This window comes from Anoplopoma fimbria, chromosome 21 (assembly GCF_027596085.1).
Source record: "Anoplopoma fimbria isolate UVic2021 breed Golden Eagle Sablefish chromosome 21, Afim_UVic_2022, whole genome shotgun sequence".
In the NCBI taxonomy this organism is placed as follows: Eukaryota; Metazoa; Chordata; class Actinopteri; order Perciformes; family Anoplopomatidae; genus Anoplopoma; species Anoplopoma fimbria.
Genome location: NC_072469.1, coordinates 21,064,610 through 21,185,780, shown reverse-complemented (window position 1 = coordinate 21,185,780; position 121,171 = coordinate 21,064,610). Strand labels below are relative to the sequence as shown.

Here is a 121,171-nt window from a genome sequence, read left to right as displayed (position 1 = left end):
AAAACTCTTAATATTCGATTGTTTAAATATAGTGTATTACTTTTGAATGCGTTTCTAAAATCACATTAGATAACCAAGTTCAGTGGATGCATAGAGTGGGACACATGCACTGACCGGACTGACGTATATGTGATAAATGCACAGGGTCCATAAGAAAAACACACGCACAGATGCAGTTGCAATCTTCTGCAAAATGTTAACAAAGACACCATCCATGGAGCTTCATCTAAATTATTTAACAAGACTGATGGACAGCACTTTTGGAGAGATGAAACAACAAAACGAAGAAAGATAAATCATAACTTAAATAACCTTTAATTGATTTCACTAAACTGTTGGAGTGAATGAAATCTCCTGTTTTCTGTTTAATTTAAAAATATTATTGTCTGCAACAATTCTGAAAACTTTGATTGATTGATTGATTGATTGTCTTTATTTCGAACATGCAAGCAATAAAAAACATGATTATTAATCAATTAATGATTATCAATTGATTATTAATAGATGAAATAAAAAATAAAAGAGACAACAAAAGAACACACAAAAGAAGTAAAATTTAAAAAAAAACTTTCTACAAGGGGGTAGGAGGAAGTAAAAAAACTTATCTAGTCCTACCCCTTAATAGATCAATTTAGCTTGGATAAATTTCTCTGTTGGAGTGAATGAATCCCTGTTTTCTGTTTAATTTAAAATATTATTGTCTGCAGATGTCACCAACATGTCAGTATAATGCAAGCTATAATAATGCATACAAATATGAATACAGAATACAGAATAATTGTGTGTATATATATATATCTACGCATATATATCTACGTATATTTATAAATAGTCAATATAATCACACACAAATATTGTAAACAATTATATATATATTGTATATATATATATATATATATACTATAAACAATTTATATTACATTATAAATACCTATACTCCAAACTCTTAATATTCGATTGTTTAAATATAGTGTATTACTTTTCTAAAATCACACATTAGATAACCAAGTTCCAATTATAGCCAGATAATAAAAACTAATAAAAAGAGATTCTATTCTATGGGAAAAAGAGACTATACTTCTATAGGAAAAGAGACTATTCTATTATTCCTTACTTCTATGGGAAAAAGAGACTATTCTGTTATTCCTTACTTCTATGGGAAAAAGAGACTATTCTGTTATTCCTTACTTCTATGGGAAAAAGAGACTATTCTGTTATTCTATGGGAAAAAGAGACTATTCTATTATTCCTTACTTCTATAGGAAAAAGAGACTATTCTATTATTCCTTACTTCTATGGGAAAAAGAGACTATTCTGTTATTCCTTACTTCTATGGGAAAAGAGACTATTCTATTATTCCTTACTTCTATGGGAAAAAGAGACTATTCTATTATTCCTTACTTCTATGGGAAAAAGAGACTATTCTATTATTCCTTACTTCTGTGGTTTTTCATGTGGTTTTTGAACTCCTGCTCCTGCTGGAAGGTGGCCCCGCACAGGTCGCAGGGCAGCGGCCTGTCCTGTGCGTGGGTCCTCCGCACGTGGCTGTCGTGGGCCGCGTGCGAAGCGAAGGCCTTCCCGCAGTGCTTACACTTGAAGGGCCGCTCCCCGGAGTGCTGGCGGATGTGTGTGCGCAGGATGCTGGAGGCCGTGAAGGCCTGGAGGAGAGGAGAGGTACAAGAAGAACCATTCATTAGATTAAACCTGTGATTCTATTTCAATTTAGGCTGTTTAAGATCATTAAGATGATTTTGGTTTAAAAGTGTCATCTCTGGAAATCGCATTTTACAGTTTAATTCATTTATGTATAATTATTTGTTTAAAAAAATGATTCTGACATTTTTGTTTCTAACGAATCGTAGCACTTATATATATACACTAGCATATATATATATATATATATATATATCTTTATATATATATAATATATACGTAGCATATATATATATATATATATATATATATATATATATATATATATATATATATATATATATATATATATATATATATATATATATATATATATATATATATATATATATATATATATATATATATATATATATATATATATATATATATATATATATATATATATATATATATATATATGCACGTAGCATATATATATATATATATATATATGAAACACGTAACATAAATATATATATATATATATATACATATATATATATATATATATATATATATATATATATATATATATGCTATATATATATGCATATATATATATATATATTCGTTAGAAACAAAAATGTCAATCAATTAAAGGTTATTTAGTCAGTCTTGTTAAATATATATACGTATATATATATATATATATATATATATGCACGTAGCATATATATATATATATATATATATATATATATATATATATATATATATATATATATATACGTGCATATATATATATATATATTATATATATATATATATATAAGTCACCCTGTTGATATATATACATATTGCTTAAATTGCCAGATAAGCAGAAAAGGGGATTCGTTGAAACAAAACCCTCTCTGAGTGCATAAACACAAGGGGAGGATGTCGAGAAGAAAGGACAAAAAGACTTCTGCTCATCCCGTAAGTTAAAGTATAACCTGAGCAGACAAAGGGAGGGTGTACATCTGGATAATCAGCAGGTAAGGAAGAAGAGGAGGAGGAGGAGAACAAGGAGGCCTGGAGGTCGAGTACTTATAGAAACATTACTATAATGGAAGATAAAATACTTGAATTGTTCCATTAGTTGAAGTCTTATTTTTAGAATGTGTCAAACTGAATTTTAAATGATATTATATATATTATGACTTTTCAGTTGAAAATAAACATAACATGCCAACACAGTTCTGATAATTGTCAAAATAAATCTCCTATTAAATGAAAGCATGAAGAAGTCTTACCTTATTGCAGTAAACACACTTGTATGGCCGTTCTCCAGAGTGGACACGCATGTGTTTGTTGAGACTGGACGACTGAGAGAAACTCTTCCCACACACTGAGCACTGCAGGTCACACATACACACAAAGCATTAATCATCATTAATCATCAATATGAATTAAAGTGATTAAGTCATTCAAATGTGTCATATACTTCTATTTGAGAAGAATAAGTTAAATCAGACTCATTTTGTCTGGAAGAGTTAATCTACCTTTATTGTGTTCTTTAAAAAACATGTCTGTGTAGAACAAATGTTTTTTTCTATTGATTTCTAAATACTTTATTTTATTGATATATAGTTTGATGCTTTAGGCTATTAAGGTCACCACTAACTAAAGGTCTTTAAATGATTTGCCTTCCTAATAAAGACCCGATGCATCCGTTCCTGTAGGAGCTGTTCTTTCAGCACCGCGCACCTGTCGACTTTACTGCACGATGCAATGGAACAGATACCCTGAACCAGTGGTTCTCAAATGGGGTACGTGAAGGCACTCCAGGGGGTACGTGAGATTTAAAATATATATTTAAAATTAGCATCCATTCAAAAATCCTTTAAAAAGAGTTATTTAATAAATATTCAAAAAATTGTAAGTGTAAGTTAACTGAATTCAATGCAACGATGCAATCTTCAGTGTTGACAGTTTAATGAATCAGACACTGATGGCACAGCGCTGTGTATTACATCTTTTTTGCTCTGGTTAGGGGGTACTTGGCTGAAAACAGGAGTACATCACTGGACAAAGGTTGAGAACCACTGATCTAAACTAACTTCAACATCCATGCACGAGCACTGTCCCAGTACCTTGTGAGGCCTGTGTTTTTCGTGGACGTGTAAAATGTGGATCCTTAATCTGTCTCTCTTCTCGAAAGACCTGGTGCAGAGGTGACAGGGGAACTTCCTGTCGCCCTGGTCCACGCAGCGCGTGTACTTCAGGTGCTTGTCTCTGTAGTACTTGTAGGCAAACACCTTCCCGCATCTGTCACATTTGAAACCCTCATCGGAATCTGTGTGTGGGGGGGGGAATATAGAAACGATATGATTAGTGGTCAAACTAGAGGAGTGGATTAAACAGAATCCATCCAACAGGAGGTTCGGTTCTGACCTTCAATGGGAGGAATCGTGCCGTTTTCCTCCCCGAGGTCCTTCAGGGTGAGAGGGATGCCGAGGAACTGCATGTAGCAGTCTCCATACCACACCAGCAGCTCCTGACCCGGACGGATCTCTTTGCAGGCCTCATAGAAGATCTGACCCTGGATCTGTACAGCAATTAAGTTCTGCTCCTCTGGGAAACGAGCGCACTTCACTGAAGACATCCAGTTTCCTGAGCCTCCCCTGCCATCCACAAAGTGACTCAACCGGCCATTTTCAAACACCTGAACGAGGAGGGAAAAATGAGCATGAGTTTTGCATGAGATAGGAGTTAAAAAACGATCTGATTCATTTTCATTTAAGTTGAACACATTACCTCCCACATCAGAGTGTTGTCGTCGTATGTCTTTATCTCGCTGGTATTGACCAGCTTTCCTTGGAAAGGTCCGAAGCGCGTCCCTTTAGGGATGCTGCTTTTGTCTGTGAACACTCCACAGTGCGACACGTTTCCCCAAGCTGCTTGGACGACGGTCAGCCCTGCAACACCGAGTCAAAAACAGGGTCAAATATCGGCCGTGTCGTCATCAATTTCAGAAAACACAGAATTCAAGTTGATTTATGAAAAAGAAAGTTGACAGGTCTTACCGTCTGGAAGCTCAAGAGATTCTTTGTCCAGTGGAAGAATGGGAGAGTCAGAAACTGAAATGGAAGAACAAACACACATAAGCAAATGGGGGAGATACAATTAATGGGTTCATTAATCAGTTTCTGGAGAACTTTCAGCAGATTTTGATGACTATAACTGAAGTATTATTATTTGTTAAAAGCGATAAAAGCAATATTATACACTATAGTCAGCAGACAGATGTCCATTTGTTTTAGGCTATTTCTATCAAAACAAGGCCAAAGTATCCAGTTTAAAGGTGAAAAACTTCTCATATAAAAACTAAATGAACATCTGTGTTCGTAGTAATTTGCCTCTGCACTATACTTTTGCTCTGGTTTATGCTTTAAGATGCTTGTTTAAGAAAGGAGATGCACTGATGACTTCTGGTGACTAGTAGTTCTCTTGAATACACACACTCTCTCACACACACACACACACACACACACACACACACACACACACACACACACACACACACACACACACACACACACACACACACAGTACTGTCCTATCTCTGCCTTCAGCTGCACCACACGACACATACATATACGGACATATCCCTGTGTGACGGACTAATACGTGTTCAACAAGTAGCAGTGTGTATATGTCATGATAGAAAATAATAATCAAGAAAAGAGAGGATGAAATTGTTTTGAACTAAAGATAGGCTCATGAGAAAATCATTGTCTTATGTTTCTCAGAACATTACATTACAGTACATTACATTAAAATACATTACATTACAGTACATTACATTACAGTCATGTAGCAGACGCTTTTATCCAAAGCGACTTACAGGAAGTGTATTCAACATAGGTATTCAAGAGAACTACTAGTCACCAGAAGTCATAAGTGCATCTCCTTTCTTAAACAAGCATCTTAAAGCATAAACCAGAGCAAAAGTATAGTGCAGAGGCAAGTTACTACGAAAACAATAATTGCAACAGACTAATGTTAATATAGTAAGTGCTACAAACTAATAGGATAAGTGTAAACAAATACAAATACAATAAGTGTATTCAACATAGGTATTCAAGAGAACTACTAGTCACCAGAAGTCACTTGATGTAATGTAATGTATTTTAATGTTATGTATTGTATTGTAATGCTATGTAATGTAATGTATTGTAATGTAATGTTTTGTATTGTAATATAATGTATTTTAATGTATTGTATTGTAATGTTATGTATTGTAATGTTTTGTATTGTATTGTATTGTATTGTATTTTAATGTATTGTTTTGTAATGTAATGTTTTGTATTGTAATATAATGTAATGTTATGTAATTGTAATGTTTTGTAATGTAATGTTATGTAATGTAATGTAATATATTTTAATGTGATGTTTTGTAATGTTTTGTATTGTAATATAATGTTATGTTTGTAATGTATTGTATTTTAATATATTTTAATGTAATGTTTTGTAATGTAATGTTATGTTATGTTTTGTAATGTTTTGTATTGTATTGTAATGTATTTTAATGTAATGTTTTGTATTGTATTGTAATGTAATATATTGTAATGTGATGTATTTTAATGTTTTGTAATATAATGTATTTTAATGTGATGTTTTGTAATAACTTAGGCAGAACTCTCACCTGGCTTCTCGGGCAGGGTGAGTCCTGACATCGCGTGTCCCACGCTGCGCTCCGGGCCTGAATAACCTGAATAACCTGAATAACCTGAATAACCTGAATAACCTGAATAACCGTAGAGGACCAAGAACAGGTCGTCCTCACTGAAGTTATAACACGCTTTCCCCTGAGACTGAACCCCAAACAGGCTGCGTGCAGGCGGCGAGGCGGCGGCGGCGGAGGCGGCAGAGGATGCGGCAGATGCGGCAGATGCGGCAGACGCGGCAGAACGCGGCAGATCGGCACTGGACGTCCTCTCACTGGACGTCCTCTCACTGGACGTCCTCTCACTGGACGTCCTGCTGCTGAAGTCCGAGGACAGAGGTCCGGCAGCGTGCTCCGTCACCACGGCGGCCATCTCCTCCGGTTTGGAGAACAACACCTGGCTCAGGTAAGGGATGCCCGACGCGCTCAACAGGTGCAACGGAGGCGCGCCGCCGTGCACGCTGAGCGGCAGGTTCACCTGAGCGTCCGAAACCAGACGACCCAGGGACTTGAGAGGGTGGAGGAGGTCGTGAGTCCGGGGGAAGAGGTCCATGTAGTGGGGGTGGTGGTGGAGAGGGTTAGGGTAGAAGGATCCTGCCGGGCTGCCCTTCAGAAGGCCGGCAGGGTAGAAGGTCTTGTTGTCCTTCAGCACTATGGGGATGCTGGACAGGGACACCATGACAGCACCGGGGAGGTGTGGATGGAGATGTGTAGCCTTCAAGAGGAGGAGAGAGAGAGAAGAAGAGGAGGAGAGAGAGAGAAGAAGAGGGAGAGAGAAGAAGAAGAGGAGAGAGAGAGAGAGAAAGAAGAAGAGGAGGAGGAGAGAAGAGAGAGAAAGAAGAGGAGGAGAGAGAGAAGAAGAGGAGGGAGGAGAGAGAAAGAAGAGGAGGAGGAGAGAGAGAAGAAGAGGAGGAGAGAGAGAGAAGAAGAGGAGGAGGAGAGAGAGAGAGAAGAAGAGGAGGAGAGAGAGAGAAGAAGAGGAGGAGAGAAGAGAGAGAGAGAGAGAGGAGAAGAGAGAGAAGAGGAGGAGAGAGAGAGAGAGAGAGAGGAGAAGAAGAAGAAGAGGAGGAGAAAGAGAGAGAAGAAGAGGAAGAGGAGGAGAGAGAGAGAGAGAAGAAGAGGAGGAGAAAGAGAGAGAAGAAGAGGAGGAGAAAGAGAGAAGAAGAGGAGGAAGAGGAGGAGAAGATGAAGAGGAGGAGAGAGAAAGAGAGAAGAAGAGAGAGGAGAGAGAGAGAGAAGAAGAAGAGGAAGAGGAGGAGAGAGAGAAGAAGAGGAGGAGGAGAGAGTTATAAAAGTTTAATGCAAGAATCTAAAAGAGGAAACTTGTCGAGAGAGGTTGACCACCTGAATTGATTTTTTTATTTTATTTGAGCAAGCCTTTCATTTACTTATCCAACAAATGGTAAAATACTATTTTACCACTTTTTTAAATTGTAGTTTAAGTTTCTAAGTTAAAGTTCTAAGTTTAAGTTAAGTTCTTAAGTGTTTAAGTTATAATATAATATATAATAATCGGTTAAATAAAAGTCTGTTCCAGTCATATATTTTGTCATTGTAGTTTTCTTAAAATATCGTCTCGTCTCGATCTCGTGAGCTGAGTGTATCGTCACACCCCTATAAAATAGTGATCTTGATGTAGTTTAATTCCTCAGTTAATATAACTATTATTACTAATATCTATAATATAAAAAAACGCATCTAGAATTTCAGTTTTAAAATGTAAACCAAAGAAAGAAGTGAGGACTGCAGAGGATGTATGGAACACATTCTATTGCACATTCAGTAAAAGCAGAACACGGTGAAATTGAACAGCCGATTTTGCAATATTTCCAGCTGAGAGGACACACACACACACACACACACACACACACACACACACACACACACACACACACACACACGGCGTTAAACGACCGGCTGGAATAAGGTTTTCTTTTTCTTTTTCTTTTTTTTTTTTTTTTTTAAGGAACCGTTTACCAATCAGCCAGTAAATAGAGAGACAAATCAGGGTCATGACACTAATGAAAGAACAGTCATCCAGAGCAGAGGTCAACATTAATGGAGCTTTTAATAGACCAGTGCGAGATAAACAGAATAAATAAATCAGGAGGCGAAATGTTGGAGCAATATTTGCTAAAGATTATTAGAATGAAGAAAAATAAAACAAAAATGTTGAATTAAACAGAATAAAAATGAATTTTTTACTGTGCGTAATATAAATCCTATGAAAAAACACACATGTGATTATCTTAATCCTAAAGTAAACACCTATCACATGAGGTAACTCCACAGACTTCCCTACATAAAGGTGATAAAAGCAATTTAACGTAAATTAGAAAAGAAAAAAAAAAAAACAAGCTTACCTTGTTAAATAAAATGAGTTGTCTCCGTCATGTCCAGGATTTAGTTTTCTACAAATCAAACACAAAAAGTCTCCAGATTGAGCTGCAGGACTCTTCCCTGGTCGCTGGTCATCTGAGGGCAGGTCTGATGGAGGTGGAGATGGAGGTGGAGATGGAGGTGGAGATGGAGGTGGAGATGCTCCCCCTGCAGCTTCCTCCCATTGGTCAGGAATAACGTCATGCATCTCAATGTCCCACGTTTTCTCAGGGACAACCCACCCCGTTAACTTCTCTCCACACACACACACACACACACACACACACACACACACACACACACACACACACACACACACACACACACACACACACACACACACACACACACACACACACACACACACACACACACACACACACACACACACACACACACACACACACACACACACACACACACACACACACACACACACACACACACACACACACACACACACACACACACACACACACACACACACACACACACACATGGGATTGTATCTGAGGCCCCCTGTGGAGTCTGGATGGGTGTTGTTGTGACTTGGATGTGGTGGATTAGGAGGAGAGAGGTCGTTAATCGGCCGCAAAACGATTAAAACTGTGCCGAACCTCCATCAACACTTCTGTTTAAGTTTAGTCCGCAGTCATGGAGTTTAAAGGTGATTCTAATCATCATTCATTGCAATAATAGTTAATATAGTTTTTTTTTTCTGTCTGTAAATATTATATTTCAGTTATTGTGTTTTTCTACTGTTTTTATTGCTTATTTATAATACTTGTTTTTTATTTTTATCTTGTCTTTCTTTACTATGTCTCTTGTGTGCACTTTAACTCTATGCTGCTGTAAGCCTGCAAAGATTATCTTATCTTATCTTATCATTCTGTGCTAAACTTTACTTTTCGTTTCTTGAGCTTTGCATTTGGATCACTAGAACTCAGCGTCATTGGTTTGTATGCTTGTCCCTAATATCTAAGAAATACATTTATGTATTTATATCGATACATTTACAGTAAATGCTAGAATAAACTCAAAACAAAAAAACTGATTAAAAACATCTGTCTGTAATAATATCTCTAATCCTTATTGAAGCTATTTGTAATGAATCACCTTAAAAAACAACATTTTCACAGTTTAATTTTATTTATTTAAATATTTATTGTATTTTACTTTGTTAGCCGTTCAAGGATATAAATCAAAACACTTCTTGGGCAAATTTTTTGATTTGGGAAAATACAATGCATGGAGGCCTTAGACATTTTTTTTTCATTTATTTTTTTTGCTTTTAATCACATGAAATAAGAGACACTCGATAAAATACTGCAATAACAGAATTCTTTATTTACAAGGCAAATAGCATCAGCGAAGCCATATTAGTTCACAACTTGCATAACTGTGGTTTTAACTTCTCTTGTATATCTAATTTTGCATAAAACGCTCACACACACTAGGGGTACAAAGGTGGATGCAGGTATACAGTGTGATTCCTGTGAACAATGCAGAAAAAAAAATATCTGGGGGGGAAAAAACACAACAGTAAGCTTTCCTCAGAAAGTCCATATAGTATATTACATATTGCTTCAATATCCCTATGCATCATCTTTTCCATACAAACAGTGAGGGGAGGGGGGGATGAAACGACAGAGTCTTCAACCCAACACAGAACAGAGAGAGAGCGATGATGAGGGACAGTTCAACGGAGACAGAGTCTCCAGCAACTGCGAAGAGCTGAGCGATGATGCACCCATTCAATATTGTACACAAGTCATTATACAAATTTATACAGACAGCGGTGTAATGTACAAGAACGAGAACAGACGAAATCTAAGGCATTATGCTAGGGTTTTTAGCATTTCAAGGTTGCATTTTAGCTCTAAGAAATTGGCAGACAATACAAAAGGGCATTTAAAGTTCTTCAAAACCATAAGTTAAAAGAGAAAAAATATTATTTTTTCGTTTAGTGGGTCAAAAGCCTGGATATTTGTAAGGGGCAAAAATCATTTATTTGCTCCTGTCCTCATTATAAATGCTTTAAAAAATGCATTGCTACCACATGGCTTTAAATCTTTTTCAAAATCTTGACAATCTTTGGAAATTTGCAGAGGGCTGTGAATCATTCTTTAAAATGGCTCAAAAAGGCTTGTTCTGCACAACTGTATGATACAATCAAAACAGCATTCATCAACAAAAGAAAAGAAGAGTGATCTCCCGTAGGCCCAAAGCAAGACAACCGCAGGACATCTGCAACGATGACAACCAAAACATTAATGCAGACTTCTGTCCCAAAGTTGACTTGCTACAGCTTCAAATTTCATTTACACAAGAAGCAAAAAAGAAGCAACAACAGGCAACTTCCTATCGAAATGCTGAGAAGAGCATGGTACAACTGTACAACACCACATAGTCAACATGTTGAGATAAACACCATCAGTCACATCCTTAGGCCTTCAATGACAATACATTCAGAATGATTCTCTTCCTGTTTTGCGCTTCCACGTCTACATTAGGACCCTGTTAAGTGACATCATCGTTAATTTCTTGTTTTCCGTGGGCCTCAAAGCAGGCAGACCAACAGGTGGTCTCCCTATGAAAATAAAAGCTGATAGAATTAAGAAATCCAATTGAAAAGGTGAGGATTATTTGGCTTGCTCCAAGTCTGTCCTGGGTTAAAATAGTTATAAAAATGTTTGCTTTTTTTTTTTTTTTTTTTTTGTTGAGGAAAATGTACTTTTGAGGTTAAGAGAAGATGACTTGCTTTAAATCTTGCGAAGGTCGAAACCAAACCCCCCCGACTAGGGGCACAAGAACAGCTCGTCATTACTGAACACTTTATAGTTGAACTAAGTGCCTGAGGTCATAAAATATGGCTAAATGTCTGTCAGAGCAGGTCTGGTGAACCGTGCAGTCTTAACTCTGACCTCTGCTATAGAGGAGTGGCTGGAGGCAGAGAGGGCGTGTGTCAACAAGGGGATCACAAACTACTTCCCCTCTCCAGGCCTCAGCCAATGCTGCATAATCTATTAGGAACGCTGCGTGTGGATGTAGACTTTCTTGGTACAAACTGCAATAAAAAACTGTGTTTAATACTGCATCCAAACGTGGAGCAAAAATGTGTCCTTTTTTTTTTTTATTCAGGAAACTGTACAAAAATTACAAAAACAAAAAGACAAAAAAACCCCAAGAGATTCTCAAGTAATCGTTATTGCTTGTTTACATCACACCAGAACAGTTTGCACCTAGCAGCTTGTATGAAGCATTTTTCACTCCAGACAACATAGAAAGCACACTTCTGTTAATCTTTTTTTTTTTTTAAAGTTATTGTATGGCTGTGTTGAATTTGTATGTTTTTTTTTCTTCCTTTTTTTTTGTGGTGTTCTATGCTAAAGGCAGAGAAGCAAGCGATAATCTGTACACTGTATACACAGCACACCCCCTTACAACCCCTCCCTACTACCCATCCTCACCCGTCTGCATCGTACCAGAACATCAGATTGTAAAAGGCTCCCACTCCACTTCCCAAAAAACGAGAAACAAAAAAAACAAAAAACCCTTCTCTGCTTCAAGAGGCAGTTGTGACCAGACGGGGGAACCAAACCCTAAGGAATAAAATAAATAGGAAAGACAATGTTTTACTTATTGGTATGTACAAACTCTGAAATTCATTTTTAAACCATATATATGAGTTTGAGATCTTCTGAAACTAAAGGACCAAAGTATAATCCATTATTCATGTTAATAGAAGAATCTTCTCAGAAAGAATACAACCATTACTGTTAAAATTATAAAAAAGTGCCTCTTTCACACTTTTAGAAATCTTTTTTCTCGTTGCTACTAGGATAAAGAATCATCTACAATAATTAAAATGAATCTATACAGAAAAATAAAACTTAATTTAATACACTATATAAACCTCTTGACTAAATTAGTCTAATCATACAAATCACCATTCCACTCAAACCATTCTTCTGCAGTGTTTTCAGGATCATTTTTTTCAACCATATCTTCATTCTACATCTTAATTCTCACAACAACAACAACAACAAAAAAAAACAACAACAAAAACTAAAATAATAATAAAATAAAGAACAGCAAAAAGGCAAAACCGGCTAAGTGTTGGAGCTCCATCCATGAATTTGAACATAACTTGGAGTCTTTGCTGCCATTTTGGAACTATGTGGAAATGTCACAAATGTGTGAGAAAGATAGGACATAAAAGAAAAAAAAAAAAAAAAATCAGTGTACGTCATTTTTTTTGAGATGAGATTGTAAATGGCCGCTGTCCACTGAGAGGAATACATTCATCAGAACAAGGGATCCCACCCACTGCTGCCCCGTTAGGTCGGTGTCCCCCCACCGGGAGGCCTACAGTAAGTCACACTACGGTGAATGCAGCTGGACAGGCAGACAGACTGGCTCATCACAAGGCTCTCCTCCAGGAGGGTTAGGCGTGTTGGAACAGAGATCCACCATCCTTCCCCCAGCCCTCTTCACTCTCCTGTGTCTGTACGGGGGACAGGCTCCTCCGGATGGGGGGTGTGGGGGGTGGGGGTGGGGGGCAGCCAAAGAGGCCCCAGCTGGGACAGACGACAAACGTGGGCTGGGGAGACGAGGTCAGGGCACCGCCTGGCTGGTTCAAGGGGCAGTCGGTTGGTTACATGTTTGTACAATTTCTTAAAGGGCCGACGCGCTCCTTGCTCCAGCTGATCAGTGAGGTTCAGGCTTAGAACTCCTTGAGGGTCAACAGTATTTCTGCAGAGAAACGACACGTATTGGATCACAACTTGTAGAGCGTTTAACAAATACACAATTCAGCAAAACACTTGAACTTGCAGAACTTGAACTTGTCTGGAGTAAATCCGCCACATGTGCATAAAGACTATAAACAAATAGAAATCCTCTCTTGGAACACACCATCAAGCCTAAAACAGGTCAGTAAATCACAAAAGCCTGCACTAATGGCCAAAGGGTAAATAATTGAAATAATCTAAGTGCCAATATATTTCTATAATCCTGGAAGGAGGATAAATCAGGTGACAGATATACTGGTACGTTACAACAGCCTGAAGTGCAGACAATCAAACATCAGCACCTTGGTTAAATATTCATGGCCCTTTATTGGGCTTAAAAGCATTATGGACAACAACAGTGCATTTCACGTACAAAGCTAACAATACCAGGGAGACAAAGGAAGACGGATTAACTTGGTTGACATTAAATACTCGCAAAAATACTTGTACTTTTACCCAATGTTCATTGAGTGACTGAGGTCGGTTGTCTTTCCTATCAAAGTCTGACTTGTTTATGTGTGTAGAGTGTGTATGTCTGACATATCTGTGCCAGCTAATTTGTCCAAAGTCCAGACAGGCCGGCCTTTGAACATCATACAGTTACTCTGTATTCTATACAGTCTATATAGGCTAAATGGTCTGGCTCTAAAGTGCCCGCTGCTAATTACATCATTGTCCTCTAAGTTCAAGTAAAGTATCAGAACTCCAGCTAGAGGAGCTACGTAAACTACTGAGTAAATTATTCACTAGCACGGCTGTTCAATAAGTGTACCCAAACACTTAGGGTCTTAAGATGAGACAAACACGTTCATAGGAAGTCTGGAGTGTGGAGAAAGAAATACGAACCTTTCACTTTTTCTTGTTCCCCCAATTACCTTGTTAAACTTTGTTGACCTCTAAGGCCTAAACTCTACAAGTGTCTGACTTTTATTCCTATAAGACGCTAATGTAAAGAAACCTCTACTTTGGTCTGGCCATGCTAAAGGATGCCCACCTGTGTAATTTGTAACTGTAATTTTTGCTCCTCCCAGTTCTAAAAAGCGTCTTCATTTTGGCCCGGTGTTTACCTGTTCTTGGCCCATGGAGGGCAGGCCGGGTGAGGGCCCTGAGGCCATGGACGTGACACTCATCTGTCCGGCCATCTGGCCCATGCTGCTTGGGGCCATGTTGCCGGCCATGGTGACATTGTTGAGGCTCATGCCATTTCCGTTGTACATGTTGCTGTTACTCTGCTGGGTGAACTGCGGGGATGCCTGCTGCTGTGAGAACATACTAGGGAGAGCGGAGGGAAGGCAAAGGAGCCGATCAAGATGGGTGAGCTCGAACAATTAACCATGGGAGCAGAGAAGTTCCTTCAGGAGCACCATGGAAAGTACGTGTTTGGATGGACCTCTATCTGAAGCTGAGTACATTACATTACATTACATTACATTACATTACAGTCATTTAGCAGACGCTTTTATCCAAAGCGACTTACAGGAAGTGTATTCAACATAGGTATTCAAGAGAACTACTAGTCACCAGAAGTCATAAGTGCATCTCCTTTCTTAAACAAGCATCTTAAAGCATAAACCAGAGCAAAAGTATAGTGCAGAGGCAAGTTACTACGAAAACAATAATTGCAACAGAGTACTCCTTTAACATTATCCAAAGTTTGAAGTTTCCAAGAAGCATGTATTTAATTCATAGACTACTGAAATAAGCAGAAAATATGTTGTTGTAAGTATAAGGTTGGCATGGAGTAAGTTGTGGCTTCAGCATGAGCCCTGTTATTTGGTTTACATTTTGGCAAATGTGTACAAATGTGTTTATTAGAATGCAAGATCAGCTATAAACAGTTCCTGTTTGCACTTTACTCATCGACAGACAACTACCACAAAATGATTGTGATCTAAAGATAAAAGGAGAAACAGAATGATTCTTAGGCAAGTTGTTAGGGATGTCGTTTTTTTAAAATGGTTTCTAAAGGGATTTAAGGACATATATCGGCTATGGTTATGTGAGATATTGATATGGAACCTAAGGGTCTAATCAGACACTAAGGGTTTATTTATCCGTCTTTACCTGTTGCCTCCTATGTTACCCTGTGGCCAGCCGTTCATGTCAGGGGAGCCCTGGAAAGCAGCGTTTCCTTGGCTCTGCTGCATCATCGGGGACTGTGTGTGGGCCATGCGGGGAGAAAGCAGGGGGCTCTGTGGAGCGCCGGGACCTCCAAAGCCTCCGTCTGCCTGTTGGCTCATACCTGTGGCGGACGCATCGAGAAAGGTCAAGCATAATACACCTACAAACAACAACAACAAACAACAAACAACAACAAACCAACCTACTGAGTAGAGGAGTGGAGTAGATGTAAGCATTCCATATCATTTACACAATCATGGAATGGGCAATTAAGCAAACATGATGATTTGTGTGACTGAAGAGCGTCCATTTCAGTCTGCATTCAGGATTATTGACTAATAAAAAATGAATACATGCACGTAAGCAGTGAACAGGCAAGGAGCGAGGAGGAAAGGGAATAAGGAGATGGCTTGGGAGAAATGGGAAAGAGAGAAGCAATGTCTAGTGGAAGTAATTGCTCTGTACAAACCCACAGGGGCCAGAATCAGATTAAGGTGAGAGGGATAAATCAAACATGTCATTATACAAATCAGTTTAATACTAGATGATCAGTTTATGTCCAGATTACTCGCCACACTGTCAACGGACAGCCTTGATCGTTGCTCTGTCTGCTCACAATCTGAAGAGTCCAGTTTCAGTGTGTATCCTCTGTTAAACTTTGATTATTGTGCTCTTGGTGCCCTCTGGTGGAGCAAGAGTGTAAAGCCAGGACACCATTTTGGACAGTGCAAAGTACAACGAGAGTACATGATCACACTTTGTGGCATCTAATCCTATGTAATTAAAAAACAACTGAGGAGTAAAGAATGTAATATGACTTGGATCATTCAATGGCGGCTGATTGATGCAGAGCATCAGTTTATTATATTACAAATCAGATGATTGGAGCTACTAAAAAGCATGTGATGCTGTGCAATCAGCCACATCAACGCACAGACACAATGGTACACACACACACACACACACACACACACACACACACACACACACACACACACACACACACACACACACACACACACACACACACACACACACACACACACACACACACACACACACACACACACACACACACACACACACAGGTTGTCGGGTGAAGTGTGTGGTAGGCTGGCGTGAGGGGGCAGTACCTGAGTTGGGAAACTGAAAGGCACTGTGCTGCATTTGGGGGCTGAGTACGGCCCCGTACTGACCGCCCATCATGTTTGTGTTTCCCATCATCATCTGTGAGGAGGAGGAGGTGGAGGAAGAGGAGGAGGTGCCATGCATGTGGAGCTGAGGGTTGGGGGGAGAGAGGGCAGGCTAGGGGAGAGAGGGGAGGAGAAGGGGCTGGTAGAGGGAGGTGGCGAGGCCAGGCCTGTACTGGTACCGTAGCTGGGCGGGTAGGGGAACTGCTGGGGGTTGGCCTGGGGGATCCGGGGGTTACTCATGCCGCCGGCGGCCATGTTGGGAGGCATGTTGAGACCCTGGGCCCGCATGGCCATGCTCCTCTGCTGCTGAACCTGCTGGGCCTGTTGCTGCTGCTGCTGCCTCTGTCGCAGGTGATTACTCAGCAGCTCCCGCTGACGCTGTGCCAACATCTGAGCATTGATGGTCCCCTGGAGGTGGGAGGAGGATGATGGTGTGAGAATAGAGGAAACGCAAAAAAAGGAAAAAAAGTGTCATAGACCTACATTAACTAAGTCTACTTCTTCCTCTGCAACACAATAAACACTAAAATGAAAGCCTTGAATTTACTTCAAGCCATCAACAAACTAAACACTACCTACAGTCATAACAACATGTTAGAGCAGACGGATCATGTGATGGCGGCGGTGACCTACCTGGTTTGGAGCACTGGCTCTAAGAGGTAGGTTCACATTTGACACACTACTCATCTGAGTCATCATTGGCTGACGGTTCTGTTGGGACAAGAGACAGAAGAAGAGTTTTAGACAAACACCAGTGAATTGAAATATATTTATAATACTTTTAATTTGTAATACGTACTGCTCACTTTTAGCTAGTCAATGATTAAAGAATACGAACCAAAAAATATAAACACAAGTACCGTGTGGCTTTAAATGATATTCCAGTGAAAGATGAGCACATAGCAGGTAGACCTAAATGTCCCAACTAGCCCTTGTCCGCACAGAAAACCTGCCAAAATGTCAACCTCAAGGATAATGACGCAACTCCCCTCTGCGTGTTCAGTCACACAGCTGCTGACTGAACAGCCTGGTTATAAAAGAAAGCAAAAAAAGCGTACCTGCTGTGACTGTAGCCGGTGCTGGAGCTGTAGTCGTAGTGCGTTGGGCTGGTTGGGTACGACCCCAGCGGGCCTTAGGCCGGGCCGGGCCTGCATCCTCATCATGGGGTAACCTGGGCGTGGACCTATCTGGCCAGACATGGGGTGGAAGCCTGGCTCTTGCATGGGGGCACCGGGGTAGCCCCTCTGGGCCATGTGGGATGGTGGGGGACCAAACTGCTGGGAGTACATGGGGGGCTTTTGGTCTATCATCATGGAGGGGTCCTGGGGGAACTGTTCCGGCTCCATTGATTGATTCTGAAACAGGCAGCCGGAGAAATAAATGAAAAAATGCAGAGCCATAAAAGATAATAATAAAAGAGTCACTAAAAACAATAAAATATGACTGTGATCTCACTTGTTCTACCAGAGCAGGGATCCCCAGAGCACGATCAATCTCCTCCAGGCCATCAAAATCTTTTAGTGCAGTGTACAGCTGGGACATCAGGACCCCCTCGTCTACCGCACTGCCTTCACCAGAACCGTGTCCCGTACTACACAGCAGTTCTTCCTGTTGAGCAGAGTGCACCGGCCTGGGAAGAGAGGAGACGGACAAGGTACTTTATAGTTTCTCAATGACAGGATTTTGTCCAGTATAGACCAAAGAAAACTCTTGGACTAACAATGTAAATGCAACAAAATACTCATACAGGAAAGTTTGACAACAAGATAAATGCTACTATTGAGAAGTGAGGCCATTAAGATTTTTTTTTTGCATTATTAAAAACATGTAATTGTAATTTGCAAGTAAGTTCTTACCTGGTCTGGTTAACAAACGCAGTCTGGTCGATGGGCATCATGCTGTCTGGCCAGGGGGCTGTCTGGTTGGGTGGAGCCTGTTGTTGGGTGAAATGGTGGCTGACCATACCAATATCCATATCAGACTGGGCTAAATAGGGGGAAAAAAAACAGATTAAGGCAGGAAAGTAGACGGTAGACATTCAATTCTGCAACTTTGGTTATCTTGAGGAAAACATCTGGAAGCGAGAGGATGGTAAATATTCTTGTACTAAGAACAAACAGCACACAGTGTCAGGTTAGACATTATGTTCATTTCATGAGTGCTGTACTCTGGTTAGCCACTGGGTGGCAACCTTTAACACTCAACGGCAATAAAATATGGGTGATTTGAGGTCTTTTCCTCTGCGCCTTACCAGTCCCTCTGCACCATAAGCTTTAGCGGCCAATCTATAAAATGTAAGTATTTCATCAGCTTTCTGTATTAAATGCTTTAGCACCTTTTGTATTCTTATAGAGACTGGGCAGATGAAGACATGGGGGCTTTATTGTTATGGGTCAATCTGGAATCTACTAAATAATGTTATCTAGTTTCTGCTTTTAAAACTTTATGTATCATTTTCAGGGCACACTGGGCTCTCACCACCGGCCATCATTGGGGACTGGAGCATTGGTCGGGGCCCCGGCTGGCTGTTGGGCCTCATCGGAGCACCGTTCGGCCCCATCCTGCCCTGCATGGGGCCTTGCTGCCCAGGACCGGACGCTCCCAGAGGAGGCGCAGAGGCTGAACCCACCCAGCCCTCCTGCTGCTGCATGCCTGGCCGTGGACCCCCTTGAGCCATCAGTCCTAGAGGAGCAAACACACATATGGAGACAAGAAACAATTAGAAAATATCTCAGGACAGACCTCAATTGATGTTCCCACGATGCAAAGGTGTTATATAAAAGGGGAAAGACGTTTATTGGGGGATGTTTGAGGACTGCTAATATGTGGGAGTGACAGAAACTCTGTGCCAGTGTGGGTGACTAAATATTTCCTGTCACAGGAAGTGAGTCACTGTGCCATGACATGATATGTCACAGGCTGAGAGCTGCACAGAGGTAGAGGGTGAAAGGGTCTTTCCTCAGAATTCTAAAAGCTGAGGTGTTGACAAAAACATTGTCAACATTGTGCTTCGTTCCCTTGTTAGGTTGCCAGATAGGAATCAAACAAGCAAATGAATTCATTTCTGAGTTGATTTTTAGTTTGAGATGACAGTATGTTTTCAAACCTGTGTTTACACATTCCCATGGACATTTTGTAGTATGACTAGAAAGAAGTCTGTCGCTCTGTGGCCTGGTCATTTTTCATTTGATGTACACAACTAAATCAGGGCTTGCCTCATTGTTTGAACAGGCACCGATTCAAAAGGTTCATTTCTTTATTTAAGCGCTCCACTGTGACCAAAAAAAAGCATGACTGCCACACCCACCTGTGCTGACCATACCGGCCTGGTTAGCCATCATGCCGTGACTTCCCACCATTCCTTGCTGCTGTTGCTGTATAAGAGTGTACGGGCTGGTGGCTCTTATGGGGTACTGTAATGAGGGCTGCTGGGGGGACACATTCATGTCCAGAGACACGCTCCTCACAGGCAGACCCCTGCCCGGCTGGCCTGGTCGGACAGCCGCAAAGTCTGAAGGTAGGAATGAAAAGTCAATAATTGAATAGTTCAGACTGTTTCTTAGCTACATATTTAGAATATCATGATGGTAGTATTTTCTCTTAACGCTGTAAAGAGGGCGAGACTTACTCGTTGGGCCCATGCCAGTCCCGATGCCCCGGTGTTGTTGTTGCTGCTGCTGCTGCTGCTGCTGCGCTGCCACGGCCGGATTGGTCTCGGACATCTGCAGGATGTCATTGATGATGTTCTGTTTGTCCATGGGACTGGGCAGCGAGACGGGCCGCGGCTCACAGAAGAGCTGCGGCTGAGCATTCTGCAGGTCGTTCAGGATGTCATCCAGCTCTGATGACTGGAGGGGACACAGAGAGAGAGAGAACAGGGAAACGTGTGAAAACGAGAAACAGATGAGCCACTTGGAGAGACTCCATTTAGAAAAACCAATTGCTGCTTCACCTGCAGACACAAACAAAAAAACGTGTGTGTGTGTGTGTGTGGAAGGCATACACATTCACCGAGTGCACACTTAGTCTGTACACACTACAACGCTTGCATGAGGAGTCTTTATCTTTGAGATGGGAACAGCAGACTTGGCCTTGTTTGTAATAGAGCAGTAACCCCGGGATAACATGGACCACTTTCCATCAAATCTAGGCCAAACTTCACTTTGACTTATCTTATCAGACACGTACGACTCCTCGCTGAACGGCTGGTGTCCTCAAAACGCACAACTGTGTCAGACCCCCCCTTTTCAAAGTTCACAATTTCTAAGCACATATTTAAGAATGACATATTCAACTGAGCATTATTTTGGTCCACGCGGAGTGAAAAAACACGGCAAAGAAATAAAGGATTGAGGCTACTGAAGCTGCTTTCTAGTGAGTGACATTGGAGAGCAGCATGAGGCGGCAGCATGAGTTTGGTTGGTGCCAAAGTTTGAACTGCTCTCTGCCCCCCCCCACTGTAAACAGCTGGACTGAGCCTGACCAACACGGCCCAAGGCTGCATTTTTACACAGCTGGGCTTTGGACTATCTGGCCCGTTTTTGTTTAGTTTTTCACACAACTATCTTAAACAAAGACAAGGCCATGCTGGGATCTGCTTCACTGAACTGCTTCAACTAAGATGAATCTCTGTCACAGTCTTTTGGTTTTTCTTTTACAACACTGGCCCTCGTCTCCTCTGTATATCTGTTTCTTTCTATGAAACACAGGCGGTGGACATAATAACAGGAACACCTAAATAATGCAGTCGAAAACACAACACCTCAACAACCTACAGGCCTAAAAAGAAAAGAAAAACACCTGGCACAATGTCACCATAAGTTGTACAGTATTAACTTCACAAATGAAAACATTAATTGCAGCATTACTGTATTGAATTTGATTGTACAGACAGACATAATAACACCACACAGAAACAGAAACACCAACGTAGGTGATCATATTGCTTCTTAAGAGAGGCCTGAGGGACTTTAGGTAAATAAGTTGCACTGGCTGTAACCGGCCACGAGAGTGCAGCACGCTGGGATTCACTGACGGCTCCTGATCGTGACATACTGTACAGCAGGAAAACAGCACGCCAGCCACTGTTTCAATGTTGTACTTCACTGTTCTAGACAATGACATGTATCTGTTAGGCATGTACACGCTCATGAAGATAACGCACACGCCTGATAGAATGGGTATCTTAAGGGGCCAAGGACTTAAGACCGCATTCGCTGTATTGTAAGACGTAGGAGAGCGAGAGAGAGTAGCACAGTGAGGGGTGGGGGTGGAGGGGTGGCAGTGGTGGGAGAGAGAAAAGCCCTAATGAGGTCAGGAATGATGTAATGCTCCTGTACGCTCTCCGCTTGCTCTTTTCCTCCTCCTCCTCCTCTTCAATTCTCTCCCCTCCCACTTTCTATTCTCTCGTCTTCTCTGGTTGCTTTTACCCTTAATGGGTCCCATTTCTATCAATCCCTGTTACGCTCTTCTTCCAATGTATGTCACTGCATGCACGGCGATGCATGTCCTTCTTCTCTGCATCTCAGGCTGGTTTATACTGCATTTGGTTGAAATGGCAGGGATTTGTAAGGCCGAGTGACCCGTCTGCAGAACATTAGTTAAGTTCTTGACGTTTAGGAAGGTACTCACAGTGGGAGAGCAGCTAAGGACACATACTGTGAATTACAACATGCTGTTTGCTTAAGGGTACACGTCGTGCATATTTTAAAATCCTTGTTTTGTCACTTCAGAGATCATCTCCTTGTTTATCCTGTAAGTGGGTAAACACCTATAGCACGCAAACAAGCATGGTTAACTACTTGAAAAAATGAGTGAGCAACTAACACTTAACTTCATTCGGTTTCTCTTTGATTTTTGTCAACAATTATCCGCAACACTCTCATGTACCATGCATACTTTCATGTACTTTAACAAGGCCTCTTGGTGAGCGGTTAGTTGCGTCCTTAAAAACAGCAGAGGCTGACTTTCTCACATCAGGGTGGCGATGTGGCTCTGCCAAATGTGTATTCTTACAGTTAGACTCAAATCCATTCACTTAAAAAGATCACGTCTGTAAATCAGCGAGATGTTATCATGTGATACAACTTCCCTGATCCCAACTTCACATACAGTGTTGGCACCTAATGCCAATGTGAACTAAAGGGCAGTAGGGACAGCGTGCCTCTCTGACCCGACCAACACCATTTCGTAGCTGAAAAGGGGGAACTGAAAAAGCTGGGTGGGTAAAGCAGAACTGCCAGTGTCAAGTAAGGCAAAATGAAAAGTAATTTCATTCCAGAATCAAGCTGGCCTTTTGTCAACAGAAACTGCTTCTAGCCAAAATCTATTCATCGTGTGAAATAGCAATCTTTCTGTACTGCAATATTTGAAGGTTAACTGCCACGTTGGGAGTGTTACTACCGAATGCTTGACCCTTGTTTGTTGCTGGTATTAATAATGAGATGAATCGCATTTTATAATTTGCAACTATTTATTTGCGTGTGATATCTAAAAAAAAGTTCCATCAAAAAGAGAAATTAAACAAAACAAATCAACTTATGTTGCAACACAATGCATCATTAGGTTTTACTGTGGGACTGGTAATGAGAATAAAAAAAAAAACTGATCTGTAATGGTCACATATTTGCCAATACATCCAGTATAGCAGATTTTTTTTCTGATGGCAGCACCTGTTTTTAATTTTTTTTATTTGCATGTGAGTGAGAGCTGAGTGCCAATGGAAATGACATGTTTTGGCATGCAGTTTGACATTAGATCATCGCTTATAGTATAACAAGAAGAACTGCAGTGTTCACAGACAGAAGAACCTACTGAAGGACCCATTTAAACTGAAGATCAGACTGTATTGGATGTGATAAACTCACTAATTTATTTTCTTTACCCACTTACTTATATTCAGGGTCAATGAGGAGCTGTAGCTATTGTGACCTACATCTGGAATACTTTTTAAGACAGAAGTACTCAATATTAAGTTGAGCTGCAAAGATTTCACATGCCAAAGCAATGCACGACTCGTGTTACCACAGTGAACAGATTTTATAATATAACTGATGATTGGTTGCTTAATTTGACTCATTTTTAGAGTATTAATACGGCGTAGATTAAAGAGAAAAATAAACTTTATTATTAATATGCATTATAATAAGGATACTTATACGTAGTGTTTGTGTACGTGACACTAACTGCAATAACCACGGGAATGCACACGTGTAAAACAGAGATAATCCTGCGTCCCATAGGGCCACGGGACTAAATGACCATACCTACAGTTCCTTCAGCCATTAGCTGAGCCACTACTCCAGAGCTCTGCTCTGATTTCTCATTTAGCTCTGCTTCAGCCATCAATAATTCAGCCCTCAAACAATCATGAGGAGGAGAGAAGACAGAGGAAGAGGGGGGAGGCAGCGAGAAAGCAGTGGGTGAGGTTAGTGGAGAGAAGGATGAGTGGACGTTTTAACTAGTACAGTCAGCTTTCACACATGGCCGAGCAGCAGCTCACCAGTAAGGAGCAGAAACCCACTCGCACACATGTAGCGGCTCTAATGAAGTCTTGGCTTTATTCATGTTCAACAAATGCACTTGTTCTGGGTTGGAAACCACAGTTTAAATGGACTCAGCCTTCACTGTCACCATTTAAAGCTCCAAGCACTTTAATCACCATCTAACTGTGAAACCCAGATTTCATCAATTTCATCAATTTCATTTGTACCATCAGCACAAAAGAGCCTCAGTATCAAAACTTGCATATAAAACCTCTATTTTGCTCAATTTCTTTTTCCCTCTTTTGTTTCTGGTACATTGCTTGTTCTACAAACACACCACTCCCTCTCCCCTCCATCTCCATGGTAGCAGAGAGGACATGCAGGAGCATATGGCTCATCATTTTCACTCTGCCTGCCGAGGCTGGGCTCTCCTGGGGGTATCTACACCTCTCTCATCTCTCCTTCTTTGTTCAGTTCAGCAGCTCTTATTATCCATCCAACCACCTTTTTTCCTCTTCTTCATATGTACCAAGTGGCTGTGCACATACTGTACATACACAACTATCAGGCATAGCTAGCTGACAGCCTGTACCACTGCGCCTCTATCTGCATTGGGAAAATCCACCGTTTCAATAAGAAATGAGCCACAAAGAAGGTCGGGAACAATAAGAAGGCAACCCCTTTAACACCAACACACTGGTTCTTTGTACACCTCTCCAGACCAGGTTCATTTATGCAAGAAATTTGACTTTTGTTTAATGTTTTTCACATTCAAATGGCATGACTATCACCTAGACTCTGTACTGGTCTAAGAAGAGGAGGGTAATGAGAGACAATAGTGACGGCAAAGCGTGCAAGAGCGTTCATGTTCTTTTGTGTAATTCTATGTAATTTTGTGGTTAAGCAGTGATGTGTGTGATAGAACGACATATTGCTAGACTTGTCTTGAACCTGTGTTTAGCAGAGCGTGTCATACACAGGTTTCCTGTATGAAAGGTTGAGTTTCACCAAACCCTGGTTTTCTTTCCTGCATTAGAGAATCAGCATTCTGCAACACAGAACTTTTGAGTTTCACCAGCAGCACTCTCCCTTCTCACTCCCTTTTACTCTTTCCTCCTCTTCTCTCTTTCAGCGCCAGGCCTGACCTGAGCTCGCTGCCAAACCTGCGGATTCTGGCCAAACGCAACCAGGATCAAATGGCTGGAGAACCACAGGGACTCCCTCCAAATGTCACAGTTGTTTGAAGCTTGGCGGCCAGCTTCCCTCAGCTTCTGCTGCCAACGCATAGGCAGTAAACAGACCAGATGTGTTTATTTATGTGAATAAAAAAAACATGCCTGGTGTCTTAAGTGTATATAACAAGACAGTACATCTGAATTGGACTGTATATATGCCACAAATGCTGTCTTTCTGACCTCTACAATGCCAGCCCATTTGTTTATTTAGCTGTAACATCCTGTGTGGACATGGGACTTGGAGGAGTCAACATCTGCTACCTAACCCAGATTAACGCTCAGACAGAGAGGCGAGGCAAGTGGAGCAGTACAGGGCAGAAAACTTTTAGTTTTCGCAATGGGCTGAAGAGAAGGAGGTTACGATCATTCAGTTTCAACATTTCATAGATGAAAATTAAGCAATAAACAAGCAACTTTTCAAACAAGTAAGACACACGAGGAGGAGCTTTCAGTAAAAACTGACCTGTTCAGCCCGGTCGTATCCCGTGTCTTGCTTCTCCGTCTTCACGAGAGGGTGTTTGCCGCCTTCAACCTTCACCTCCCCAGGCTCTAGCTTAGGTACCTTGTCCTTCTGTCCAGTGTCATCCTTATCCAGTAGGTAGCGTAGCAGAGCGTTGTCCTTCTTCTTAGGGCTCAAGGGCTCCTGCTTAAGAGAGATTTCTGCCCCAGAAGCACTACCAGCCCCCTGGCTTTGGTCTTGGCCCAGCTCTTTGCCTGTGGCCTCTGCAGTGAGTTTAGCCAGGTCTACTGGAGATGTACTGTTCTGGAGCAGTTGGTGGAGGATCTTGTGTTTATCCTTAAGTGATGTGGCATGAGTGTTCCCTCCACCGAGGCCACCCCGGACCCCGGTCCCTGCCTGGTCCTTACCCTCACCTCCAGCGCCGGGGGACAGGGGCGTCTCCAGAGGCTCTGGCTTGGTGGTGAGCAGTTGCAGTAGCTTGGTGTGGCCCTTGTTGTCATGAAGACGATTGTGAGCGTCGTGGCCCTCAGGGGGCCCTTCCCTCTCCTCCTTAGGCTCAGCTAGGTTGCTCTCTGTCTGGCCCTGAGTGTGGCCCTGACCAACCTCTGTGTGAGGTCCAAATGAGTCTCCTGTAACACCACCAGTACCACTGCCTCCTCCAAGTTTTGACATCAGATGACTGTTCACCCCTGACCCTGGTGTGACCCCAGCTGGGGAGCCTATCTTTCGGTCAGGGGACCCTAGTGTGTGTGCATGAGGGGCCCCATGCCCATGTCCTACACCGTGGCACTCACTTAGGGCCTGCAGAGCTGACAGAGAACTACTGGTGTAGCTGTTAGCATGGGGGCTAGCCGTGCTACTACTACCTGCACCTCCAGGCCCTCCACCACACATCCCCACCGGGGAGGGTGAGTGCAGGCCTCCTGCTACACGAGGGCTGCCTGCCCCCCCAGGGCTACCTCGGTGTCTGGGAGACAGCATAGAGTTCTGTTGAGGTGGATGGGGTCCGCCGGCTGGGCTGGGGCTAGCGCGAGAGGGGCTGTTCATCCTCCAGTTGGGGCCCTGCTGTGGCGGCTGCATGCCCCCCGTGTGGTTGTGTGGCGGGGGACAGCCAAAACGGTAGCCCTGCATGTGGCCCCCCATGGCTGCCGGTTCTCTGGGACCAGCAGGGCCTTGAGAGGAAAAAGGCGTGCTGTTGCTGCTGATGGTAGTGTCTTGGCCCTGGGGCCCTGAACCTGGCAAACTGCCTGGGGTTGGAGGAGTCATGGAGGGAGTGGAGGAATTCATCGGTTTGGGAGCCATCCCTGTGGCCTGACTGCCAGGACCCATGTCCTGGGCCATTCCACATACTGTCTGCTCTCTAAAGGTTTAAAACAGACACAAAGATAATGCAGCTGATTAGTTAAACAGTTTCAATGTTCTGTAGATTTGAAAATAGAGAAATCAGCCCCTGAAATGTCTTGGGGTTTATCCTGAGTAAGTTTTTCAAAAAGGGCCATTGCTGCTGAATCTTCTATTATTATTTTTCTGTTACCAATTCGACCCTATTCTTACTTAATATCTACATATGTGTTATTGAATAAACTTACCTTTATGTCTGATTTAATTGTGTTATTTCCTGTGCTATTTCCTGAGACCCACACCCCTGGCAAGCACGAATGTACACATCGCATCCACACAGAATACATGAAACCATCGGGTCGTGCTCGAGGGCATCAACAGGCTAAAACATGTAAAGAAGTTCATGCCGCAGGTTTGCCTCTCTCTTTCCTGACACAGGTGTAGGTAGCGAGGCATACCTCTGAAGAATGTGCAGGGACATGTAGAGCTGGGGTTCATTGGTGGCGGGCGAGCGCACCAGTTTGCTCTTGGTGTGGGCCGACACGATGGTTCCGTCAGAGAGGGAGAAGCGGTAGATGGGGCTGAACGCCTGGCCGTGGCGGAGCACTGAGGACACATATGCAGTTGTATCAGTAGATGCGCGCACAAAACATTTCTTATTCAGATCATTTGTTTACAAATAACAACTTTTTTTTCTGGGTTTCCTGTTCTGTACTGTTTAGGTTTGGTTTTCAGTTTGCTTTTGTAACAGCAATAAAATGTGGATTGAATTAAAGGTCTCAAAGCAGCAGCTTATGATTAACCATGAGGCTTTGGTTAGAAAGGACTCATGGTTTGACCCGTGATCAATTCACCATTAAATACTAATGCAGTGGTCTGACAACAGAATTGTAAAGACCAAAAGAAGTAACTATCAAAAGACATTAATTAAACATGATATTATTTGCAGTTGGTGGCATTACCTTCCTGCTGATGTCTCTTGGCAAAAGACATCTCTCCGTCGTTCTGGAGGTGGAACCTCTGGATGCAGCGCCTCACCAGATCCTCCCAGCCCGGCTTCATGGACGCCCGCAGCAGACTGGTATCCAGGGACGTTATCTTACCTAAACACAGAGGACCGGATTAGAGAGGCCTTAGTCAGACATTGTAATAAGGATTTTAAAAAAAACTTATACAAACAGCAGCTGAGCTGATGGGGATTCAATGTCTCCCTCAAACATAAACATGTCGAGCAGCTTGTTCACCAGAACATTCTCTTCTCGTGGCCACTTTGCAGCTCCGTGGTTTGATATTAATTGAAGAAATACTAAGGATCTACTCCTTTTACATTTTAATTACAACTTATCCGTGCTAGTGAGGCAGTGAAATCAAAAGAAGAGAAAGTCCTGTCTACTAAAGATTAGATATCATTTGTACATATTTCTGCCTGTCAGTACAAACTGTATGCTCGCCGTTTAGACACAACAAGTCAAAAGGAGTCATTCTATTAGTCACAGTTCAGATCAACTATCTGTAAAACTTCAAAAATACATCCATGCTACGTGTATAAACACAATCATAAATACTTAATCAGTTCAACAGTTGTCCCTCATCTGTTAGCTATTTAAATGGAGGTAGTGATGCATTAAAAAAAAAGGGCTGACAAGCAGACTGCTGCTTGAATGACAGCCATAGGAACTGACTAAAGACTTATCACACAGCCTGCTACAGCACAACACCATAACAAATTCTGGGAGTGAAAAAAAAAATCTTGCTCTCAATCTTGTTCAATCTTATTTTTATCCAGAATTGAGCAACCACAACAAACAGGGTAACAAATGTGGGCATGCATACAAGCCTTCAATAGTCTGGGTGGGGAACTACAGTAAATTACTATATGTCAGCAAGTAACTGTGCATGTGTGTGTGTGTGTGTGTGTGTGTGTGTGTGTGTGTGTGTGTGTGTGTGTGTGTGTGTGTGTTGTGTGTTTGCATGCCACACACAAATGGTACAAGCACATCAAACACCAGGTGACAAACAGACAACCGTCTGCATCTATGTACTAGAGTTCAGACAGGTACTTTACCTCCCAGAGTGCAGACAGAGGTGGGTAGCCCTTTTTAACTTAAGCATTCAATCCTAAGGGCCTTTACCAAGGATATAATAATCTTTAAATACCTAAACTGTAGTGTGAGGTGATTTATGAGCTGGTGACATGGGATGAGATTGTGCTGAGGATGTGCCTGTGGGCAAAGCTTTATTCAAACAGCTGAAAATGCTCTACAGAATTGGTTACGGGGGGACTGTGGGATCAAAAATGGTCACTGTGATTGGCATTACCTTTTACTGAACAGTGCATTTCTGAGGGCTGAGAAAATTTAGTTTTGTCTGCTGAAAAAGAAATCTAGTTTGCTGTGAATGTTCCTCGCTATTTTAGTTTGTAGTTCCCAACTGTGTGACCGGTTTGAGTACCTTGCAGGTCTTGCCGTGTGGTGAAGCTCTCATGCGTGGGATGCATAGGTCGTTCCTTCATGGGCACCCTGCGAGCCACACAGATCAGGCATGACTGAAAGTCTAAAAGAGAGAGAGGAAAAGAGAGAAAGAGAGAACAGAGGGAATGTGCGGAGGAAAGATGATGTAGAGGATGAAACAAAGAGGACAGGCCAGAGACAGCGGGGAGGAAAGGGGGATGGGAAAGGGGAGGAGAGGGGAGGATGGGGGCGTAAATGATCGAAACAGAGACAGGGAAAGAAAATGAAATGCATGTTATTCCCAGGCAGCATAATTAATACAGTTATTAATGAGCATGGGGATCAGGGCTCCGCTCCTTTCATGAGGAGGAGCAGCTATCGCTGGCAAGGGAAATGATGAAGTGTGACCTTTGAAGGTGCGTGTGCGTGTGTGTGTTTGTGTGCGAGTGCTTCCATGTGCGTATGCCCGCGTGCATGTGACTCCGGCTGGTCTCACCCACAGTGCCATCTCACCCTGATGACACCTCCCCTGGCCCAACATTAAAGACTGCCATAGCTCAATCACGGCAGTCGCCTCTAACACACACACACACACAGACGCACACACATGACACCGCCAAGTCCGGGACTGGGGTGACCCCAAAAGGTCTGCCATCTAACTTTCCTGTGCCAGTAATACCCCCCCCAACCCACACATGTTTCTGGCAAAGAAATGCATGCCAGGGTTGACACACACATTCCTCATTTTGACTTGTAAACAGGGCCTCTTGGGTGGTCCGGCCCTTAGATCTGTGAATCTCTCTCAATTCTCTCGCTTTCCTCACTCCTTCCTTCCTTCCTCTGTCTATGGCTGGACAAATTCCTGCAACTGCAACCGCTGATCCTGCCGTGCTACTCACACACTCTCACTCACACTCACACACACACACACACACACACACACTCTGGCCTGGGTCCTAGTCAGTCTCTGTGCCAAAGTATGGCTGGCAAGCAGCTGGTGCACAGAGGAAGCCAGAGAGAGAGAGACAGGTTTAGACTTGGAGTGAAACATTTACATTTTCACTTATTGTTTAAATTAACCGCTGAGTGATAGTTTGGCCGTGTGAAGTTATGGTTGCTCATCAAAGCCACTGAGCAGAGAGGATTCTGGTAGTTCAGATGTAGAATACTGGAATTGTTTTTGAGAGCTTTACGTATCAATGCTTTACATGGTGCTGAAAGTTTTTGGATAAAAAGGGCATTCACTTGTGATGGAAATTTACTCAAACTACAGGATCTCAAGTTCCAGTCTGAAGGCATGAAAACCACTGGAAAGCCCAGTGACCTCTCACTGACCGAACACTGTGAGGAGAGCCGAGCCAACATACAATTTACATCATTTCCCAGGAAAGGCGAGCAGATGTTTATGCTAGTGGCCACTGGGAACGCAGCTTCTCTGCTCACATATGCTCCAAAACACGTTTCCAACATGAAGTGATGATACTTTCTGTGGAGAATTATTTCAAGGTTATCAATTAGACCGGTTTACTACTGATGCAATAAAAGCTACACCCTTTCCTTTGGAGTCATTTGCCAATGTTTGTGAGGGATGTGCATGAATTAAAGATAGGCTTTAATGACAGCTGCCCGGCCTTTCGTCTCCCTTGTGTCACTTCACTTTTCATGGATGTAAGTTGAGTGGCACCAGAGCTGCTCCTCAGCGGTTGCGTGTACAGCTTTCCACATACAATGCCAGTTTCGAGACAAAAATATGGCTAATTCTCAATGACCTAAGGATAATGTAAATGGATGCTCATTTTTAAAACCGGTCGGATCAGCAGCAGTCACGTTTAGAGGTTTCTCACAACCAAGACAGCCTCGATTTTGTCCTCATCACGGTTTCTGAGCTACAACATGAGCAATCAATTTGAACTATTTAGGAATTCTGATTCAGAGTCATCTTTCATTCAGCTGTCTTTTGAATATTTCAGCAAATCAGTCGGATGTTATGTAAGGTAGAGAGAAAGAATTTGTTTTCGGGTTTTGTTGTCGGTCTTGCTATGTCAGTTTACTTGTCTTTTTTGTACTGTATAGTCTAATTTTAAAAGATAATTTAAGTCTCAGTTCTCCCAAAAGCCATCTTCCATTCCTCAGTCATAACTGTTTGCCTTTTGTCTCTGCTGACTATTGCTTTATAAAATGACTGCTGAGTGTTTTAAAAACTGTTTCACTGATGACTTAGAGCTTGCAATTTAAATATGTCCTAAAATAAAAAAAATCTGAGATCATAATCCGACTCCAAAATTCCTCACAGTTTTCAATTGACCATCCTATTTTTAAATTGCAAAAGTGTCTAAAAGATACTCTAGATTACATCATAATATTACAAAATGTGACTGGTCATATACATATCAGGGTTGTTTCGTAGGGTCACTGAATTTATGTCTAATGATCCTCTTAACTATCTATCCACCCTCTTTCCCCCACACCATCTCCCACTCTCGTTGCGTACCGTCTCCTTCCTCCTTGATGGACTTGGGCTCCGATACGGCGAAACACTGCATGGTCTCATATTTCTGCTGCTGAGGCTCGTGCTCGTGCAGCTCGTCCTGGTTGTCGCTGTGGGGATTGACCAGCATCCGGCAGTTGAATGTGTGACTGTTCCTCCTCGGACCCTCACTGGACCATGGGACGCCATTCACTGCAGGGGGAGCGAGAAGGGGCAAGGGAAATTTACAATGTGGCCGAATTTTATTCAATACATTTTTTTATTGCAGTCAAAAGTGAACAACAAGAGCAGCGGCGAGCACTGCCAAGAGAGGCTACCACACTGCGAGTGAAAGACTTAATGAGAGCAAGACAGAGAGAATGAAAGCGGAAAAAGTGTATAAAAAAAAAAAAAAAAAAAAGAGAGAGAGAGAGTTGCTGGGTAGAGATCAGTCAGAATGAGCAGTTGGAACCCTGAGCCCTGTGCCATCCATCCACAGCCATGCATCACAGCCAGGCCTCCATATGCATGTCCTCTAAAACATCATTGCCAATCTTTCTTCTCCTTTCCAACACTTACACAGGCAGACACGCATATGTACACACGTGTGCAAGCAGACGTGCACTTACGTACACACGCACGCACAAAAAAAAAAAAAAATAAAGAGACGTGTACGGTCCCGCACACAACTCATTTAACTCTAGCAAACTCCCATCACACTCCATCTGGTTTGTGATCTCATTCAGTGCATTGATAATCTCCCAGTATCTGGGACACAGCCCGCTGATCGTTTCCAGGGTACTCCGGTCTGTGCTGCTCTCCCACCCAGATGGCTGGGCACTCAGACCTCAATCCCAAGCACCAGGAGAGGAAGAGGAGAGGGGGGACTTATAAAGAGCTCCTGATGGGGTGCTCTGACATACATTGCCAATCACGACTTACGTAGAGGGAATGGAGAGGTAGAATGTGGAGAAGGAATGGAGGTAGGGTATGAAAGAAGAGAGGAGACGGGAGGAAAAAGAACAGGGCAAAAAAAACTGGAGAGAAAAGAAAAAGGCGTACGAAAATAAATGGCCTGCTTTCATGAGATGAGCAATGCTAGCATAAAGACAATGCTTTTCAGGGAGGCTAGGAAATAGGAAAGACAGACCATATGAAATGGGAACTTGGGTGAGGGTGAGAATAACACACAAAGCGAGGAGAAGGGGACGGAAGGGCATGAGATGAGATATAGGAAGGGAGGGATGCTGCTGACAGGGGAGAGGAGCGGAAAAAAGAAGTTAATTAGCTGAAAAGGGAGGAGGGAAAAGAGAGGAGCGAGAGCAAATGTCTGGGCTGAGCATCAGCAAAAGAGAAAATGAAGAACCTATAGGTTATATGCACAGTGCCAACCCTGTATACAAAAGCTTACATAACACTTTGTACTATTCGGGTTTACCACATCCTCTCCGTAGCAGTTTAACAGTAAACATTTTAGCGTTTTAATTAAACTGACATCACCATTAAACCGCCACCGGCAACTGTCTGAACAGAGAGAAAAAAAAAAGAGAGGTGTGATGGGAGAAGACGGAGGAAGCACACTATGTAAGAAACAAGAGATGAGGCCAAGGTGTGAACAAGACCCTGCTAGGGTACGAGCACAGGTGGGAGTGACGCAACATAGAGGACATACGGAGTCGGAGAGAGAGAGAGAGAGAGAGAGAGAGAGAGAGAGAGAGAGCGAGAGAGAGAGAGAGAGAGGTGGAACACAGGTGACACAGCGAGAAACAAACAGGTTGAAAAAAAAAATGAAAAAAAAGACAGAGCGCAAAGCAAAGGCTGGCAGAGGAAATAAGCTTGAGGCTAACCGAGAGATTTGGGCAGCAGGTTCTTGATGAACTCGGCGTGATCCCCGACGTGCAGCACGCTGTAGACACTGGTGTTCATGAGCTCCTCCTGGTTGTAGCGCAGGTACTGGGTCACATTTTCAGACACAAACACGATGTTACCCTCCATGTTCACCACAAAGAAGAAGCCGTCCAGGGCCTGGAAGAGTGAAGGAGAGAAAACAGTTTAGAGCTGGCAAGTTGGTTTATTTACATTTTCTACACAAACACAGAACAGATCTCTGACAGTGAGTTTTACAACCTGGATTTCCCATTAGTACTGGCTGATAACTAGCTGCTATATCACAGAACCTGAGTAGGTTATTAAAAGCGTATCCTACGATATGCATTTTTCCACTCATAGAATATTGGTATAATTTTACTGTTCTAGTTTGAAACTCTCACATCCAACACCACAAGCTGAATTTGGATTTACAAAGGATTTCCAGGGCTTCGTACAAAGCCCACATTCCAGATATAAATGCAGAGAAGTTCTGCAGACTTCCATTGTATGAGTACCTTTCAAAAGAAATATGTTCTAAAAATGGAGGGAAAACTATTCAAGGAACATGTTTTGAGTATTAACTGGTAATTCCTATCAAATTGTATAAATATGCAGCACATCTGCCTGCCTTCGCCCATTGACAGCTGAGATAGGCTCCAGCACCCCTGCGACCCTTAACTGGATAAGCAGGTTACGGAAAATGGATGGATCTCCATTGTTTAAAAAAAAAGAAAAAAAAGAGGCGATTGGTGCACTGTGTACTGGGTACATCAATCACTCCTGCAGATGCTCAACATCGGTGAGTCTGTAAGAAGGCAGGATAGAAGCATGTGCCTGCTGAGATTGGAGGATGTGAAAGAGGAGGAGGAGCACTTAATTGAAAGAATACAGCCCCAGGTTGGCCATTACACACACGATGGTGTCAATTAGGCCATCAAATCACCCAGAGCCCTTAAAAGAGAATTCTGGTGGTTGTAAAGCTGTAAAATCTAGTGGCAAGATAAGAGATAAGGGACTACTGCCAAGGTGTCTCCTCGCCTCTGCTTAAATAATCATTACCTACACACCACACAGATTACATTACATGTATATGATGTTTTTTACTGCATAAATAACTGTAAATAAACCAAATATCGTCATATATTTTCATGATACAATGCATATTGCCAGTTGCACATCTGGTTTTCCCCACCCTTCCCCCGATAGAGCACCCTGTGTGGAACTATAGTCAACTGTCCGTCTCTGCAACTACGCTGCAACAAACCAGTTGGCTCAAATTTGGGGTGTAGCAATGTCCTACATCCCATGTTACACATTATCACATTGGAACTTAAGGCTTCCGTTGCCTGCATTAACACAGCACACGCTGAAAATAGACTTAAGGAGATCTCATCTATCACTGCACGAAGCGGAGCAGTTCCAAAACGCAACGTGGTTGTTGTGCAAGTCCAGCCTGTGTGAAGAAAGCCCTACTCGTCCAGTACACGGCCTAACATAAAATGTGAGTAAACACTCAGTGCCAGCTACTGCCTTCTTCCAGAGACTGTTGAATAATGCTGTTAGCCAGTACCTTCATGTATAATGCCCTGATTAAATAAACACTATAGAGGTGACTAAAGCTGATTCAAATAAATACACACACACTGAGGCACCATACTTACCATGCTCCATTTTGCTCCAAGCTTATTGTCCTGATATATAATTCTATACTGCTAAACCTCCCACAGCAATGTACAGTAGGTAGTGAATTGTTATGGTGTAAGGAACAGGGTCTTGTCTACTCCCCTCTGGGTGTTACTGTTATTTATGATATGATACTGGTGCTTTGCAAACGGGATCTCGCTTCACATAAATTCTTGCTAACTAGGCTGTATTTTCCACATGACAAAGCACAACTGTCTCGTTAAAAACAATTCAAAACAGGTCTCTTTTGGAGCTCAGTATTGAACTTAGCACTTTTTTTTTTGTATAAACAGCAAGTGTATGTAGCACTGAATATTAAAAACTGTCAAGTCCCTTAATCTTGAATCAAATTTTTGGTTAGATTATTAGATCATTACTGATATAAATCATATTTTCAACAGTGGGGCATCATTCAATTAGGCTTCTTTAAAGACAAAAAGGGGTTTCTAAAGCAACTTTTATTTTTCTCAAAGTAAGAAATCAAAATGCGTGTTGTTTTTGTATTTGTAATGAAACGTGGGTGTAATATTGGCACTGGTATTTGAACATTTCAATACAAACTCTAAATACAAACTAACCCTAACCCTAGTCTCTTCTGTTCTCCAAAAATGTCGTCACACCACACAACAGCAGCCATAAGGAGCAATCTAGCAGGAATGCAAAGTAAATGCTGCAGCAGTCATGTGACAGAACAAGACTGGCCCCCAGAGGGTTAAAACAACAGCACATTAACGCTTTTTTCACGGCTTTCTCCGTCTTCCGGCGCTCGCATGAGAGCGGGCAGCCGAGAGCCTTGGAAGAGGGTCGTGGGGGCACGTGTGTGCATTTCCTGCCGACAGCCAATCTCCTCAGAGCTTCCTGTAATGAGCCCGGCCTGGCGGACGGGGGACATGGCCGGAGCAGAGCGGGTGTGAATGGCCAATTGCTGTGTTTTGGGGCTGCTGACAGATGGGAAAGCATGCAGGCTGCACTGGGCTATATTTAGCCGCGAGTTAGTATGTCGATTCAGTGACGCTGGACCGGGAGAGCTATAAATATTCCATGACAGGACAGATCTAGAGGCAAATGAAGGGAAGATGGGAGGGCGAGAGAAAAAGAGAACTGAACAAGTAAGAGAGAGAGAGAGAGAGAGAGAGAGAGAGAGAGAGAGAGAGAGAGAGAGAGAGAGAGAGAGAGAGAGAGAAGAGAGAGGAAGTGAGTGAGAGGGGGAGGCTCAATGAACTGATTCATTCGCCAGGCTGTTGCTTTCTTTCCCATTATACGTAAGCACTTCAGTGGCCCTCCACGGGACAACGAGGCCATTGCTCTGCCTGGTGATTTACAGCCAATCCGGGGCAGATACAAGATGCTGGCAGCATTTACTCCACGCAGCTACACTCACACACAACCACCACCGAGAGTGACCCATTTGAGATTGTTCTCTATGGATAGAACTCTTCATCATATACCAATCATGTTTTGAAGAGGAGAGTATACCGTGCGCGAGTGTTTTGGTATCTCGATATGACACTATGAATGAGCAAGTTAACCCACCTCCAGCATCATTGGTCCCAAGGCATCTTTGTCAATCACACTTTGGCCTGTTGATGAGACATCGGCCTTCTGTACCTCCTCCTCATTCGCTGCTGCAGCTTTTTCTGTTGAAAGGAAAAGTCAATGACAAAAGTTTAGAGGCAAACAAGACAAAAGACTGATTCAAGAGAAAATAGATCTTCATTTTAAGAAATCTTACATAAACCTCCTTTTAAGTTATACTAGGTGACAATAATCTGTTGTCATGGGGGACAAAACTACATAACACAAAATGCAGGTCAAACCCACATACTTCAAAGGGGTCACTTGTTGACAAGACTTTAAACAAGTATCTTTGCGGCTAGGAAGCAAACACATTTTGTCCCATTGTAAAAACATGCTGCCATGGCTTAAACCCAAGCAGTGAGCAGCGAGCAGAGTGAAAGGTTGTTGTAAAGGACTGTGTCAGAGCACGCGGCTGCCACGCTGGTGGCAGCCACTGGATGGATTACATTGTTAAAAAAGAAAAAAAAGGCTATTATGAAGACACAGAGTGTAAACAACTCATACTCCCAATAGAGTAGCAAGTTGTTACTATGTTGTCAAGCGGCAAAGGCTAACCCAAAGAGTTGACCATAAACCCTTTTACGATTTGCGGTTAATTATTAATTAAGTAACAGAATAGAAGGATTTATTTTAATTTTTATTAAAGATACCTTGAGAGTAAATTTCTTTGCAAAACACTGGTTTAATCTTTAACCTGGTTCTGGTATTTTGGCGCAGCAATTTGAGCAGAGATCTAAGATAGTGATTTCACAATGTCATAAACATTTAGAACTGGACTGCCTTTCTCAAATAACTTAGCTGGCAGTGTCTCCTTGTGACCGCATACTCCTATTGGATTACCAAGTATGTATACAGAGAGTATGACTTTTGCAAAGAGGTACTTATGGTGTATAATGTTACCAAAACTGGACCTTGACAACTTGCTGCACAATGATGTTTCAACATGATGAACATAGTTGATTGTGCTGTGAATTTAAAAGGTGCAGCAACAAACCTTGTAATGTACTTATTGTGTTTACCGGTACTTAGGAGTGAATATCAAGAGTATCCTGAAAGCTCCTGTACCTGCACTATGGTGCTGTGCATTTGTCCATGTGAGTGATTGGGTTAATAACCATGCAGAGAAGCCTTATGTTCAGAGCGTAGGCTGCCCTACTTTTGGAGATGATGATGAGAGGCGGAATATGAGTGGGCTGTTTGGGGGGGGGACACATTTAACTGTCGCACCATGCCAAGAAGAGGGCTGACCATATGGTGAGAGAATGTTGTGGTGAAAAGCAAACAAAATCATGTCCTCCTTTTTTTTTTTTTTGGGGGGGGGGGGGGGGTGTAGATGTGTGAACACGGACACAAATGCAGGTTTCCCCTCTGTGGGCTCGTGCAGCACCGCACAGACCCACATTCATCTCTTTCAGCATTAATGATGTGTGCATCAGCAGGACCTCTCCAGGCCCAGCGGGGCCCAGTATACCAGCACAGCTGCCCTGGGTACAGACCCATCACTCAATGTCAGTGAAGCCCTCACTGGCTCTCCGTCCCTCTGCAGAACTGTGCCACAGATAGAGGGAGGAACTGATTATTTATAAGGGTCATGTCCGCTACCTAATCTATAACTGCCAAGACATTTGCCATATACTCTGTTCTTTTCTCTCTTATTTTACATAGTAGTGTATTTGGACATTTCTCACACATTTACAGTGAATACAAATATTGTACTTGGCTATCTATAAGTTGTAGCTACAGTATATGTTACCATTCGGTCTACGAAAGCTGTGTTGGCACGAACGAGCAGTTAAAGAGTGAAAAGGAAGTTGTAAAACTCTTGTTGCTGCCCTTATTTTATAAGCTCTATAAAGATATAACTCAACATAATGTCTATCAATAAGCAACAAGATGTAAACGGGGGGGCGAAAGAACAGAACTCCATCCCTGATTTCAATTAGGGGAAATGTGTGCAGACAGCATGAGAGGAACAAACAGGGATGAATTAACAGCTTTCAGTAGGAGGCCACTCTTTCGAAAGGCCATCATCGCTGCATTGCATGTCCTCTGCCGGGATGTGACACCGATCAGTGAGAATTATTAAGTCACATTTGTGTAATTTAATACATTCAGTACCGTCACCATAAACTACGAAAATCTTTCACACAGTAATGATGCTTTCGGGGGGGGGGAACAATAACAAGCCTATAGAAAGAGAGATTATGCACTACAAACAATACTAAACAGATGGCAGATGATGTGCAATGAAAAGAACACATGGTGGTGGTGGTGACATGATGTAATATAGACTGAGCATAAAGACATCTACGTGAGCTTTCAGTGCATTTCTAGCTCAACAACAAGTGGGACAAGAAAAACAGATGACTACTTTAATTGATGCCCCTCTGAAGCATGCACGATGAGGTGAAGCTCTCTGTGTTAGCTATAAAAAGTGTGTCTATTGCTGGAGCAGAAAAGCAGGACTGTTTAGCCCTCCTCCTCAGTGGTTGCTGTACAAACACAACCATGCCTTTAGACACAGGCAGGGGATGTTACTCTAGCCTAGTGCAAAAAGAAAAACGAGAGTGAGGAAAGGAGGGAGGGACGGAGTATGGAATAAGACAGTAGAGTGGGGGAGTGACGGTCAGACGGTAGCCAGAGTTTGTGTGTGATTTTTGCATCACATTACTCACCATTACACAACGCTTGGCTCTGTGAGTCACATAAAACTAGTTGACATCATCAGTCGGTCTGATTCATGTATACCTTGAGTGGGCCACTCTTTGTCTACCCGTCACTCAGCCGCTTTCTTTTCTTTGCATAACACTGCACAAGCTTATTCACAGTTTAATATCAGCTTTAATGTTTTCGTAAGGAAAGCTACAACTTTTATTGCTATGTTTGGACCTATAAGAAGAATTAACAAATGATTAGACCATTGATGTTGGTTTGTTAAATCCAACATGAAAAAAAGTAAAAACACAGACCTCAACTAATTGCAAAATAGTACTAAAAAGGAGAAGCTGGCAAGTGCAACTGAACAGGCTGATCCATTTGCCTGATGTTCTGGCTCAGGAGAGAAGTGGGGAAAGACCAGCAGCCAAAAAAAAAACTGCTTTGGTTCATCCACATGATGAAGTGATGGAGGGAACATTAAATCACATGTGCTGCTCCTTAATAACAACATCAATTATTGTGTGTGGAACAGATCCCAAACTATAATATTTATGGCATCAAATCTGATGCTCCTGCCAACACAGTGCCACCTGTGGCACTTGTGGTTATATTGGAGCCTTGCAAACACAACCACATCCTAAGCATATCCATGATATTGTAGCACCTTCTTCTCAGCATAAGTAGCTTTAATTCAAACCAGTGTTAGATCCATTTGTTGCTATTCACTTAGACTAGGTTTTAAATGTAGGTCGGTCATAGCAACTGAGACGAAAGACTGTAGATGAAAAGATAATGTGAGATAAATGCTTCAGAAAAAGCAACCAGCTAAACGGTAATGGTATTCCTTTCACTGTTGCTCTGCTTGGGACCCATCACCTTGACTTTTTCTGCAACCGACATAGACAATGTGTCGAAAATCATTAGAGGTTGTACCTTGCTCCTTTATCTGTCTGATCTGTTTCACAGTTTCCTTCAGGATTGCACATTTGTCAGGCTTGACATTGAAGTTGTCGATGTCGTTGAAGTTGGCAAAGATCAGCTCGGCGAGCTCTTCGATGTATTTGTTCTCGTGCTCGCGGTTGCGTTTCTCGTTGCTCCGCTTTGGACTACAGAGACAAAAAAAAAAAAAAGACAGGGGTGAGGAAAAAGCAATGAAGAAGATGGTTACAGCAGGAGTGAGTAAAAGCATGAAAAATAGGCTTAAAGTGTGGTTAAAACACATGTATTTAAAAGAGTAATTATATCACAATAACAGAATGAATGGGCTGTAAGGAAGAACCTAAAGCAGGAAAGGAAGATCCATTTATAAAACTACACAACAGATGAGTGTCCGCACACATCTCTTGACATGACTGAAGAGCCCTTCCGTTGTCAAAGCTGCCAAATGACAGCAACGACACAACATTCACTGCAAACCTTGGCATGGAGAGGAGTCAGAAGAAGGATAAGGCTAGGGTCAGTTATTCTCCATATGGCTTGAAAAATATCTCTAGGCCTCTTCATTATGCCAACATGGAGCACAACATCAATAAAGAAAACCCTCATTGTTTAATGCTTGTATACAGATGAATTATGCAGATTTATTGTACAGACTGTAACAGTGCTCCAGGGTGAGCAGCCACAATAGCATACAGCCATTCCTGGTAACTACTAGAATGTGAGTGTAAAATACTTTATAAGTGGCTGGAGCTTGGTTCTAATTCTTACCATCTTAAAAACTCTGACATCACCTTTGTTTAATGGGTAATAAATGGTTTGGCAATTTTACAAAGCAGTGGTTGTTAAAAGGAATTTCGTGACCACACACTTGTGAAAAAAACACTGACGTCTGAACCTGACAATTGCTGTGTGAAAATGAGTGCATTTCCCCTCATACCTTTCTCGTCGCGTTTCTAGTGTACTCAATTAAATCAAGTGGAAATGTCTTCCTGTGGGAGAAATCTAACCATTGGCTTGAGGTGTTGAAGTCTTACCTGGGTCCCAGAAGTTCGGCAGAACATTCTTTGCGTTTTCGTGACTCTGCCCTGGCAGGGTCAGATGGGTTTTCACCGACTCCACTCATCCTCAATGCATATCAGCGCCTAAAAAAAAAAAAAAAAAAAAAAAAAAAAAAAAAAAAGAACACACAGAGAAAACACATACATAAGAAATTCGATGGATTTACTGCAAACTTCAAATCAGAATTATGTGGAAACCACTTATATACTGTAGAATTGTGAGCATGCCAACATCTGCATACAACACACACACACACACACACACACACATATACACACACACACAATCCTGCGCTGGGGGCACAGGTTGATCCACTCCGGGAGAAATGAGTGAAAATGGAGCGGAGAAAGAGATTCAATCATTTCTCTCTGATGGTGCAGCTCTCCCTAGAGACACTGAAATGAGAACACGGCGCTTTGCCCACAGCACCAGACTGCGCGCTCAACCGTGTACCAAGAAAAGCCCATTCGTTACACGATACCAGGCAAAGCCCACAGTAAGAGCAGAGCGGGTTTATGATCGCGAAATGTGTCCGTGTTTACCGAGTACCTCTGAGATTGCTTTACCTGTAGTGATTTCTAAGTCACTCAAAAATGAAATGTAACAATAATATCTTGTCTGCTCTTTCTGAAATCAGGCCACAGCGCATGAGATCTTAAGTAGCAATTCATGTTGTGAGACTTGTGCGATTTAAAGTGACAAGCTGGCTGAGGGCTTCCTCTGCAATTTAATGCTAAAAGGTTATAGTACGAATTCATGTTGCGTTCCTAATCCAAATCAATGTAGAGATATTCACAACAACTCGAGAGCCTTTGGAGACTTGTCCTAGAGTAGATGTTGAGCATCCATACCAACCTATATTTTATTCTGCTCCTCCTCTTACCCCACAAGTCAGCACAGGCTGAACTTAATGCTACTTAATGAAAGACAATTAATTATTGATCAAAGTAATGTGTTATTAATTACTGACATCATCTGCACCAAAATTTGATGGTAGATAATGGACTTGGAGTTCAATATAGGACCACATCTGCTGCATAGAAGATGTGAACACTTGTCTTATTCCAAAACAAACGTTTCAATATATATGCATGAAAAAAAGATATATATTCTTGCAAGATGTATGATCTGCAGCCTTTTGCTATAATAAGGTTACAGAGGGACTGAAAGATTACGACAGACTGACTGAAAACGAAACCTAGAGAGTAAAAAGAAAGTTTGGCCCCCAAGCACAATGCACAAGGTTGGGGCAGGCTGTGCTGTGATACACTCTCGGCCACTCAAACCATGGAAACGGGTGACAAACACCGCTCACTGCTCGGCCATTACATAATGCATAACAGAGTACAGCACAGCACAGTGTAGAGCAGAGAGGAATAGCATAGCTTAGCAGCAGCAGGCTAAACTAAAAGGGGAGCTAGTGACCATGCAAACTTGAGTCTGGCTCCCTCCTGGCCTTGAGTGACCTACTTTAAGCTAATGGTAGGTTCTGTGTTTAAATGGATGAAGTCAAAGCAGTGGTGGCTAGCGAGGCAGAGGAGACTCTGAAGGGTAAAACACATTTCCATCGTTCTGTTGACAAGTGACTTGGGTCCCGGTACAGTGTATGGGAAAGTAATGAACGCAAATGTCACCGTGCACGTGTCCTTGCATTATGCTCCCTTGAATTGCAACAGGGTGGCACTGTGCTCTCCACTGAAATTATAACATTCTCTGTAGCAGAGGTTGTGTGCTTTTATTAATGACAACAGAAACAGGCTATTAAAACTCTCTGAGCTAAGTGGTACTCTCCGTTTCTATTGGTTGTGCCTGGGCTTTCCAGCACAAGTTACCATGGGGATTCCAGACCTGATTGGTTGTGCTTGTCCCGCTGGGCTCGGTATGATTGGTTGCCTTCGTCTCCTTGACATGGCAGTAATGATGGGTCAGTGTACGTTGATACAAAAAAAAAGAAAAAAGAAGAGAGACTGGAAGTACCGGGCACGTCTCAATGACACCAACACAGACAGTCAGACTGCCTGGCAAGAGGGCTTGCAGGCCATTTTTGTTGCTGGGGGTGTCCGGTCTTCACATTGGAAGACTAGCGAGGGATCGCTGCTCTTAAATAATGCCCTGGATCTCTGGGCAGATATAAACAGTTGGGCACTGGTGTTAGCACTTACTCTACAGTGCTGTGTCAACGAGTTAACTATCAACAGTGGCCACAAGGGGTCTAAAGTTTCTCTTTGAAAAAAGCTCAAGCCGTCTCGCTAAGTCTCTAAAACGACACATTGAGTCTGGAACTCATGCCGCAATTCCAATGGCATCAAATGGCATCTGGCAAATCTGTAAATTATGCCGTACAATTGTTGAAGTGCAGACGTTCCTCTACTTGGTGGTCGGTGAAAGGATTAAGCAAGTGTTGTGTTGTAGATTTCACAAAAGTTTTATACGGTGTTGCCATGGAGATCAGCTGAGAATCCTGCCTACATCGCAGTGGAAAACAAAATAGAGAAAAGGACCAGATACCAAAAAGTGAATTGAGTCAAGCTGAACCATGCAGTGGAAATAAAGCATAAGTGAATGGTAGCATGCTGCTTTTATGTTTTGTGTTTAACGAGGTCAAAACTCCAGCAACACTAAAAGTATACTGACCAACTTTAATGTTATTATAATTGTTTATCTTCTACAAGTCGTGCCAGAAACCCCCACTATCCCATCTTCATTTTTTTGTGTTAAGGACAGATAATGTCATCTCTTTCCACATCTTGTTCTGTGGAACATGTTTATTTTTCCTCTTAAAAGAAATAACATCCATTGTTGTTCAAAACAAATCTAATAAGTCTGAGCTTAGCCCATGATCACGCCTGTCTACCAATCTACCTTCAGTAGGACACATGCATATAAATTATTCACTCACACTTCTGCCACCTCACGATTGCAAAAGAAAAGCACAACAACCAATTTAACATCGTTAAACTGAGCAATTTAAAAAGGGAAACCGAGAACAATTTAAAGCCGTGTCTGACACAGCTAAGAGGCTGTAAAGACGACAGGAAAACACAGCTCAATCACAGTTCACAGCTGTGTGCACCACAGCTCTTTAACCCTCCTAAAGAGGAACTTTCTAATGTCAACATTTAAAAACCTTAAAATGTGGTTGAAGGAGTGTTATGAAGGAAAACACTACAACAACGGAAAAGCATTTAAAGAAACTAAAATTACATTTTATTGCTACATCAACTCAAGACTGAGCTAGCATTAGCTTTAACTAGCATGCGGACAGCGACATTGAAAAAGAAAAAGAAAAAACTGTGGTAATGTGGTTGATAAGGCTGAGCAGAAATCCATGCATGCAGAAGAGACATCCATTGGTGCACCTGTGCTGTGTGCAGATATCATTGACTCAGAGCGATAGAGGGTAAGTGGGGGTTGGGTAACTGAATTCATTATATGTTGAACTGATTGTCATATTCTGGAGGGCATATACCGAGTTTGCAGTTCATCAGGCTGTCAGCTCATTTAGGTCATTAGTACTGTAAGTTGAGACATATGGCCCATCAGTCATTGCAAGCTAACCTATGTTAGACGGTGTGTAACCACTGTTCACACAAGTAGCATGAATGAAAGCAAGCAAATTGTAAATAAATATATTAAAAAAAAAAAAAAAAAAAAAAAAAAAAAAATCAACAAAGCTATTAGGATTGATGGTTAAAAAAAAAAAAAGGGTAAAGAGAGAAGGGTAAACAGAAAATCTTCAAAAATGTTGGAAATATACAGCAAAACATCCGTGTGAAAAAAACTTTTTTAAAAGGGGGTTTCATTTTACACTTGGAAGTAACAACTGCTATCTACAGTTTGTTTGGCCAACTGCCTGCTGTTGCTGGCAAAGCACTGGCATGCGGACGGTCATTGGGAAAGTACACACCAACGATCTGACTGGAAATGACGCTGGGAACACAAGGTTTCTTGGAGCAGATAGCCTTCCGTGCAGTTGTTTTGACTCTTTGCAGTTGTGACGAGTTTAAGTTCCCACTTACATAAGTGTAGTAAACACCTCTACCCAGACTCTCCCCCTCTCTTCCAATCTCTCTCACGTAAACACACACTTATAAGACGGCAACCATAATTGTATATTTGTGTGCTGACAGGTCGGCCCTGGCAGTGTGAACTCAACACTTTATTACAAGTTTTCATCCTGACCAAGGTCTATCTGTGTGACTGACTCATGGGGCTAAAGCAAGGGATTAGTCAGAAAACCACTGTTATAAGCACAGTGCTGCATCCGCACAACAACATTGACGATTTTCCAATATCTGAACCTGTTTATTAGGTTGATGCACCAGAAATTTGATATCAGGACTCAATAGTATGCAGACAGAAGGGCTGAGTGATACGGAGAAAATCAAATATCAGGATATTCTTTGACCAAATACATCAATAACAGTATTGCGCAATATTGTAGGTTTGGTTATTGGTGCTTTACGCAGTACAGGTTGTTTTTGATAAATAATAATTAGTAATGTTGATATAATGACTAAGTGGGTAAATGCAAAAAATAGAACAGCTACAACAGTCTGGTAAAATGACATCACTTGACTGTAATAAAGGCCTAAAGACAACACTTATGCTATATTATGATATCCAATATCTATGATATCCATTATCCAACAATATCGAGCCTCGAATCACAATATTGATATAATATCAATATATTGCTCAGCCTTAGCTTAGAGATATACATTTAAACAGAAAAGGACACACTGATAAAGACACAAGTTAAAGTTTGAAAAATCAATTGACTTTGAAAGCACTAGGTGCACTTGAGGGAGGTGATCATAAGTGTGTCATTGCATATGTCTTAGGTGTCACAAGAGCAGACTCTCCAGGATGGAGCTGGAGCCAACCAGTCTGGCGAGGTAGGAATGCAGGAACAACAAGGGGCTGCTGCTGCTGCTCTCGTTGCCTGGAGAGCTGGAGACGACAACGTTTCTTCCTGTCTAACTCAGCTGGTACAACCTGTGCATGACACTCTGTATCCGACTGCAATAAATGCCTCAAAAGCACAACTAATTAAACCTTTACCTGCACTTGCAGCTGTGAGGCCGCCTGAATGACACGACACAATGTTTCACCCATAAGAGGACACACATCGCCAGGCAAGTTTACTTTTCCAGCTGTGGAGTTTGGCTAAACAGTGATGCTCAACGATATGGTGACGTGGTGCTGTTGGCTGAATGGGGACTCAAAACCAGGCATGATGTCAGTATCCAGCTATTGTCCATATTTCAGAATTTCATACAAACATGATGCTAAGAATACACGGTCTGCTTTAGTTATCAAATGTGGAGCTGCTTCGCTGCAATGTGAACTTTTATTTTCTCTATTTGGGATGGGCGTAAATATGTAGATCTTTTCCGAATTTTGATGGCAACAGGGAAATCAATTGCTGATTTTAAAACGTGGTGTAGACTTAAACAAGTTGTAAAATTCCCGATGCTAATAAATAACCAAGTTATTTCAAAAAAATAAAAAAGTAACAAGAACAGAAAAGGGAATATATTGATATTTTAAGCAATCAAGCAATACTTCTTGGGTGTGACTACAAGGGCCTCTTTTAAATAATTCAACTATCACATGTTGACTTTAAGCATATTCATGCAGGCAAGATTATCAGATCATCATTATACATTTTTTGTAGTGTAACCCTGACCCAAACTAACGATGTCAGACAGGTTCATATTTTTTTTTCTTTTAGATATATGATTTTGCATACATTTTTACATACTGTGATATACACTCCTTGTCTACTTTATTATGGAAAACCTATAAACATATACACCTTACAAGGTAATAATGTTTATGTCAAACTTCTAATGTTCATTAAAAACGAACACACTGTCAAGCTGTGACGCCCCCTTCTAACATTCAGGTTTAGCTTCTTTTACTAGACAGTTATTCTTTAATGAAATCCAGCTGACATAACCACACCACAGCCGAGCTACATGCAAATCACTGGGGGGAGGGGGTCTTCAAAAACACTGAATCACCAATTCCAGTCATAGTATAAGGGAGAGAAAAAAACAGATGCGGAGGGGGAAGAAAAAAAAAAAATCTGCGTCTGATTGCCAAGGGGGAGAGGGCCATTCCTGTAATGATGTGGGTTAGCAGGGCTTTGATTATAAAGACACACCCAGAGCTTCTGGAACTAAGAAAGTGCTGGGCATGACTGTGCATTAAATTACATCAAACACTAATAGGGAAGTGTTTGAAGTCTCCTGCACTATAATAACAGGTGGTGGTGGTGGTGGTGGTGGGGGCTCTTTCAGAAAGTGCAAAAAACACTGTGGGGACCTGAACAATGTCTCTATGGTGTGTAATCTGTCCTTGCATGGCTTCTTGGCACAACGGGCCCCTAGAGAGAGACGCTTCTAGTGGGCCACAACATGGGCCATTCATTTTCCCCACACAGAAGAGGAAATCATGACAGAGTAGGAGCCCAGAGGAAATCGCATTCTCTCACTTTACATCTCAATATATGCGAGGGTGAGGAAAAAAAAAAAGTGCTGAGAGAGCCAAAGAACACAGAAACATGTTGGAACCATGTCAGATGGTATTAAAGACAAACATGTTTTTAAAAACAATATCAAATTCAAACGGAACACAACTCAGGTGGGGGTCTGCACTGAACTCTGGCCTCGATGACAGCTGCCATTACCTTGAACCAGATGTTCTGATATTAGGTTTGGGTCAATGGGGAGGCATTGGGAGATGGAGGGAGGAATGTGTTGATGGATTGAAAGAGATTAAGAGCACTGTGAATTTGACACCTTGAATCTTGGTTGATTTTAACAAGACTTGAGTGACTCAGAACCTACAGAGGAATCAGATCAATGACGAGGGAGCAAGCTGGGGAGAGAATGAGAGTGTAGAGACAGTAAAGGAAGAGGGGAAACAAAGGGAAACAAAAAATAGGTCATGGGCCTTTTTCCACAGAGACGTTGTGTTCTGTAGACCTTAGGAGTCACTGTTCAGAGACTGTGTGCTCATAAACGTCACTGCTAAAGCCAATATTACATTATACTGTATGCATGCTTATAGTTAGCGTATAGTAAAGTTCTCTCCTCGAGTTGCTCTCGAGCAGTTGCCCACTTGTGTGCGCTATCCAGTTTTCACCGTCAGCTAAATTACACTTAAACCCCCTAGTTATCTGGTGACTCAGTACTGGAGGCCAATCTGCTTTATTGAAAATCACACAAACAAGCCGCTGTAGACGTAGTAGAAAGAAGAGGTATGCACCTTGCCTGCTACCAAGTCTCACTAATGAGCTCCAGAATCACTGCAAGGTAATGGCTCTAAAGTGCCGGAGTGCAACCAAGAGCCAGGCGCCCCCCCTCCCCTCCTCCCCTCCCATTTACTGAAAGCTGATCACGCTCATGAATGTTTAACACTGGCAGTCACTTCAGGATGTCGCAGGATGGGAAAAGGGAGGGAGAGCACAGAATGCAAGGCTCTGGCTGTCAGAGAGAAACTCTGAGAGGGGAGGAGAGCTTGAATCATGAGGGGGGGGGAGACAAGGAGGCAAAGGATGGCACGAATGACTAACCGGCATTAATAAGCACCTCTCTACGTCAACAATGGATCTGTGGATCAGAGAACCGGATGTGGGCGAATCAGATGTCAGAATTGTGGTATTTTGTTTATTGCATTGTTAGGCTTTGGCGAGTAATGTTGACCCAAATGCTTCGACTGCTACCATGTACACCAAAAATCCCACAAGTCCATGAATTAAGGAAAAGTAATCCCATAATTCATTATCCATCAACCTTAACGAGTAGGAGTTATTCTCAGACAGACATCCGTGTAGAAGGTGTGCGTGTCGTCCCTGGTGCTGAAACGCAACAGAGGAGATTGATACAGTCTAAACTTAGAAAAGGTATAATATTTGAACCTATATGTTGACATAGTCTACAGTATATTTATTTATTAAAGTGTTTATGGGTCAAACTATGAGCAAATTATCTTTATGGGCTATTTCTAGAGTTTAAACGATGTGATTATTACACATTTTGTAACCTTTTTATGTTTCAATAAAAAACATTACATTACATGAGGTAATAACATCAAAGCAAAGGACAATATTAATAAATAATGGCCACAAGTTTGAGAAAAGTTTAACAGCTTGTGTTGTTGTTGTTTTAGTCGTCTCTGGTTTGAATGCACAGGCTTTAGGATTATTCATACTTTCCCTATTTGCAAAGGTCTGCTGTGGTCGGTATGACAGAAATGTCGCCATCAACCATGTCTGCAAGGGTCCGTGTGGACCCTAAGTGGATGCCCTCGAGCAGACCACAATTTGTGACCACAATGACTGCACGCACAACATTCTTCAGTTTTGTTCCACACTCCAGTCCAGTTGGTGGCGTGTGCACCTCTAGCTGGTTTGCCAAAGAAAAGAAGAGGATAACAAAGTGGATGCTGGTTTTGAAGAGGGGTTGTGCAATGCGACCCCCAGTTACCCACACATATATAATTAGTTTTTAAAGGAATACAAAGGCCGCCAAATGGCGTTGAACTCCTGTCAAACAACGTTCGGTGCATTGCCAGTTATGATTGGGAAAGGCGAGAGATGAATACAGCTGGCCAATAGTGAGGCGAGCCGGTCTATTTCTTTAACGTATAGAGTAATATATGTAGAGTCTGCTTACAGAGATTACCGTCACTTCAATCCAGTGGTGTACTTGCGTGCCGGGACAAATCCCAGTGGAGCGGCGCATCAGTGGGCCGTCAAAAAATCTATAAAGTTTTTACCGGCCGTCCGGCCCTGTCTGTCTGTGGACCTCTCTGTGTGCCCGTCACAACTCCTAAGGAATGACTCTTTTCACCAGCAGAAGGACAGATTTAGCTTTAAGAGTAAACTGTCATGCTACTACAGAATAAAAAAAACACATAGTCTATTACTATTTTTGGCTGGTATAAAAATCTGCCTGGCCAGTACATGTTTTCATCAACCAGCCACCTTTGCAAAAAGTTAATTTTGGACCCTGGCTCTGGGTTTTCTAGGTGTCAAACACCTCGTTGTGATCTGTTAAAACATTGGAAATGCTTCTCTGAACAGAAACTATTTCAATGAATGATCTCTACACACTAAGAGCCTATAGATGATTTAAACAAAATTGGAAGGAATTTTTTAAAATAACATTTTTCAGGTTCACTATGCCTCTAAAGTGATGCTGCTGACATTAGAACACATTTAAACGTCTGTATTTTTTTTTATGGCATGAAATTGCACTTGACCACAAAAAAGGTGAACATATTCTGATACAACAACACAAACGCTAAATACATTAATGAACCAAAGTCCATTTTATCTAACTGCAACCAAGCTCGCTAATAAAAACTATTATTTTGAGCCCGCTCAAATATGGTTTTGTAAGAAGCGCTGGCAATGAAGTAACCCTAAAAGACCCATTCTAGCCAACACTATCTGAACTGTAACCTCTAAAGTAAGTAACACAACCTCACAGAAACAATGGTGGTTGAAAGAGTGAAGCTTTTATTTGCACATGATGGATGAATACTGCAGACCAACGGGACTTTTGGATCAGATAGCTCTAACTTTGACAAAAGGGGCTGAATCTGGATATTACTAGGCACAAAGAAGAAGGCAAGAGCTTCGAGGAAATGTGGCAGAGAATTAATCAGACTCTATGCCTGTATTAATAAAATAATTGTTCAAAACTTAATTCTGACCAGTAATCAAAGTTCTCACTTTGTTGCTTATCTGATGGCAGTGGGAAATGCCTGGAGATTTTCACATCAAAGCTCCTACTTGAAAAAAAGACAAATCAGCCACAAACGTCCTAGAATACAAACCATATACACGGAGCAGTTATCCCAGCTGGAGATACAAGCCAATAAAACCACCACTGCAGGAGGGACACATGGGATTGTTTTCGCGGACACACAAGTTGAAGCTTGTTTCTTAATGATCTAAAATAAGTACATGTTTGCATCATTTGTACAATTGGACTTTGTTTGTTTGGGCTGGATTTGATACATTGCATAGTACAGTTGTGTAAACGGAGAGTTGGCTGTGCTTCTCACCTTGGTTTCAGTCCAGAGAGTCCCTCAGGCCATTGCTGCAAGACGGTAATGCCGGGAAACCTCTAAGCATCATCCACGTCTCCCTGCTGAAAGAAACAAAAGTAGAAATTAGCATGTAGAGTTCATGGTGTAAATCAGTACAAGTCTCATTACAAAAGGTAATACTGTGTATATTAAAAGGAATGGCTCTAAGTACTGTGCAATATACTGTGCCATTTTTGCACTCTAATAGTTACATAATTACAAGATAAGATATAAGAATGTATTTCAGGCCTACAAGTAACAATTGTTTTCATAATCGATTCATGTACTGATTATTGTCTGGATTAATGGTTTGGTCCAAAGTGATATTTTTCGTGAATAACAATGCTTCAAAAAAGGTATATATATTTTGAAAACAATAATCCCATAGTAAGTCTCACACTCACACTCACACACACACACACACACACACACACACACCTATGTTTAATCTTTAATTTGCGCAAAACTACTGTGAACTCCTACCCGCAATCTGCATAGAAAAATGATCAAAACAAAGTAATGCTACATTACAGCATAAAAGTCAAATCATAGTGAGAGTTCTCACAGCCAAGCCCCACTGAGTAGGGTTTACTGACTCATGAGTTTCAATACATAAGCATACACAAAATAGCTAATTAGAAAGTTTCAATACATAAACATACACAAAATAGCTAATTAGAAAGTTTCAATACATAAACATACACAAAATAGCTAATTAGAAAGAAAACAGTTACTTCATCACAAAATGCTGTACTTTTGTATTATAAGTAGGAGTGTAATCAGTCAACACAATACAAAGCTAAAGTATGCGAACCAAAACGTCAAACCACTAATTTAAGTTAACTGTTAATGTGCTTCAAACTCTCAAAAAAGTCATCGTATCTGGTGCTAACTATTTGCATTAAGTTAGCGGGAGCTGCAAGTCTTTTCATCTCTTTAGGGACCTCAAAGCCCATTACATCGTGGAACACAGTGTGTCTTTTTAATCATCAAGCACAATTAATTAGACAGGAGAAAAGTTTCAATTTTAATCATATTCCCATTTGGATAATTAGAAAATGCAACTGGTAACTATAAAAAAAAAAAGAAAAAAAAAAAAAAAAAGGACTCTGCTAGGCTATTTGGCTATGATGGAAAAAGCTCCCGTGAAAGGCCTCTGTGGCAGTGCCCGTCTCGTACTACATGAAGCCCGATGAAGGGAGAGCCAGCCAGCCCCTTTTGGCCTGGGTGATTTCTCCCAAATACCTGCCAAAGTGAACCAGCTGAGGAATGCACTCACGTGATGTCATGTGCTGACATAACTGGAGAGTAAACCACTTCCCCTATTGAACCTTTCACAAGGCCACAGCTAGAAGCCATGCAGAAAGGTGATATTCACTATTCTGAACGGCTGCACACATTTCACTCACATAGCAGAAATCTGTGATGAGTCAGGGAAGGTATCCACATGTAGCTTTAACATGAAAAACTCCCTTTTTTAAAAATCTAAATAGGATTAAACATCAAGTATGTAAAAGTATAAAATAGGTGATATGTCTCGTATTTTTAAATGCGTTTTCATAACTAACTGCATTTCTCAACTCCACCTTCCTCTTTTACTTTTCACTTTTCTGCATGACTCTCAGTTCTCATCCTTTTGAGGAATTTCCTCTGAACTTTATTGCCGTCACATGCTCGGTCTCAGCCCAGCCCTTGATCTGTGGACTGAGTGACAGAATAAGGCAGAAGTGTGAAAACACTCCATTGAGCTAGTTTAAAAGTAATCATTTTTAAATTGCCAAACTGGATCAAAACAACTTCCAGCCGACAGTTGATTACCAGGCGATGAGTCTTTTCTTTGTTTAGGCATATAATTGGTTAGGAGACCCACTTAATGATAGTGATTTCCTTTCATAAAATTAATCAGCGATACAACAGAAAGTATTTCATCAAAAGGTAGTTATCATGCAACACAGAAAAAGATTGTTGAGCAAGCGATACTGAGGCATTTGTACATTCAGTCACATCCCTCCCCGTTACTGACTGTTGCTGTGTTAGCCTGTGCTATCGATTAACATACTTTTAAAAGGTGAGTTTAATGTTCCAGGCGAGTCAGTATGAGCAATGTTTACAGTATAAAACCAAACTGCCTCTCACACATTAGACCAGCTGAGCCATGCCACCTCTTCCTGTGATATCAGGGGCAGGAACCCGCTGGTGAACTCAAGTGGTGTGATCAAAGACCAGTGGCAAGTCACATCAGAAGTATGCATGCACATATGCCTGCATGCTAGTGTGGGAATCATTGAGACACACTGGAACACCACAAGGACTCCTCAGAAAAGACTTGAGGAGCTACACTTGGCACAGAAGTGTTGAGTGACACATGGTGTAACCTAAACAAAAACACACCAGCCTGCCAAGACTGTCACTGAGCTTCAGCAGCAACATTAAGTGAGTTTCATGTTACCTTGAATACTGGCGTGACACAATCAATGCAGCTACTTGCAAATTAAAGTGAAGCCCGTTCCGAAAAATAAAAACTCAATACAAAAAGATGAAAAGTCACAAAGATAGATTAAAGACGGTAAACATAAACACCTTCTCCAGAACCTGACACGGAATCATGGGGGCATGTCATTCACAGTCCACCCACCCGTTGGTATTTAAAAGGAGGTCAAAGGTCATCGGGTTAAAGGTTCAAGCTCCTATTAAACAGAGTGCAGCCATTTAAACTGTAACTGGTAATAGGAAGTGTCATTATTCAGCCCAAAACCAAAATCATGAAGTTAATTGGGAAACCGTAAAACAGAACAGAAAAATGATATAAACTGAGTGACTGAATGACTACAACAGATTTCCAAGTTCATGCAGCTTTGACCGTGGTAAACTGTCATTAAGGTAATTGGCATTTCTTTTGAAAGCAGCGGATTGATCATGGGAGGTGAGCAGAAACCCTGCCTGAAGCCAAACCTTGGGTGTAGCTGTAATCCCTTCTTCCTCCCATAGTTGGCAATGGGCTCCATCTGAGTAAAAGGCTTTTGTCAAACATGCTGAACTAACAATGCTAATGATCCGGCTAATGAGGTTGAGATAGCACAAAAGGGTAGATGGTTCATGTGCTAGAAATTGACCATTATGGCCAGGTCACCAAAAGGCTAAATGCCAATGGAGCCGCTACTTGGTGCCTTTTGAGTGGCCCACTGATGGCCTTCAATTCAATAAGAATCAAGGCAGATGTCTCTCCTAATGAAAACACCTGGCTGTTTAGCTCTAGTTACACCAAGGTCTGGTCAAGACCTTCATCCTAACCAATAATCAATAGATTTTGGTCCATATAGGAGCAACTGTGAGGTGTTGTAAATCACATAATCTGATTATTCTGCCACACAAAGATTTCCTCAAAGTATACATGTTTTGCCACAACTGGGACTTGTGACAGCTTAAAAGGATAAGAAGTATTGTTTTATAAGCAGCGGGTTTAAACGCATAGACTGGCCATGGCACTTGCTATACTAATCTAAAACGTTCTGCCTCAGTTATGTGTTGGTAAGCCCAAGAACAAGACTAACTACTCTTTTATGTTTAACCTGAAAGTGACTGGACCTTATATTTGACCTATAAAATCTACCCTTCCCATGAAACTTTCTTTTAATCTGAAAGTGGAAGCATTGTCATTAGGGGTGTTAATAATTAACCATTTATCTGTTATCCGACAATAAGAATTTCGACCATAATTAATGCCATCAGCTTAACATTAAACATATTTAAACAAAATATTTAAACAAACACAACGGCTCGTCACTAAAATGAGAATAGCTGGTTCATCTTAAAAGGTCGGCCCACTTTAAGTGAGCCTGGGCCGCTGTTGGCTAACCCCCTTCTCTTTAAATCAGCAGGTGGCAAGCATGCCAGGGGAACTTGTTTTGGGTCTTTGTTCATAGTTGTAGCCGTTAGGTTCACTGCTATAAACGTTACTGCTAACTTCATACTCATGGCTCATGACACGCGTCTTCTCTCTCTCTGAACCAGAAAGTCACTATTAATGTTGTACCAGGCTTGCAACACACTGACGGAAATCCTGACAGAGAATGCCAGTCAGACAAACACCTGACATCCTCGCAGCTAAACCCATTGATGTTGTGGGGACTTACTGGGAAAGTGGCTGCACGCGTCCATAACAATGTGTGCAACATCGTGGCTGCTAAACTTATACAAAACAATATGTATAGTATCCATCGACACTTCTTTATAACGCAACAGTATTTGAAAATGTATGCAGTTCTACTCCTGACTGCATCAGAGCATGGCCATTTTGACGTGTAAACAAAAACAGTGTCTGCACAAAGGCCCATAACTAGTCTTTCAGCTTTTGAACGCATAATAATACATGAATGAACTTTGACTCATTAAGCCAATACAAAAATATTTTAATTGTATAATGTTTAAAAGTAAACAAAAAGTCAAAAGTCAAACTTTAGTTAAACATAAATCAGAAAAACTAAAAAAGGGAATTTGAATATCTTCTTTCACTATTAACGTAAAGAGGGTTACGAAGATGAGGGCTGCTAAAGATCTGTACTATTTTGACTAAAAATCCTGTAGCCTTGGTGACATCATTAGATATCCTCACATAAAAAAGTATTTATTACCCTTTGGCACTGATTTTTTTAAACAGATTTCAATGGGCTGCAGATGCAACCAGGTGTCAGGTGTCGTCACACCTGTTGCTCAAATAACAGTGATTTTCTTCAGCTGTGACCTCAGGGACCGTAAACACACGTGTACGTACCAAATGAGGCTCATAAATTGTGTAGTAAAAAATGGTGAGTCATAATGACAAGAGAAAGCCAATGTATGTAGCTACTAGCTCACAGAGCCATGGGAATGCAGAGTTAGAGAGTGAGAAGGGGCGTGAGCAGAAAGATCAATGCGTGTACAAACGGCATGCTTTTAAGATTTGAAGCTCGTCTTGTGACTCGTCTGCATGTCAAATGCATATCTATTGTGCCCCTGTATGTGTGTTTGTCCACCATCTTTTATTGCTTGTCACAGTTTGTGTGGAATTAGTTCCCGTGGAGGCCTGAGGCTATACAGTGGGGGCAGACTCGGGATAAGGAGGTGCCATGTTAGCAGGGAGGGGGAGGGGAAGAGCAGATCAGCTGACACAACTATGTCACTTTATCAGCAAGTGGCTGAGACAATGTGACAGGCCAGTGCTCAGACTCAGAGCAAGCGCACATACAGTAACTGAAGAATCTGCAAAAAAATACATCTAAATAAAAGCAGATCGTAGCAGATTTAAATTAGGAAGCCAGTGGAGAGGACAGAGAGAGAAGTTCGTAGTGTTTGTCTGCTTATTGAACCGACGTGTGAGAAGGGTTATAATCTGTAGAGCCCGTTTCAGGGGATGACTTTAAACCCCGGCATTACCTGATTAAGAGCGCTGCTGCTCTGACAGTAGGACATGTAATTGGACCAGACAGAGCAAAGAGCAAAGAGAAGCAGCCTTCCCTCCCTCTCTCTCTCTCTGTCACTCCCTCCATTTACACAGTCCCCCGCTGAAACACAGGCAGACCGTACAACAACGGCTATTTAACCTTTACTTAGAAAAAGCCAGTCACTGACGGGGTCCCTAATAACAGCTATATATGATAATAATAACACCCATAGAGTAAATATGTTGGGATGTCTCCAGAATAAGATATTATACAAATGACAAGGACACTCCCTCTGCTTCCACTTTATCTAGCCACTGACCAGCGATTAAAGCCTGCCAAGTCAAACAGGACTCTGGTCTTCATGTCAGACACAGTGGCATATCTGGCTGGGTGTCCTGCCTGTCTTGCGCATCCCTCGCGTGTCGGTATAGCAGAAATTCCCATAAGCCCCGGCTGCCGGCCGAACAGATTCTAACTGAAGTCCAGCCGGCTACTTTATTATAATCTTTTTGGATTTATATACAAGTTTTAACTAACAAGTTGGGATTTGCAAAGCGTATTTAATGACCACAAGCGGTCGCTTTAAAAGATTGTGAAATGATTAAAAAAAAAAAAAAAAAGATTGCCACATTTGTCCAACATGCTCTTTATGAATGTGTGTCAGATGAGAGGGTGTGTCGGGTTGTAATCAGTTTTGCAAATATTAGTGGTATATTTGGTGGCAGCAACTGCAGAGTAAGCATTAAAAAGTCCACTGAAGATGCTACATCAATGGTGATTGTGAAGATAAGAATGATAAAGATTACTAGAAGTCGAGTTCTAGGAGACTTACCTGACTTGAGTAAAGTCATTCAAATGTTTTGTTATCTTATAGTTGGTTTTTTTGCATAGACTTATTCTATAAATAACTTAATAACAAAACATAGGTTTGGGATTAAAGACATGTTCCACTTAAAATCATATTCTTTATTACCTTTAAATAAGAGTCCATCGATGTTTCTAATTAAACGATACATTAAACATCATCGTGGCATGTCTTGATATATCTCACAGTGAAGGTTTCAAGAAATAATCAATTAGGTCTAAGGAATCAAAAGTTTTGATCAGTCAGGTATAGGCATGGTTTAAATATCCAAAGTTATTTATAGACTGTGTGGGCTAAAAAAAACCACAAGAAGCCTAATTTTCCTTTACAACAATACACTACATATTCCATAAAATGGAACAATGGGGACATGGGAATGTGCTAGAGGCTTGCCTCCACACATACCAAGCTGGATACTTTTTCCCACTGGCTGACTAATCCATATCCTTGGGGAAATCCCTGTGGTTTGGACAAAAACACACAGTACCGGGATACGATTTACAACTTAAGCAGTTTGGTTTAACTACTGTGACACTAATCACAAGTTCACTATTGTGACTAAAATGGGACGGAAAGTGTCCAAATCAGTGTTGCTGCAACCAGCCAACCACTTCTGGTTTATTGTCTAAATATTAATGCTGACCATGTAAGGATAGGATAGATACACCATATGGTGATATGCAAGATGAGCAAATTCCTTCATTACTACTAAGAGTCAAGAACTTTTAGATATTGTCCAACAGCTTCTGTGGAGCATCGGTTTAACGTCATGGTTCTGTCTCTCCTGTGTAATCTCTTATCCAATGAATGCCTTTGTTTTGCACTCCACTGCCAGATCAGATGGGAGGCGGTTTTGTTTTGACGGCCCACATCAGGTGCCAAAACCACAAATCTCTGGAGTAAAAGCACGAATGGAAGCATTTTGACATGCAAACAAACGCATACCACACACGCATTGTGGGACAGATATAGGTAATTTTGTTGTTCTGTTAGAGGAGGGGAATAAATTATTCAGAATTTAAGTTCTTGAATATATAAAAATCAAACATAATGACCTTTTATGTCGGTATTTCACAAATACAAAAAGAATGAAAGGGAAAAGGTTAAACATACTCTTTCTAAAAACTCGACACCAGGAATTACTCACCGTGTTAACAAAGACAAAAATGGACTTTAACTGACTAACAGTCACCATCGTTACCCATGTAATAAAAAGAGCTGGCTTTTTAGTGACATCTCAATTTCTATAACATTTGTAATACCTGTTCACTGCTTGGAGAAGGTGGGAAAAAAAGCTTTCTTTCCCCCTCTATCCCACATAAAAAAAATAATTAAAAAAAAGACAAGACCTGCAGTATTTCATCTATTTATGATCATCCTAAGAAAGCTTAATCCCAACAATATATTTATCATACTAGCAGGTAGTGTCTGTTCAGTCTTCATTCAGTCCATGCTATAAAAGTCCACTGATATCCAGAAACCCATGACAGATTACTGTTACATTTGGATGATATTGTCCTTTCTTATTTCTCGGAGTTGGTCACAAAGCTGAACCTTCCATGTTTGCCCGACTTAAGCGTCTTAAATTCATTATCTATAAAAAATTAAAAACCTGAAACAAATCCGAGCGCCGACAGTCTAATTGTATCTGACACATCCACTCTCCCTCGTCATGCGATAACTAGGACCAAACAATAACACATCTGGTGTCAACCCCTCATCGCCACCTCTCTAATTTACAGAACATCTTTTCATTTTCATTTTTATAGCTACTAATACCTAGTCATTTGTGATGCGTCATAATTATTAATTGAGAAAACTATGGCTAGATCACTTGTTAAAGCTGCATGTCCATCAAGTCACTTAATGTAGAGCTCATTTAAATGCCCACCATGTCCACTTATTCATACTGGTCGTTTCACTCGCCATTTTGTGGTTAATTGCGGGAGTTAACGGGGCATGGTACGAGGCTCATGAACCTGTGCAACATTTTATGCTCTTGTGATTAATAAAAGGGAAAACAAGTACTTCCGCTGATGGGGGGGCTGTGCTTAATTTAGCCATAATGTTAACCTACAGTGTTCCTGAACCGTACAGTATGGGTGGGAAACACAGGTCAGCTAAGGAGATTCCCTATCCTGCTGAAAACAGTAAAGATAAAGCAAGCAAAACCATATTATAGGTCACTAAGGGAACACTGCTGAGTCAGCAGCGAACGAGAGGTAGAGAGAGAGCGAATGAGAGAGGGGGGGGGGGGATCGTGCTGGTCGGAGTATGACCCTCACAATGTGTACAGAGAGGAAAAGCCTAAAAAAAAAACCAAATCCCCGCATTCCTCTGGTTTATTACGAGTGAGTGAGAAATGCTGCTGCTCTCCACATGTCATTCCGTACTACCTTAGCCCGGCCTGCTGTACTGCCGTTACACCTCCATTCCAGGATAAGATGGTGTACCAGAGTTTTCTCAGGGGCAGATTCACGCTGCATGTTTTTTTTTTTTTTTTTTGGACCACCCACCCAACCCCAGCAGGCGGCTTGCTCAATCCAAGTTCTCGCTCCCTCCCCCGGTGCCAAGGATTCCACCCTGGGCAGTGGGAAAGGTGCCAACCACATGCTAGCACCCAGTGTCACAAACGCATTGTGGCAGACAGGGGGGAAGCAACTCACCCACTCATACAAATTAAGAGTTCAAAACAACGCTCCCTTAACTTTATATACAACTCTGTCCTGCCAAGGAATCAATTAAGAGGATAAAATCTTTCACCTTTATGATCTACCTTTATAATTCTTTGAGGGGACACGGGGGTTTTTATGCCTCTCCATAAAGCACTTTATAACCTCTCTGTTTGAATAAGTACTATTGTATTACCACAATCGGATCAGTTATTACTATGAAAGAAGCGTGAATACAAAAAGGAGGAGCCGGTTTCAAAAGTAGTAACAGTTATTAGATCCACAATATTGTACAGCTAAGCGTTACCAGCCTCACAACAAAAAGGGAAAACAGCTGCGGAAGCATTGTCACACAGTCATGTGACCTCTGCTGTCTCCTCTGTTCAAGCCAAACGGGCTGAGGGCACCTTCTTCGCAATGAGCAGTAGACACCACAATATCATTTAGCTCTGGGATCAATATGCACTTTGCTGTAGCTGACCTACATAAGTGGAGGAGCGCGGACCGTGGAAATCATTGGACTGCCCGTGAGCCTCCAGATCCTTGGAGCCCCGGTGGAGTCTCCATGGGAGCGGAGCACGAGGGCAGCCCATGGTGTGATGTTACAAAAACTCTGTTTTCCTTTAAAGACATTACGGTATTAAAATAACTAGCCATATCACTCTAACACAAACCGACTGCCACAGCGAACTCCTCCATCTGGAAAATTATCACAGACAAGCCAAGGACACTTCAACAGTGCATTTGTTTGCCAATATTGAGCTTAAATGTTCCTGAATAGTTCTTTTGAAAAGAGTACTCTTCCATGGCCATTCACTGCAGATTGGACCTCCTGATTGCCACAGAATGGGTGCAAACTAAAAAAGGTGCAAGTTAGAGAAGAGAGGTTGGGCTCAATTTTATAAACAAAAGAACTGACATCACGAGTATCTCTTCAGTTTATCCTGAACAAACCCGGTAAATTAGCTTATATCTGACAACAACCCTTCTCTTCATTGTTATAACTATTTCATGACAAGCACTGTACTTGGATCATTTCAGTTTTACGATTAAACCAATAAAAGATCCTGTGCATGCTGCTGTTATCAAGACAGGACCTACTCTTAGCACAGATAGAGGGGGAAGGCTGGTTTGAGGTCAGCCAAGCAACACAATGACAACACGCCTTGAAGCAGAGAGGGAGTAAATAAGCCGGCTCCTCCTCTTCCATGTCGAAGCCCTCTCAGCTTTCCATCACCCATCTCCGCCTCGCTTCTGACGTCTCTCCTCCCGCTGTTTCCCCCTCCTCTCCTCCCTGTTCTGTAAAAAAAAAAAAAAAAAAAAACCTGGCCATTTCCCCACAGCTCATCCCTCACGCCCACCCAGGACCTGTCACACTGCTGTTTCCATGACTACACCAACGCAGAGACAGCAGGGTGAGATGCCCAGTGAGACAAGGCAAACAGATACCAGGGGGAGCGGTGCATCATGTCAAGAATAAACTTACGGCATGTGATGGACAGATAACACGACGTAGTCTGATCCGTTACAGCTAAACTTGACGAGGAGCCGCTGTTAGCGCTTAACCTGCCTGCCAAAGTCTATCTTCCAGTTTGGCGTCTTTGAAAATTTGAAAAACGTAAAGACAGAAAAATGCTCATAATTCAAAGCAACCCTTTCAGTTTTGTCCTAACATTCGGTCTTTGAGTGGAATATACAGATTTTGAGCAAGGGCAGAAATACTTTGCAACATCTTTATGAAAGCCCAGATTCCTGCCAGCTCTGGATGTTGTCATTTGACACTGCTTTTAAAAAGGATCCCAGGAGTACACACATTAAAAGAGCCTGTATGAGACAGAGGGGTATGGTGTTGTTCAGGAGCTGGATGTACTAAGCGGCAGAGACAGGGATGTCATTTTCCAGCCTGGTTCAAATGAGTCAACTTAATGTTGTCCGCTACGAGAAGTGTGTGGAAACAAGAGGAGACGGAGTAGTTAACTAGTAAAACGTGCTGTTTTAAAAAGGGGATTTGTGCTAAATTGGAACAGAAATGTTCTTTAGATTGGTTATGTGTCACATTTCTAAACTGCATTAACATCAAATATTTTCCAAAACAGTATTTTTTTAGAGTGAGATTGACTTCTTAATAAGTATTTTGATAAGAATATTCAAATAAGGATACAGTAATGTATTAGGGCTCATGATTATACACACTCCTAGCCCCAAAGATATTACACTATACAAGAAGACAAGATATGAAAAAATTGAACCTACAACCAGAAAATCTGGCATTTAAGCTTCAAATTTGACAAAAGCGATGAATTGTAGGACTAATCGATTAACTGACAAATCTTTACAGCATTAAATGAGTTTAAACATCTAGAGGAGAGTTTATCATTCTTCTAAAACAGCTTATGATTCCAGTGGAGCCATGGTTACAAGCTTGAAATAAGTTCACTTGTAAAGAAATCTTTAATGCCTTAACAACAACAACAACAACAACAACAGGCCAGAAAAACAAGCTCTGCTCTAGTTCAATTTTCAACCGTGTCTCATAACACTCATAACGACAGATATGAAAAGTCTGCATAAATGACAAAGCATGTCTGCCATAAATACAAAGACGTAAATGAATTCTTCATTAGTGGGTCGGCAGTACAAACAACTCATTAACAGACTATCATATTAGGCCAACAGTGACATTCAACAACCAAAGAACTGGCAGCGTATGCTGCAGAACAAGGGTCAAATGATTACAGTATCACTCAGGTGACGCAACAAAGCAAGCCTATCACAGGGCAAAAGTCAGTGATTACAAGATGAGAGGCTTGTCTCCAACTGCAATAGAAAACACTTTGGTTTGTTTTATGGAATCACAGACACGGATTGAACATGGGGTGGGCGACCAAAAAGAGCTGAACAACAATATAGAGAAACAGGTTCGTGTGAAGGAAATTACAGGGCTGAGTGAGTGGAGCCCAGACTGATAGATAACAACTGGCAAGGCAAGAGAGCAAGACGTTAATGTGGAGACTGCTTCCAAACCATGTGACAGGCTGGGCATTACTCTGTCACACACCTGTTGCTATAGCTGTATTATACAATGTGTTAAGGCAGAGAATTACTTTTAGGTAACACACACACACACTACACTGACTGGGCCAAAGCAGTTTGAAAAAAAACTGTAGCCCTTTATCCTTGTATAAACATCCACATACTTGTATGAATTCCTGAATTGTCATCATCCAAACACAGTCGAGCTATTGTGCCGTTTAGTCAAAATGACACAAAACACATTTTTCAGTGTACCAGCCAAGGGCAAAAGCCCTGTTATATGTATCTTAACAGAGAAAAAGTATGATTAGACCTTGGATAAAACATACAACGAAAGCCACACCACCTCATACACTGTACACGCATACTGCTGGAATGCATTCTCTCATCTATGCTGGACTGAATTCTTTGCAAATAGGGGAGGGCTGTCACAGGCGCCATATGCATGCACTGTCACCGTGTCCTCATCGAACACTCTCAAAACTTAAATCTGGTCAGTTGTGGAAGAAATTTTGACTTCTTGACTTGTCCCATCAAGACAAGGACAAACTGTTTCAGCCAATATCCGCAAAAAACAAAAATACTTGTATGGAGTGAGTTCTCCTTCACTGCAACATAAGGGGTATGTTTGAAGCGGTTAACAGAACAGACTATGACACACGCACACAGGTGAAAGGAATGAACGCCGTCAGGACAGCAGAGATGCTCCCCATCTTTCGGCGCAGGCTGAAAACGCACCTCTTCAAGAAGTACTACCCTGAGCCTTCCGCTTAGCACTTATTGTATTCGTATTCGTTTGCTTCTGCACTGTAGTTTCGCTCTGGTTTATGCTCTTAGATGCTTGTTTAAGAAAGGAGATGCACTTATGACTTCTGGTGACTAGTAGTTCTCTTGAATACCTATGTTGAATACACTTATTGTAAGTCGCTTTGGATAAAAGCGTCTGCTAAATGACTGTAATGTAATGTAACACATATCTTTAAACTTATTAATATGCCACAGCCTCTAGAGCCTTGAGAAATATGAACCACATGGCTTTTGTTGTTCCTTTTTTTAAATCCCTTGAGTTTCCATTCTACATGGCTGCAGGTAGACCTGACCGGTATCCATCACCATCCTCACAGCAGAACTGCAGCTGGACCACATGTCACGTTAAGAGCTCACACCGGTGATGTGACAGGAGTAGCGCTACTGTGCACCATCAGGTGGGCAGAGTGATGGTGATGCAACAGAAACTGCTCAACTGGTTCCGCGAGATGCGTTCCTCCTGCATGACGGAGAGGAGCGTTGACAATCACTGACATGGCACAAGCTGTCTGCCTGTATAGTCCTGAATCAGTCAAGCACGAGAGCCCATAAAAGGAGAGCCCTGCACTCTGAATGCAGGCACAACAAAGCAACACACAAGTCAAAACTCTCTCTCTCTGCACACACACACACACACACACACACACACACACACACACACACACACACACACACAGTACCTCACACTCTCAGAGAGCACCTTCTGTGTTTAATTAAAGCCCTGCACACATGTACATCTCCACAGTGAAGTGACCCAAGTGAGTGCCAAGCAATTGTGTTGGGGTTTTTTTGCACACACAGTTTTGTTGTGGGAAAAAAAGCAATGCCACAACAAACTGAAAGCACTGATTTTCCTCTCCCAAGCTTAAGAGTGGAGAGAAAGTCTGGAGACAACTTTCTGAATACTTTGGTCAAAAATGTTTAAAGCAAACGTGAATGGTTTTAAGTGTTAATAAAAAATAAAATAAATAAAGTGATCATAATTCAGCTTGGCTGCTACAGAGCAGAGTAGTAGAGACAATCAGCCAAACACAACATTAGTTCAGCAACAACACAAAAAAAAAAAAAAAAAAAAAAAGAGAATTGTCCTGCAGCCTTGAGAAATGGAGGATCTTTCTTTTTTTTTTTTTTTTTTTTTTTTTTTGTAAATCAACTTACCTAACGTATCAAGTGGTATCCAGTCATGGTTAATACCACAACAAAACAAGGTTAGCAGCCAACGCTCAAACATGCTGACAAGACCCGTCCTGACTCACTGCTGTGCTCTGACAACGACGTCCAAGCAGCTCAGAGCTAGCATGAAGCTAACACAGCTAGCATGCTAACGACGCTCCGTACTGGCGAACTTCGTCCGGTGTGTGTGTGTGTGTGTGTGTGTGTGTGTGTGTGTGTGTGTGTGTGTGTGTGTGTGTGTGTGTGTGTGTCAATTGATCACTCAGCACAAAAAAAACACAATGACATATCAAAGTATCTAGTATTAAAAATGTCTAATGTACGTCACCTAAACTAAACAAACAGCTGACAAACATTGAGGTGTTGTTGTGTGTGTGTGTGTGTGTGTGTGTGTGTGTGTGTGTGTGTGTGTGTGTGTGTGTGTGTGTGGGGGGGGGAGAAGATAACTCGCTTGCAAGCTCGCTGTCCGAGCCAGCCTGGGTTAGTCCGGGTTAGTCCGCTGCAGAAAACACTATTGACACAAGCAGCGGGCTTAGCCGAGGAGCTAACGCATGCTAACAAGCTAACGCCGAAGCGAGAGCCCGTTCCAGACCCGAGATTGAAGACCTCTCGCTGGGTCTTTTCTCTTCTTCTTTCCACAACTAAACCCCCACAACCGTCCCGTCGCAGCAATGGCCGCACACACAGCGTGGCTACTCACGATGTGGTGCTTTCCTCGGTGTTAAATCCCGTTTATCAGACGCCGCTCTGACCTTCGCGGTAGTGAAACAACATCTCTGCTGGCTGGCTGTGCCGCCATGTTACTCCTGCTGTGCAAAAAAAAAAAACCAGTGCTGAGTGTTTATCTGTGCTGGTAGCTGCTATCCTCCCCCACACCACACCACATCACGGGGCTCCGGCAGCGTGAACACCGTCAGGTTTACCTGCTTTAAGGAGGACACGATTCTTGAATGTTTTGGTCGCAGCAGCATTCATTTTACTGCTTACATTTAATCTGCAGAAGAAGTTACTGCTGATATTTAATGTGCAGAAGAAGAAGAAAAACACTTGGAGTTACTTAAAGCACCCACAGTGTCACGACTGTCAGCAGCTCATGTTTTAAATGTATGTTATGGTTTTAAGAGGTGGGGAAACTATGACACCCACATCCCAACTCAAGATGTGCCAATATATAGGGGAAAAAAAGGGTTATATGTATGATATATCCTCATGGAAATACTGTTTACCAACATGTTTAAGGGCATAAAGATGAATACCTATAACATGGTGTGTATGCACTGTGACGCAAATAAAAAGGATTGTAAAAAATAAATAAAAGTTTCCCTTTTCATCTGTCAAAGTTCAATTTCAATTGAATCTAGTTGATTTAAAGATAAATCATTTGTATGTAAAATAAGAGAAAAATGTGCGACTTCTTTTTATTTCAACAGATTTTATTTATTATTATACTATTTTACAAAATGAACAAAACCGTATTGAAACACAAACGGCAAGCTGGCATATTAAGCTTTATAAATGATAGAAATAAGCGTGTCCTAGTTTACTACCTTGATTTACTGTGTGGTCAACTATCCAAAGCAAGGAGGCGTTTTCTCTTCATAGAAACGTGTGCAACACCGCCACCTAGTGGTCGGTGGGTAGAACATCAACAGGGTGGGTTTTCTCCATGTGTTTATGAACAAGCCTGGAGAGTACAAGAACTCCATGTAAACACATTTAACCACACAGCAGCATTTGTCGAGGGTTTTCTCGCAGTTGCCGTTTGTGTTTGTTTACTCAAGGGCAAGGTTTGTTCAGAACAGGGCTCTACGCAGAATAACATAAATATTTGTGTGCACATTTTTGTACGAGTGGTCTTTGAAACACAATTCAGACCTACATGTTGGGTTATACAATCTACACAGTGACTGACAAGATAACTGAAATAAATTATGACATTTTAGAGATTTACTTTATCTCCATTAGAGATTTACTTTAACTGACATCCCATGTAATAACTACACCTGCACTGTTATTTTTTTTCATCACTTGGAGTCAGTTTCTGTAGGAAAACACTAAAATGTGAACAGTAAATGCTATTATTATTCTGTGCACACATAATCTATTACATTTATGTTTGTCCTGGAAGAGGGATCCCTCCTCTGTTGATCCTTGTGAAACATTTTTGGGGGAATTTCTTCCTTATCAAAATCGAGGGTCTGAGCGTTTAATGCTGTCTGGATGGAATTCTCTACCACAAAGTAAATTTGTGATATTTAGTTGCATGAATTAAAGAAAAATAACTCTTGACAATTTTTTTTTTCTTCAATAAACATTTTATTCCTTTGTAAAGATAGATAAACGATCAGGACAAGCTGAGAAAAACCAAATACACTTCTGATATACCGCTGGAAACAACCATGACTTACTGTGTACCTAATATTATTTAAAGGGTTTATTATTTAGAATAAACCAGTGTCATTTAGGCGATTGACTCTTACAATACAGTTGACTGCACTCCATAGCTTTTGTTAATTCATTTCATGGCATGTAAGTGAAAGGCATATACCAACAGTCAATCAGGCTCATTTGGCACAACTTTGTAGTGGGTTGGGAGGAAAAAAAGAGTCAACAAAATATGGTTTTCCCACACTCAGTCCGTGCTTCAACAACAAATAATTCTTGTGGACGTTTTAACTTTAAGCAATAATATGCAGGGCGAAACAAATACATAAACCCATTCCAGTTAAATAGCAAATGATTATGGACCCTAAAAGAAAGTGATTCAATGAAACTAAGTAAAGGGATGTTTTTCCTGATTTTCCTTTCCATCTCTTTTAACATTATCTCATATCACTCAAAACTAAAACACAAAGTGTGTTCAATTATTGACAGTGTTATAGGCAGAACGGCAATAGAGTCAGCATTATTTCATGGCAAGGGATATGTTCTTTTGTGACTAAAAGCTGCTCTGAACTCCTATAATTAAATGCTACATCAGGTTACTACATTTTTACTGGCAGTTTTGCACTATAACTGTGAATCTAGTTAATGTAGTACAGGGTGATGTCTCCTGTTTTCCTGTTTTGTTTTTATGCACGCTTCCCTATTCTATCCATGAGTAGATATGGTTAAATCCTCTACTTTGCTTTCCATCTTAAGAAGTCTGTTGGACAGTGACAGGGTGAAAACACTGTAACATGTCCTGCTGTGTGAGCTTGAACAGTCTGTGGCGTGAACCCAGAGATTATAACAGGACTGTATGCAACCTTCACTGATGGAAACATAAGAGATATTATTAGGAAATTCTTACAACAAAATGTTTAAAAATATCCCTCCAAAGAGGGAAAGGAGTCAGAGGCAAAGATGAGGAGCTGCTAGCACTTATAAATACAAGAAAAAAGGGGAAATAAATCACAAGCTGGAATACACACCATTTTGGGAAAAAGCATGACACGACCTGACTTGGGAGAAACATTAAACACTGAAGGCATCATTCCTGAATTTTTACACACCCTGTACAAAACAATCTGTATCAATAGGCACTTCTTAAATAAGGTCTTTTTTCATAGTTTGTTTGGGAATTTGTTTTAGGTTTTTCTTTTTTTTTTTTTTTTTTATTCGAAGTGGCACAGCAGAGCAATGATTCCTAAATCAAGGCGTGCTGGACGACTGCCAACAAGCAAAGCTAAATGCATTCTGGTTCTTGAAGTCCAGCCGGGAGGTCAGTCGTGTGTGGGAGCTGAAAATGCATATTGTGGGGGAGGCGCTGGAGGGACTGTCAGTTGGAAACAGCCACGGAAGCACGGGGTAAGATGGTTCTTTGGGAAGGACGTGATGGACGTGATAGAGGGGAATGTGTTTATGATGACTTCTCTTTTCTTGCTCTTGGTGAATCGGCTGCGTGGGAGTTCACTCCATTTACTCCATTGGCTAAAAACAAAAAAAGGACACATCCAAATTAGGTCCATTTGATGAAGCACTTATATTAAGTGCATGTAGGCATAAACATAACATAATATACATATAATGTCCAGTGCCCCATACTTTGTGCTCGTTGCTCACCTTTGTCTTTCTTTGATTTGCTCTTGGTAGGAACTTGTTTCTTTTTCAAAGTCTGGGCTTGGGCATGCTCTCTCCACCGGCGCAGCTGGAAGTTGATGAATTTCCACATCATGAAGGCCTGAGTGAGGCAGATGGCAGCCAGGACATTCATCCTAAAAGAGTGGGTAAAGACGCAGCGTTAGTCGAACATTGATACTGCTAAAAATTAAGATACAAATTTTGACCTCTCTCTCAAGTTCTAGTTGAAAATATTAGTCCATCCTAAGATACTCAGTTATATCCAAAGCAGTCCATTATGTAGGGATAATGTTTAGTCATTTCCTACAATCCCAATTACTCGATTTCATTCTAATTTATTGAGGCTTGTATTGTTGAACAACTCTCTTCCTCTTCTACAATGGAGCCCTTCCTGTATGATTGTTGAACCTCAGTACTACACGGTGTGTGTAAAAATAAGCTCTTGTTCCTTTACTATAAGTGGCAAACCTGATGTTAACGGATTTACCCATGGGAATTTAAACATATCAAGAAAATGGACAAAAATGTAGCATCGCAACCAGCAACTTTAGTAATGCTAAATATATATTTAAGTGTGGATTTTTTTTTTTTTTTTTTTGTTGTTTGATAACTGTTGTGTTCAAAAAGACAGTTGCTTGTAGATTTTCAGATCAGAATAAATGCAGTTAGAAAAATTGGATTTGGGTAGAAAAAGTCACATTCCTCCTCTCAGACAAACTTACCGAACAAAGATAATATTAAAGTTCCCTGCAGCTAAATCAAAGCCTTGATTCTCAGATGTGGCGAGGCCAAAGCCCACGGTGAGGACGGACAAGGACAGGGTGAGCAGCCGGCCAAGGACAAACAAGACGGCCCATATGGTGAAACTGGAAGACAAGAGGATGACTTCTCACCACCGGTAATCTTTAGCAGTAAACCTTTCACAGACTATCACACATTGATCAGTACACACGCCATTCTGAACATGAAAACTCACCCAGTTTGTCTGTTCTCGTTGCTGAAGTAGATCAGTCGGGACACGTGGAACAGGAGCTCAACAAAGTAGTGCAACACTAGCAGAACCAGACCCAGACGGTTCAGACTGAAAGACAGAGGAGTCCCCTTTATTACAACAGGAACAACACACGCGACACCACTGACTTTCTCCTGAAGGGCAGTATACAAACACAGGAGAAAGGCCTCATGTTCTACACAATCACATAGTGGCAGTGCTTACTTCAGAATGTAGGCGCCTGCAATGTGGACCAGGTACAGGAAGATGTACACAAGTTGGCGTGGAATATCCTCCTAAACAGTAAACACACAAGGATGGGAGGCCGTGAATGGTAAATATTTACTTCACACGTGGAATTAAGTGGGCGAGTATGTTTCTTTGAAACAATGCACCATAACCAAGGAAGTCAAACAGGAAGTAAGTTGCAGTCGCGTCATACAAAAACGATCACAAAATGATGGGTCCACCACACCTACCTTCTTTGTCTTTTGGAAATAGAGTTCTGGCAGAGCGTGTAACCAGTAGCCCAGCTGACAAATGAAGTAGAATTTCATCTGGAATCTGAGGGAAAAACAGGAGTTAGAAAATTAAAAGTTTTGATAATTCAGAGCCATAGTAGAAGGTCTTATAAAATAACAATAAAGTAACAAATGACAGCATGTCTAGTGTATTTAAACCACAAAGAAAAAAACAAACAGTATCTGTAAAGTGCACAGGGGCCTTCCCACATCAACATTACAAACTTACGGCATCAGTGTATGGGGATACCCCTCCCACAGGGTGACTGGATTGGACAGCAGGTTTTCCTACAAACAAAGAGGCATTTACATTACAGTCAAGGACTTTTTGGGGGGGTTAAACATATGTAACCAAGAACAATGTCGGCTTAGTTACAGTACGTACAGAAAGCAGGATGCTTGCGCCCCAGCCAAAGGAGAACAAGTAGAAGGCGCTGAGCTGGCCTGACTCATTGAATTTGCTGTGCTTGGTTTTGGAGAAGTGCTTCTTCCGGTTGATTTTCTGCAAAGATGAACAACAATAAAAATGCGGAACTAGAGATTAAAGTATGTGTAATCAGGTTGAAGCCTCACTTACATCCAGCACATACTCCTGGATAATGGCATGCATGATGATGGCCACCAGCATGTAGAAGAAGGTAGTGGCCAAGTCCTTGATGCCATGGTGGAAGTGGTTCAACGGCGTCTCCTCTGGGCCTTCAGGAGAAAGCATAGAGGTCAGATAGAGTTCAATAATTCAGCAAGCGATATACGAACGCATATCCTCACATTTTGGTTTTTATCCATGATTTGCTCTTATTTTGTTAGTACACATTGATTACTTAATCACAGATGGTTTTTTTTTATTCTTGCTCTCCTCTTAAGCATTTTAGTAGTCGAGAAAACTCATAACAAGATAATAAAAAAGATCTTGTTTTTACAATCCAAAAATGGTTTGTCCAATGCAAAGAAACGCAAGAGGAAAATAAAAAGGCATTAATATCATATACTCACATTTATATCTTTTGTTGTTATATGAGTAACTAAGATTGGAGCATCAAATCCGGGCGCCTAATACATACTATCAGGCAATTGATCTCAAATTAAAAGTATAAAAACAATTGGTTGATATTGTATGCGCTCAGCCTCTGAATGGAGTATTTATACTGCTCTTTGATTTTCCTACAACTCCATTATTGACACTTAAAATCTAACCGCACCTTGGTAAAAGCATATTTGATTGGTTAAGAACGTTTGTTGCATCTGGAGTTGGCTTCTCTTTTTTTTTTTTGCTTAAAAGACAATTAAGACAAAATGAAAGAGAAATTTCAGAGAGTGTTTCTGCATGAGGCCCAATGTGTTTTACTAATATCCAAAATGTCAGATGAACCCTGTTCATCCTTAACAGGGTAAACATGAACTGCTGAGCCAATTTAATTAAATTCTATCAAGTGATTCACATGTTTAACAACATTAATTCCTGAGGTGAGGTGTTTAGTTTAGCGAGTCACGACCGTGCAGTACACCACTTTGACATTGACTGTCTCAGCACAGTTACTGACACACACACAGAGCTTTTTCTCTCTTTCTAAAGGTACATATTATCTATACAGCCTGCAATCTGTGAAACACTGTGAATAATGTGTGATGTGTTGTAGCACAGAGACAGACAACACAGTAACAGAGTTCCCTGCAAATAGATTGAGAATGACAAGGCGGTGGTTTATGCAACCACATAACGAAATCAGTCCAATCATTTGTTAAAGTCAGCACAGACAAAGAAAAAAACATAGTGGCTTGAGTGAATTTATTTCACTACAGAGAGATTTAGGCCCTGCAAGTTATTTGTCTAATAAGATAGAGGCTGTAAATAAGTTACAGAGCTAGGTACGTTCTCAGATAAGCACTGAATCACCAGCTGGCAGCCTGCAAACCTCCGGTCGCTACCACAGAGTATGACTAAGATCGGTGGTTTCACATTCCTTCAACAGTATCTGAAGGTATAGAGGAAATTGTTAACCTTGAAATGAGCAGGACTTGAATTGAGAGGCCTATATTTCACCCGGCACCACCTTGCCACAAGAGAACTTTATAAATCAGGCAGACTAAATTTAGCTCCAAAGGGGAAAAAAGGAGCTCTCAAATGGGTTTGTGCAAAGCCGCTCAAGAACCGCTCTAGAATCTAAATGAGAGGCTTCCAGCCGGACAACTCTGAGAAAATACTGCATTGTATGTGGAAGACCAAACCTTCAGGTTTTTAAACACATATGAAAACATCTGTTGTCCCCATTTATCTTATACTCTCAATTCACTCTTAACTTACCGTTTGTTGATATGGTGACATTGTACTGGACGGTAATGAATAACACTGCAAACTTTGAGGTGACCTGTAGATGGAAAAATATGTATTAGTAATGCAGGCCTGTACACATGCACAAATACATTTGTGCTGTAAAACGAAACGGGATTCCTTGTGCATTGCATTCATATATCAAGGATTCCCTGCAAGACCAATAATGGAGTGATTACTGTGTTACTGTGACTCATATATGAATATTGAAGTTTAAAGTGATGCATTGGTTTTAATGTCACAGAATGATTAATTTCTGCAATCTATTATAGCAGTTTTAGGGTAATGATACACAAGGATCAGCAATACATTTGAGACCATATGGGAATTGTGCAATACTACTGTGACAACAGATAAAAAGGGTGATTCACCTCTACAAACTACTTCTGCAGAGGTGTTGGGCATAGAATAAAAAGAGAAATTAAATGTGTTGTATATAGGAACACGTCACTCTATTAATCACTTTAATTATATAGGTGTAATGTGACACATGTGTGATGGGCAATAAAAAAAAAAAAGATACAACAAAGTTATTAAGCGAATACATCAAATAAGCCAAAAAAATAATAAGGTTACAAGAGGAAGTTGCATAGTATTCCTTCACAACAAGAGAATAACTGTGCACCAATTTCAAATTAAACACAAGGAAGAAGTAGTCAACGTTGTATTAAATTGTCAATAACATCCACAATGAGAATATTCATGCTGCCATTAAGAAACAACAGACACGTCTCAACAGCTGTCACTACAAAGGGAGGAGGGGATTTTATTTTGTAGAACAAGAACCGGAAGTAGCTGAGACTACCGCAAACTTGACACTAATGGCGCTGCTTTTTCCTCTGAAACGTGTTGGAAATGGAGCATAAATGAGTGAAAGTCGCCCAGTTTGCAGCCCTGAGGAGGGTCACTGGGTGTGCACAGGTCCCAGGACTCATTGCATTACCCTCCAAACGCTGTTTAGCACCAAACTTTCAGTTTTAGGTGCGTTTGTGTGATGACAGCCCTCTCAGTCGTTGTGTGATTGCCACGTAACACATAAACTACCCAAGTGGACGATTACTGTCGCCACACATACAATGCTGCAAAGTCAAGATGAGACGTGTTCGTACAAAGGGAAATGGAAGATTACATTACATATAATGCACATGAACTTTGTGTTTTAATGATCACACACGGGCCTTTTGAAATATCATTTTCAACACATGAAGCAGCCAGATGTGGAGTTTAACACCAAAAAAACACACTATGTTGTTGTTTTTTAATGGAAACCTACACGAATACATCACTAATATTACAGATTAAAAGCAGAGACTTTCGATCACAGGAGGAAGTACAGATCAAGACAAGTCATGTCACTTTCCCAGGAGGACAGATGGAAACAATCCAGCATCCCAGCACATCCAAACCCATTCAACATGTGGACCGGGACTTACCTCGAACATCAGCCCGAGAAGGAACACCATAGCAACACAGGAAACAATATCTGCATGGTTCTGGATGACAAACTCATGGCTCAGCACCGGAGGGTTCTTGGTCGTCTTCTTTCGGATCCCCATGATGGACAACTTCTGCTTTTACGCAGATGGTTTGTTTTTGTTTTCTTCTTCTATCGGATATTGTTGTTATCCTTGTGTTCGAGGACGCTCAGGGTTCCCTCCTGCTTCCTACAAGAGAAGGGCCAGGCAGCAATTGAATGGCGTGTCACTCTTTTGCTAGTGGGAGGGTCGGGCCGATGAGGATGACCAACGAGACTCTTTTACGCACAGGAGAGAAACAGCTGGGGCTCTCTATCGCCCCCTAGAGGCTAGGAGGGGAAGAGAGTACACTATTATAAACCCATTGCCCTTATATATATATATATATATATATATATATATATATATATATATATATATTATATATATATATATATATATATATATATATATATATATATATATATATATATATATATATATATATATATATATATATATATATATGTATATATATATATATATATATATATATATATATATACATATATATATATATATATATATATATATATATATAAATATATATATATATATTATATATATATATATATATATATATAATATATATATATATATATATATATATATATATATATATATATATAATATATATATATATATATATATATATATACGGTGGTGTAGTGGTTATACTGTATCACAGCAAGAGGGGCCAGGGTGGACAACCAATTATATATATATATATATATATATGTATATATCTAAATCTATATATATATTATATTATATATGCCCGTATATATCTAAATATATGTATATATTCTATATGTCATATATATATGTATATATCTAAATATATATATATATATTTTTTATATGGCGAACAATATATATATATATATATATATTATATTTAGATATACCATATATAAATATATCATATATATATATCTAAATATATATATATATATATATATGCTGTCCCGGGCTGGACAACCTTCTGTGTGGAGTTTGCATGTTCTCCCTGTGTCAGCGTGGGTTCTCTCCGGGTTCTCCGGCTTCCTCCCACAGTCTAAAGACATGCAGCTTAGGTGCATTGAAGACTCTAAATTGCCCGTGGATGTGTTTTCCAGTGTGAATGGTTGTTTGTCTCTATATGTCAGCCCTGCGACAGACTGGTGTCCAGGTGAACCCTGCCTTCGCCCATTGACAGCTGGGATCGGCTCCAGCACCCCTGCGACCCTTAACTGGATAAGCAGGTTACGGAAAATGGATGGATATATATATATATATATATATTTGGTTTTTTCTGTCACTTATTTCTGACATGAGATTTTTTATTTTTTTTAGGTATTGTCGAAGCCGCATTGGATTTATTAAGTTCCCTTTTTTGTGGAATACACTTATTTGCTTTCTTGCTAAGAGTTGGATTAGAAAATTGATACCACTGTCATATTATTATATTCCTTTATTGATCCCCATGGGGGAAATTCAAGTGTTGCAGCAGCTCAACTACACAGACAATAAATACACATATTATACAACTACACAGACAATAAATACACATACTATACAACTACACAGACAATAAATACACATACTATACAACTACACAGACAATAAATACACATACTATACAACTACACAGACAATAAATACACATACTATACAACTACACAGACAATAAATACACATACTATACAACTACACAGACAATAAATACACATACTATACAACTACACAGACAATAAATACACATACTATACAACTACACAGACAATAAATACACATACTATACAACTACACAGACAATAAATACACATACTATACAACTACAAGACACAGACAATAAATACACATACTATACAGCTACAGACACAGACAGAATAAAAATGTACATGTATATCCACATGGGGGGGGGCTGGTCAGCATGTTGACAGACTGTGGTCTCCGCTGTTGTTATACAGTCTGAATATTCGGAGTGGTATCAATCTTCTCATCTGACTTTCAGCATGAAAGCAAATAAGCCTACTTCCCAAAAATGATTGACTATTCCTTTAATATAATTAATCCTACAAACTAACTGAAGATACTACACGTGAGGGGCAGGTAGGGTTTCAGCTTTGCTGATGGGGTACTGTAATACTACAGGACACACACATCATTCAGATACATTTCAAGAGGGAACCTATGAAAATGGGTTTAAAGTGTTATTTACCTAGACCTCCAACATTGTTTATTCTTAACAAAACATAAAAGGGGAAAACGGAAATTTGAGCTGAGTGTGTGAGGGTCCCCTTGCTTCATTTGAATGCAAAAGAGGAAGATCATTGTATTGAAATATAGACATAAAGAAAGACTATTTTGGGATATTGGTAAATGATTAGTGTGGCGTAACAGTAAAACCAGTAGAAATTAGTCATAAAGTTATTATACTGGCTGAGTAATGTCAGTTATATGGTGCTTAAGTTTGGTAATATTAGATAACATTAGCCACCATGAGCTGCTGGTCATGCCGGATGAAATGAGGCTGTAGCAGTTTGAGTATTTCAAGTTTACATTGTTTGTGCATTCTCAGATAAAGAAACTCACGCAATTACTGTAAGTGCTTAGGTTACAGGAAAACCACTGTGCGAGGTGTTACGTCACCCTTATTGTTCACAGCAATCCAAAGACACACCTTTCTTTGAGAATTAATAAATAAGTCTGGAGATACCTTTGTGTTTCGTCACTGACTGGCTGCAATTCAAGCCATCCAAAAATGCTTTGTCATCTTAAGGATGAAAGATTGTGTGAGGGGAGTAAAGGCGTGAACTGTCACACGCCCGGTCACACAGACCTACATGCACACAGGCACAAGATCTATGATGTAATAAAAATTTTCCGGGTTGACTACGTCAGTTCAGAGGGTTGTCACTGAGGTGGAGCTTGACTCAGCTCACATGTTTCAAGGGAAGAGAAAGAATGACTGCATCAGAAGTCTTTGCCTCTGTGTCTGTTCACAGCTGTCTGCCATGGAAAACATATACTGGTAAGTTGAATTGATTGAAATATTCACTAATAATTCTGTATAAATTAAGGCAGAATTTGATCAGTTTGGGATTTGTATATGAGTTTAGAATCATTTTTAAAGAATCTTTATGAAAATAATAGAAATTAACTCAACTTTGGCTTGATTTTATTGAGGTGAAGCTAATAGGAAAGTCATTTTGTTATTGTGCTATCTTAAATTATTATTATTTTTCCTTTTTGTTGCTTTACTTTATCACCAATGGCATCTCATTAAACAGTTTAATGTTATATTGAGGCTAGAGGATGTAAAGTTATTGAGAAAATAGGTTTTAAAATGACATTCCTGGGTTATGATAAATGGCATACTTATGAACATTATAGGAAAATAATCAATGATGTTATCAGCAGGAATGATAAAATGATTAATGATGTTTATTCCAAAGTCTTTTATAAGAGTTAATGAAAAATACATTTATCATAACCCAGGAATACAGTGTTTATGGTAGAGAGCAAAGGGCAGGAGACTGTGACACAGCAGCAGACTGCCGTCACGTTGCATTTCACTGCTGTCATAAGATTTGTGGTAAATCTGCACAAGATTTCAACAAAGTGTTTGCGCGTGATAAGGACTCCGTCTTTCCCATGATACTCATTGTTTTATCACATTGTAATGTTTTTACAGATTGACCAAAATGGCACCTGAACCTCTGTGGTCCAACAAGAAACTGTCCACAGCAGCTTTTCTTCAGAACCTTCAAAGCCAAACTGAGCAAACCACATTTCTACCTTCATACCAGAGCAAAGCGTTTGCTTGAATTCCTCAAATGACAACAAAATGCCTCCATCAGACGACATTCAATACACTAAACTGCGATGGTTGTTAACCATTGCCGGACTGTTCTTGTATGTGGTGGACATTTGGACAGACGTGGGACTGGCAGTCAAATATTTCAGAGAGAATAATTATGTGTGGACCGGACTGACTCTGGTGTTCGTTCTGGTTGGACTGCTGGTGACGCAGATATTCAGCTATACCTGGTACAGGGACGACATGAAGGAGATTCCGGTGAACACTTGGGGAAAACCAACCACATCAGGCTTGTCCAAAGCTGGACTTGCTGTCCTGCACCTATTCGGCATGGGCATCTTCACCAGGTATGGTTTTAATAAGAGTGCAGCATATATTATTATGTATTATAACATAAGCTGCTCATGTGGAATCGATCATGTTATGACTAATATGTGTGGAATGCTAATCCTGCACAATGGCAATGTGCAAACTGGAATAACCACATATAAGCTGCAACGAATTTTAGGATGTGAATCATCGTCTCTGCAGCAGCAAAGGAGGAAATACCGACACATGTATTTCATGGTTGAGACAACGTGTTTGACTTTGTTGTCATTGTGTTTGGCTACCTGTTGCTAGGTATTATCAGCTGCTGAAAAAGGGCTTCAAAGGTGTTTGGACAACGCCACATTCCTATACAGTGGATGAGAGGAGAGATGAGCACCAACATTTGTTTTGCATGGCTACAGATCTGAGCATGCTCAAACTGTTTGAGAGTTTCCTGGAGAGCGTCCCCCAACTCCTTCTGCAGCTCTACATAGTGCTGAGCCGCGAGGAGGGCTCAGTCTTGCAGTGTAAGTAAAGTCAGAAAGGAACATATTTGTATTTATTTACCGCATCATGATTTATAGCATCTGTCAATTTCTTTCAGATGTCTCTATGGCGTTCTCCTTCCTTAACATTGCCTGGACCCTGGTTGACTATCGCCGCTGCCTGCGCAGATCCCTCCCCCAAATCAGAGAGATGCCCTCTGGCCTCCCAACAGCCATCTACCTCCTCTACAAACTCTGCACCATCACCAGCCACATCCTAAGCTACACCCTCCTCCTCATACTGAGCCCCTACAGCACAGTAGCCTTCACCGTCCTCTGGCTGCTGGCGACAACCTGGACACATGTGCTTCAGACCAATTTCTGCTCCTCCGGAAAGCTTGAGCTTCTGTACCGAGCGGTCATCGGAGTCATCCTCATTTTCACCTTTTTCAACGTCAAAGGACAGGACACCAAGGTTGCCATGATCATCTACTACTTGCTTTATGCTGTTGTAAACACTACGGCTCCTTTATTGCTGGTTTTGTTGAAGCCGGAGTTGCAGACGGCCACGTTTTTGTTGACAGTCAGCGGTTTAATCTTTGGAGGTTCGGTGCTGGGGCTGGTGTGCCTCGTGCTGTACTACCTCCTCCTGCATCCAAGAGAGAAGTGGCGAGAGGCAGACGAGGTGGACGGCCAGGGGATGGAAACACAGGCCACAAAGAGAAGACAAAACTTTTTACAGCCTGGATAATCTACTTCTGCTTATGGGTGCATCTGAAACTACTGAACAATTTGATGAAGAAAAGCAGAGCGATGTCATCTTGATGTTGTGCTTGCTATTTATTAATGCTAACAGTCACCTTAACATATTCTGAGGAAAGCTTTATCATTACTAATACAAATAGTAAGCAAAGCAATTACGTGCAATAAAGTTGAGTGTATAATTTAAAATGTATTTATTATAGTTTTAAGGAACTTGTCAATGAATTACATATTTATTTTTATCAGAAATAATGTATTTGTAATAACCCATATGGTCTGTTAGCATTGTCTCCTTGGATATTATATATCACCTCAAACAAGACTGTCCCATTCATAATGCATTTTAATAAAATCTAGAAATTATATTAGGGTCAAAATCATTTGTTTTCTATAATTTCTGTATAAGTTATACATATTTACGTTCAGTACAAATACAAAATAATAAGCCTAATTGTCATATTTTATACTTGCAAGCTGTTTTCTATGTTTTTTTACCTAAACTTTCTTGTTGTCAGAACTGTAACATACAGTTGAGTTTACTTATCGTTCAGTAATATCACTTCACCTGAAGGGCCTCAGCAGGATACTATTTTCTGGGTGTGGAGAGATATTTTCTTTTAGCCTGTAACATACATGTTTAACACAAGGTGGCACTATAGTCTAGGTTGACTTTTCTAGGTTAGGTCCTAAACTGCTGGACCCATATCAACAAAACTTCATACTTTTGGTCAGGAAACATGCAAGAATGTTTCACTTTTCTAATCACATTAATTGATTCTCCCTTTATATGTCAAGTACCCAGTTGGCTGTAATCACACAATACTTGAGTGCTTTTATTGTTCAGCCTTACAATCAAAACCGTAATTGTATGATTTATACCATTCCTTGATTATTCAGTCCTTTGTTTATAAGTTGCATGTTAATTACTTTTGACCTATAGCGCCTTAGATTTAGTTCTTAATCAAAATCATCCTACAAAAATATAACAAAATACTTAATGGATCCGCACGGATAAAGTATAGTACGAGATCGAGTACAATTTAACAAGACCTGTTCAGGATTATAATTCCTGTTCAATGAAAATCTATCAGAACAGATGCTTGAATACAGTTTCTACAGCTCATGGACCACTAACCTCATCTCATTGACCTCAAATGAAACTACCAGCTGCTACTCTGATCTTTCTCATCTTAATCCTTAGAGAACTCAAAGGTGGCAATTTAAGAAAAAATTCCCTCTCATCAGAAATGATGACCACAGGAGTCATGGATGAGCAAACTAGAAATAATAACAAACCACTGCTAATTTTTTGTTTTGACTACCAGCAAAATATTGCTTGAGTCCCGCCGAAGAGCTGAGGACACCGTTTCTTCCTGGCCGGGGCAGCGGGCTGGTGACGCTCGACCGGCCCAGTGTGACCTCACCTGGGAGGAACGCCGGCAAACCGCAGGGTCCAGAAGGCACCATGCTTGTTGGCTTTCAAATAAACGCTGCTACCCCCCCTCTCCCCCCTCTCTCTTCCTTTAATTCAGCCAAACTCAGAGCTTTTTTGACTTGTTTACTCCAAGGGGCCACTTTAACTTTCATCTGTCAGTTGCGCTCTGTCAGACACACTCCATAAAATGACAAATTTAAGTGAGGAACTTGTGTTGGAAGAGGAAATGAATCACTGCCAGGTAGTTACCACACAGAGCTCAGTTTTACTGTGGAGCTGCAGACTCTTATTCAGTAAATGTTTTTTTCTCAATGCCTATTTAGAGTAAGCAAAGCTACTTGTCCTCCATAAATAGCTTTAAAGTAAATGCAATTCTAATGTAAAGTAATTAGATGGATAGAACCTCGATAGCCTACCTTTGGAACCAAAAGGAGGACATTGCACCACTGCACCTGTAGACAGGACACATAATAATGGAGAAAATAAAATGACTTCACCCTTTTGCATTTCAGATGATGGATGATGCCCTCTCTCCCTTCCACTGTATATTTCCTTGGGTTTAGTGGACTAATGCAATGTAAACCTGCCAAAGGGACTTTTATTGGGAGAAGATGCATGTGTCCTGGGCCTGAGTCCTAAGCAGTCTGTCCCTTTCTGTCTTTCCTTTGCTTTCGTTTGAGCCGCACATACTTTTGGCTGTGACTCACCACTGATAGCACTGCCAGGGAGCAGTCACAAGGCATTGGGATGAAACGGCGTGAGTAAAGCATTACCTCGCTCTCTCTAAAGGAGAAAACAAGCAGAGAGAACTCTGGCGTTGACAACCTCTCTGTAATTTCTACTTCTGGCACTGAGAGCTTAATACCCAGTAATCTCCCACTCTGATCTCACTGTAATGCACCTCCAGAAGGGCTGGAGAGCATGGTGAGAAGCTGAGAAACCAACGGCAAATCAAAGATGATGATATGTGACAGTACGAGCTGAATCTCCAAAAGCTCTACAGGCCTTAATTTTGCTCAGCTAAATACAGAAAGCATTGACCACTGAGTGCACACACAAGGACACAAAACACAAAGACGTGTAAACTCACACTGCAGTCACTGTCGGCAGCTCACTTTTGCCTGATTGAACGCTGCTCAGAGTCTACGTAAACAACCTTGACCACTGACCTCTCCATAACGGTCGCTAGCTTTACGCCAAATCTTATCTTTTTGTTTTCCATCACCACATCCTGTAACAGCCGGTCAGGACGGGGGCATTCCTGGCGTACGCCATCCCCACAATTTGTACAGACACAATAAACCCAGAGAGGCAGGCTGTTTTTCATTACAGCTTCAAAGTCCATATAAACCAAGATTAATGAAGTCCTGAGATGTTGTATGTCTTTAATTATTATGACTCGACTGCTGCAAATGCATTAGCAATGTTGGCGATCTATACACGTCTGCCTGGCTCACTCTGACATGGCAGCTTCGCCTCGATCTTGGAGAATTCCCCGAATGTGGAGGAGGAGGACGGGAGGGGAGTGATAGAAGCCCCCCTTTTTTTTTTGTTGCATGGCACAGAAGTTTCTTTAATCATTGTACATGCACTCTTACAAATGAGTTTGGGCAGTGACAGATTGGAGAGCAGGCTGAGCATAATTACATGCAGTGGCCTGGTGTGTGATCAGAGCATGGCATTGCGTTACCCAAGGGGGCTCTGTAAATAAAGTCCTCATGCAATGAATGAGGATATTGTAAAAGTGCATTATGCTGGGTACAATAGCCCCGCCATTGTTACTATATGGATTTCTGCTGCGGAGTGGCTGCTGGTGTTGCATGACAACAACTGCCACAGGGAAGACAATCTAGGCTTAAGCAGAAAATATTGTGGATGAGGTCAGTTGTTACCGTAAATCTGATATAAGGCACCCATTACCCACAGTATGGTCATAGAGAGAATGAGAATGAGCTTTAATTGGGATGCATCTTTATGCTCTGGGATTTTCAAGAGACCATATCATGGAAATGTATTTTGCAATTATATAGAAATGCATAATGTCAGAAATGAACAATTAATGCATTTTTAAAAAAAATCTGAATTAAGACCCACAAAGTTATGCTATCCGGTATTAGAGTTTAAGACAATTCAATAGATACATCTTTAGAAACATCACAAAGATTGAGTTGGGTTATATCTTGGGTTATAATATGTACAAAATAGACCGTCACCATCAAATTTAAGTAATTTGTTACAATAAATAGACAATAACAAGACGTCTACAGTCATACTAGAGGCTTTGTGAGGCCTTACTTTGACACGGTGACACTTGGACATAAATGCTAACATTAGCATGCTAACATGACAGTGCTAACATACCTGATGTTTACCAGGTATACTACTTACAAAGTTCTCCAGCTTAAGTGTAGCATTAACACTTGCTAATTAGGACTAAACACAAAGTACAGCTGAGACTAAATGTCATTACTTTTGCAAGAAAGAAAAAAAAGTATTTCAACCTCCCGGAATCACAAATGTTTGAACAAAATTTCATTAAAACCAATCCAGGCATTTCAGTATGGACCAAAGTGGTGGACTGACTTACAGACTGACATTAATGGAGCCCACACATCCATGCTACGTTCACACCATTAGCATGGCTAAAAAGTGATGCCCACATACTGTTCAAACTGAGCTGTTCGCCTCTGGTGACCGTTCTTTTACTCCATTTTCATTAACAATGATAAGAAGTAACTGGACCAGCCAGTGCAGCAAAGATGTACCCAATATGCACATGATTTGTGAAGTGAAACGTTTCTTCATTTTTTTACTATCCTCAAACGTAAACTGAGAACAGTCACACTTTTCTGAAACAAAGTCTCATACTGCTGTCCCCAGAGCAGCTCCTTTAGGGGCACCTGGTGTTTAGTGCTATTTGGGAATTAAACGATACTTGTTGAAGAAGGAAAGTGCAGCAGTTAATCCTCTCCTGCTTCCAGGAGGCCGTCATTGCTAATTCATACAAAAGTGTTAATTGGTAAAAAAAAAAAAAAAATCCCCATGAGCCAATCTCAAACTTACATTAGAGTCATCTCAAAAGGACTTCAAAGAATTGTGTAAGTAATTAAGCAAAGGGGACTGTCTGCTCAGAGTCTTGTCCAGGCAGTGGGACAGAGAAACAAAGAGAGAGAGGAAGCTCATTAGTATAATCCTCATTTAGAGCAGCCGGTTTATGTTTCACAGTCATGGACTGAGCACTAACATCATAGCGCTACCCATCCCAGCCCTCACACACAGTGTCTCTGACACAGACACACACACACACACACACACACACACACACACACACACACACACACACACACACACACACACACACACACACACACACACACACACACACACACACACACAGATAGAAAACAGAAGCCATGTTTGTGTTGGGCACGCTCCCACAGCACACAGGATGATGGATTATAGAGTGTTCCTGTTTATTTATGCTGTGCTGGGTAGAGGAATATAGGCAAAGACCTCATGCATACAGCCTATGTATAGCACATACAATCAGCCGTAAAAAATAAGATTGCATATTGTGAATGAGAAATGGGTTCACACATACATACATATACCGGGCTGCAGTCACACACACACACACACACACACACACACACACACACACACACACACACACACACACACACACATACACACAAACACACACTGGTCTTTTTACAGGGGAAGCTTGTCTTGATTAACCTGGCCGGGGGAACCCGACATGTTTTTCCTTTTACGTCATGGCCCGTTCCCCGAGCGGCTCAGTGGAAGCCATCAATTCTAGTTTGTCTGCAGTTTGTCTGTTTGAATTTTATGTTAATCTGTATCGTTCATTGATGGCCTGTTGGCCATAATCAGGAAGTGCTGAGTGAAGACTGTCGTAGCATTCGTTACTCAGACATCATACATCATGCTTTCTTTTTTCTTTTACCCAAAAATATCTCAGTTGGACCACCGTCCTCTGCCTTCTGACTTTAAGAATGAATGTTTCTGGTATTTAGAAGCTTTATAAGTGTTTATTTTGCCATAGATGGATAGAGAAACAAGAGTTTGAGAAGGTGAGGATTATCAGCACGATCCGTGAAAACAGTGGGGAGGTGCACAAAGCGCCTGTGACTGTGTGACCGTGGGGGACAAATGCTTTTCTCTCACACAGCTACTCTCTGAGCTGCGTACACTACAGCTTATCACCCCCTTGACAATTTTTCTGTTTCTCCCTCTATCAGAAGGCCCATAGATCTTGAGTGGAGGAAAAGATGCTATGCCTGATTATAACAAGAGGTCAGGTCTTTGATGCTGGTACGGTGAAATTTGTTATATGTTAAGCCAGTGCTAATGTGATTATGGACATTGATCCATTAAATCTACTGTAAAAATGCAGCCTGCACCAGTTTTGAACTCGATACCGAGGGGAAATATGAGAGGTACTGTGAAACATTAAAGACGCTTTGATGTAATATTTAACCCATCTGCAGCAAACGGGGGGGAAATGTCCATAAAAAAGCATTTTGGGCCGGAGTAAGAGGGACAGGCTGGTGTGAGAAATGGGATGTGTGATTTTTTTTGCTCTCCGGCCTCTTGTGGTGCCGTCGCAGTGTGGGCATGAAAAAGGGGCAACCGCCTGTCACGATTACCCAGGAGGACGTTTTAGCAGGGCAATAAAATCAGGCTCTGTGTGGCTGGAATACTCAGTGGAACTCCCCCGCCCACCAGGATCAGCCCGTCTCAGACTATCGCCTCGCTCCTCTGCTGCCATGGGAAATAAGTGTAAAGTTTACCCCAAGTTTGCCTTTAATGCAGCAAGAAGTGAAGCAGTGGAGCTTAGGAGAGGCTTTTGGGCTGATTAGCATGCTGCGTAACAGAAAGGTATGAAACGGTTATAGCATTCATTTAAAAAAATCACTGCCATATAACCTACAAAATACCTAAAAAATGCAACCAACAGAATGTGTTATCTCTGTTCCTTTTTCTTTGTTTAAGAAAATGATCTTTGTTTTGATTATTTACAGCTCATACAGGAATTTAATGTCGGCCTATCTCTTGTATTTACCAGATGTCTATCTGTCCATATATTGTTAATACTTATATTCAAATAAATATATCAGGAGACAATGTACATAAATACATTCCAATGTGTTAAAAGTAGCTTAACTACTTCAAATAAATAATATGTCATGTGATTGCAGCTACTGTACAGCTAGTTAGCTTTAGCAGAAATTTGCTATACCTGATAAGATTAAGTCATTTTGTCATATGCAATGACTAACGATAAGATATTGGTATGTTTTTTTTTCATTTACATAATGGGAATATTTCCGTCACAGATAACAATTAGACACCATATTGAAATTTGATCCCACCAGCCCCGAAGCCAATTTGGGCCAGAGGCGTATAGTGTTGGGGTGCAATGGCCCCTTCCCCACTTACTACCCGTTACTTACTGCACCCTTGCTCGGATCACACCCACCTTTGAACTTGGCATTCATTTTTTATCTTAAATACACACCTGTAAAGTTCTGTGAATGCATCTTGCACAGTTGTGACACAATAACTGTGACAAAAAACTGCCCACGGACATATAAACAACTGGTAAAGTACTGAAAACCTCCTCTATGGTAGTTTCTGCTACAGAAGGTGTCTCCATGACACATTTTGACATGATGCCTCACACACAGACTCACAAGGTGAGAACAATAGCAGCGTCGCTGCCACAGCTGGAAACAGACAACAAAACAACAGGCCATGTAAATCCAGTGTTTGTTGGCCATGGCTTTTTCACCAGCTTAAACCTGATGAGGCTTTCTTACATTAGCTGTCTAGTTGGCTGTGTTTCTGTGGCAGAGAGTGCAGATATTACCAAACCAGCGTGTAGATCCTGGAGACATGCCATGGGCAGCAATACGAAGCCATGATATGCAGTAGCTAACTACATAACCAGAGTGCTCTGCGGTTTTATTTGGGGGGGGGTCCATTTTGTTGTAACTGCAAATTTAAAAAGCTGTCTTCACAGAAATCATACATCTTTATGACATATTTCTTAAATAGTAAAACACATATTTTGACCAAATATGTCCTGCATTTTGCCAACGCTTGTTGTGATCACTTCATACCTCTGAAATATTGAGGAGGCAGAGTGTAACTGAGGACTTCAACCATCTCTTTCCCAGACCATGAGGAAATGACTTAATTCAATTGTGGGTGCCCAATAATTCCTAAGAGGGTTTACCACTTTTTACAAAGTGTGTCTTTCTCATCTTTGTAATTGTAATTTGTTCAGGACATTGGATCTGATCACATGTACTGTAAGAGGCCACCACAAAAGTACCGTATGAGGTAGTCTTTAGTTTTATCTGATTTCATGATCCTGCCATGAACTGTTAATGTTGTGTAACTCATATACGTTTGCACTAATAAAGCCATGTTGTCTGTGATCAAACATTTGATGCTTGATTGAGAATGAAGCAAGACTCAGATAAAGGCAAGTTTTCCATAAGGAAAGTCTTGGCTACGAGGGTCAAAGAGCCAACGTGTTTTTAACGTCCTCACAGGGATAAGAATTAATAATCTTCCTCCGTCCGAGAAGACGCAATACAGAACGAGGCTGAGATGAAGCCTGATGTCTGTCCATGTTGATTTGGGTGTCAGAAAGCTGTCAGAGTGGCGTCTCGTTGGGATGTCCACAGTGCACGGCCTTTCACTCCGACCCATAATGCAACAAAGGTGTGATGACTGAGTAATCTCCTTAAACGGGCTCCCTGGCAAAGCCCCGGGTTCGCTCCTGGGCCCCAGAGTCTGCACCAGAGGAAACTACACCCCCCCTCAGATCCCAACTCAGATAAAGCACACTGATGACATCACCGTCTCCCCCCCCCCCGTTTTTTCTTTTTTAAACACCCCAGTGGTCCTCCCTTATTAGCATGTGCAGTGTAGCGGGCAGCGGGAATAATAATGTGCTCTCCCTCTCACACCGACTGAGCTATTCGGGTTTGAAACCACAAACCCCCAGGCAGCAGCCAAGCTAAACAACAGTCAAGGGGGAGGATGGTCAAAGCATCACAATTACAGGCAGTTTATTTTGTGTGCTGCCTATGCCAGAGGGATCGCACACTATAATTTTGCGCCAAGGATGTTTGAGACTGGAAAGTTTATGAGGGATTCAGAGAGGAGCGCGGTCAGAGGTGATGCTGGGTGAAAGTTGACCAGTAAAGTGGAAATGATACAAGTGCTGTTTTACAGGGAACATGGACGAAATTCAAGTATGAAGTGCCTCGTTCTTAAATGGCCAACGGGGAACTCAAACAAACACTCCCCCGCGTCCCAATATTAACAAATGACTCCGCGATAGGAGCTCTAACTTTGACTTATGATTATTATTGATCATTTTATGAACCGTGTGAAGCAAAGGTATACTTTATGCCACCCTAGGGTCCTGTCCAGGCTGGGCTCCACCATATATACCCAGAGAGGGCTCTGGGTTCAGGCCGGCACTTGTGGGATATCCCAACTCAACCGCACACAAACACACTGAGTTTCAGCATTATTATAAAGCTCTCTTTGGGAGTTCTGGCTTGTGTGGCCTACAGTATGTTGCTTGTAAGGCCCTTGGCTGCTCTGAATGGACTTTTCAGATTTATTATGTCAATGTGAGAGATTATCTATGCCTATACACAATACCTGCAGTGTTTCTTTAACTGTTACTTCGGAAACAAAATGCTAAATCAAGATTAATCACACTCTTCACCCCTGTTGTACACAACGCTTAAAGACTAGGAGAGTTATGGAAACTCGAGCGTTTTTATTCCATTATATCCCCTTGTGCAATAATAAATGCATTCGGTAGGTCAATATAACATACTTTTTTAATACAGCATCTTAACTATTATAATGATCAAATTTCCAAATAAAGTAGTGTATGTGAGGGGCGGCTGTGGCGTAGTGGAGAGCAAGGTAGTTCTCCAATCAGAGGGTCGGTGGTTCGATACCCGGCTTCGGCAGTCGATGTGTCCTTGGGCAAGACACTTAACCCCAAGTTGCTCCTGAAGGCCATCGGTGTGGACTGGATGATGAATGTTAGTTAGAGTCTGATGGTGGCACCTTGATGGTAGCCTGTCATCAGTGTGTGAATGGGTGAATGATATGTAACATACTACTGACTGTAAGTCGCTTTGGAGAAAAGCGTCTGCTAAATGACTGTAATGTAATGTTATTTTTATACAGCCAGAGACTGCTGTTTACTGTATGTTAACTGCACGCCACTGACTGATTTCTGGTCAGTAGATGGCGGTATTTGTACATGGAAGTGTTTTCCATCACTCAGGTTTGTAAGGCTCCGGCCTTCCAGGGCTTCCAGTCACCGGCTGCCCGTGTCTGAGCTTGAGGCCAGCGGTCAGAGGGACACCTGATCCGGCCTGATCCGGCCTCATTACCGTCATCACCACTCCGCACTAATTAGCCGAGCCTAAAGCATACTGTCCTTTTACCTAATTAAGATTTTAATGAATGCTTTTCAGTGTATGAACTGTTTAAAGACAATAAACCTGTAACTAATGTTTCTCTGACGGAAAAATATTTGACATGTAGTGTTCTAAAAATCTTATTTCTTTATTTTTTTTGCAGCTATATCCAGAAATAGAGAGATAATAATTGAGATGATAATTCATCTTTGAGATATTTCAGCAGAAAACGGACCAAAAATCTAAGGGATAATTAGGAAAATATTGGCAGTGAAAATCTAAATAAACATTGAAAAGAATATGTTTGAATTAACATTTTTCTTGCAGTAACGTCACAATGATGATCGCTATTTAAAAGCTTCTAAATGTAATACATTTGTTTCGGCATGATTAGTGCTTATAGTTATTACAGAATATCTATAAATTGTGTTTTTTTTTTTTATTATATGGTAAAATGTCAAAAAGTAAAAAATGAAGGCAAAATAATAATATAATAATGTTAATATAAAAAGTTCCACAGTAAATCTGAAATAGTACAAATTGCACGAACTTCTTTTTTATTTGTACTTATGTCATTTATCAATATATGTATTTAATTTCTTATTTCGACTCACCTTTTTATTAGAGCTATTCAGTTAATGTTCGTATTATTATAATTCAACATCGAAAAATACGTAATATAATATGCTGCATATTCAGGATGTGTAGTCACTTTGTTTTCTAAAAAAAAAACTATTATTAATATCATTATTATTAAAACATGACGTTGTCGACATGTCAAAGAGACTGAATAATTTACCACAATATTATCTATCGATTGACTTTACAGAAAAGTGGGCAACAGTAAATGTCTCACTCACAACAGGAGGGATCAATAATCCAGGCGGTTTGGGACAGTGGGCCCGGTCACATGATGGCAGATTCCATGAGAGAGGCAGCAGGACAGGGCCAACCTTGACACTAAAAGGACTATTGAGTTTCAAGACAGCGAGAAGTTCAGGTTTCATACCTAAAATGAAGTGCCCACAATTAATGAAACCGGAAAATTACAGTTGGCTCTTGGATGTCTACACACCAAAGCTGTGTAAGACGTTTAGATTTAGAGATTTGTCATTTATTTTAGCAAGCGCAGTAGAAAATATGCAAATTAAAAAAGAATAAAAATGTGTCTGATTTAGAATTTGTATTTTCTTATGGTAAAAAAAAGTCTGTCTAAAAGTTATAATTAAATGAAATATTATAAGATTGAAATTCCAGATCTTCACGAAATCATAGAAATGAAAAGCTCAAAACAATTTAAAACAAAGACATCAAATGTCTTTTCACTTTTGTTTCAGGTCGCACTGATACTCTCCTGCCTTCGGTAATGTTCCCACCTGTCCTGGAAAGTGATAAAGCTCTTCATCTCACTTGCATGCTTTGCCAGGAAGTGACGGCCTAGTGCTCCTACTTAATGATTTCCACAGGATAGGCTGTGCATGACGAACGCCAGAGAATCGGCCCTCATCACCACACACACACACACACACACACACACACACACCAATACTATCTATCAGAGGGATACTACACTTGGTCCAGCGCGTCTCAGTACCGCCTGTGTTTGTATAAGCTTGATTTTCACAACTGGAAAGTAATAGCCATCTGCCCAAGCAGGCTGGAGGGGTATCATGTGTGAGCAGGTAGCCGACGGCTATTAAAAATCACACACTTGGTCCCGAGCTCCTCTCACTCGCTTCCCCTCTCTCAGACACACACACACCACACACACACACACACACACACACACACACACACACACACACACACACACACACACACACACACACACATTGCAAGTGACTAAATGAGACGGGGTTGAGAGGAAGAAAGACAGAGATTAAATATAGTGCCGGCGCCGGTCTGTCAGAAACTCTAACGCCAGCAGGACACGCCAGGCAGAGGAACATGGCGTTGATGATGGTGATGATTTATCGGTGTAATGTTTGATAAACCCACAGTACAAGAGGTTTTGTTTCTGCTATAATGGGGCGGACACGATGGTGAAAGTGTAGATGATATAGAAAGTTTTTTTTGTTGTTTTTTTTGATTTGTAGTGAGGCAGGCAGACAGATGCTCATGCAGAAAGGACAGAGCCAGCCAACATAAATACGACACTTATGACCAGACTGACAGGTGAGAGGAGACAGTCAGGTCCAGGTTAGCTGCATTCCCAGGCCTCGTCTCCTCTTCAGGTAGTGTGACCCCCCCCTCCTTCCCCCCGTCAGCCCCTGCTCAAAGGGCATGTGCGACCCCGTGATGACATATGACCTCTTCAATGGCCCTCCCGAGCCGCATCTGTCATTTCCCTGAATCCCGCTCCCATTTCCATCTCAGGGGTAAGCTGGAAATTACAGGAAAGAACAGTGAAAAGCTTCCTGTCGCTAAACTAGAGCACAATCTGAGTCCAGTCGATTTCAACACAGTGGATTTAGGATAACAAATGGTAAACAAGATTGTGGTTATATGTTTTTTGCATCATTTAAAGCTGACAAAGAAGTTCATTTACATTTCATTTTTTGTAGGTTTTACAGTTTTTGCTTTTAAAGTTTTAAGAATTATTGCAAACAAAGACTTGTTCTTTTATTAGTTTCTTTACTCAGCACGTAAAGTTGTGTATTTCTTGCAGTATTTACAAGAAAAGGGAAAAGTCCCAAATGCATTACTATTTAAAAAAAAAAACCTGCACATTTTAACATCTCATTTATTCAGAAGACATAGCGAGTGTTCATTTATTCCCCCGGCTATCTGTAATGGTCTAATTACCCTCTAAAAGCTTCTCCATTGGCGTCTGTGTAATGAGGCCCCTGTAGACTACAGGTTGACATAAGACTGCCTTCAGCTCTCCCCCGCTGCATCTTAACCCCCCCACCCCACTGCTCTCGCCCCATCCAGCCTCAGGGCCCTAAAGTGGAGAGACCAGCAGCGGCCCATCTGCACGGGACGGGGCGAGCGCAGACGGAAGCCATTGAGGTGGAACATCCAGGAGAGGTCCTGACAAGATAAAGATATCAGGAGCAGACAAGGGCAAAGGAACATATTGATGGAGAGGGCCTCTCTCAGGGCACACTGACACCAGATACCTGCTATTTAAAACAGTGGTTTCGCTTGCTCATGGATTTGTCCATGCTGCAGTGCCATAACCTAACTGGGAGGGCCATGAACTCTCTCTTTCTCTATCTCTCTATCTCTCTCCGCCTCATCCCTCTTCATCCCCCACTTCTTAACCCCTCTTTTACACAGTGTCAAGCAGACAAACACAGTCACCCCTATAACCGCTAATGCCGCCGACATAAGGCTCCATCTTTGGCCTCTAATGAAATCGGGATACGTGTTATAGAGTTCCAAACTGGATCATATTAAAAAAACGGTCCTCGCCTCTGTCCCACAGACTCTTCCTCGGACTTAACCATTAGTGTTGCTCTAGTCTTTCAGTGCGACAGGGGGCCCCAGCTCAAGCTTGTCTGGCCGAGGGCCAATGCCCCTCTGAGGACGGATGCTGGGATCCAGTCTGCCCATTGGCCATGCATTGTGTGGAGCTAAGTGACAGTGAGTCTCGGGCAACAGCTGAAAGACGCTGGCAGTATGAGCCTATATGGGGGGAGGGTTCAATCTGGCTTTGAGTGCTGCTTAAATCTCAGAAAAGTGGAAACAGTGTAACACAAAAATGTAGTTGTTGTCTCTAGCTGAAGTTAAGTTTTTGGTTTCCAATAGTGGCTTGGATTTTAGTTCTAAGTCGGTAAAATCGTCAAACAAATCATATATTTTTTCTTTTCACAAGCGAACAGCAATGTATAAACTATAGCAAATTTATATATTTTGTTTTACACCAATGTGGTATTAAATAGATTTCAGTATTACCAAGACATGTTGCAAATGGCTCTTTCTGATAGAAATGAATGATCTATAATTCATTATTCACTTGAAGCTGCAAAGTTCCATTTCTAGCAGACATTACTTTAGTCCCCTGATTATAAACTCTTTTAGCTCATTCTTTGATTAATCATGTCTCAATGACCAGATATGGTCAGTTCAAATACCCATGTTGTATAGGAGTATCAATATATCTCAAGAATATTTCTGGATGATTACAAACGTTTGTTTTTTTGTTTTTACCTTATGAATATTTAACTTTTGTTGCCTAACTTTGCTAGAACAAAATCTAAGTAGATTTAAACATTTGGATTAGATAAGTGTATTTGATTTAGGAAGGAGCATCGTGTAAATACTTCTTTAAGAACTTCTTGTTTTACACACACACGCAAACACACACACACACACACACACACACACACACACACACACACACACACACACACACACACACACACACACACACACACACACACACACACACACACACACACACACACACACACACACACACCTATTGCATTGTTTCATCCATCAACCAGACATCCCTCCCTCTCTTCAAAGCCTTGCTCCGTCCTGCTACAGTACACTGGCCTTTCCTTTCCTTGCCCCCCCCCCCCCCCAGTGACTGGCCCCTCCCATGTTCCAAAGCCCATTATAGCCCCTCAGTCCCTTTCCCCCGTCACCAGCTCCACCCCCCTCTCCTGTCACATACCCCTGCCCCTGCCTTGTCACACCCCTGCACTGATGGATGGTTGGGGTCAGTGGTTCAGCTGTGGAGTTCAAGCCTGCGGGCTCCGTGGACTCCCCCCCCCCCCCCCCATCCTTCTGCTGCCCTCCCCCCACCTTTTTACTACTCCTGCTCGGATGAAAACAATGTCAGAAACCCAAAGCTGGGCACTCAGCTGAGAAAACTCATAACTCTCCCCTCAGCGCCCACCTTCCCCAACACTCACTGTTAACACTTTCATTCCTCGCTGGGCCCTCAAATAGTCCCGGCTTACTGGGGCCGCATAAATCACCGGGGGGGTCAGGCTGGGCCTGGAGTCAGGCCTCACCTCATGTTGAATGGGAGGAGGCAGGTCACTCACTGTCACTGCACTGTAACTTATCTCTTTATAATGACGCCTCTTGGCTGTCTGTGAATGTGTGTGAATATATATGTCTTCAATTCTTTTTAAAAAAAGAACTTCTCAACTTTAATTTCATGACATTGAGTCAAATTAGAACGATTGTTTTTGCTACTTTTGGCTGAGAGTTGCATTAGCTCACCGCGCTCTTCGTGGTGCTGTTTACTGTCTGATTGCTCGGCCTCACATCTGTGGAGCTCTGGCCACGCAGCTCCTGATCACCCCTGTCCTTACGACTCCATGGCGGGGGCATCTGGAGAGTCTCACATCCTAGACCTGAATCTATGCTGACACACACTCTGCTCTTATGCTAATCACGATGTTTAGGAACATTGAACCGACATGGGGGTCGGGACTGGGCTGGACAGGGTTTTGGGTGGGAGGCCCCAACGAATTCCAGTAGTTTTGAAACGTGGCAATTATCAGCATTAGCCTGCACCCTCGACCCAAACCACCAAAGTGAGCGGAAATGGCAGCAATCAGGCCCGATTTCCCTCGGAGATGCTGGATGGGCCGGACACACACGTCCCAGAGACACGGGCCCTCGGTCGGGGAGGGAGAGCAGCACCAGATCCCTGCAAGCCCCCCTGACAGATGGGAGCCGAGCGGGGCAGGTCCCGGGGCTGACAGCAATGTTGCCAAAATTGCTCTTGGATTGACTAACAATTAAGATATCAGAAGAGATCACGGCAGCTCACTGACAGCTGCTTCAATTGTTTGCACCTGCTCCTCTGGTGTTCTGCACATGTCTGGCATGGATTAGGCCGACTCGTGCTGGCCACATTTCACCTTTCCACAAGTGATTTACTCCAGAGTCATCCTCACTGGCTTGTTGAACACACCCTGTGGCTGCTCTCCCGTTAGGAAGAGGCGGTGTAATGGCATCATTATCGTCATTAGCAGCATTGCCATGTATCTCTCAACTCCTCTTATGCTTCTGTTTAATTGCTACAGTACAGTTTTCAGTCCGTACTACGGGATACAAACAAGAAATAACTTCTGTTTTGGGCACATACAGTCTAACTCACATGTAATATATGTGTGGGTTCGTGAAAACCTAGGGTTCCCTGTTCCACTGCCACTGGGTTAGGGATGGACTGATGGACAGACTGATTGGTAGATGGTAAGTCAAACAATGTTGAACTGGTCCAGCTCACCAAACCTGTTTGTATAAAATAAGATTAGTCCCACAGTGGGGAAATTTGCAGGATTACAGCAGCAGAGAGGATAGTGCAAACAAGAGACATAAGTAAAAAACAAGATCAAAACAAGTATTATAAATAAGTAAATAAGTAATAACACAGTAAAGAATATCAAATAAGTAAAAAAACTTTAAAAATCCACAATAACTGAAATATTATATATACAGACAGAATCATTTTGGTATTGCACAGATTGTTTTTGCAGGAGAAGAGAGCTTGACCTACCACCTACTCTATTTCAGTAGCTGTTGTAAATGGTCAAGGAGAAATATAATGCTATACTATTTCTTTCCTTAGTGAGCATCAATTATCTGTTTTCAGAGAGAAGCATCGGAGGGATGAAGAGTGAAGGAGCACCTGGGAGAGGAATGCCCACATATATGGCTGCATGAGCACACAGTTGTGTATTTGTATAAAACATGCAGTTCAAACAAGGCAACCCTCTCCTATTATCTTTCTATCAGCTTTGGCTCCATTAAAACCGCCCTCCCCTCAGTGCACAATAACACCAGTATTCTCTGTGTGCTGTCATTGCCCATAAGGCATGGTTAAAGCTTCCTCTTTGTCTGTGCATGTGTGTGTGTGTGTGTGTGTGTGTGTGTGTGTGTGTGTGTGTGTGTGTGTGTGTGTGTGTGTGTGTGTGTGTGTGTGTGTGTGTGTGTGTGTGTGTGTGTGTGTGTGCCAGTGTGTACCAACAGTATTGCTTATGGACCTGTAGACAAGCCAATTACCAAAGTATGTCTCCCAAAAAAACAAGAACAGGAAGGAAGGATATAGAGGTGGCAGCCGGTATACCCCTCCCACTACCACCTTACACAACTGCACACAAACACACACATACACAGACACACATACACACCACTCTTGCCCTTGTCTGGCAGGGGGAGACGAGGCCAGTTGTACCCAGTGCCAAGCCCTCTGGAGCCAAGCCAGTCCCGCTGGACCCTCTGGATCGTATTCTGGTGTGGGCCGTTGTGGCTGGTTGGTCCCACTGTGTAACTCTAGCTCCGTCTCTGACACAGTACAGGTATGTCCCCTGTGGCCCAGATTACCAGGGGACTGTGTAAACAGCCCTGCTAATCTGAGGAAGTATCCTGTTGGCATATTTGCGAAGCCTGCCTCAGCGACAGGTTTTGGTATTTAATTTAAAAAGACATTGTGGGCATCATAAGACTGAAGATTTAGGGAGAAATTCAGCAAATGTAATTTATTTAATCCAGGTAAGCATCACTTTGGAAATGGAAAAACGTTTCTGTTCTTGTTCTCTTACAAAACATCACAGGTGAAACAACGTTTTGAACAAATGTGTGAATTCTCCATTTTCATCTCATATATAATTAAGCCTTTATTAGTCCCACAATGGGGAAATTATTTCTCTGCATTTAACCCGTCCCGGAGGAGCAGTGGGCTGCAATGAAGCGCCCGGGGAGCAACTTGGGGTTAGGTGTCTCGCTCAAGGACACCTCGGCATGTTGCCGGTAGAGGGGTTTGAACCACCAACCTTCTGGTTACGGGACAAGCGCTCTACCTCATGTGCCACAGCCGCCCCGCTATATGGATTATCTCTTTGATTATAAACTTATTTTTTTATGAATAAAATTGAATATATAATGGCAGGGAAAATGGCAGGAAAAGACTATGTCAAATCTGCCATGTCATGTTAGACAATCTCAAGTATGAAACCAAAAATGTACTATAAATGTGCTTTGAATGCAGCTTTTTCACGTCACTCTTTTGTTTGGAGATGCATTTTAACAACATACGTGAAGTATGGATATCATAGATCAAAGTTAATATAGATCATCTTAGTAATATGTTTGTTGTCAGAGACTTTAGACTACTCTAACATAATGAGGAAAAACCCTTCAAATGACCTTACCAAAATCTCTGTATCTCCTCCCTTACCTTCTGTCATGGAGAATTTGGGCCCCTGTATCTTGAAGGCACTTTAATCTGCTAACAGCTTGGACTTGGGCCACTCGGTCATTTCTTTGGCCCTCTTTCCATTGTCCTGTATGTCATCTCCAGGCAGACACTGTTAAGATATTAATGGCTGCATGATGAGATGGTCTCCTTACAAGGCTGCCCTTACTGGATAATTGATCATGTAGTGAATGACATGTCGAGGTTCAGGTTTAGGTCTAGCTGCTCCACCACGGAATCATGGTCATCTTTTTTATTTATGACACACCTTTTCTTAGTGTCAGGTGGACACATTAACATCTATAAGACATTAATGGAATTTATAAGATTTGATAAAAAATTCAGGGGGAAATCTCATCCAATCCCAGTCTGTGGAGGAGAAGAGAACAGTCTAGCCATAAATTAAAAAAAAGAAAAAATGTTAGTGGAAAATCCTCACACATTAAATAATAATTCTAACTAGTACAAACAAGTTTAAAAACGTCCGAGTGGTTTCTTATTCTGTTGCACTGACTAATCCCAGAGTCAAATGAGAGAAGTAATGAGCATTCTTTTCTGACATGAGTGTGTTTATAGGAGCGCAACTCTAGCATGTAAAGAGAGACGCATGGAAGCACTTCTCTTCCTTGGAATAAAGTAATTAAGGATCTCTCGCCCATTTTTTTTTCTCCTGCTCTATAGAACACAGCTTTCTGAGTGTCAGTCGATCATCGCTGCAACTTGACATCCTGACCCGGACATTTCATTTATTGATCTTCATTTTATTCGGATGTAAGAACTCTTTGCTCTTTTAAATTAATCCAGGTTAATTTGGCCGGGCCCCCTATCCCACCCAGCATGAATGGGCCCTCTGTTGGGCAGAGCTGGCCCTGGCCACCCAGTTTTATGGGAATCTGCAGTGAATTAGAAAATCTGTCAATGCGAGAGGAGCTGCTCCGCGCGGATATGCCGTGTCACTCCACCTGTAAAAGAACAGCTCTTTGTCCATTATCTCCCAGGCTTACCTGAGGAGAGTTAACCTTGAGGTCAATAACATCTCCATGGTGTTTCATGACTGGCTGGGCCTGGGTACGGGGGTCTGAGGAGAGCCATTGTTAACGCGGGGGCTGCAGACCCACATTTCCTCCCTCCTTGGCTCTCTCCATCGAATACCTCTGGGAAACAGATCTGTAAAGAGCAGTGACGGGAGCTATAAAGATGTGATCACTTTCACAGGAAAGAGCAGACACTGTACCAGTTTGTCTTCATTGTGGTTAATATCAACCGTTCATTTCTTAAAATGAAGTTTCAGCCTTATGGTATATTTCCCCAGGATGTCATTCCTTGGCACACTGCAGAACTTTTACCTTGAAACATTTTAAATTTAGTCTCATAATTACACATAATATATAACTCTAGACTAATACTCCATCAGCGGACCGCTCTGTACCCCTGAAACCAGGCATGTGGAACTCTTGGATGCATGCTCTCTTCCTCTTATTTCCCCCTCTTATATGATTCATGCTCTTCTCTAGCATGGTCTTTGTAGTTAAGCATGCTGGTATTCAAATCTAAGCATCCCAGATTGGACTATAATTTGCCTGTGCATATCTATTGCTCTCCCCGTAATCATCCACATGGTAGAAATAATAGTAAGATTGTAGGAAAGTTTTGTGTGCCAGGCTTATAACAAGTATTTTGTCACAGCAGGGTAGCATTATTTATTTCAACCCAACCCCTGCTGTGAGTAACAGGAAAGATATTTATGTTTATGGTTGCCAGAAATGGATTTAAAATGACGAAGAGGATTAAACTGACTTGTAGACTAATTAAAAAACGTATATAAAGCTCTATTGTGACAGTATAAACAATCAGGCAGTATTGTCTGCAGCATTAATTTGATTATTTCTGCGCCTGGGGAGACCTTATACAAACTGATGCACAATCACAAGTCAGTTGATAGTGTCTGTTTTGAAATGCTCCTCTGTTTAGAGGGAGACATTTGAATAGGATTTGACCAGCATGTAAATGGTGGGTAGGGAGAAGTTTACACTGAGAACAGGCAGGCAGGTGCAGAGCACAGGAAAGTCCAGGTGTGCTGCCGCCGGCAATGGCACAGATGCACCCTATGTTTGTTGTCTTGCAGCTACAAACCAGATGAATATGTAATTTACCCTTCTAAAAGATGGTTTGGTTAAATCAAATATCATTTACCTTGCTTACTGCAGTGATATTTTCAACTTTTAAGCCACTGCAGCTCAGTCAGTGCACATGAGGAACAAAGGATTTGCTTAATTTGACTGGATATTTTTAAGTCACTCAAGCATTTGTCAACAAAGGCCAACAAAGCGAGACGGACAGCTCAGCGCTACGCGAGCTGACAGCAAATTAAACAGTGCTGGACGGATTACCGCTCGCTGTCCAACATGGATTTATTTTCCCAAACAAAAGCAGAGACAAATGTCTTGTATCATGGGAAACATGTCTTCTTCAGTTTTTTTCCCCCCATGTTAAACATAACCATGCCTGCTGCGTTTCTGCAGCACTAAGGCCACGCTAATCAGGTATTGATTGTAGAATAGAGGGCCATCTTTGCGTCCGCTCTTTTACTTGGAAAAACTATGTTGTCATTGCATTCACTAACAGCCCCAAGGGGGTGGTGTGGAGGCGAGGGAACGTGTCGGGCCAAGCACATCACCTGTTCCTCAAACCAAAATAGGACACAACTTGAGATTCAATTTTAGCAGCCAGCACGGCTTACCAAGAGCAGCGACAGGGGCGTAACGACTGACGATGAGTGACGATCGCAGGCCCTCACTCACAATCAGCGGTCCCCGGTGGCCTCATTTTACTATACCTGCCACTTACTGTGGGTTGTCATCAAGCAGGGACACTATTAATATCTGGATATTTGGATTTGGTTTTCTATTCAGGCCTTATTTGAAATTATCCACAGTGGAGTATATCATTTGTAGTTTCTGTTTTATACCCCTTGAGTCTGAAAGGTTCTAAAGAAGTTTGTACTGTCTGTGCTTTTATATCTGAGATCATCTCACTGGTAACAATGGAAATTAGATCATGGCTGAGAGGAAAAGACAAGCTTAGTCAAGCAAATCCTTTGAGATAGTTAAAAGAAGCTCATATTTCCTAAAAGAAACTGCACCATAACATAAGATTAAAACTCAAATAATCAAAACTGGGCCAGAATCAAAATCCCAAATCTTGCACAAAGGAAGAGACAGATCCTTTTCGTTGATTTCAGCAGCTGCATCTTTCTTTTTTTTCTTCATTCAATTTGGGTCTTGTCTTGTTGCCATATTAAAATACAATAAACCACAAAACAAATATTTGTTTTTCCTTTCTCAATGGTAGAAGTGGGCTTTGAAATCCAAACCAGCCGTCTCGTAGATCAAATTGGTGCCGCAAAATCTAAAGTGACAAAGCATTTTTCTCTCCCCTCCAAGCCCTTGACCAGACTTTTTTTTTAACCTGCTAAGAACAGCAGATGTTTCACTTTTTCATAATTTGGAAAATGTATACCTGCTTTCTTTCTGCTATTGTATGTTTAATACTTTGTGAAGGCTCGTGGTTATTTGCGCTTGTAATTAGGCTGTTCCATTAAGGAATATTACTGCTAAATAGATCCATTACTCAAGACCCTACTTTGTCCTAGGAAAATGACCGACCACCATAGTGATTGGAAGGAGGCCCAGTCTGGATCTCCAAACAGAAAAGACTCACACCTGAGAGAGACAGAAGCAAGACTGGAGTTCCATATTGTAATCTGAATCCATTTTTCGTGTCCAGGTCAAGGTGGCTACAACAAGCTACTACAAGCTGTGACGTCATTCTTCCTATAGCAATGTCCTCCAAGTAGGTTATCCTTAAGGGGAAGCTCTTGATTTACCAACTGCTGTACGTCCCATCCACACCTGCGGTCCTGAACTCTCAAAAATGTCCAAAAGAATGAGATCACAGGTACAGCAATCTATAAGAATGCTAAATTGTGAAGATTGGGTTCTGCTGGAGAATCTACATGACTCCATAACTTTCATAACATGTTAATTCGTTTTCAATAGAACCAAGAGAGATGGACAAGAACAATTCTATTGTCCCATCCATATTTTTCAAGGAACACCCACCCGGAAAGAACACATCCATCACCAAGTGAAAGAGAGCAACATTTAGCTTGTACAATAAGTGAGGCCTTATATAAGACACATTGTCTACTTAAGGTCTGTGCTGAAAACTTTGACTCTTCTCCTCCTTGACAGGATCACACCAGCATTGACAGAGCTTATGGCCCGCAGCGTTTTTTTGTCACTGATCCGGCTGCACTGTCCCCTAAATGGGTGACACTGACACTAGGATGTCACCTGGACTTTGTTTCTTAGCGTGTCTCAAACTCCCCACCCTCACCCCCTGGGGTGATTCCCAGCCTCAGCTCCTCTCACTCCTCCCTTTTGTATTGAGAGACTAAACAAAGCATTCCGAAGCCTCAAGGCTGTTTTTACACCTCCAAGCTTTGTTGTACTCCTTCCTCACTCTTTTTGTGAAATATACAAAATGACAGGGCCGATCAATTGCAAAAAATATTTTAGGGAACTTTGGAAAAAGTGTATGTGGCCCACAGAGCTGTTCCACAAAAGACTAAAGGCCTTATTGTTGTTGTGTTGCATTATGGTGGCAGCCCATAGCGTGACAGCACTGTGGCAACCGTTTCTTTCAGATATAATGCATAGTGACATCTTGCTGATAATCACGAACAGATTAAGATGGTCCATATTGCTTGTATTAAGAGAGTTCTACAGTTTGGGGAAAAAACCCCACTGTTATTATGAATATCATCCATACAGTGTTTTATTTAGCCAATGGGAGGCACCCTCACAAAAATGTAGTTTTATGGCCATTTTAATCGGAATGAGCTTGTTTTTATAACGACGGTTTTGGAAGGTCTTTTACAGTATGTTGAGTTCAAATCAGTTTCCCCAAAAAAACATACAACTGTTTCACTGTAAACCAAAACTCCTCTGGCTGATGGACTATGTTTGACTTCAAACCTCAAGTCATTAGAAAATAATGCACTTCCTTAAATTCTCCAGAGAATATAATAAATGCTACAGCAAAAGAAGCCAGTCCACAGTTTACTGGTTATGTATCAGTGCATAATCTTGGCACTCATTCTCTGTAACATTCTGCCCTGTCAGTGAAGCGTGCCTGTGGATCTTTTACTTCATTGTTATTAAGTGCCTTGTATCCTTCCCTGGTCTTAACCGTGATGACAATGCTCTCCAAATCCCAATCATTTAGAATTCTGTAAACAGACCACCGCTTTCATGTGAGCACAAACTACACAGTGAATACCCTCTAATAGCGCATATCAATTGCTATTAGGACGAGGGGAAAAAGAGGAGAAAAAAGGAAAATAAAATAACAGGGGGGTCCGATTATCCCTGAGTCTCTAACAGGCCAAATAAATAGTACCATGTGAGTGATTTGGCCCACATGGACATCCGAGTCCAGGGGAGTTAGAGTTGTCCAAAAAACCACCAGAGGTTTGGAGGGAAGTCAGGGTACCTGCCTTACCTCAGCATCCCCTCATCATTAAGGGCTTAGTGTCCCAAATGGATTTTACAGTCACTGCTCTTGGACATGCGCCGGCATGGAGGCTAGGAGCCGCTCTGGGATGCACAGTCCAATGAAAACCACTTGTGGAATCAGGGGTGCTTTTGAATGAAGGACAACAGTGATCGCAGAGTACATCAATACTATTCAACAAAGGTTGGCTATACAAGTTTAAATCCATCCAACAGTTTGGAGGACATTTAAATTAAAACCAAAAGTGTCGACCTCATGGTGGGCTTGAGGAAAGGTCATGGGGTTTCTAACTCATTAGGATTCGTCAGCTGGTAAACATGAATACCTGCATACCCTAACCCTAACCCTGTCATGGTAACCCAGCCAAAAGCTGTCGAGATATTACACACTGGACCGTGGACAGACAGGCCAACAAGCCCACATTGCCATCGAACCATACCGATACCATGGATAAAAGATTAAGCAGAACAATAGCTTTCAGAGTCTGGCTTCATAACTACTTTGGAAGAAAAAGTCTGTGTGAATCTTCTGACAGTGAGCTCTGTGGATTATCCAGAGTTATAGGGATGCTTTTTCTGGGAGAAGGTTTCTATCTGTCTGAGCAGTTTCTGGAAAAAGATCATTTTTCCAACGCAAATTTTCACCACAAGCAAAATTCCATTCACCTCTGTTGCACTGGGGTTGAAGACAGCAATGGCATCAGCAGGTCATACAAGAAATTGAAAAAAAACCAACAAACACAAATAGCTGCATGGCTACTTACCCCTAGAGGTTGTGAGAGGAGAGGTATTTTAAAATTTGCGTAAACACTTTTTAAGTTCAGAGTAGATGTCATCCAACAGAATGATAGTCCTGTCAAATGCAGATCCTGGCAATCTTCCCATCAGGGCAACGTCTGCCTCATTTGTGTGTGTGTAAATAAGCCTCAGCCCAACCACGCAAGGCAATGGAAATGAGTCACTGTGTGTAAACATCCAAAAAGCAGTTTGGATTAACTTGCTCATCCTGCTTGATTTAAAATTTGCTGTGCCATGGTGACTGGATGACATGACGGTCTTGTCATACCCCTCTATCTCTCAGAATGATTGATGAATGATGATTTATTTTAGTGTGCCTTTACCGTGCTTAAGACATCTCTCTGAGAGAGACAGTAAAAAGAGACAACATCTGTCTACCTGTCAGCCGCTGTGACCTGCTGACAGGAGTTTTTGTAACTTAATATCACAGAGAAAACGTAATGACCTTGTGCCGCCACCAGCCTTCTGTCACAGTGTTGTGGTGAGGCCAAGTGAGTCCAGAGAAACTGGGTCCTGCTTCCTAGTCATGGGCCTGTATGTCTAAATGCAGCAGCACATGGAAATGTTTGCAGTGGAGCTGACCCCGAGCTGCCCAGTAAGTCCTGTTTGTGAGAGACGGAGCCTGTCTTTTATCAGTCCCCATTAGAGGGGACAGGGCTCGGGTGTGAGTGTGCGACTGTGTTTGCATCTGTGTGTGTGCGTGTGTCTTGCTTGAGCAGCCACATTAATCTCCATGAGTGAGCGCTAGCAGGTGTTAACCTATGTCAGTCCTAATCGCCATGGCAACAGAGCGGTGGCACCTGGAGGTGTCTGTGAGGCTGTGTCATGTTTTGGTCATCGACACCCATCATAACAACATAAAGATCGGTGACCACATAATTGCTGATTAAAAGGATAATCTGACATTTTGGGATATGAGCTTATTTGCTTTTTTGCTGAGAGTTTGATGAGAAGATCGACAGTAATTTTGTGCTTTTTCCAACGAGAGGCTGAAGCCAGCAGCCAGTTAGCCTAACATAAACACTGGAAACAACTAGCCAGGTTCGGTTTCAATAGTATTAATTAAGTAAAAGGATAAAAATTGTAAAGACGTAAAACATCTCTCTGAATGATTCAGTCGTCTCCTCAAATAATAAGCGACTAAATGATGCCAGAACAGCATCATTTGCTCCATGGGCAGCATCACTTCATCCCCTGTAGGCTCTTGAGCTAAAGATGAGAGTATCTTTTGGGATCAACTTCAAAATATCTTCCTTACAGTGTAATCATTTCAGCTGAGGTCAAGTACTGATGGTTTCTGGGAGAGCTCTCTTAATGCGCCCTTAAGTCCTCTGGCTCTTTGGCTACGTTCATCTGGCAGACAGAAGTAAGCGATGGCTTGTCGAGGAAATGCTCGGGGAGGACTTTGGGCTGGAATGCGGCGCGGTGCACTCCCAGAAGGCCGTGCTGCGGAGGCCCCAGTGTGGCTGCCACACGCCGTGATTGCCAGGGGTCACCGCCGGAGCCCCGGACCCTTCAGCTTCAGACTTTCTACGCATGATTTGGAGTTCACATGTCAGAATGTTTTCCCGCTCGTCGTTCCTCCACCCATCATCCTCAGGGGATTGTAAGAAGTAAGAAGATGTGTGAGAACGACAGCCCGAGTGTCAGATAAGCACAATCCAGATCGGAGATAGAAAAAGAAAAATTAGGAATGAGATAGGGTGTGACATGGAGAACAGTGAGCTGTGTTGCAGCAGCGTTGTTTACCTTCTGAAGGAGGTGATGGTGAAGCCGAGCGCGGCTAGCTAATGCTGGGTGGCAGCTCTCTGAGGCCGGGCTCCCCTGGGCTTTCTGTCGGCTGGCCCAGCTGTCATCTTTCTAATGATTTCTTTATTTTGCAGGAAGAGCTTGTCGCCAGGGGAAACGCGCCACTTCCGGCATTGGGAAACCCGACGCTGGGCCAGGCTGACGCTGGGACCCGCTACGTCTGCAGCCACATCACAAGGGATCAACACACGCTTTCATCCTGCCCGCGTTTCTTTGCTTTCTTTCTCCCTCTATCCACACAGTCATCAGTATCGCCCTTTCTTTTAGAGCTCCCATTTGTCCTCGGGGGGTGTAGCTTTACTTCTCAGTAGTAATAGTTTTCTTTTGGCCTTAAATGATTATTTAGCATTCCATTTTGTAGCACATAGCAGTGTCGCTGATACTTCCATAAGAGCAAATTAGTCTACCAACATTTTACAAAGTGCATTATGCAGCCATCTCCTTAAAGTCCTTGCCTGTAAAAAGCAGGAACACACACAAAACTGTTTTTATTTTGCAAAAGTGTAAAGTCAAACTCATTATTAACCATGACAGATTTTTTCCACTCTTTTCAAAATGGATGTTGTAAATTTATGGCAGATGAACATTCAAACTTTTTCATAATCGGCCACATTAAGATGTTTTTGACCACGGTTGAACCTTGCGATTGATTTTGTAACGTATCTGAAATCCATTAGCGATTCCGGCCGCAGCCAGTCGGATCAGGGGTGAGCGGGGTTACAGGCCCTGATCTCACCCTGCTGTAGCGTCTCTCTGAGGAGCAAGCTCACACTGATCCCCAGAGTCCTCGCTTTCTTCCAGCCCTCCGTCAGAAACCTTGAGAGGGCCTTGAAGGAAAGAAAACGAACCCACCTCCCCTCCCCTCCCTCGCCTAGTCGAGCATAATCAGGCCCAGCCTCCCAATCATGAAACCCAAGTTGAGCGCGACTTACAGCAGTTCCCCGCGCTTCTCTCCAGGCCCCCGGCTGCTGATTGTTCCAGAAACAACAGATGGAAATTGTGAGCGTAAACATGTAAATATTGCAGGAGTCATGGCTGAGAGCGGCGTGCAGCAGAGGTCCTCTCCGCCATCACAGGGAAGCTATTACAACATGAAACGGAGCAAAGCCTTCAGAAAAACAACCGCTTTGTGTCACAAGTGATAGCTGTCAGGATCCAACACACAGAAGCATAAACACGCACACACGCGTAAACACGCGCAGTCCAACCAAACCGACATAAAGGAAAGACTGAAATCAAGCGTATGTGAATGGTTAAGGCTGAGTCACTTTTTGGTCGATCTAATCTAATGAACAATCCTGCAAACAAAGAGTATGATGACTCGGTTTTGAGATGTTAAATTATCAGATGGGATACTTCAAACAAACAGAAAGCAGTCATTATCATAGAAACTCAATCTTGTAACAACTGAAATGTTCTTCTTGTGTATCTAACCCCCCCAAAAAACACAATAACCCAGCTAACGAACATGGTATACTGAATATATATGGTATGTATGTAAAATTGCTCTCATTTTAATAGATCTTAATTGTGGTCGAGCAATCTATACAGGGGCACCTGAGAGTCATAGCATGCAGCACAGTTGAAATGTAAACATTTTCGGAGACTGATTGGTATCCCAACCGCAGGACCGTTACCTGTCAAGTCCACGCAGCGCTTACTAACATGATGAGATGTGTGTAGTGTATGTGTGTGTGTGTGTGTATTTAAATATATGTGTACGTACATGATTATATATGATTGAAATCCAGGCCTGCTCGAGACACTAAAAAAAGCTCTGGTTAAAATCAGAGAGTGCTGCTCCGCTCCAGACTGACAACGACATCATATAATCTAAATTCTCAGAGATTTGATTTCTGACAATGCAGCAAGAAAAGTTAATTTGCAGAGAAAGTGAGGCTTGATGAGCCAATTGTTTTTCAAGATTATATGGTGGTCAGGACATGGCAGTTGATATTTGAAACCATAAATATAATTCAAAAGAAATTCTGATACAAAAATATCTATAATCTATAAAAATACAGATCTATAATCTGTATAATCTGTAATAATATATTTCTTACCTCAGGAAACACTGACATTGAAGACATAACTATGCTGTATATGGTAGACATTCATCTTTATATTTGACATTTTGTTAATTTTGTTGACAAATTGAGTCAAATTAGAATTAATAGATTCATTAGTAATGAAAAATCTAAATCAAAAATTAAAAAAATCTAAAATCCACCCCGTTCTTTCTTGTTATGTTTTAGATATATTTCTGTGAAAACAATGAATCATACACAACGGTTTGGAAATCTGTCATTAAACAGAGTACCAACATTGGAGTTTTTTTTTTTCTATTCCACGAATTCGACACACTGAGATTGCCAACTTTATCAAACCAATCCCTTTTTTTACAAACCATGACTATATGGTTCTCACTACATAGCATTACCATTGTGTTGTCTGGGAGTCGTGGTGAGCTCCACCATTAAAGCCCAGTGATTGACATCTGGGCCCGGCCTGGATACTCAGTTGGGGGCTCAACACTACGGGGAGGCTGCCATTGATATCCGTTGTGTAATTTTCTATTGGCAGGTGGGTGATGGCTGTGATTAAATCTGGGCTTTAGGCCCTGCCATCAGCATTATTGTGTCGGGATTCCCCGAGTCCCTGCTCTCCGGATCCTCTGTCACATTCTGTCATGCCAGCTTTGGGCCCTGCCAGCTGGCCCCGTGGCATGGCATAACACAGACTATGTTAGCCCCGCAAGGGCCCTCCGCCTATGCTTTCTCTCACACCCACATACACACACTCTCAATCATGCCCTCTCACTCTTTTTCCTCTCCTCCCCCTCAGTCGCCCACCATTTAAAGCCCCACGCTGTCATCCGGCAGCACTGTTTTATTTATTTTAGTCTTCTGCTGCTCTCTCAAGCGGTGCATCTGTCTATCACGCTCTGCAGATCAGCTGGGTACAGCCAACCGTTGGTGGAGAAGGGTCACACCGGGTTTACAATGTGATTTTCGTGGAGCGAGCTACGTGGGTGTTAGTGATTACTGCTAAATGTCTGGGACGTGCAGGTCTGGTTTTGGTGGGCACAGACTGGGACAGCGGCTAAAGGTCAGCCGTGCTAAAACAGAGACGCTTCCTATTGATGTCTGACTGGTGTGTTTGTCTAAGAGCAAGGAGGCGAGAAGAGCCAAAGCCACTCTCATTGGCTTTCGGCTGAGGCCACTTTACCCGACACACATAATAGGGGAGGCTTCAGCATGAATTTGAATCATCTCTGAGCCGTCAACATCACAATTACCCCATTTACCCTCCAAACACTGACAAATTATTCTGAGCTAATCCGCCCTTTTCTGAGAGGGCAAATACGGTTGATCTAAATACTTACAGAGACATAAAATAATAATAGAAAATTAGCTTGAATCCTTTAAATACTTGATAACTACTACATGATTGTATTATATTTGCTAAGTGTGTCAATTAAAAAATCACAGGCAAAGAAAAAGAAGCGCAAAATGTGGTTTACCAAATAAATATGGGGTTTGGATGAAAATCTACCTCCTATAAATATCCATGAAACCACCGTTTTTTTAACAAACTTTTCAAATCTCAAGAATAAACTACTGTCAGACTTCTGTTTTTTCCTCTCAGAAACATAGTAAGCTATGTAATTTATGTCATCTGAAAAAAACCAAGAGAAATTAAATTAATATTTTAAACGAAAAGACGGAGCATGTGAGGTAATCTGTGTTCTTAATTCCCGATAGTGTGTCATACTTTAAATGAGGGCTCAATAAATAGCTCCATCCATTAAAACTATATATATTGTTTTTTAAAAACATTGATTCAAACAGAAAAGAAAAAATATATAATTAGTAATAAATTGATTGGCAAAGTCTTGAAAATTGGAATAATAGAATAAAGCACCTGTGAGATATAACAGAAAACCACTGGGGTCTGCAGGTACCCCAGTTGGTAGGATTAAAGGTTTTCTACTATATTATAGTATATTCAGATATTCAGAGCATTAATAAAGCAGTAAACAACCTTTTTCTTTGTAAAGATATAGTGAAGTAACATCGACCTAACAGGGCCGGCCACGCATCCTTTTTAGTGCATGTGAGCGTGCCTCACTGACGAGCTCACGGACGCCGCTCTGAGCTACGGCAGTTACAGCTGATAATGCCGTCCCTACCAACAGCATCCTCTCATAAGCGAAGCGTCCACTTTCCGGTTCCCTATCAAGTTAACAAAGTTAGCTCTTTTCAGCACTGTTGCCGTTGATTGCACTGTTAGCTGAGAGCTGCCGACCCAGCTGCTGTCACGTTGAGGGTTGCTTGAAGTCGATAGATAGGCTCTGAGTTTTGCATTGAGCACCTTAAAGCTTAAAGCACACCTATTCTTAATATCAATTTATAAAATGAACTTGTGCTTTTAAAACTTGATAAAACTTATATACCAGTCTGCATGTACATACTGTGTTTGTGCATGTGTGTGTGTTATCTCTCAGAGTTACATTAGAATATTATCTTTCCATAAGGCTCAGCTTTCTCTCATTTTGTCTGGTGACCGTGGTGGTTTCAAAATTAGGCTGTGACATGTCAGGTGCATACAGTATATCATCAGCACAGTGACCTCTTGAATGGCACACCTCATGCTGTGAATGTGTCAATATTATGAAGTGCTGTCATCTGATCTAATGGGGTCCATGTCGGTGGACAAGCTGTGACCCATGTCTGTGCACACACACACACACACACACACACACACACACACACACACACACACACACACATGGGACAGAGCATGTGTCACTCTGCCTATTTCTGGCTATTGTTTTAACAAAATGGTTTACCCATGTGCAATTTGTTCAATGCTGTATTTGTGACTGGAGATGTATCTGATTACATTTTTTCCTTGCCATTAGACCGTGGCTTACTTGGGCGCTCTAGCTCTGTTGACAGGAGCATTTTCCTTCGTATTTGCAGATTCAGTGACAGCCTTCTTATTTTGTCAAATTAAAAATCAGAGCCAGAAAGTGAAATGTGTTGCAGCCTCTGCCAGTTGTAACTTGTAATGCAATGAGCCATTTTGGAACGCACCAAGACGAATTTGTGAAAACTGGCGTAAAATCAAAGTATGTGTTAGTTTGTGTGTGTGTGTGTGTGTGTGTGTGTGTGTGTGTGTGTGTGTGTGTGTGTGTGTGTGTGTGTAAACCCACCCTGTACGGCTGCGTGCATTTTCATTTTCTGTGTGCACATGTGTGATGCCTGTAAAAAGCAACAAATGCCAAAACACACAAGAGACATCAGATGTGTGCTCAGAGAGGGCCTGTCTGCCTAACTTCAACACAGCAGACATTCGCATAGACGTGGAAAAATAGATGTTGAAAATCATCATTATTACCGCTTGTTTTTGTTTCCTCTACTGCAGCACAGTATCTGCCATTGATGTTGCCTACATCTGACTTTCTTTACTGTGTACCTTAAGTATCTATATCTGTTTACCTTGGGTGTGGGGGATTCCTTTGGGTGCTTAAAATAAATTTTGCCGATGACCTCATGCAGTATACACAATTGTCAACTGGGAATTGGGTCATACAGAACAATTTGGTATTTCTTTCTTTTAGAAAGTGAATGTAAATGATATATTTTCTCACATAGTTAAATAGTCTGGGAGTCTGGAGGGTTTTCACTGAGGTAGCCAGACATTCACACTGGCAGTGTGCTCATCACAGACGGTATAACTGTCAAGGAGAAGGTGTCTTTGTGCCACAGGAGCATACCAAAGCTGTGATGTACACTTGACCCATCATCTCTACAACTGACACCGATCCAAACACATCAGACAATCAGATTCCTGAGTTGTTGAGATAATTCTGTATGATTTCTATCCACACACACACACAGACTCGCACACCGGCTGTGTCTGGGCTCAGTGAATCCCAATGGTAAAAGCCACATTAAAGGTGAGTGTTGTTATTCTGCCTTTAGTCCTGCTAGACTCATCAGTTATCCTCTATGGCCTCCAGGATGTCTGCCATCCCCTACCTCCCCCCTGTTTGTTTTTAGAAAAATCTCAAAGTGGGAGTATGGAGTGGGTGAGTCTGACAAGTAAAAACACATCTTTCATGTCTAAATAAATCTGACAAAGAAATGCTTTATGAACTGCCACCTGAAGGTAGTCCTTAACGTCGCGGTGAGCAAAGTGGCCATAACGTTTAATCCAATTGGCTTCCTAACCGTCTTAGCAGATGGTAGGCTGTAATATGAAAGTTATTCACCCACTCACTACGGCAGTGTGTCTGTTATATCACCATGTCCTGTTATTCTTTATGGCTTCCATAGGCACTAAAGAGGAGAGAAGTTATTTTCTTTTCATTACTTCTCTCTCTTGGGGGACTGGGAGACTTGGTCCAGCTCTTCCCCTTCAGTCCAGAAATTCTTTTCAATTAAAGGCCTATCCTACCAGATGGTATAGACATTAGACCAGTGCTCTGTTGATGTGCCGCCGCTGTAACCCGATGGACAGCCATTTCATTTACCAGGCAGTAAATCTTAAGGCACCTAATGCCCCCGCAGCACCCGACAACACGCACCAGCCCGGACAAAGCGTTACGCACCAGGCTGAACTTTTACCGTGCAAACCTCCGCAACTCTCAATCACACATGTATTGTCTTTGCTGCGGATCAATTAAAAGGAAGAAGAAAAAAAGGGGATCCATTTGTAGAATGGACGTCCTCTAAGAAGCGAAACAGCAGCAGAGAGCATTGGAAGCGTGAATAATTTATCCCGAAACCCTATCACAGTGTTTGTATCAGTTTCCATCATAAAGCTTGGAGAGGGAGAGGGAGTGAAGGGGAATACATCAGCCTGTGTGACAGGCTCTGCAGGGAGGGTACAGTAGAGGGTCTTCTGGGCAACCACATACACATAAATCCACTTGCTGTCACCGGATGAGAGGAAATGGCACAGTGAGAGCGTGGCAAAAGGACTTCGCCAAAGCTTTAAAAAAAAAAAAACAATCCGTTTTTTGTTTTTTTTGGTATAAAGTCCATTGGTGATAGTTTCACGTGTTGAAGGGCCATAAACTTCTTGAATGTATAAAAGACCATCATAAACAAAAGCATGAAAATCATCAAACTTTGCAAGTTTTTTTCCACATGACATACACAATTTACAGCATAGTCTATGTAGTTTTATTGAGGCATGTGAAAGCACATGAATCGCCAGGTGATTTTTTTTATAGGGAACTTTTTTTTGGTGTGCAAAAAGTGTAATATCTACCGCAGCTGCAAAAATATACTAGGAGAAACTAATTTCTTCCCAACTTAATCTAGACTTTGTTTAACAATGAGTGGTATGTATGTGTCAAAATAGACACCACATACTTTTCTCAACTGGGGAACTGGGATGAACTTCACTGGTGTGAGATTCATGTAGGAGAGAAGTAGGCCGTCTCGCATTGCTCTCTCTGTTTTCTTTTGTCTTTTCACTAACATGATGAAAGGATAATTTTGCATTTGGGATCGAATTTGCTCTGGAGCAATGTCTGATTCCTTAATACATGTACCATACGCTGAATGCTTATCAAAGAAAAAATTGCGAAGGATGTTAAATTTTGCATATTTTTCTCTATCTCTATTTAGCCTGCTTGTAATATGAGCGTATGATGAGAAGCAGAGGCAAAATGTAGAAATACGTCAAGTTTATGTTTTGAAAACATGCAAACATAAAACACCCACACCTTTTTCTTCCCTCAGTGGCAGACAGAAGGCAAAAGCAAGAGAGGGAAAGAGTTGTGTCACTTAAAGAAAAGGGGGGAATCAAAGGATGTAGATGTGAACTGCTTCCTGTAGCCTGTACAGCTGATTTTATGGTAAATATGTGAAGGCCAACTATTGTGTAAATACTGTCTCTAATGTTTCTTTAACATAAATGCAGATTTGATATTTGATACCAGACAAATATGTGTGGATTTACATCTCTATCAAATGTGTGCTTTAAATATAAGGATAAGCAGATTGTTAGTATATGATATATGTACCCAGGGAAAACATAATGTAAATGTAGTGTGTTTTGATGAAGGACATCTTAGCTCATTTGCTACCTATTTCCTGTCACGTTTTGAAACAGAGCTCCCGTTGAGTGAGTGAAAAGCAGCAAGTCTGGGCTCACCTCGGCTCTTTTCTGTTCTGGCCCAGTTATTCGCAGCCCGCAACTCCCACTGTTCCCAGCTGCCGAGGAGGGGAAGAGGAGCTGGGGACTGACTGGCTGCTACTGCCAGCGAGCTGACCGCGAGCCGTGTCTGAAGCTCGGGCCAAACCTCCCCTCGTCCCAGAGGATGGTGCCATTTTCTGCAAGAGCGAGCGAAAGTCTGGTTTCTGACGGAGAAGGAAGCTTGTTAGGCTACTCTGCATGTACCCGCTCCTCGATCAACGGGAGCACTGGGATATTGGAGGAAATCCCACAGAGTAAAAAAAAAAAAAAAAAAAAAAAAAAAAAAAAAAGAGACTCAGTCAAAACAAAAGGCTGCTGTCAGGGCCAGAGCCCACAACCATTTTCACACATTGTTCTACCTGGTAAAGGTGTTTGCAGTCACTTCACTTATTACATGCATGGGTGGAGACGGGGCTCAGTTATTTTACATGATGTATTTTACGTCTAATGGAAAATTACAGTTCATTAAAATTGGGGTTGTACTTATAGTGAACAGACATGAGAGTTTACTTTGAGTACGGGACTACAGCCAGGAGACAGTAGGCTTGGCTTAGCATAGCTTGAAGACTGGGGAGCATGGAGATAATGCTAGCCTAGCTCTATCCAAATCAATTTAAATCCACAAACCAGCATCCCTAAAATTAATTAGCAAATTACAGATTGTTTGTTTAATCTGCACCCATACAAAAATATAAAAAGTTGGAAAGAGTTACGTGCTGGGACTACTTTTTTAGGCCTGATGCATGAACTTTCTTGAGTTTTTTCACCTCACTGAAAAACAGAGACTCAAGGTAGTCGCTGGACCAGGCCGCTGGTCATCAAGAAATAGTTTGGACAGAGCCCAAGATAATAATATCCTGACATAATTATGATAATTATGTCTGTTAATTATTATCATAATTAACAGACCAATCTGAGAGTGGTATCCATCTTCTCACCTCACTCTTCTCAAGAAAAGGAAAAAGGGACTTTCCCAAACTAGACTTAGCTGACAATATTTTCCTTATTGCCCCTATATAAAAACAAAGGAAGGATTAGCTTTCCATGTGAAAGCAAGAGCTCAAGTATAGTAACATCAGACATGACTTCTGTATGTCTTGTCCATCTCTTGTCCTAATCTGTCCTGCATGTAACATATGAGAATGGGCTCTTTCAGACAGAGGGGTTGAGGGTGAAGTGTCATTTTACTCAGCATCCATAAATAGAACGTACGGAGCATATCCCCCATGGAGGTGAATGCATATCATGTTAGCAGGGCTGAGTAGGTGCTAACCTGCTGCTGGCAACCTCCACACTAAACAATACTTGTTACAGAGAAAACACAGAAATTGGATCACTGTTGTGTGAAAAGTGAACTAATGTTTTGTGGAGTAAAACACAAGAAAGTGTAACACAATCTAATGATCATTGTTGTGAAGCGCTGGTTCCCTTGACATAATTACATTACAAGTAATTGAACAACAACAAGGATGTCTTTAGATTGGATTGTGTGATATGTCTGATTTGGCAAAATTGTCAACCTGAATTAACGATAAAAGCAAATTTGAAATGTTCTTTCTCCAAATAAAATAATGATCAAAGAAATCCTCAACTGATCTAAAAGGATACTTTTAGTGTTTCCTGTTTTCATTTTTCATCTGTGTTGGAATATTACCAAGATATGCAGTGAATCTCAATTCCAGTTATGTGTAAAAACATTAAAATTACAGCATATGACTTTTGATCCTGCGTTAGTTACAGATGTGAAGTGAAAATGCAATTATTGGCCACATTTCACTTTGGGGTGACAGTTTACCTTTAAGCAAGACTATGGAAGCATTTGGCTAAACAGTAGTTAAGTAGCACAAACTAAAGCTACTATAACAATAGCACAAATGGAGACAAGTCACAAAAACAGCAAACTGAATCAGTAATGTGCTTTAAACAGCAAAATGTACCCAATATTTGCTCATTTTACACCATAAACTACTGGTCGTACTGGACAATGTAGCAGCAGTGAAAGCTCTCCGTGTATTGAGTTGAGCAATCGTGTGTTTTACTTAGAATTCAACTATCTAATTTTAAAGAGGAAGAATGTGTTATTTGTTCTGCCAAGTTACGTAGTCTCGCTTTACAGATTAGGGTTTGACCGGAGGTTTGTTAAAAGAACATTAAGAGGTAAATGTCTCTCTGATACTATCGTACAGTTTGACTTGAGTGATGCCAAGATTAAATCTGTAACAAATTATCTGATCCCGTCTGTTCTTTGTAGGCTTAATCATCCCATGCCCTTAAATACAGGCTGGGCCTTGTGGTTTGGTGAGTAACAATGAGTGAAAATGACACGCATTAAGAGAGTGTCAATTACAGAAACCTCAACCTTGCTAATAACATAGAACAGACACGCCACCATTTTGAGTTTTAACACCGCACACGCCCTGATATTTACCTGAGGTGGTGTTGGAAAGTCATTCGCAAACTAAAAAAAAAATCATCCCGGGGCATCGAACGGGCCGCCCGAGAAACCACTAACAAGTCTGCTTCCTTCCGAACAACACCCTCCTCTGCCTTCAGTAAAAAAGTCTGTAAGACCATGCCAGCGAACATAAAGATGTGATAACTAATATAGCCTTGGCTACCTCGCCGTGTGCCCTGCAGTCACAAGCCTATTGTTGTCGTGCTCTTTTGAAGCCTGGGAAAAAATATCAAAGTGTTGGAGGCTGACAGAGCTTTGAACAATTACATTTTGGCGAGGTGACAGGAAAACCTTAGACAACAGAAAGAAAAAAACTGACAGATAGAGAGAGAAAGACTGGAGTGTGTGCTGAGATTTTGGCTTTTTCCAATTTCTGACTGATGGGGGCGAGGAGGAAAGGGGGGGGGGGGGGGGGGGCATCAGATATTACCGTCCTGAAGCATGACAGCTTGACAAGGCAGCCTCCATTTGGAGCAGGAAGGAGCAGGCCACTCACAAGCCCTGGCACATGAGTGAACTATTACAGATAAAAAATGCAAACATGTAATATAGACACACACACACACACACACACACACATATAGACATGCTCAGGAATGTGCTTCAGTCTGAACAACAGTCTTAGAAGGGGGACTGGGACTCAGGATGGATGCCAAAGACCTCCATTAATCCTATTTCCAAAAAGAACCGAGCCTGTCACATTGGCATCCTCTATCTGACAAACAGAGAGAGAGAGGAAGAGAAAGAGGGGCACAGGAAGAGAGCGAGCAAAAGGAGAACACCCGGTCTAGCTGCAGCCTGTGCTGCTCCCCTGTTCCCAGCCAATGCAGGAAATGAAGAAATAGGATCACATCAAAATATGCAAGCCCTCTCATCCCGAGCACACCTTTCCAAAGGCCACAGGCAAGCCAGCGTAGGATTTACGAGATTAACCTTTTGCCACATGAAACACTTCTATGGAGTTTATTAAGAAATGGGTTTTTTGTTTTTTTAAAGGATGAGCAAAAAATTGTACTGGTGGCTGGCAGAAGGTCTGAGCGGCCTGTCTGCGAGATTTGCCAACCAACACGAAGATTTCCTAAATTGAGATTACAAAGCGATAATTAAACAATCAAACCGAAGAAGAACAAACACTAATCACTGCGCCCTAGAATACAAGGCCCGGCTTAAAAGTAAAGGTAACAAAGTCTGCAGGTTAAAACACAGAATTATATCACTGGCTTGAAGAACTCTTTAAATCAAACTATGAAAAACACATAAATCAGCCACAATGTCACACAGGAGGACGTGGGCTGCCTTTATAATAAACTTGGGCACTGTAGTTAATTATGATTTGACGGGACCTTCCTGGTGAATCAAATATATTTTATTCCATAGTTTAAAATATTTCCCCAGCAAATACAAATTTAGTGTTTAAGTTATAGTTTAAGCTGTTTTAGGTTATCACTGAGCCTTTTGGTAAAAGGAAACTATATATTGTTTCTATATATATTTTTTATATAAAGAATAACATCTTCTGTAGACAACCAACGGGCTTGGAGTGCCACAGGCAGGGTATGGAAGTCAGAACGTATTGAGAGAAAGAGTAAAGGAGATGGTGGGTGGGATGGTGACATAAATATATCACACAAGCAAAAAAAGAATGTGAGAAGAGGAAGCTTGCATGCGATGGTTTTGAAGCAGGTGGGGCCGTTTCCCTCCTAGTGGGCAGTGATTACTGTTGGCTGGGGTCCACTCAGCCTGCAGCTAGCAAAACATTATCTATGGCTCAGTAAATTCCCTTTTATTTGATTTCATTTCTTCAGATTGGGAGTTCCTTTGGTTCCGTGACAGGAGCCCATAACGCATGCACACTTGGAAGCCTGCAAGTTTAAAACATGTCTTCATAAATCCCGCTATAGTTTATCCGTTTGTATGTATTGTGTGATGTTTCGGAGGGGAAAGTACATTTGCGAAGCGTAAACATGTGTGTGACGCTGTAGATCATCCGTGCTGTAATCAGGGGAGCAAAGCCCCGGCCTCTGATTCATTCACTGCTCGTTAACAAACATACACACACACTGTTTATTGCCTGATTATTATTAGTCAGTCTTTGCCACATGCACACGCATACACATAGAACATGATTTCTTTTCTCACTGTAACATGGTTGAATATAACCAATATCTCTTTGAATCGAATTTGTAGAAATATAAGTATTATTCTTTTTCATGGCAGGTTTGAAGAAACTGTGATTGTTTATGTCTATACATACACTGAAATAGTAAAAAGAAAAAAAAAAGGACATCAGCTGGGTTTTGTGCCTTTCTTTTTTCTTCTTCCCGTTGCTCTCTTCATTGAGACGTGAGGAGCTCATAAAGAGGCCGAGAGAGAGAGAGAGAGAGAGAGAGAGAGAGGATCTGGGTGATGTAATTTGCTCTTAGCGTCAGTGAGGAGCAGTCCGGTGATTTAGCGGGAGTGTGCTGAAGACATGACAGAGACTAATTGCTTTCATTAATCACGTTTTGCCGGGCCCATTTGGAGGTAAACTAATTGAAATCCTCTTACCTGTCAGGGCGCCAACCATTGTGCGCCCGGCAGGAGTCACGCAGGAAGGAGGGGCGGGTTGAAGGGGGGTGGGGGGGGGCAAAGGTGCAGGGAGAGAGTGCAGGAGAAGGAACAGGCAGGAAATGAAGCTTTAACTACAAATAAACCATGTCTTTGTCTAGACAAATCTCTTTTCAAGCCGTAATGCTCTCTGAAATGTGTTAATGTCATGTAAAGTCTTTCAGGGGGCTGCAGAGCTGAGGGGAAGCCAAGCGCAAATGTGGCTCGGGAAGAAAGGCTCTTTTCCAGCATAAAATACCAAATCAAATTATTCCCCTGACCCAGCTGCCAGCGGCGTCGGAGAGAGAGGCTTTAGGCCTTAATACCTTTGTGTGTGACAGGGGCCATTACTGAGGCCCCTTTATGGTGGAACAAAACAGAGACATCAGAAGAGCCCGGTCTCTGCAGACAGATGGAAGGAACTGCAGACAGAGACAGACAGTGTAGAGATAGAGGAGAGTGGATTCCCTGCTCAGCATGTAAAGAACAATGTAAGAATCAATTAAACTACGACCTGCTTTATACTTAAACTGATAAAGAGAGAAGGAAGCTTCACCATTTGCTGCTTCAGTTACAGACAGGCCAGTGGAGTAGTTGTGCGTTTAGATCCAAAAATGTAAAGATGTTTGTGGACATTTTGTACATTATAGTGCATAACACTACGTAGTTAAAATTGCTCAAATAAATAAAAGCCTTTCAATTATACAATATCTTCAAGAAAAATGATGG

General features: G+C 41.6%; 4 protein-coding genes across 5 annotated transcripts in view; 1 reads left to right on the top strand and 3 right to left on the bottom strand.

Annotated features, from left to right (window-relative positions):
* Positions 1 to 7,022, bottom strand: part of prdm14 (PR domain containing 14) — a 7,316-nt gene extending 294 nt beyond the window's left edge. The window contains exons 1-8 of the mRNA XM_054623323.1: positions 6,434 to 7,022; positions 6,323 to 6,388; positions 4,701 to 4,754; positions 4,432 to 4,592; positions 4,069 to 4,339; positions 3,768 to 3,970; positions 2,928 to 3,029; positions 1,439 to 1,658 (exon numbers count right to left, since the gene is read on the bottom strand). Coding sequence (XP_054479298.1) covers positions 1,439 to 1,658; positions 2,928 to 3,029; positions 3,768 to 3,970; positions 4,069 to 4,339; positions 4,432 to 4,592; positions 4,701 to 4,754; positions 6,323 to 6,388; positions 6,434 to 7,022 — 1,666 coding nt within the window. The remainder of the gene's footprint in view (positions 1 to 1,438; positions 1,659 to 2,927; positions 3,030 to 3,767; positions 3,971 to 4,068; positions 4,340 to 4,431; positions 4,593 to 4,700; positions 4,755 to 6,322; positions 6,389 to 6,433) is intronic.
* Positions 7,023 to 13,271: 6,249 nt separating this feature from the next.
* Positions 13,272 to 67,061, bottom strand: ncoa2 (nuclear receptor coactivator 2). 2 transcript variants are annotated; one of them, XM_054622558.1, is made up of 22 exons: positions 66,833 to 67,061; positions 52,139 to 52,224; positions 42,028 to 42,135; positions 40,988 to 41,160; positions 37,352 to 37,455; positions 34,114 to 34,291; positions 32,291 to 32,479; positions 29,801 to 29,902; positions 28,312 to 28,452; positions 27,808 to 27,955; positions 26,012 to 27,368; positions 20,458 to 20,677; positions 20,137 to 20,340; positions 19,308 to 19,511; positions 18,686 to 18,815; positions 18,285 to 18,459; positions 17,888 to 18,184; positions 17,463 to 17,540; positions 17,009 to 17,237; positions 15,580 to 15,757; positions 14,583 to 14,787; positions 13,272 to 13,477 (listed from the first exon to the last, which is right to left on the bottom strand). In XM_054622558.1, exons 3-22 carry the CDS (start codon positions 42,114 to 42,116, stop codon positions 13,466 to 13,468), a joined length of 4,413 nt encoding a protein of 1,470 aa, XP_054478533.1. In that variant the 5' UTR covers positions 42,117 to 42,135; positions 52,139 to 52,224; positions 66,833 to 67,061; the 3' UTR covers positions 13,272 to 13,465. The 2 variants fall into 2 exon arrangements, with proteins under 2 accessions (XP_054478533.1, XP_054478534.1); XM_054622559.1 differs by having other exon boundaries at positions 18,294 to 18,459.
* Positions 67,062 to 68,414: 1,353 nt separating this feature from the next.
* On the bottom strand, positions 68,415 to 75,761 carry tram1 (translocation associated membrane protein 1). Its single transcript, XM_054622638.1, has 11 exons — positions 75,469 to 75,761; positions 74,009 to 74,072; positions 72,284 to 72,402; positions 72,092 to 72,208; positions 71,936 to 71,994; positions 71,665 to 71,749; positions 71,411 to 71,481; positions 71,171 to 71,275; positions 70,917 to 71,060; positions 70,177 to 70,328; positions 68,415 to 70,044 (listed from the first exon to the last, which is right to left on the bottom strand). Exons 1-11 carry the CDS (start codon positions 75,589 to 75,591, stop codon positions 69,974 to 69,976), a joined length of 1,110 nt encoding a protein of 369 aa, XP_054478613.1. The 5' UTR covers positions 75,592 to 75,761; the 3' UTR covers positions 68,415 to 69,973.
* Positions 75,762 to 78,550: 2,789 nt separating this feature from the next.
* Positions 78,551 to 80,903, top strand: xkr9 (XK, Kell blood group complex subunit-related family, member 9). The gene is made up of 4 exons (XM_054623317.1): positions 78,551 to 78,565; positions 79,229 to 79,701; positions 79,976 to 80,190; positions 80,268 to 80,903. Exons 2-4 carry the CDS (start codon positions 79,382 to 79,384, stop codon positions 80,897 to 80,899), a joined length of 1,167 nt encoding a protein of 388 aa, XP_054479292.1. The 5' UTR covers positions 78,551 to 78,565; positions 79,229 to 79,381; the 3' UTR covers positions 80,900 to 80,903.
* Positions 80,904 to 121,171: the final 40,268 nt, after the last annotated feature.

What these genes read in the sequence shown, in the direction of transcription:
- ncoa2 (XM_054622558.1), bottom strand. Translation starts at nt 42,116, where the DNA reads ATGAGTGGAGTCGGTGAAAACCCATCTGACCCTGCCAGGGCAGAGTCA. An exon ending in CCTGCTGCCCAAATCTCTCG is followed by an intron (nt 32,480 to 34,113) that starts GTTAGCCTCAAG and finishes CTCCCCCTGCAG; the next exon opens with TGAATGGCGTCCCATGGTCC. An exon ending in CATCAAGGAGGAAGGAGACG is followed by an intron (nt 29,903 to 32,290) that starts GTACGCAACGAG and finishes TCTCTCTTTTAG; the next exon opens with ACTTTCAGTCATGCCTGATC.
- tram1 (XM_054622638.1), bottom strand. Translation starts at nt 75,591, where the DNA reads ATGGGGATCCGAAAGAAGACGACCAAGAACCCTCCGGTGCTGAGCCAT. An exon ending in TTCTCGGGCTGATGTTCGAG is followed by an intron (nt 74,073 to 75,468) that starts GTAAGTCCCGGT and finishes TTCCATCTACAG; the next exon opens with GTCACCTCAAAGTTTGCAGT. An exon ending in GCGCAAGCATCCTGCTTTCT is followed by an intron (nt 71,995 to 72,091) that starts GTACGTACTGTA and finishes CTTTGTTTGTAG; the next exon opens with GAAAACCTGCTGTCCAATCC.
- xkr9 (XM_054623317.1), top strand. Translation starts at nt 79,382, where the DNA reads ATGCCTCCATCAGACGACATTCAATACACTAAACTGCGATGGTTGTTA. An exon ending in GGCATGGGCATCTTCACCAG is followed by an intron (nt 79,702 to 79,975) that starts GTATGGTTTTAA and finishes ACCTGTTGCTAG; the next exon opens with GTATTATCAGCTGCTGAAAA. An exon ending in GGAGGGCTCAGTCTTGCAGT is followed by an intron (nt 80,191 to 80,267) that starts GTAAGTAAAGTC and finishes AATTTCTTTCAG; the next exon opens with ATGTCTCTATGGCGTTCTCC.